At 35.3% G+C, this 141,172-nt stretch overlaps 14 protein-coding genes, 1 non-coding gene and 2 pseudogenes across 24 annotated transcripts; 9 read left to right on the top strand and 8 right to left on the bottom strand.

The window, feature by feature from the left end:
- Positions 1-4,909: 4,909 nt before the first annotated feature.
- On the top strand, positions 4,910-6,435 carry LOC132172340 (FANTASTIC four-like protein (DUF3049)). The gene has a single exon (XM_059583824.2). The coding sequence runs from the start codon at positions 4,995-4,997 to the stop codon at positions 5,937-5,939; it is 945 nt and encodes a 314-aa protein (XP_059439807.2). The 5' UTR covers positions 4,910-4,994; the 3' UTR covers positions 5,940-6,435.
- Positions 6,436-8,671: 2,236 nt separating this feature from the next.
- On the bottom strand, positions 8,672-8,753 carry TRNAS-UGA (transfer RNA serine (anticodon UGA)). Its single transcript has one exon. It is a non-coding gene; the product is annotated as a tRNA-Ser (tRNA).
- A 2,418-nt stretch (positions 8,754-11,171) lies between these two features.
- Positions 11,172-13,286, top strand: LOC132171919 (phosphoglycerate mutase-like protein AT74). The gene is made up of 2 exons (XM_059583332.2): positions 11,172-11,740; positions 12,558-13,286. Exons 1-2 carry the CDS (start codon positions 11,287-11,289, stop codon positions 12,983-12,985), a joined length of 882 nt encoding a protein of 293 aa, XP_059439315.2. The 5' UTR covers positions 11,172-11,286; the 3' UTR covers positions 12,986-13,286.
- Positions 13,287-14,627: 1,341 nt separating this feature from the next.
- LOC132171094 (uncharacterized) lies at positions 14,628-17,270 on the top strand. Its single transcript, XM_059582318.2, has 3 exons — positions 14,628-15,627; positions 15,963-15,986; positions 16,769-17,270. The coding sequence occupies exons 1-3, from the start codon at positions 15,429-15,431 to the stop codon at positions 17,092-17,094; spliced, it is 549 nt and encodes a 182-aa protein (XP_059438301.1). The 5' UTR covers positions 14,628-15,428; the 3' UTR covers positions 17,095-17,270.
- A 390-nt stretch (positions 17,271-17,660) lies between these two features.
- On the bottom strand, positions 17,661-24,764 carry GSH2 (glutathione synthetase 2). 2 transcript variants are annotated; one of them, XM_059582904.2, is made up of 12 exons: positions 24,359-24,764; positions 23,908-24,077; positions 22,346-22,421; positions 21,833-21,963; positions 21,233-21,355; positions 21,057-21,137; positions 20,666-20,746; positions 20,493-20,562; positions 19,103-19,224; positions 18,521-18,660; positions 18,247-18,439; positions 17,661-18,046 (listed from the first exon to the last, which is right to left on the bottom strand). In XM_059582904.2, the coding sequence occupies exons 1-12, from the start codon at positions 24,734-24,736 to the stop codon at positions 17,923-17,925; spliced, it is 1,689 nt and encodes a 562-aa protein (XP_059438887.2). In that variant the 5' UTR covers positions 24,737-24,764; the 3' UTR covers positions 17,661-17,922. The 2 variants fall into 2 exon arrangements, with proteins under 2 accessions (XP_059438887.2, XP_059438888.2); XM_059582905.2 differs by lacking the exon at positions 17,661-18,046 and having other exon boundaries at positions 18,350-18,439; positions 18,521-18,707.
- Positions 24,765-27,669: 2,905 nt separating this feature from the next.
- Positions 27,670-35,335, bottom strand: LOC132168463 (Mitochondrial inner membrane translocase complex, subunit Tim44-related protein). Of its 6 annotated transcripts, none has more exons than XM_059579451.2 (12): positions 35,202-35,335; positions 34,842-34,882; positions 34,612-34,712; positions 34,288-34,368; positions 33,215-33,297; positions 31,931-31,982; positions 30,723-30,812; positions 30,332-30,400; positions 30,067-30,168; positions 29,274-29,342; positions 28,656-28,712; positions 27,670-28,213 (listed from the first exon to the last, which is right to left on the bottom strand). In XM_059579451.2, exons 1-12 carry the CDS (start codon positions 35,270-35,272, stop codon positions 28,118-28,120), a joined length of 912 nt encoding a protein of 303 aa, XP_059435434.1. In that variant the 5' UTR covers positions 35,273-35,335; the 3' UTR covers positions 27,670-28,117. The 6 variants fall into 6 exon arrangements, with proteins under 6 accessions (XP_059435434.1, XP_059435433.1, XP_059435437.1 ...); XM_059579450.2 differs by having other exon boundaries at positions 30,332-30,422; positions 30,733-30,812; XM_059579455.2 differs by lacking the exons at positions 27,670-28,213; positions 28,656-28,712; positions 29,274-29,342 and adding exons at positions 29,662-29,698; positions 29,890-29,991 and having other exon boundaries at positions 30,332-30,422; positions 30,733-30,812.
- Positions 35,336-41,100: 5,765 nt separating this feature from the next.
- Positions 41,101-41,240, bottom strand: LOC132173143 (U2 spliceosomal RNA; annotated as a pseudogene).
- Positions 41,241-51,853: 10,613 nt separating this feature from the next.
- On the bottom strand, positions 51,854-51,997 carry LOC132173141 (U2 spliceosomal RNA; annotated as a pseudogene).
- Positions 51,998-55,110: 3,113 nt separating this feature from the next.
- On the bottom strand, positions 55,111-62,357 carry LOC132171457 (sodium/hydrogen exchanger 1). 2 transcript variants are annotated; one of them, XM_059582772.2, is made up of 14 exons: positions 61,958-62,357; positions 61,744-61,862; positions 61,139-61,236; positions 60,899-60,958; positions 60,755-60,801; positions 60,472-60,666; positions 59,773-59,819; positions 59,050-59,116; positions 58,169-58,269; positions 56,550-56,651; positions 56,171-56,309; positions 56,027-56,089; positions 55,863-55,946; positions 55,111-55,660 (listed from the first exon to the last, which is right to left on the bottom strand). In XM_059582772.2, the coding sequence occupies exons 1-14, from the start codon at positions 62,159-62,161 to the stop codon at positions 55,337-55,339; spliced, it is 1,650 nt and encodes a 549-aa protein (XP_059438755.2). In that variant the 5' UTR covers positions 62,162-62,357; the 3' UTR covers positions 55,111-55,336. The 2 variants fall into 2 exon arrangements, with proteins under 2 accessions (XP_059438755.2, XP_059438756.2); XM_059582773.2 differs by lacking the exon at positions 60,899-60,958.
- A 14,113-nt stretch (positions 62,358-76,470) lies between these two features.
- On the bottom strand, positions 76,471-80,227 carry LOC132170953 (tagatose-6-phosphate ketose/aldose isomerase, putative (Mog1/PsbP/DUF1795-like photosystem II reaction center PsbP family protein)). Of its 2 annotated transcripts, none has more exons than XM_059582114.2 (8): positions 79,878-80,227; positions 78,971-79,050; positions 78,536-78,596; positions 77,946-78,003; positions 77,743-77,800; positions 77,357-77,429; positions 77,022-77,142; positions 76,471-76,693 (listed from the first exon to the last, which is right to left on the bottom strand). In XM_059582114.2, exons 1-7 carry the CDS (start codon positions 80,196-80,198, stop codon positions 77,050-77,052), a joined length of 744 nt encoding a protein of 247 aa, XP_059438097.2. In that variant the 5' UTR covers positions 80,199-80,227; the 3' UTR covers positions 76,471-76,693; positions 77,022-77,049. The 2 variants fall into 2 exon arrangements, with proteins under 2 accessions (XP_059438097.2, XP_059438098.2); XM_059582115.2 differs by having other exon boundaries at positions 76,471-76,682.
- A 779-nt stretch (positions 80,228-81,006) lies between these two features.
- TLP18.3 (thylakoid lumen 18.3 kDa protein) lies at positions 81,007-84,465 on the top strand. Its single transcript, XM_059582867.2, has 3 exons — positions 81,007-81,579; positions 83,189-83,381; positions 84,032-84,465. Exons 1-3 carry the CDS (start codon positions 81,151-81,153, stop codon positions 84,277-84,279), a joined length of 870 nt encoding a protein of 289 aa, XP_059438850.2. The 5' UTR covers positions 81,007-81,150; the 3' UTR covers positions 84,280-84,465.
- Positions 84,466-85,063: 598 nt separating this feature from the next.
- LOC132170915 (GDSL esterase/lipase At1g54790) lies at positions 85,064-88,521 on the bottom strand. Of its 2 annotated transcripts, none has more exons than XM_059582069.2 (5): positions 88,272-88,521; positions 86,872-87,072; positions 86,626-86,792; positions 86,250-86,520; positions 85,064-85,606 (listed from the first exon to the last, which is right to left on the bottom strand). In XM_059582069.2, exons 1-5 carry the CDS (start codon positions 88,504-88,506, stop codon positions 85,332-85,334), a joined length of 1,149 nt encoding a protein of 382 aa, XP_059438052.1. In that variant the 5' UTR covers positions 88,507-88,521; the 3' UTR covers positions 85,064-85,331. The 2 variants fall into 2 exon arrangements, with proteins under 2 accessions (XP_059438052.1, XP_088374492.1); XM_088518366.1 differs by lacking the exon at positions 88,272-88,521 and adding an exon at positions 87,180-87,662.
- Positions 88,522-96,081: 7,560 nt separating this feature from the next.
- On the top strand, positions 96,082-99,022 carry LOC132168957 (kinesin-like protein KIN-1). The gene is made up of 8 exons (XM_088517745.1): positions 96,082-96,195; positions 96,392-96,491; positions 96,741-96,834; positions 97,397-97,617; positions 97,681-97,786; positions 98,108-98,222; positions 98,324-98,510; positions 98,829-99,022. Exons 1-8 carry the CDS (start codon positions 96,082-96,084, stop codon positions 99,020-99,022), a joined length of 1,131 nt encoding a protein of 376 aa, XP_088373871.1.
- Positions 99,023-102,703: 3,681 nt separating this feature from the next.
- On the top strand, positions 102,704-103,159 carry LOC148587893 (uncharacterized). The gene has a single exon (XM_088517668.1). It carries the CDS (start codon positions 102,704-102,706, stop codon positions 103,157-103,159), a length of 456 nt encoding a protein of 151 aa, XP_088373794.1.
- A 2,953-nt stretch (positions 103,160-106,112) lies between these two features.
- Positions 106,113-108,677, top strand: LOC148587892 (kinesin-like protein KIN-1). Its single transcript, XM_088517630.1, has 8 exons — positions 106,113-106,151; positions 106,401-106,441; positions 107,055-107,275; positions 107,339-107,444; positions 107,766-107,880; positions 107,982-108,164; positions 108,297-108,302; positions 108,495-108,677. The coding sequence occupies exons 2-8, from the start codon at positions 106,401-106,403 to the stop codon at positions 108,675-108,677; spliced, it is 855 nt and encodes a 284-aa protein (XP_088373756.1). The 5' UTR covers positions 106,113-106,151.
- A 3,242-nt stretch (positions 108,678-111,919) lies between these two features.
- On the top strand, positions 111,920-112,381 carry LOC132168956 (uncharacterized). The gene has a single exon (XM_059580054.1). The coding sequence runs from the start codon at positions 111,920-111,922 to the stop codon at positions 112,379-112,381; it is 462 nt and encodes a 153-aa protein (XP_059436037.1).
- A 3,102-nt stretch (positions 112,382-115,483) lies between these two features.
- LOC132168955 (branched-chain-amino-acid aminotransferase-like protein 1) lies at positions 115,484-138,999 on the top strand. The gene is made up of 30 exons (XM_059580052.2): positions 115,484-115,667; positions 115,942-116,011; positions 116,631-116,759; positions 116,877-116,937; positions 117,021-117,108; positions 118,234-118,318; positions 118,727-118,783; positions 119,131-119,247; positions 119,354-119,424; positions 119,639-120,072; positions 122,135-122,337; positions 123,428-123,526; positions 124,249-124,320; positions 126,996-127,088; positions 128,450-128,587; positions 129,604-129,662; positions 130,273-130,375; positions 130,556-130,744; positions 130,862-130,962; positions 131,732-131,786; positions 131,975-132,061; positions 132,645-132,696; positions 133,727-133,812; positions 134,741-134,794; positions 135,239-135,322; positions 135,732-135,803; positions 136,480-136,560; positions 136,864-136,899; positions 138,290-138,435; positions 138,735-138,999. The coding sequence occupies exons 1-29, from the start codon at positions 115,567-115,569 to the stop codon at positions 138,416-138,418; spliced, it is 3,006 nt and encodes a 1,001-aa protein (XP_059436035.2). The 5' UTR covers positions 115,484-115,566; the 3' UTR covers positions 138,419-138,435; positions 138,735-138,999.
- Positions 139,000-141,172: the final 2,173 nt, after the last annotated feature.

Below are 141,172 nucleotides of genomic sequence, written 5' to 3'. Positions count from 1 at the left end.
TCAGTTTTGTTCGAAACATATGATGCTAGCTAGTAGCTAGAAAGTTGTGGGCATTATATATAGTTGTATAAGAGATTTATGTACTAAAAAATATCAAATTTATGGGCATTTATTAAGCAAATGAGAATAAGTAACACCCTCTTATTATAATTTCGATTTTTCTAGACTTGGACACAAATGGGCTGTTTATGCTAAGAAACATCAACTATATATATATATATATATATATATATATATATATATATATATATATATATATATCGGTAGGCATCATGTCACAATCAATGGAAAACTACTACCTTTTTCAATGTGGATCACCCATTGAAACATACAGGACGACACTCAACTATCCGGCAGGTTTACATCCACAAGTACAACGAATTACGGATATGAGAAATGTTGGAAATCACGTTCTCATCTTACTTCTAATTTTTTGAATGTTATGGTAATTAATTTTTTTTTAACAAAAATTAATAGACATTGTTATATCAACTCAATACAAAAAAATGAGACGGAAAATCCTCATCGGAGCTCCTTCTCAAACATGCTTACAAGATGAGAAGTAAGAAAAAGAAAGAAAAATCCGAACCTCGTATTTCACTATAAGATAGATAACGTAATAAAAGATTATCTGCAAACAGGATGAAGAGGTACCAGAAAAGTATGGAACACATTATTATGGCATCAGAAATTTAGTCCACACCTCTTGTTTTAGGAGCATACGTGGGTTTGTAACGGTCATATGACAAAATTTGGTCGTTATATGGATGAGTTTCCCAGCCAACATATCGAGGAGATTCTTGTTTTTCTGCATATGTTCCAAGAATATCCTAAACTCCACAGAAAATATCAAATCCAAGTGGCCCCCCACCTGAAATCAGAAGAGAAGGGCCTTGAGGATTTAATGCTTTGTTTGATCGAATCGACTCCTGAAAGATAAGCAAGAGTAGTGTTTGTTTGGCTGCCTTACACAAACGAGTGAAGGGTGTTGTATTTATTTATGAGGGAATGCTTTGTTACGACATACATTGAAATTATCTTCTGGGATAAAGCATATCTACATACCTTATCTTATGGCTCATGTGATGTAACGTCTCATCCTAATGACATAATATTGTTTGGTTTTGGTTCCTCACCTATCCTGGTATTACTCTCACATAAATACAATTAATTGCGAAGTTCTGGTAGGTTCATGATCATCACAACTTTAAAACGTATTGTTGTCAATAAGGATATAAGTATACTTGCATATAAGCATATTCTCATCCCCAGGCGATGTGAGACGCCACATGTGATGTAACCGAATGCTAGTTGCATTTGGTTTGTTACTTGATAATTATCCCTAGAGTAATATTACATATTACACCCTCGTCTTACGTTATACCCGATGTTATTGGACTAACATGACAGTAATGCTCATAACACGATGGATGAGTCGTTCTTTAAAAAATTAATCTAAAAATTGATAGGCACCGGCACACCTCCCTTCAAGCCCAGAAAAAGTAGATCGAGTAACTCTAAACTTGTCCAGAAGTTTAGAGAACCAAAGAAAGGATAAGGGCTTTGTAAAAAGTAAAAATGTCTACGACTTGGTCTAATTGGCTCAAGAGAAACAGGATATCAATTAAGGGAAATTCCAAATATTTTCTTATGGTAAATTGACATAATTAATCTTCTTGGTAGCAAAAGTATTAGAGATTCTTAGTTTATGAAATTGTTTGAGGGTTAATTGCACTAGTGATATGAAATTTTGAATTTTTTTTTTTTTTTTTTCCAATGAAAAAGAAGAAAACAAAAAAAAAAATTACGAAATGTCTAGACTAGCTAGTAGCTAGTAAGGTTTGACTAGTAACAAAAACAAATGAGGGTAGACATATAAAAAAGAGGTCGACCCTTGTGACAACATTAAAGGAAGGAGCCTTAAAGTAAATAGCACATACCAATTCACGGATTGAATAATCCATTCTCCAAACCATACGAGTTTCAGCTCATAAATGATATCATGCATAGAATCAATTTGACGGAAAATTTTTAAAATATAAAATGTTTGAGTTATTATAGTTTTTACTCTAACTTTTTTTTGGAGATTAACATGTTAATTTGTAATTAATGAAATGATTAAGAGTATATTATTAACAAGTCAATCATAAATTAATTAAATTGATAATTTATATTTTTTTCGTTAATCGTTTTATCAATTATAAACTATCGCATCTACAAGGTGTTCGCATATTTGACCGCATGCCAGTAGCTCAATCAAGAAGGCTTGCCTAAGACAAGGAACAAGTGAGTGACTCGTCAAAGGTACCGGCAGAGAAAATTCCGATGTCTAAATCAATGGAGTATTTGAGAGAGAATCCAATGGACAAGATAACTAAGAGGAAAAATGTGCATACCTAAGAATAGGGTCCATCACCTTCACTTATAGGACTATCGTTGTTACGATGAGTAGGCTTGATATGGCAGTGAGCAGGAGTCAAGGGCCGGATGTGGAAGGTGACATATTCTCATTAATAGTTTTCCTTCAAGGGATGCTCCAACAGATCATTCCCTTTTATTGAGCCACGTTTAAATAGATAAAACCCTCAAGGAGAAGATACCCTTACTTCTATGGTCCCCTCACCACGTGTCCATTGGGTATGTAACCGGCGGTGAGGGAATTGTCGGTCGACAATTCCCTCAAGAGAAGGCTAACCTAATTGGCATAGCCAATCCTAAGGGAAGACAGACCTTTCTAGACCTGTAGAATGACGGATTTTATTGGGTTTAAGTGGTGGGCCCTAGGAGCCCCTAGTAATAAATAGTATGATGCTAGGGTGACATTATTTGTTGCCTCTATTGAGTATTAAGACCATATGGATTTTTAAAAAAATTAAAAAATTTGAGATATGTTGGCACTATAGTTTCCAAAATGGAAAAAAAAAAAAATTGTTCTTCGTTTTAAGCATCCCAAGCCGATCTGACATATCATGCTCTGGATACCACCTTTTCTATTCTCAGCTGTCTGGCCTGGAGGCTGGCCTTTTTGCAAATTTGAAAGGTGTTTGATTCCTTTCCATTTCCATTTTCCTAACATTTATTTTTCTCCTCATTGTATATTCCGTTCGAAGAAAATATCATTCAATCTATTTAAAATAATATCGAGTGTTTATAAATATTTAAAATGCACAATAAATTATTAATGTCATTAGTAATAATTTACTAATTTAAACTAAATTTAATGTGTTTTTTAAATATTTATAGACACTTGACACTCTTTTAAATGAGTTGAAAGATATTTCTTCCAAACTGATTTGGAAGAAATTTCTGTCGTATATTCATTTAGAAACCCTTACATATTATATGAGACAGAAATTGCCATTTTAGATGACACCATTTTACAGCTCAACTGAAGATTGCTAATTTAACTTTTTGCTTTGAGGTTTTCCTGGGAGAGATATGCATGTTAATTAATTAAAATTAATATCCAATTATTATGATTGATTAATTAGTTGTTATCCCCCGATGTAATCTAATTTTAGGAAGCATTCCAACCCAGTGTTACACACAACATGTTCCAACAATTCATGGCTGTACAAAATCCTATTAATTAATCAAACTTTACCAAACGGCCAGATCATCATGCCCATCATTTGACCCATTTCTCTTCTTTACACAACAAGTATAATCCTCATGATGCTATCAGTTTTGAAACCCAGAAATTTGGCTTTCTTTGTTTTTTGATTTTTTTTTTTTTAGTGTTTTACACAAAGTAAAATATTTATCAACTAAAAATGTTTTCTGTCAACTAAGAAAAATAATATTCATGAAGCATAAAATGGTTTATGCAATGAAAAGCGTAAACCATTTTAAGCATAAACCATTTTACGTCTCATGAATATTAATTCTCGTACTCGACAAAAAACATTTTTAGGTTTTTCCTTGCACTCCCACACCCTGGGACACGCAATTGTGAGAAGCAACCTTAGTCAACCGAAAATATATAAAGAATAATTCTAGAAGTTCTTCTTGTGTTCTTTTTGTATCGGTCTAAAATAAGGTGGCTTTTAGAATTACCATTTGATCAAAATCTAATTATGATCAATCACATCAAGCCCAATTGTTAACTAATATGTGTCTAATTTAATTAAACAAAATATTTAGATTAATTTTTTAGTTGCTTTATATTTATATTTTAATGTGGTGAATAAAAGTTGATACTCATATGTTTTTTTGAATAAATATTTGGTTCCATTCATCAATCAAGAAACTATAGAGCATAAACAATATCACAGGTACAATTAAAAATTTCTTTCACCTAAATCTTATCAACTGACTTGTTTAACTGCAACCTTATCTAGCATGTTACTATAAGTGAATGAAAAAAGAAATTGCTAATTTTCCATACGAATCAACTGCGAAATAATATTTCAAGCATTTTCTAGAAAAAAAGTTAACTCAGTCTTTTTAACTGTATTTAAAAATAAAACATTTTACACCGAAACAACAGTGCTATATTAACATACAAGTAACTTAGTTACGTGTGGCAAGAGGAGGATTCACATGAGCTACACAACTTCCACCTGCCCTGGAAAAGCAACAAACCATAGCTAGCTACCCAAATTCCGAAGCTTCCAACACACAAATCAAAACCAAATAGATAGATAGATAGAGATCGAAAATGATGAGTGTATCTAGAAATTAATTAAGCAAGCAGGAAACTAAAATTAAAATAAAATAAATAATAATAAAAAATGTGGAAGAGAAGGGCAGATCTGAGCGGAGTCTTAGGCCATATTTCGTGGGACCCGGCACCGTTTGCTCTATCACTCCAGCTCATTTTTCACCACCTTTTTGTCTCGCTGGCATTTCCTTCACCATAATCTGTTTCTCTCTCCTCCCCTATCTTTGGCGTGCGGATATTATTAATACCCTCATCTCCTTCTCCAAACCATTTGCATGTCCATTTTTTCTCTCTTTCTTGCCAAATCTTCTAGATCTTGGCCTTCCCAACTATGGTTATGAGCTTTTGCAAAAAGAGCGTCCACGCTTTTCTTGGCCTCACCACCTCCATAGACACCACCACCACTGCCTTCACTGACAAGCTGCCGTGTCACCACCACATTTCGTCGTCGCTTGCGGGAGGCTTGGGACTGATCAGTGCCGCCGGCGGGGGTGATATCCAACGCTCCCCGAACGTTCTTGAATCGTCGTCGGTTAAATCCACTCCTCCTCCTCCTCCTCCTCCTCCACCTCCTCCTCCTCCTCCGGCTGCTCCGATGATGATGACGATGATGATGCTGATGAAAGACAAAGACCCCCGCGGGATAGGGTTCATCGATGATATAGGAGGCGGCGTCGACGGGTTGATGTCGTGCACCGAGAGTCTGGGGTTTGAGAGCTCCGACGAGAGGCGGTTCGACGACAAGATTGAGGAGGAGATTAATGGGAATAATGAGACTAGTAATGATGGGTTTCAAAGGCGGTCGACGATTTCGACGAGAATGAAATGGAGGAAGGAGGGAGCGGAGGTCAAGAAGTTTCCGCCGCCGCTTTCTTCCATGACTCGTAACGGCCAGCGCAATTTCTTTTTCCGTGCTGTCAGGAAAGACGGCCGCCTTGAGCTCACTGAGGTCAGGATTGATCGGACCGAGATTCTCCATGCTTCCCGACAAGATGGGCGCTTGAGATTGCACCTCATCAGAGACGACCCCGATGAAGATGAAGAAGAAGAAACAGATTTCGAAGAAGAAGAAGAAGAAGAAGAAGTAAATGGGGATGAAGAAGATAGTGTAGAAGAAGAGAAGGAAGAAGAGGGGAGTGGGGAGTGGAAGTTTCCGGCGAGTGGCGACGGGTTCATTAGATGTCACGAGTTGGCAAGCCACCACCACCACCAGCATCACAGTCACCACCAGCACAACTTGCATATATGGAGGCAGCATTGTGTGACAACCGGGTGAGGTTACCATGCTCACGTGTGTTTGCGAAATTGCCAGAGAGACAACCAGGTTATAATTTTTCGTGTGTGTGTCTTTTGGAAGCGTGTTGAAGATTTCTGCAACGTGTTATCTGCTAAATTTAGCAATCAGAGATGGTTGATGCATGTGTCCCATCTTAAATTTGGTATTGATAACAGTGGAATCTCTGCATACGTACGACAGCAACCCAATTGCTCTGCATCGCCAGCAGAGAGAGACAGAGACAGAGACAGAGACAGACAAAGGTTGCCAAATTTAGAATGGCTCTGTTTCAACAACATAAACACAGTTTCAGTACCATTTTTGAGACCTCATCTTCCATCAAATAAAGAAAATTCTGAAGAATACCAATACCAATACCACATCCATGCACCACCGTCAATTTTCTCTGTAATTTTTTAGATGATTTATAAGGGGTTCTGTTTTATCTTTCCAGAGCTCATCTTCCATCAAATATACCAAATTTTTGAGACACCAATATCATCCACAACCACCAATTTGCTCAAAACAAAGGAGCATAAAAAGACCACCTTTGTATGTATGTACGTTTTTGTTCATGATTTTTTTGTGGAATCTGTACATGTAAATGGATATTCTTGTGTGTTTATGGCAAAAGTCGTGAAGATGATGAAATTCATGTGATTTTTGAAGATTGGTGGTGTGATTTTTGTCAGAAGATGCTGAGAGGACTTTGAAAATTTGCCCAAAAAAGTACTGGTGGACATGTTTTTGTGATAAGATGATGAGGGTCGTTGAGGTCAAGTACTTAAAAAGTTGCGGAGAGGGACTTGGTGTGACGTTGACAATGGAAGCTCAGGTCGGCTCTCGGAAGGAGCAATAAAGGAAAACGACAAGGATAAGGTTACACGTGGACGATGTTGACTGCTTTGAAAAGTCAGCATAGCTTTGACTAAATCTTTTTTTTTAAAAAAAAAAAAAAATTAGATTAAAGCCATATGCCCTGATTATATAACACTCGGTGACACATGCTTGAAAAGTTAGGAATTGTCAATATTGCAAGGTAATTAAGGGAGAAATTAATGCGGACGTATAATAACTGCATGCATCTATTTTCGTATATTTGTTATTCGTTATTAGTATATATAAACACAGTTAGTAGAAATCACTATTTATATATATGCAGATATGGATAGCAATTTCAAGGTATGCTGATTGAACCATTTCTTTCTCTTGCTTAGAAATTTGTTAGAAATGAAAGTTATTATTTTGTCATATTTTACTTATAATACAATTGTTATTTATATTTAATTGATTCATGATTTTTACTTGTAGGGATGTTTATTTGGATTCATGATGTGCCGTAGATCTATTGTCATCAATGTTCACTTATGAATGTGCTACATTTAGACTATATATATATATATATATATATATATATATATATATATATATATGTTTTATGTTTTGAATTTCAGATTTTTTTTTTTTTTTAATGTTTGTTGGATTTGTAATTTATAACAAAATGATTAATGAGTGTGATCTGAATAATAGTGTTCTACTATAGATAAGGCATTTTTATAGTTACTATAAGCATGAATTATATACATATACCTACATTATGTGAATGCGAATGCGATCATTGCATTAGCATCCACATTTTCACTCATAATGCAAGAAACATTTACAATGACCTCTTGCCACTTTTAGAGGTAGAGTTTCATTAGCACCCAAGGACGGAGCTAGGAAGTCTTATGGTAAGGGGCCAAACCAAAACCTTTTTTTTTTTTACAATTTTTTCATTTGGTTGTTTTTATAAACTAAAGAGTACCCCAAATAAAAATTAAAAAATATTGCAGTCTACAATCAAATAACTATAGTTATTAAATAACAATTAAATAACTATAAATTTTTATAAAATACCAATAAAAAGAGCAAACTCCATGTACAAACTTTTCAAGATGCCCATTTAGCAACCCACTATTTTATTTTTTATTTTTTTTCCTTTCTACCCAAAAAAGTCACTCATTTTGTTCACATTTACAAACAACTTTCTTCATTTTTTACTCATAGAAAATTCAAAACTCATTTTACTTGGATCAACCCACCTTTATGTCTTCTCAATCTATTTCTTTCTCATTTTTATTCGGCTGGCATATTTGCTTTGTGGTAGCCAACACTAGTAGGGACTACAATTTTTTTTCTACCATTAGGGCTTCAAAGTTTGAATGGGGAAGAACCAAAAGACTTATTGAAAATTTTTATATAATTAGGACTTCTAGGTTTGAATGGGTAAAAGCCCAAAGATTCTTGAGTGGGCTAAAATAATTAGTGAATAGGGGCAAAATCTTTATTGAGTTGGACAAAAAAAATTTGTTGGTATGGGCCAATAAGCTGAAAGTAAAGTTTTACTAGAATTGGGGTGGCATGTACTGCCATACTGGCCCCCTTCCTCTGTCATTTGCCTACACAAGGAGGGGTTGTCAGAAAACCATGGGTGTCCAGGGAGTCAATAAGGGATCGCATGAACCTGCAGTGGGCAATAGCCACCGGGCTCCGTCCTACCATGCCTTATATGATATGGTCTTCCAATAATTAATCAATTCTTTTAACTTTTTTTTTTTTTTTTTTTTTTTTTTTTTTATTTAGTACGCTAATCAAACAATCCTACCATGCATTTACTTTTGTTAATAACATAAAAGTATATGTAGCCTGTGTTTGACTGCGTCCAAGAGGGAGGATATAAAAGTAAAACTCGTCGACAGCAGGGATCGAACCTGCGCGGGCGAAGCCCAACAGATTTCAAGTCTGTCTCCTTAACCACTCGGACATATCGACATTGTTGTTTAATCCCTCTCATCATAGCGAATTAATAGTTGGTAATTTTCATTTGCTTTTTTATGAGTTATAAGACAAAAAGTAATGAGAAATATTATACACTAATTTTGGGTGAGTGAAATCCGTAAAGTTGACAAAATCTATAATATTATGAACCAAACGGGTATCCATCGATCTATACTGTTAATGTTACATCTAGTTTGTGTCATCTATTTGCTTTAGTTTACTACAAACTTAATTGCACAATTCTGGTGTGACTAGATATGAGAAGGTTTGACAAGTGTTGTTGCCTTGTAGAGAAATCTTAATTTTTTTTTTTTTTTTGAGAAAAAAATACTATAGAAGTTTATGGACAAATGTTGTAGCCGGTTTCATCCGGTCTAGCATCTCCCCCCTCTACTACCATGAGCCATATCCATCCTGCTAGCACAAATTATGAACCTACAACGGACATTGTTGGCTGTAAGTGAGTTTTCAAGCTCAAAAGCAAAAGCATATAGAGGAATCAAAGTATCAAACATCACAACACCTACCTCATTGCATTGTTTTTAAAAGTTGATTTAGTGCTGTAGAATCATGCAAGAACATTGTTTTAAGGATTAATTTCGTGTCTCTGGATTATTTAATGCGATTGAATTTTTGACACACAACCTTATAAGATTATATTATAGCGTTTATCTTAGTTAAAAACACACTTCCAAGTACAAAGGCCAAATAAACAACCTTTCAATCTTTCCATACAAATAATAATCTCATAAATTTTTTTTGAGCAATAGAATGAAATAAATGAAGTATATATATATAAAGTGCTCTCTAGTGGGCCTTTTTTATAGTCGTGATTATTAGCCTTGTTCTAAAGAGCTAGAAGCCCAAATCTTGATAATGGTTAATGACCAAATTGTCATAACTACTAGGAATTCAATGGTAATGAAAACTCTTAATGACCAAACGGTCATAAAGCCAAAAATCTTGATAATGGTTAATCACCAAACGGTCATATATCATGACCAATAGAAATTCCATGGTGATAAAAATGGTCATAAGCCAAAAAAATTTTGACCAAATGGCCAACTTGAAATTCTCGCATTCATACTATTGATGAGAAAAAGATTTGAACCGGCCACTTCAAGTCTTCGTCCATGAGAGAAAGTGCATCATTTCTTAGCTTATGAGTTGCACCATGCGCTTCTCTTCTGACGTGAAACACTTCTTAGTGTTGTAAAGAATGCAACACTAGTCAAACATTGTCAATTAATTGGTCATCCTTCTATAATGCTTGCACGCCCTATAAAGCATAGCTTTTCAATTTTCCATGTTGCAATTCATGCTCTCTTTTAAAAGTTGCGACTTTTAAAATTTCTATAATTTTTGCAATAGTGGATAAATAATATGATCGAGCCTCATGGCATATCGTTGTAGAGAGGGAAAGACAGCCATTGACGGTGCCATGTACAAAAAAAAAAAAAAAAAAAAAAAAAATTCTGTGAAAATTTTATAGCCGGCAAAGAATGGGAACAAGTTGAACAAGTTGTAGTATTCCTTCAACAATTTCCTGGTCAAAAGAAGGAAGATTTCTTGCTTTGTGGGCTTCTTAGCTGGAAATAATGAAATATATAGAGTTTGACTTTCTTAGATCGAGTTCTCGTAAAGAAGGCAGAAGGGGGCTAATCTATGAACTAGATCCAACTTTCCAACTGGTTCTTTAATACGTAAGTTTACTTATAAGTTTAATTTAATCCCAGAATGGAATGTCTTAGGTTGAATATTATAAAATTCGTAGGCTCATGAGAAAGAAACAGATTATATAAATTAAAGATGAGAGAATGATTTCGTCAAACCATTTTATAATCTATGACATATCATGCGAGATGGGGAATGAGTCGAATGACACATCCAACCAGCCCATCATTGAAAAAAAGAGCCAATCTTTCAACTATAAAGTTAATACAAAATTAGTGAGTTATGACTAAAAAGTTTTGCGTTTTTAATTAAATTAGTTGGATTATAATTGACTTATATATAGTTAATATCTTGATATAACTCCAACCCGACACGAATTCAACATGAAATTTGTAGATTAGGGTTAAAAAGTTTGATCCGTTTAATTAAATATATAATCTTATATTTAGGTTATGTATCGACATGACCTGAACCCAATACACGAACACGAATTGCTATTCCTAATCTTAACCAAGTTCAAGTCATATATCATTTGAGAATATTTTTTCCAATCCAAACTAAACCAAAAACACCCTCCAAATACGTTAAAAATAGAGCCAAGATTTGCTTCAACCTTTCTTGGAAGATCTTTTGGGCTGCTTTAACAGTTACCAAAAACACTTTTATTTTTCTTTTGGGATTAAAAAAATTAATTAACAGGAACGCGTTTTCATTATTTGCGATAATCCAGAACACTTTATGACGATGCTAGAAATACGTTGCCCATCCTCATTGCAAACGCACAAGTTTGAATTTTGGTGCAACCAGAAACGCAAAGTCAAGCACGAACGATAGGAATAGGAGCCAGATAATTATGTCACCCCACGACAATCAACGAACCGTGCTGCCGAAGCGCATAATCGTGATGCGCCACGGCGAGTCCAGGGGCAACCTCGACTCGGCGGCCTACTCCACCATCCCGGACCACCAAATCCCGCTGACGGAGGCGGGCCTGGCCCAGGCCCGCCAGGCCGGGGCCCAGCTCCGAAGCCTGATCGACGGGTGCTCGTCCCCCCAGTGGCGGGCCTACTTCTACGTGTCCCCCTACGCCCGCGCCCGATCGACGCTCAGGGAAATCGGGCGGGCCTTCTCGAAGCGGCGGGTCATTGGGGTCCGAGAGGAATGCCGGATCCGAGAGCAGGATTTCGGGAACTTCCAGGTGAAGGAGAGGATGAAAGTCATCAAACAGACTCGGGAGCGCTTTGGCCGATTCTTCTATCGCTTCCCCGAGGGCGAGTCCGCCGCCGATGTCTTCGACCGCGTCTGCGGTATGTTCTTCTTTTCTTTTTCCTTTCTCTGCTTTCTTTGGTTTTTAGTTGCTTTGATTATGGGCTTTGGAAGTAGTTCTCTCTTTTCTTTTCTTTTCTTTTCTTTTTTAAATATATTCTCAAGAATTTTTGGGACGTATTTTCTTTGATTTTTGTGCTTTGTTGTTTAGTTAGTTAGTTAATCAGTTGTTGGGTTATGCTTAAAATGGTAAGACGACGATCTCTCAGAATTCTTAGGTATTCTACTCCCTAAATTTCTTCCAATCTCAATTTGAAAAACAATTGTTGAGATTTGATGAATTCTACTTGGTAAGCTACCTGAGTGATATGCTTACGATTTTGGGTTTCTTTTCTTTTTCTTTGGGTCAAATTATTTCGATGTTTTGTTTGGCTGGTGGGAAAATGTAGGGAAGGAGAAGAAAGTTGGAAGCAATCAAAACTGAAAACTTTCATAATTCATGGTGGCCTCCATATAGCTTTGCTTTGAGAATTAGCAAGAAATATATATGATAAATTAACACTAGAATGACATTTGCTAATTTCCCATTTTGTAAATTTAATTTTTGAGATAAAAACAACCATCAATGTGTGCTGCCATGTCCCAAAATCTGCGAAAAAGGGATTTTACAGAGTAAAAGGGAAATGCAAGATTCATATCCTCTGCAATCTAGTACAAGAATTTACTCCTACATTATGATTGTAGTTGGGGGATTGTTGAGTCTATCAATTGAAAGTATACTCCCAAAAGAAGAATTTTATTTGCAAAATCTTCTGTCACTGAAATGATAACAATGAGGAGATAATTTGAATCCTGTAGGTTTTCTTGAATCCTTATGGAGGGACATAGAGATGAACAGGCTTCACCATGATCCTTCCCATGACCTGAATCTTATAATCGTATCACACGGGCTAACCTTGCGCGTCTTCCTCATGAAGTGGTTCAAGTGGACAGCCGAGCAATTTGAGCACCTGAACAATCTTGGGAACTGCGAATTCCGAGTGATAGAGTTAGGATGCGGCGGAGAATACAGCTTAGCAATCCATCACACGGAGGAGGAAATGCGAGAATGGGGGCTCGACGAAGATATGATAGCTGACCAAAAATGGCGAGCAAATGCCAAGAAGGGTGACTGGAATGACGATTGCCCCTGGTATCTTGATGCTTTCTTTGATCCTCTGGGTGAATCAGATGAGGAAGAGAGTAATAACAGAAATCCAAGTGATTCTTCTAGTATGTATCTATAGATTGTCCAGCATTTGAATTGAAAATTGTACTGATTTACTAGGTTGTGGTTTGTGCATGTTGGTTTTTCAAATATTAGAAACAGGAAGGGTTGAGGGTGATTCGGTGGTATAAAGTAATGTAGTAAAGATCAAAGCTTCCAATTTGAGAGTTGGGAGAACTGCTATAACCCTTGGCTTCCTTGTTACAGATTGACCCAAAACAAAGGTTATACCTTTGTGGATATTTTAACTTACTCTTACAACCATTCAAATTTGATTATGTTGGAAATATAATACAGAGGAATAAAATATTGGTACCTCTCTTGCATCAAAATAAGATCTGAGTAATGTTGTTCTATGTGTCTTAGCTCCTGAGTCTCCAGGCTACAGCATTTTCTTCTCTCGGCAATGGAGTATGTTACTATAGCAATACCCACAATATCCCGTCTAAATTCTTCACCATACTCAAAAGAGAGTGCATTTTGTACACATTACAACACTCTAATGCAATAAACTTCCAAAAACGTTTTCCATGCACATGCTGTCAAAAGCTTTCTCAAGTTTGTCTTGGATTGCGTTAAAGAGCTGAAATTTTTTTTTTAATATTTAAAAAATTGTACCAAACAAAAGCTATCATATTTGATAAAAAATTTCAAGAGTACCCCTTCGACTTTTTTATTTTAAAAATGGCAAAAATGAACTTTTGTCAAAAGTACTTTTTGACCTAAAAACCATATTTCTCAAACACAATCCCAAATATACTCTTATACCCGCGTACTCCAAAAGTCAGATGTTCATCTAGTTCAAATGGGAAGTTGGTAACTACCGATTAGATGCATACAGATTCAGTTTGCAATTTTAAAACATCTAATTTTAAACTAATGATTTGAATATACGATTTTTAAAAATGTAGTTAAGCATTCAGTATCTTAGTTTAAACTTTAAATTTGACCACCTTGTTTGCAATTTGAAAATGCAAATTTTGATGGTAATTTTAAAAAATACACACTCCCAAATGATTTTTTTTTTTTTTTGGGTTGATTTAGTTTAAAATTACACTTTTAGTCTGCAAAAATGACAATGCCATCAACACTCTAAACTAGGGGAATTAACGTAAAAACCAATTATGAGCTATATTCATCTAAATGAAAATATCTGTAGGTCCCTCTGATTTGCTCTCTCAAGATTTTTCAATCAAATTTGATTGATAGTATGGTGATATATATATATATTTTTGAAGGGGATAGAATGGTGATATTACTTTGCTTAATTTGTCAAAAGCCTAGATTTAAGACTTTAAGAGCATGTTTGTGATTGCGTTTGAAAAATAAAGTTTTTAAGTCCAAAATAAATTTTGAGCAAAAGTTTCATTTTTATGCTTTTGCCAAAAGTGCTTTTGGTCATTTTGGGCTTTTTTGACCTTTAAAAGCGCTTTTAATTTTTTTTATAAAACGAGTACTTTTTTTTTAAAACGGACTTTTTGAGCGTAAAAAATCCCAAACAGGCCATAGTAATTCCAACCACCACAATCACCATCTTTTAATTTTGTTTTTTAATTTAATTTTTGAATTTGTCATAAATAAAAAAAAAAATAGTAAAAGGCACTTAATGAATTCTTATCACACTCTCTTCTTACATCCACAATGAAAGTCATCCATTTTCATGATATGCTCTAGAGTTTAAGTTTTTACAAGATATAGTTTGGTAACCACCAAGAAGAAAGAGATGAACAAGGATTCTCGTTGTGAGAGACACAGAAGGACACGCCATGTGCGAACATGGCCCAATTGCTGACAATCGGAGAGCGCCCTCCAACATCGGCCAATGCGGAATTTTCACAAAACAGAAGTTTTCTGTTCCCCAATCCAGCAAAATGATTAAAGCAGCCTCCTACTTGACTAACCAAAACCCCCAAACCGAATCTTTCTCTTTTGTGCTTTCTCTCTCTCTCTCTCGCTACAAATCTACCTACATTTTGCTTATCTCATCATGAACATCTCTTCTTTACACTTTCCCGGGATCTGAGTCTCCTTTATTTTCCCTGAGAAACAAAGTTAAAGTGCTCGTGTATCACAGACACACAGAAATAAAATCCGAGACGAAGTGAAAGTGCTTCAATCATTAGTTATAGTTAAAATCTGCTCCTATTTGATGCTGGGTGTTCTTTATTTTTGCTAAAAAAAAGTTCACACATACTTCTAGAAGACACCCGGGTCGTCCAATGATTGTCTCGCAGTCTTATTTATTCAAAGTGTGTGACCCAGATCTTGAAATGCATATCTAGTTCCTGATAGTGGGCATTCTTCGTTTCTTGCTAAAATATTCACTCTCTTCTAGTAGACACCAAAGATTGAGTTATGTCCCGATTTCGAGTAATGGGTGTTTGATATTTGATCTTGGGTGTTCTTCATTTTCTTGGGTCAAATCACTTTTTGGGTTTTTTTTTTTTTTTGGGAGGGAATAGATGGCTTATCCACCGGATCATGGGATCTATACTAATGCGGTTTTTAGGTTGGTGTTGGTTTTGGTGGGAGTGAGTTTGCTTGGATACACAGTTGGGCCGCCACTGTACTGGCGCTTGAAGGGGAATTCAACTGGTCAAGTTTCATGTCCTTCATGTGTTTGTGATTGCTCTTCAGAGGATCTCTTCTCCGTACCTTTAGGTGAGGTTCAGTTTTCATTGCTTGTTACAAACTTTCTAATATAGTAACATTGGTGGTCCATTTGCATATTTATTTCTAACTCCTTTTGTGTTCCGGCTTTGAAAATTTTGTATACCATTGTTTTAGAACATATTCTCTTTTTTGGCATAATAAATAGTTCTCCTTTGGCAGTAATGCTTCAGATGCTTCCGTTTGCAGAGTTAATAGTGATATTGGTCTTACATTTTATGGTCACGGAAAACGCTGATCTTGTGTAATAATAGTGCTAGTTACATATTAGTTACATTTTCTTGTCATGCCTGTTAATACATTTTTTTTTTTAATCCTTCTTGCAGAAATCGTCAACAGCTCAATTGGAGGTCAGTTCATGTGTCTTACTTTCTTTTTGTTTAAGTGTTATTTTAAGCTGTCCATTGGGACAGGATCAAGTGGTTCTGGTAGTTGGAACCTCAAAACTTGTTAATGATTCACCCTTGCATGTCTTCTTGTGGGATATTAATTCAGTGCTTTCAGGAATAGAGTGGTGATGAACATGTGTCCAAAAGGATATGAAATTATTATACGATTTATCTTCCTGAACATCTGCAGAGATAGAAAGAAGGGCAAGTAGGAGTTGTGTTTGGTTCTTCTTTTTTCAGCACTTTGAAGCTTCTATAATTGGATATGTAGAAATCTTTGAAGCATCCAATGATTTTGAAATTTTCCCATCCAGAAATGTTTTAGAACAAATTATAAATCAGCCGTCCCTTCTTTCTTTGAACAGTAATGCATAGCTGATATATGATTAGTACTTTTTCCAGATTGGGATAAAATGGTAGGAAATTTGTGAGCATCTTGGCTTCACATACCCATTGATATTGAAATGGAATAGTTAGTTTCTTAAGAACTTAACTCATTTTCTGTGATATATCAGTACAGAGTTTATAATCTGTGATTGAAAAAACTGAATTTGTGTAAGAAAATGCTCACTGGTATATTTACACATTTGCTTTCTGCATGCCCTCTGTGACCACAATTTTATGAAAACTCATAGCAGAGTTGCTGCATCACTTTCAAAGAAAGCACAGTTCAATTTCCAACATGAGTGTTTAGCAAATTTTCTTCTGCATATTCATCCAATCATTTTATTCACAATGTGCAGACTGTGGTAAAAATGATCCAGATATGAATGAGGAAATGGAGAAGGATCTCGTAGCTTTACTGTCAGAGGAACTAAGTTTACTGAAAGCTGTTGCTAATGATACTATGGAACACACAAAGGCATTAATGATGGACACTAGGAAAGCCTATTCACACTATCAAAAGGAGGCAGAAAAGTGCAGTGCTGGAGTGGAAGCTTGCGAAGAAGCAAGGGAGAGGGCTGAAAGAGAACTTGCAGCGGAGCTTAAGCTCTCAGCATTGTGGGAGAAACGAGCTCGTGAACATGGGTGGACGGATAACAGAAGAAGAGCACACTCACGATCTTAGTTTTTATGTTTTTGTTTTATGCTAATGTTAGGCTTTTGATCGTACAACTGATGCTTAGAGGTCTCTTTTGTGAATATAGATACGTTTAACAGTATTTACTTTTCAACTGTTCTTGTATACTTTTTAGAATAAACTATTGCTAAAAGGAAGGCAGATTAATGAAATGAATCAATGTTGGTAGATTTAATGAAATGAATCAATGTTGGTAGATTTAATCCAACCTCTCATGTCTCATGCATTGGATAATTTTTTTCAAACTAGGCGAGAGAAATAAGAATTGGTTTCTTTTTTATTTTTTTAGAAAATAATATCCACCTACCAGAAGAACACCTACATTCTTCTTTTTCAGTCATGTGCTTAACATTTTTTTAGAAAATAATATCCCCGGGTCATGTTTAATAAGTTTGATCATTCACATTTAACTTCTTACTTAAAATATAATCATAATTAATATTTCTCCATTTCTGCCTTCGTTTTTCCCCTAGCTTGCAATTAACACACAAAAAGAAGGGAGCTAAGAAATGCTTCCAAGGCGCACTTTTTTTTTTTTTTTTTGTTCCCAAGCAATACAAAAAGGCACAATTTATTGTTAATATAATAGGCCTGTATGGCTAAGGAATGCCAGGAGCTCCACGCACCCATTACAACTGCGCTCCCAAGGTTAAATAAATAGAAGGCAAGAAAGTCCCCCACAAACCACAATCCAGTTTGACCTTAGTATTGCCAAATATCAAGACCATGAAATCTTGTTCTACATGTGAAGTGTGTAGTAAATCAATGACTTATTCTTTGGGTTTATTTGAGTGAAAAATTTATAGTCTGGCTCCATCAAGTCAAATATATACTGTCCAAAACCGCAAAGCCGGCAGCAACACCACCTTCATCTGATGAAGATACTTTTGTCCGCAGCAAGTAACCACATTGGTCATTCACAATCACCTTGTTCTTGTTCCTGCACATTCCATTCCAAGAAATGAGAAACGCCGGATGAATATGCCTTACTTGGTGCTTGTTTGGTATGTTAACAAAAATGGGGTTAATAAAACCAATTGCCAAATTGGATTCATAGAAGTAATTGTCAAAGAGAGACATGTAAATCGCCAAGGGTGGGGGTGGGGGTGCCTTCATTGAATAAATGGGAAGCACATGTACCTCAAGTAAGCACTATATATACCAAGTTCTGATATTGCTTGATCTTTATGACAAATGCCATCGCGCATCAAAACTGTGGCAAAAACATTAGGGAATACCCTTTGCATTAGGATGTAAGCTGCACTTCCATCGGTCCCTTCCTTCTGCAATTGTAGAAGGGTTTCTCTCACATCAATACCGTAGATATTGTTCCCTGAAGTAGAAAGATTAATCATCTGTTAACAATGTTATTAGCGGCAAGAACAGCAGAGCAGAGTTCAGGAAATAATGATACCTCCGCCTTCTCTTTGGGGTTTCATAACAAACAGCTCAGGTATTTCAATTGCCTTTTTGACAATTTCTGAGTCATCCAAACTCCACAATCCAGCAAAGCATTTCCGTAGTTTGGCAATATCCTCTTTATTGTCAAGAAACCTGCTAACAGAGGAATCTTTAAGGAAGAAAACCCAATTGGAGTAAACCTGTTCTGCGAATATTTACAAAAGAATGAAGTACTCATAGTTTTCAGGACAAATATGCGAGTGAGAAAATTCTTCTATCATGTTTTAGCCAGTAAAGATTCAATCACTTAATAAATCAAGTTGCCTCCTGCTTTCGATAGAAACTAGATGGCATTTAGTGGGGTTAAAAATAAGTAACTGAACACTTTATTTTCAACTTCACCTGAAAAATCATTGCATTAACCCATTACTAACCATTCTTTTAGCCATCAGAGAAAGTCATTTGCATTAACCTATTACTAACCGTTCTTTTAGCCATCAGTACCAATCTTGTTATGAGATTGCTTCCAAACACACCACGTAGTACTGATTCACAAATGACATGGACATTGTAAGGAGTAGTAATCATGCAATACCTCTCAAGTACATCAGGTTTTGCGAGTTCTTGTTGAATCTTTTTGGTTCCTGCTAAATGATAAGAAATCGATGGGCACTTGATGGCAGATGACTGCTCCATAAGTAGCCTAGCTTTCCATTCCTACAAATCAAGTAAGAATGAGTATAGAAGAATCATATGATAGGCATTATATCCTGAGTTCGACACATCTACTGGCATGGTATAGTGGAATTCTAGTAGATGGATAGTATCATATGGTTGTGTTAGAGATCATTTAGCAAGCAACCAACAGAAATATATACATATATCAGAGGGTGGGGGGAGGGGGGGTATGGATGAAATACTTCAGAGGATACTCCGGGATCCAGTCAAACAGAGGAGGGAAGTAGGAGAGGACAAGCTGAGAAGGGAATTTCATATGAGCACGATTTATTTCAATATGAAATAGGTGTTGGAAATAAGGAACACAAACATAAGCTATATATATCAAAAGAAAATAAAAATAAAATCCAGCATCAATATGGCAATATTGAGATATAATCAAATCGCTTTTTGCATTATTCTGATATTGCCTCCTGAATTGTTTCTAAATCTGATAATGATTATATCTCAATATTGCCATATTGATGCTGGATTTTATTTTCATTTTCTTTATATATATATATATAAGTTAGAAGTCATTATCAGATTTAGAAACAATTCAGGAGGCAATATCAGAATAATGCACAAAGCCATTTGATTATATCTCAATATTGCCATATTGATGCTGGATTTTATTTTTATTTTCTTTTAATTTCCTTTTTACCATTTCAAAGATTTGATGCTCACGTTTTAAGGCAAAAAGAAAATAAGGATTATCTTCAGAAAATTTGTAGATAATTTGCAAGACATTTAGATTTTAAAATATTAAGAATTAAGATAAGAACATGAAGAAACTGATGATGAAGTTAGTAATGGTTTGGCACCTTTCATACAAGCATAAATTATGAATCATGTTTCACTTAAAAATTGCCTCATACACTCTCATGCGCGAACTTTAAAAATTCAGTAAATTCCCCCTACCATGGATGATAGGAAGTTTTACTATTCACAACTCTGCATGAACTGATTGGTAAAAGAGGATGTTGGATATCCACTCATCATGGTGTACCACCATTCAAGGTCAAGCAGTCTTTACCTACTTTATACCAAAGACAAAGAGACACGTGGAAGATTACCTGACAATCATTATCACTCTCAAGATTAACAAGACAGATTCATGTGCCATTAAGGACTTGGGATTTGTCCGTTAGCACCAAAAATTTCCTAGGACTACAGAACATATGTTTACATTTCAAGGAAAAGCAAAGATTCTTCTCCAGACAAAACTGCCATTCTGAGCAGCAGGAAAAAGAAGCAAAGATGCTTACTGATTCTGATGGATAATCATTTGGCATATAGCCAGCTCTGAAATAAATTACTGCAATTGCTTTACCACCCCTGCAAATGAAAGTCTTTTGTATATTAAAGTGAAAAATATAACATAGTAAAGCATCAAGTCTAGATTAGAAAACTCAATATTCCAAGGCATAAGGCTACATACACAAGAAGTGTTCCATCTGATAGAAGTTCTCCTTCGGTGTCAATTTCTGCCATCGTTTTCCGAATAGTTGTAATTCTATGTGTATTATAAAGCTAAGGAAGATAACTCTTTGCTGACTCTGGAAAAAGGCTTTCTAGCAAAATAGGAAGAAAAAAAAAGATGCGCCGACACTAATCTAGGATAGAGAAGAAAAACATAATTTTTTTAAAAGCAAATCATTTTGGAAATTAACATTTTCCTATGCTTTTTATCAATATAAGGTTTGAAGAAACACAATATAATAGCCCACATGTACTCACGCTAAGTAGTATGTTTTTCAACCCTTACGAATTCTTAAAGGCACCACTAGCCTGTTACACATGGGAGCCTGTGATAGACATAAAGAGGATATCTTTCTTTAAGAACTGCCGAAATCCAATGTTGGTCGTACATGTTACGCTCTTCAGCCTGAACCACAAACATAACTACAGCCCTGTACAATTTTATTCACAGTTACATACACCTTAAATCACCTTAGTGAATGCAGCAGCAGAAAAGAAACCAAGAAAACATATTTTGAAATCTAACCTGGGATTATTATACTCGGTCCAAGCTTTAGCAAATGCCTCCACAAAGTGACTAAGAGCAGTATTGCCAGGAATCCTTTTAGGATCTAATCCAAGGACTTCACCATAATGATTAAGTAAGGTTCTGCGGAATGAAAACATCGATGTTGGTTGGCAGGAGGGAGAATGAATGACTAAGATGGTGGTTAGAGCAATTCTAAAATCTCGTCATGTATGCCATTCCTTTACTTTTAACAAATGAATGGCAAATATATAATAGATAAGAACATGGACGTTGCAATGCCTGATTGCCGCATTTTGTTTCACTATTCTAACCCCTGTTCCATTCTAAACGCCCATGAGAGTTTTCCTTGCTAAGGATACAGAGGTCATTTATTTGACCAAGGTGCACTAGTGAATGGCTTAACCTTTTAGTGCCTGCTTCACAGCCTTTTTAACATGTAATCAGAAACTCAGAATATACTACAGCTACTTCATTACTAGAAATCAAACCCAACACCCAAACTTAATTTCAAGAAATTCTTAAGCAAGATTATATATTTAAAAAGAACAGTTCTTAAATAAGATTTGAAATGCAAACTTAATTCCAGAAATGCTCAACCTGTGGAGCTCAGTGACAAGACAACTGAGGCCGGGGAATGAAGACGAAATAGTGTTCAGTTCTATTTGGAGGAGCGATTTAGTTTGCTCATCAAGCATATAATCTGAGCGATATAAACCCAAGCGTATTTCCTGTGTAAAAAAATTCAAAAAGTATTAGTATTTTCCCCACTACTGAACCATAAAAATTACTCCATCTTTTACACCAAATAGTTGGAGAAATACAGAAAATGAAGTTAATAGGTAAAGGGTGTATGAAACTACATAAACACCATAGTGATTCTGTTTGATCTTTCATCACTTTTATAATCCTAGTGTGCATTTCATTTAACATAACTCGCTAAACTCATTCAAAAAATTGTTTATAAGCTAAATGCAAATGTAATTTATGCAATAAACATTATAATCATGAAATGGAGACACTCAAACTAAAATGAACAAGTAGCTCTACAAAGATCAAAATAAATCCTCACAATAATTTTTGTCCATAGGCCCTATCAAAATATACACTTACCTCTTTCTTGTTAATCTCCAGCATCTTGGAATGAATATCTAAAAGTCTAGATGTAAAAGCATCTGCTTTCTTAGTTCTGCAATGTGAAGAATAGAAGAGACATCAATTCACAAATGTTTCCAATCTCTTCAGTCAATACAAAGAAACTTGAAACTGAAGAAAAACAAAGGCCAGAAGTAGAAGAAATCAAACTTAAAGAAGGATAGAAGATTGCCAAAATTGACATATTAAACTTAGAGGAAACATATATGCTAAAGTTAAGGACAAGCTAGAGGGGCAGTGAAACTATTCTGAATATGACATGCATCTACCGAGGGATAGTCATGCAAAATACTTTTGATGCAAATCATCCTTGAAAAAGGGGAAAAATATAAAAAGAACCAGAGGCTCAGCATGGTGGAAAGATTAGAAATGATTGGATGGAGATTACAACAAAGCTTGGAAAGTTTAGATTTCCTCATCAAGACCCAAAACAAACAACTACTTTAAGGTCAACAGTGTTGATTAGTTGGACAATCATCTAGGCATGGGAAAGGCAAGGCTCACGGTTGTTAGCGTTTGAGGGTTTTGGGCTTTGTTGTCTTGTAGGTTTTGGGGTTGTGGGCCTTTTGAGTTGGTTGGGTTGCGGGTGTTTTTGCTGTTTCTTGGGTTTTTGGCTTGTGGGAGCTCCGTGTGTATACGGCATGTGTACTTAGGGACGCGTTATGCTTTTTCAATGAAGTTTTACATTACTTTTTTTATAAAAAAAAAAAAAAAAAAAAAAATCATGCTGTCAGATTATGCAGGCACAATCCTTTCTTAAATAGGAGGTTGATGCAGTCCTAAAGCCCAATGAGCAACTTGACTAGTCAAATCCCAATCAAATCCTAACATAAGACTTCAATGACGCGCACACACACAAAAAGAAAAAAAAAAAAAAAAAATCCTTATCTCACTTATTACAATAATGAGCATAATTGAGATGAGGATGTTGATATGGAAGAGTGGCAACGCAAGAAATTTTAAGCGACACCCTAGAAAATTAGTCCCACATTGGGAGGGTGGATTTTGAAGGTACTGCATACGTGCTAAGTCCCACATTGGTTTTTTACTTAGGTGAGACTAGGCTTTATAAGTGGTTTCAAAGAGGTCCAATTGTAACATCAACTAGTCCTTTTTGGCTAGTGCTTCCCTAGGCCGTGAGCTTTAATGGTTGAATCTATACAAATTTGCAAGAAGGTGGTGGTAATGCCAATCATGAACAAGTGGAAACTGGTTGAGATGCTCATGTGCATGCTTATTTAGTAGAAACTAATGCTTGAGTTAATAAATTAATTTGGTTCTAGCTCTAAAGGTGTTAAAACTATGAGCAGATAAACCAAAGAAGGCATTTGTTATGGGAGTGAAAAAAGAAAAACATTATAACCTATTAGGGATTTGGTAATAATACCCATGTCAAGTGGGTTGGATGAGGCTATTTTCCATTCAATAAATTAGGCTGTTTGCAAGCAACCACATACATAATAATAAAAATAAGTACGTGTTTGTGTGTGTACGAGGAAGAGAGAAGAAGGAGAGACTACCTGGACAATGACTCCTGTAGAAATTTGGCATCCAAACTCACTCGATCAACAAGTTCACTAAATATAGGGGCCAACTCACACGCTTGCCTCCAATGACTTTCTGGGAATGGCACGGGCAATAAGGCAAATGGGGCATGTACCAAGCCTATGCCGGGCACTTTTCCTGATCTCTATGATTGAAAGCAACCAAACATCAAATTCAAGTATTAATAATTAAACATATTTTTCATTGCAAACATAGAGAGCATAATTCCTACATCATTTCCAAGTGTTGTAATTTCTCAGGAATTACAACACAAATTACAAAGTTACATAGAAATGAAAAACTTGAATGTAACCGAACAGAGGGTCAGCAAACCAGTCTTAAGAAAGAAAAGAAAATTCTTTTAACTCCACCAAACTGAACAAGAAAGAGAGAGAATCAAAATGACCATTCTTTTTGTCCACTGACCTGTACAGACTTGTCTCCAACAAGAAGCCCATGGAGAGAGCTCCAAACAAGAGCATCGTAAACCATCTCCTGAAGCAAATCTTGATCAATTCCATGATAATCAAACATGGGTTTTCTTGCGCTCCCCTCTTCTTGGGTCTCCACCTCCTCAACTTTCCCACACTTCACAGCCAACCCTGAAGAAGGTAAAGAGGTCTGGGACATGATTTTTAATGGTTTTACCAAATGGGTGTGGAAGATTTTGCGAGTTGGGCACAAAAATGAGTTGGAATTTGATCTGGGATTGGATTTTGACAAGGTAGTGACTGGTGGGGAGTAAAATATGTCAGTGGGGAAAGCGAGGGAATAAGAGGAGCAAGAGGAATAGGCAGTGCCCATTTTGATCTTGACCCCCTTTCTTTTTCTTTTTTTTGGGGGGGGGGGGGGCGGTGTATTTCTAACTTTTTGGTTTTGGGCATGGGAAATTGGTAATAACGTTACAATTTTTTTCTTTTGATTTTGGGGTTGCTTTAGCGGTACGTTATGAAGATTAGGTATATTTTCACAACACTTTTATAGAGAGAGATGTTAATTATATCCAATTATCCATAGGATGTATCATTACCGAGAACCCGCATAAGTTCATGTCATATTAATGAAAAACTTTTAAGACATTTATACATTTGTTTTTCTTTCCTTCTTACTTTTTGTATTTGTCATATTATAATCCCATTAAAAAAAAAAAAAAAAAAAAAAGTTGCTGACAGGTAAAATTTGATCATCTGGACAGGCTTCCTTCCTATCCAAGTTAGGTTGGAAATTTCTAACAAAAGGTACCTTCTTTGGGTAGAAGCCCTTTCTGCAAAATATCTTTAACACCACCACCTTTTGTCTGTCCCTATTGACCCTAGGGCTTCTTGGCTCTGGAAGGGTATTGCAGGAAGTCATCTATGCTCAAATATATCATATGATCAGACCATAAAAGAATCCATGGCCACAATTTCTTGAATGGACTTGCCATGTATGTTAATCACAATAAATATCAAACTCCTAAACATATTGAAATCCATTTACATATATCTGGCATTGTTGCAGCAACTTATAATGATCATTTTGCACCATGACATGACCCTGTGGCATCAGTCTCATCATGTTTGCACACTCATAAACAACCCAGCTCTTCAGCCCCTTCACCCCATGGGAGCTCCCTGCTATTTGCTGAATCAGTTTAAGACAGAAAGTTGCTGAATTTTGTGTTTTGGAATAGGGACATGTTAGTGAATTTATTGTGCCAAGATATTGCAATTCAAATGGCTATAGGCTTTTGTTCTCTATTCTCCTTGAGGGTGCAAATATCTATGGATCATATTACTTTCCAAGATTGTAGAACTAATTAAGAACCTTAATATCTGCACAATTCATCTATGCTGCAATTTTATTGAATGAACTTAATCATATTTGCTTGAATGCTTTGATATACATGCATGAAGAACACTCATCAATCGCTACTACGATTCACAAACGAATCAGATTTTTCATTTGTTTTAGAGGGCAACTTCAGAATTGATTTCACAGGCTTTGGATCATCTTCTTCACGCTCAAACGAAGTCGATTTTCTGGTAACTTTGCTCATTTTCTTGCTCTTCTTAGGCGTACCTATCTCCTCCACCACTTCATTTATGCTAACCGTTTTCTTTGGAGCTTTTGGTAGCTGAGCTGCAGTTGTAGAAATTGGTGCTTCCTCTTCTGGCCTTTTTCCAGAATCTATGCACGAATCATTGTTATCCTTGATTATTTGTGGAGAAGAAATAGTCTCATCATCACTGCCTTGAACTATTGGGACCTCCTTGGCTCCCGAAAGTGCAGCTTCGCAGGGTCTTCCATGAGCGATTGGGTGACCGTGAATCAGCGGCGGAGAGCCCAAAGGCACAGTCTTGAGCGCCTGCGATACGATGGTTTTCATGATGAAGTTGAAGAGCCTGTGGCAGATGCTCAAAGATTGGAGTTGGTGTTCTCTTTGATCCATCTTTAAATTATGTCCAAAGATGTATGGGGAGGGATGGTATGTTGGTGGTATTAGGGGAGAGGTTATTTTGGATGAATGATGCAAATAATGCGGTAGAAGTGAATAGAAACTTGGAAGTATGTATGGTATGGGGATTGTTTGTGCAAGATTCTTTGCTTTTCTTCAAAGAGAGATTTAACTTAAATGTTTCTGCACTTCATAAAGTTGTGGTGGAAGTTAATGAACCTATAAAGAATATTTCTAGGCTTTGCTTGTAAAAATGGCATACATCCCTCAAACTTTGGGCGTTGAATGCGTGGCAGGATTGAACCTGCATGAATAGTTTTTTTTTTTTTTTAAAAAAAAAAGGTCACTGTCAATTCACTTGGTTTGCTGAGTGATTTTGTGTATAACGCAAAGAAGAGAGAAAAACAAAGAGTGTGGCAGAATTGGAACTTAGATTGTGTCGAAGTATCGGTATAAAATTATATAGGTCAACTATAATCCGACTCATTTAATTAAATATAAGTCAAACCCTTCAACCTCAATCTGTTAATTTCATGTCATTTTTAAAAGTTGTGCCAAAAATTATTGGCCGTGAATGTCGCGTACTAAGTTTGGATTGTATCAAGACATGGATATAAGACTATACAAATCAACCATAACCTGACCCATCTATTCAAATGAATCAAATCCCTCTACCTTAACTCGCTAATTTTATGTTGAATTCACGGATCATGTCAAAAATTAATAGCCCGATTTGGGTCATCATGTGTATGAACAAATATTAGATAAGAAATAATGACACAATTAGAGCTCTAATTCAAGCTGTTTAAGCTTACTGTCACATTTATTTTGCGGTGAATGTAGTAGCGTATAAGATCAATCTTCTTGGCGTTGGCAGTAGAAGTTTAAACCCCAAACCATTTCCTATGCCATTTGATGCTTTTACCACAGCTACCCATACGTGTGAAGCCTATAGAATGATATTGTACTTCACTTTCACGAGTAATTTTTACAGTAGTGGTAACTAAATTTTACCCATATGTAGTTGGCATCGAATTTGGTTTGTAAACATAAGTTTTAAAAAGTTCCACTGTACTGAGGTCAACACCAAGGCCATAGGCCATAGCTGTCCAGGGCTATTTCAATCTTATCCAAGGGCCAAATGTTTCCCAATTGCAAACCCCAGAATATACTAAACTTTGGAGATGTGGAAGAGAGGAGGTTGTTTGGGAAAGATTGCTTCCAATTCTCTAGCCAAAGGTTCATTTTCTGCTGAGAGTAAAAGGGCATGTAAGAATATAAGAAACCATTACTTCTCAAGATGGAATTCTCCTCTATTGTATAATACTCTCACATTTTTCAACAAGTCTTACTTGGTTGGAGGAAGGTTAAGATGGAAATTCCTTTTGCCAGACACAAGGACATCATTATGTAGACAATTCACAGGCACAAACATACCTTGGGCGATTCAGGAAGCCATTACATAGTTCAACAGAGGATAGGCATTCAGGAAGACATTCCACATAACCATTCCCAATGTTTTAAGAACAACGATCACCGTGTCAGATTTATTGCTTGAGGAACTCTACCTGCCAACGCAACTCCAGTTGATCCCCAAAGCTAACCTCAGGTGAAATTGGAATAATAATCCTGTAAACTTACAGTTCTATCTGTTTAATAGATCTGATAAATTTACAGAGTTCACAGCTTACAAAATTGGGTAACAGCAGTTAATCATCATTATCAGCATGGTAGATCTAAGACTTCAATTAAGGAGATTTCAGTGAGATCCGCCCACAGAGACGCCAGTAAGCTCCAGGGTGAAAGAGAGATTTCTCAAATACCCATACATCACGGACGAGGACCTGAATAACAGGATAAGCATTGGCAAATATTGGGAGGAGAACTAAAAATGCCAGTACAGGAACACATTTAATACTGAAGAAATGCATTGAATTTGAGAAAATAATCCCAATATTTGTACTAATATATGTGCACACATGCAGTGGGGTCAAACCAACCATGAGATCTAACAAGGGACACCTCTACAAGGATAATTGACCCCATAAAAATACCTTTACATCCCACCTATTAATTCTTTATAATTAACACACAGACACTGCAATTTAAAATTTGTATTTCCTATTGTCATCATTGCTCAAATTGATATATGTTTGCCCATGTTAGAAATAAGGTGCCTGAATTCAGGATGCTTAGCCACTCTTCAAACTAAAGAAAAAGCTAAATAAAGGACTGTTCCAAAAAAATTGGCAGCACCACCAACAAAAATAAATCTACCGATATTACCTCCTTAGCTTTATCTCCAGCTACAACAGAACCTTTTGAATCATAGGCTTCAAACTTCTGCAAGAACACACATGTAACTAAAAATTTTACAAAGTTCTCAATAGATTAACATGTTTCAACAATCAAAGCAAGATGAATATGGATGCTGAAACCTATAAAGCTAAACAAGGATATATAAAAGTTGGCTCGATGATTTTATTTCCACGATGTCCAATTGCCCTCTTATTTGGACATTCTAAAACAACATATATATAATTCCATACCACGAATACAAACAACAGCATAATCATAACACCATTAAGTTTTATAGAATCCCAAGTAATTAAAGGTATCAAATACCAAAGATATTTGTTATTGCTCATATGTTTTACACTTTAGTCAACCTATTGCCAGAGATAAACACCACCTTTGCTGACCAACAATGGTTGCAAACTTGCACAAAACTGTTAAAAAGCACACACAAGGTTTAATCTGCTTTAAGTTTTCCAGAACTAAGATGTTTATCACCTAGGTTAGGGTACATCCAAGTTGTGCATGTTGATAGTAAAATATAAATAATAAATAACAGATTTGGTACAAACATGATAAAAGAGAAAATTTAGACCACATTAAGTTCACCTGTTTAGTCAGAAACTCGAGTGTGAGTTGAATGAAAACTTTGCTGAGGTCATTGCGATCAACACCAATCTGTAATTTTAAAAAAATAATAATAAAAAAAGAAAAAAAGAAAAGAGAAAGGCATGCTATAAGTTAAATGTAAAGAAAAAGGAAACATCGTGGAATGGATGAGCATATCATTTGCAACTCCGCTTTTTACAGTTCCAAGTTGGGGATTGATCATCCGAAAGAGATCAAAATTAATTTACATTACAAACGTAACAGTTTTATAAAATAAATAAGAGTGACAATTGCAAAACTTCAATCCCAGCAACTATTCAACCGATATTTAGTTTTAACTCAACATCGTCTCCATGGGGTAGCTCAATCGGCCGGGGACTACACCTCATGAAGCGGAGGTCACTAGTTCGAATCCCCCTCCCCCTCTTGTGTGGACATGTCAAAAAAAAAAAAAAAGTTTTAACTCAACATCTAATATTGAGGACCATATCAGTTCACTAATTCAGGTGGTAAGTAAAAATACTGCAGACTGGTCCACAACATAGTCGCATCAAATTGAATGGTATTTATCAAATAGGACCAAACTTCAACATATACAATTTCATTGATGCCTCACCATTCGCAAGTCACCAGCATCTGCCCCAACCTATGCATCACTGCCTATCTAAATATAGATTTGTATGGAAAAGGCAGTTGGGGCAGCTTTTGTCCTGCCATCCTGATGTTAGAAATCGTCTTTAATTTATAATAAACTAAACTGCCCATGAAATAAATAATAAATACAATTACTTACCAGACGAGCCCGCAAAGTTCGTATCTTAACAACTGGTTCGACCATTTCCCAATGGACCTTGCTCCACATGGATTCTCTTTGTTTAATTTCAGTTTTGAGTGCCTGTGAAGAAGAATACCGGAAACAAGATCTCAAGATTTAAATTATTATTCATGTCAAAATTGATAAAGCTCTAAAGGCCGAGAGCAGCATAACTGAAGCAGAGAATATATAAAACCTTACAAGAGCAGCAGTGCTACAGCAGGTGAATAGAAAAGAAGCTTACAGAGTACATTCTCTCAGTAACTGCTTTCCTTAATGATGTTTTGTCTCCAGTTGCCATTAGAGTGTTTATCTGGAAAAAGAAGAAAAAATTTCTGCATTCGGCACAAAAGTCCAATAAACCAATGATATGCCGAGAACTTAAATTATTTACCTATAGGTACTAATTTTAGTTTAAACATTGCAGTTATAGATGGCACGCCCAACTTAACTTCATTTTCCAACCCTAATCTTTTGTTTTGGTTTTGTTTTGCCTTTTTCCAGTCCTTTCTTTCTAAAAATCATCTATACCATTTCTTACTTGCAATGACTCAAAGATTTTGAATATAATTGCATAGCATAACTGGTAGAAATGTAATGGCAGGTCAAAACTAAAGAACATACCAAAAGCATACCTCCTTGTACCTATTTACGGCCTCATTGTAAAACGTCTGCTTTGAGTATCCAGATTTTCTTAATTTGTTAATTGCATAGGCACTTTTAAGCTGCAAATAAGAAAATCGGAAATGCAATTCAGTTGAAAATGTGCCTTTACTGAGCCTGTGTCACATAATCTACATCCTTACTTTATAGTTGATTCACATTTCCATAATGCCATGATATACACAAATTCTGTAACACGCCGCCCTAAAGGATATGATATTGTCCGCTTTGGGCCAAGCCCGCATGGTTTTAGTATTGGGTTTACTCCCATATCATTTAGAGAGAGCATGCTCTATATAAAAACATCATTTTTTTCATACCTAGGCAATGTGGGAAGTCACAATCACCCCTTCTTGGGACCCAACGTCCTCGCTGGCGACCCTTATGGGCTTGTGCACGCTCCTCCCATCTTAGACTGGGCTATGACTCTAACATCATATGTAACCCCCCGCCCTAAATGATATGATATTGTCCGCTTTGGGCCAAGCCTACACGATTTTAGTATTAGGTTTACCCCAAAAGGCCTCATACCATTTAGAGAGAGAGGGCATGCTCTATATAAACACATCTTTTCTACACCTAGGCAATGTGGGAAGTCACAAATTCAAATAAAGAAATTTGTAAGAAACAAATGGTGCAAAAAGCATCATCACATAGTGGAGAACACATGGCATTAAAAAGGGAAGGCCAAGGTCTAGTGATTAAGTCATCCCAAAGGGAGAGAGAGTCACAACACATACGCAATATTTGAGCACATACCAACTACGGCATCTAGAAGGGAAAAAAGTAGGCTCAACAAATCCCAAGAATAAGTTAAGTATAAGAAACAAAAGTACTAAGAACTAATTATAAACAGGCATGCATGAGTATCACCTCTCAACAGATATCCTCTTTGTAATTCCTCAACCAAATTTGTAAACAGTAAATGGCACAAAAACCATTGTAGCATAGTGTACCAGGCATGTAACCGAAAGGGAGGACTAGGTCTCGAGCTATTATTACCATAAATAAAAAAGAAAATGATTGGAAAAAAGGGAACAACAGAACATGGAATTTTTTGATGGTCACACCAATTAGCTTACTATGATAGGAAAAAGAAGCAAAAATAGATCCAGGAAACAGTTTGAAAAATAGGACAGACAAGTGTCAACTAATTATAAGCAGCACATAAGAATGTCACCTCCAGAATAATATCCTCTTTTGTTCTTTTCCAACCACTTCCTGTGAACCATCTGACACATAAAAACATGAAAAGTCTGAACAGGAGGACAGACATATATGCTTTATGCTAAATGAGTAACCATAAAATGTACATGGTTTGAAAGAAAATTGCACTTTGGGTTTCAAACTGAGTCTGAATGAAATGGCTAAATGAAATACCATACAAATAGAAGCACCCACATGAAACATCAAATGTGAAAAATCCCCAAGACAAAGATGTACGTGGGAGTGGAGTGGGACACTCATACATGTTCAATTAATGTGCTGGACACTTGTTGAAAGTCAGATATATGACAGAGTCAAGTCCCAGAGCACAATCCTTTTTTTCCCTTGATTAGGTGTCCAAATTTTTTTCCTGGTGCCAAAACAATAATGTTTAACTCAACTCAGCTAAGCCTTAATCCCAATTAAGCTGGAGTCAGCACCATAGATCCTTTTTTAACTAATTGAGGTCGCCCACATGTATCTTGTTAGGCCAGTTTGCCCACTCTAAGGTCATACTTTTAGTCACCTCCCTATTCATCATATCTTTCTTCATTACCTTTTACCCCCATTATTTAATGCCTCCCTCTACCATGATTCATTCATTCAAACTTAAATAAACTCACTCTTTCAGTTGAATATTATTGCCTAACTGATCCAAAAAAAAAAAAAAAAATTGATAAGAATTAATTTGTTAATAAAAGAAGAAAACTTAAATTCAGAGGAACTCGAAAATACTAATAGATGCTCTTAACGGTGACTTCGGTTTCAGGACTGTGTTAATTGCTTAAAGGTTTAATTCTATTTTCTCTTTGACTGTAGCATGTCATTTCAGCATATATTTTGCATCACTCCCAATTCGTCAAAAGGGTAGGGCCTTTGGGTTTCCTATCCCTATCCAATCATTATATTTTCCTTCTTTTAAAAACCATTAAACTGATAGTGCTCCTCACCAGCCGTCACCTTGACATTGGACGATTTAACTGAATTCGTATTTAAATTAACATTGTCTACCTTAAATAGTTGGTGTATAATAAAATTTGGGAGTAATGTTCAGGTTCAAAAGTTATAAAGTATAAACACACTAAAAAGAAAGATGTCTGATGTGACCTCGAAAGAACTGTCAGAATTGCTACCTCATTATTAGTTAGTTATATTGATTAGATTTAAAGTCTTACCATAAATAATCTACATCCAGTTTCACAAGAATTCGTAGAGCTATAAGCTTGAAAAAAAATTTTAAAACTTGTTTAAATCTAACCTCTTCCAAAATGATATTGGTTCACGAGGTGCATAAGGTTCATAAATGAATCCAGGACTCAACATGGATACTTTAAGAGCTCCCTGCACCAAAGATATCATAAGCATGTGATCAACTTTGCATTGCATATTAGCAGAATAAAGATCATTATCACAAAAGAAGTTTATTTATAATCTTTATCAAAAGTACTAACTAATAAATAAAAATTGTACCTAACAGATAACTTGTTAAACTCCAACAAAGAACTATAAAAAAATTAATTCAATAACAGTTCTTGCACTTGCAGATTTCAAAAAGGAGAAGAAAAAAAAAAAAAAAAAAAGGTTAAAATAGTAATGGAATTTAGAGGATGCTGTACCAGCATCTAACATTTCCAGTTTCAGAAAAGAAAATGACATTTGCACTCGCTAAAGGGAGACCACCATAGATAATTATGTTTATTTCAAATTTTTTTCGATCGTGTTCCTCATCGCTCGGTTACTAAACATGGAGTATAATCACCGGTCTATCAATTTGAGTTGCTAATATGCTAAAACTTAAAGTGGGAGATATTAAGAAACCAAAATTCAAAAGGATACGCATGCTGAAGAAGAACTTTGAAGTAAAGTTGCACATAAGCAACGAAGGAAAATAAGCCAGATACTCCTGATATATAACTACAATGTTACACTTAGGCCCATGGTTCTCACAGAACCATCAAATTGATAGCCTTAATCTATACCTTCCATTTTGATATCTTCAGCACATCCAAAAGGAACATCATAAGGACCTGTTTGGTTTGGATTTTTTGATGTATTTGATTCTCATTTCCTACTCTTAAGGTGAAGGTCAAATTCTAAAATCACTACTTTGCACACTCGTTCTCTTGAGTCTTTCTTTGTACTTTGGAGTTTGTATACCTTCATGTTCAAGAGGTTTTATCTTTTGTCTACATTTTGAGCAAATATAGCACTTATCAAACTACATCTTTTAACATAGCATTAATGGTAGTAAAATGAGAACCAGCGACCATTTTTCAATCAAACTGAGAAGTAAGAATTATATGGCCAGTGTAAAAAGTAAAGATGGCTCACCATCTGTCGCGCTTGTGGAGGAGCTTTTGCCTGTGTAGTAACCAACCTCGTGTCATTGGAGAATAGCAACAACTCGGCAGCCTAACACAAACAAAATAAGATGCTTGATACAAAAAGAATCCCATTTAAATAACTTTTTTTGATAGGTAGACACACAACTCACACACCCATACAGGATTGAACCATTGAGCTCACCCTCCGATCCTTACTTATGTGAGGATGAGATTATCTCTATCCTTGAATGATAGACGTAACAGCCAATGAATAGGTTAAAGAGATAAAATCATAATTTGAAATCTAAATTATACGTTTTGAAAAGGTTACCATCGTAGAGCGAAGAGTCATCATACTTCCTCGAATGAACGGGAAAGCTTTGTGGGCATTATTTAAGCAAGAAGAAATGCTCCGCTGATTAATTTCAGGAACTGATCACACAGAAAACAATATGAATTGTTATATACATGCGCGGCCACCCATTAAGCTACAAGTACATTAAGAAAACCATATTCGAGGAAATAATCAATGTGAAATAATCTCTCAAACAAAATAATTACCATGTGAAATAGCATTTGAATAGCTTCTTGAACTACCAAGCCTGAAAATTCAAACAAAACCCACCTTCAAAACACTATTTCCACCTTAAAAAAAGTTCAAGAAAAAAAAACAATTATAATTTCTTCGGCAGCCAAGAAATGCAGGAAAAGAAAAGAAACAACAAGAAACCTTCAAACTCAAATTCCCCTGTTCTTATTGTTATGAACTCTAAAATCTCAGCACAACCGAGCTGAATGGTCAAATAGTATCCTTTTCTCGGCCAAGAAAACGAAAATTAAAATCCAGCATCGTGATTTCTTCATTTCCTACATTTTCCCAGCAACCAAACGCAGCATTTATAGAAGACACTTTGTACTTACAGATACGAAGATTCTCGAATCCCAGCAGTCCAATACAGAGCACGAAGCGTTTGCAATCTTCTCAAAGCCATTTCTGCTCAGAAAGTAGTCAAAACGCAAATCATGAGGATGGAGAACACAGAGAGAGAGAGAGAGAGGGGTTTTGACTCAGGGTTTAAGGTGAAAGCACGTGGTATTTCGCTGTTGTATCAAGTAATGGGCCTGGATGACTGGGCTTAGTTGGGCCCAAACGACAATGCATACTGGGCATAAGAGTAATGATATAGAACGACCATGTCGGTGGCTATATTGATATTACGAAACACTTTGCAATGTGTCCCAAACTATCAATAAAAGTCTTCAAACCAAAGTTTTTTATGCTACAAAATCTCACTTATCATGAATACTAAGAGTACCCATGGTTCTCAAGGGATAACTCAATTGGTTAGAGACCACGTCTTAATGAAACGGAGGTCACTAGATCGATTCATCTTTCTCTCCTCTTGTATGGATATGTCAAAAAAAAAAAAAAAAAATAGTAACACCCCTATATAGTTAACTGTCAATTAATTAAGTTGGAGGTGTTATAGGCATCCTAATGCATTGCAAAGACTATTGAGCGGTGATCATAATCTCATCTATAGATGGTGATAGATGTAATATATTCAACAAAACTCCATATCCTTTTTCTTCTTCTTTTGAAGGGGGGTCAACAAAGCTATTAAAATTAAGACAATTTTTTGCTTTCATTTTCTTGCATATTTTTTGTTCATCTATGTATAAGCGATATTAAAATCTATCATTAAATATGTAAAACTCACATGTGAGTCTCATAGATTTAATGGTAGATTTCAAAAAAAAAAAAAATGATAATGAAAATATCAAAACATTTGAAGATGTAGCGCATGATCATCTTAGGCTTGAGGCTAGCGCCTACAGCCTGAATAATGGACATCAAGCCCACAAAAAGTATCACCATAGATGCATTACATCGAAAGTTTGAAACAATTGGATCAAATAATAATAATTTTTTTATAAGAGAAATATGAATGACTTTCAATTGCTCTTTATTTCACAATTCACTTGATAAACTCTTCATTTTGAATGTCGTTGGCTTGTAATCATGCACGATCAGGTGAGTTTTGATCAGTCCACAAATAGCATAAATCATACTCGTTTCTCTTGGGGTCTAGAAAACATGCACCAGTAGTTTTAATCTTCCAAGTGCAATTCACGCATGCATCACTGTCTCTTGCGTAGTCGTAGATATTAAACCAATGGCTTTGATTTTTCCACGTAAATTTACAAAAGAATAGCGTAGTCCCCCAAAAGTTTGGTGTAAAGTTGAACTCAAAGAAGCCATTTGGTTTCAGTGTGTGGACACCAAGATCGTCGTTCTTTGATTTACAGGCGAGGGTAAGAGGCAATCCATGGCCTAAATCATTAATGATTTTTATAGTTTTTGGGTGATGTTTCCCAATTCCTGCAACATTATTAAACTCAATCACAGACAACGTAAGCCACATTAGTAGAAACACTGCAAGTCTATTGAATGAGATCATGGTGTTTTTGTTTTTGGTAAACTATGCTGGCTTTATAAAAATAAAAAATAAAATAAAAAAAAATCTGAGTGACTTTCAAATGGTATATATAGCGGTGAAAATTATTGGGAAAGACCATAAAAAAAAAAAAACAAAACAAAAAAAAAAACAAAACAAAACAAAACAAAAACAAAAAAAAAAAACAAAAAACAAAACAAAACAAAACAAAAACAAACAAACAAACAAACAAACAAAACAAAAAAACAAAGAAAACACTTTAACATATACTATTTGAAGGAAATATGAACAAATCACGTAGAGTGAATACCTAATTTATTTACTTAAAAAAGGGGGTGTTAATTAAGTTAGGTTCTATTTACATTTGCTAATAGAACCTAACAAATATGCTCTTTTAAGCATTTTTTGTTTTAATTTGTTTTTTCAGATAGCTTTAATTAACCGTTTCATTTGGCATTATGTAAAAACAACAGTAGATTAGGTACACCGTTCAAGTGTACTTATGTCAAATTGTTTCAATTATAGCTCTAGTATATTAAGGGGGTGTTAATTAAGTTGGGTTCTATTTACATTTGGCATTATGTAAAAACAACACTAGTTTAGGTATGTAATGCCGTTCAAGTGTACTTATGTCAAATTGTTTCAATTATAGCTCTAGTATATTATAAGGTCTGAGAAGGTGAGTGTTATGGTTATTGGTTCCACAAAGAAAATATATCTTATTTAAAAGCCAATTTTTTTTAAAAGCCAATTGTTACGGATCACTTGACCTTCTCAATTTTTTTTCTTCTAAATTTAAAAATTTTATTTTTTTGCCATTTGAGTTGGCCGAACCACCCTCAATGGCCATAAGGGTGGTTCAGGCACCCTCAAATATGCTCAAATGGCCATGAGTGGTTTTGGCCACCCCATCTTATATTTTTATATTTAGTGTTTTGATATATTTTGTAATTTTTATTTTTATTTTCTATTGTAATTTAAACGTGTCACAATATTATTTGTGTTTATGTGGCTCACTAAAAAATTATGTTAGCTTTTCTTGGGGAAGAGACCTTTTTTTTTTTTGGGGAAACTTCAGAAAACCCCCCTGAAGTTCCAGCCGATTTGAAATACCCCTCCTGAATTTTCAAAACTCTCACTTAGGCCTCCTAAACTTCCATTTTCTCTCACTTTGGACCATTTTAACTTTTTATACCTATTTTATCCTCAACCAAAACTACGCCGTTTTACCTTAAACCAAAACTACGTCGTTTTGGACTCAAAAACTACACCGTTTTGGGCTTCAAAACTACAACACCTACCTCAGCCCAAAACGACGTCGTTTTAGGCATTAATTTTTTTTTTTTTTTTTGTTAAAAAAAAGAAAAGCAAAATAAATAAATTAAAAAATAATAATAATAATCGGGGTGGCTTCAGCCACCCCATTGGCCAAAATGGGGTGGCCGGACCACCCCATTTTTGGCCAAGGGGGTGGCTGGAGTCACCCCCTGGCCGATCTGGGGGTGGTCGAACCACCCCCATACCCCCTTGGCCAAAAAAAAAAAAAAAAAAGTATGGGGTGGCCGAAACCACCCCAGCCCCTTGGGGGTGGTCCGGCCACCCCCAAATCACCCGAACCCCCCCCCCCCCCCCCCCACCCTTTTTTTTTTTTTTTTTTTTTTTTTTTGCATTTTGGGGGTGGCTGGACCACCCCATGGCCAAGGGGGTGGTCCGGCCACCCCCAGACCGGCAAGGGGGTGGTTGAGCCACCCCCGATTAATTTTTTTTTTTTTAATTTTTTAATTTTGCTTTTCTTTTAAAAAAAAAATTAATGCCTAAAACGTTGTCGTTTTGGGCTGGGTAGGTGTTGTAGTTTTAGGACACAAAACGACGTAGTTTTGGGGGAGGGTAAAATGGGTATACAAAAGTCAAATTGTTTGACTTTAACGTTAAAAGGGTCCAAAGTGAGAGAAAATGGAAGTTCAGGGGGTCTAAGTGAGAGTTTTGGAAATTCAGGGAGGGTATTTCAAATCGGCTGGAACTTCAGGGGGGTTTTCTGAAGTTTTCCCTTTTTTTTTTTTCTTTTTTTTCCTTTTTTTGGTGCCTACAAGAGGGAGTATTTAGCCACTTTTGAAACCCCACTGAACTATTTGTCTGGACCTCAAACCATGTGTACCAATTTAGAATTTTTTTCTTAAATCTAATCGAAGGATTCAAACTAAGCCATAAAGTGTGCATATTTTACTAATGGGAAAAATATCAAAAAGCCCCATCAAATACAAAGTGTGTTTAATAAAACCTCATAAAGTTACAAGTGTGACAGTTTGATACGTCAAATTATCAAAATGTGGCAAAAAGACCATGTCGTTAGGCAATCTAGTGAGTTTTGATGGAAAAGTGGTAAGGTGCCTTGCAAATGACCACTTTGACTCATAAGTTGCCATAATGCCCTTCTTTTTACTTGTGATCTTCTAGTGTGGTAATTGTTGTGTTCTACATAAACACTAGGTTTAGTGCTTGTTACCACCTCCAACCAGATCTAAGGCCACCCCCATCTTTGGGGAGGCTCATGAGCTACCCCAGGGGTGGCAGCCACCCTTTCTTTTATTTTTTTTCTTTTTTTTTCAAAAAAATAAATAAATAAAACTGACATTTTTGACACACTTTAGTAGTTTGATGTATCATTTTAGCACACTTTAGACTTATTGGGGCTATTTCAAAAACGATTGTTAGTTCAGATGGCTTTTTTATGTATTTTTTTTTCTTCCTAAATTTAATTGAAGGATTCAAAGTAAGCCATAAAGTGTTGATATTTTATTAATGGGAAAAATATTTTTTAAAAAAAAACCCTCATCAACTAACAAACATTTACAATAAAGCCCCATAAAGTTACAAGTGTGACAATTTGATATATCAGACTACCAAAATGTGGCAAAAATGCCACGCCATTAGATAATCCTTGAGTTTGAATGGAAAAGTAATCGCATGAGCACTTCGACTCAAAACTTGCCATAATGTCATTCTTTCACATGTGATATTGCTGCATGGTAATTGCCATAGTGTACATAAACACTAGGTTTACTCTCCCGCAAGCTACCAATGGTATCAATGTCCCCCTCTTCGCTAAAATACCAAAACAATGACAATGTCTTCAAAATGTTGGCAAAAAGACAAAAATTACCTTAAACATTTTAGTTAGACAAAAATATCCTTATAATTTCAAAAAAAAAAAAAAATCTAAAACAAAAATACTTTTTTTTTTTAGTTTTTGTTATAATTTTAAGATTTATTTTTTAAAAAAAATTGAAGGATATTTTTGTCATTAGGAGAGGGGATATTGACATTGTTTTGTTAGTTTATGAGAGAGATTGACATAATTAGTAGTTTGAGGGACATTGACAATGAAGTAATAATTTGAGAGGGAAAATGTATATTTTCCCCTTACTTTTATTGGTCTACAAATGAACATGGCATGTGCCTATTAAAGTATTGATTAAGTAATTAAATTTACCTCTTCCTATCAGCTTAAGCTTTTGTGATAATTGGTAATTTAATATGGTATCAGAGCCAAAGGTCCTGGGATCGAACATTGACACTGTCAATTCACCCCATTTAAATTTAATATTCCACGTGTTGGACAACCAACTTATGACAAATAAACAATCAATAAAAAGTTATCAACTATAAACACTTCTCAATCGAATAACTAGCAAAAATATTCATGTTGCAGAATCTGTTAGTCAACCAACTTAAAGGGCAAATATGCCCATTGAACATTCAACAAATACATATCATTGTAATGCCTTCAAAAATTAGAGCTAACAACAGCTTCCAGGGCTGAAAAACAAAGCCACTAACAACACCAAAGCACTTCACAAACAGCATCAACAACATGTCACCAACAACCACCAAGAATTTAAGGTTGCATGTTCATTCATTCATGAGATCCCTGCAAGAATTTAAGACCTTTTGACTCCTAGAAATATATAACCAAAAAGCCTGGAAAGCTATTCTTGGTAACTTCATATTTCTTATTTTTTTGTTTGTGTCGTGTGATATAGGGAAACCAGTGAAGACCAAATGATGATATTGGCATCTTACAATGTAAGGAATTATTATACAATTAGGAAAAGAGATAGATGGGCTCTCCTCCAATAAAAAAATTAATTTAATATAATGTGATCTAATGGACCACGTATCAGATATTTGTTAAACTACTGATTAAGTGATTAAATTTATATATTCCTATTAGCTTAAGCTTTTAGGACAAATGGTAATTTAACATGGTATCAGAGCCAAAGGTCTTAGAATCGAACATTGACTCCATCAATTCACCCCCATTTAAATTAAATATTCCTCGTGTTGAGCCTCACCTATTAAAAGATGGGTGTTAAACTAATGATTAAGTAATTAAATTTACCTCTTGTCAACTTAAGTTGTTGGGACAAGTGGTGATTACCAATATTAAACTAATAAGAATAAATACCACACTTGATCTTAGCCAAAAGACTAAGAAAGATACACAAACAGGGCTCTAGTTATTATGGCCAATATTTCCACTCGAAAAAAGTATTTTTATATACAATAACCCCATTGTTACATGTATAGTTTAGTAGTAGAAATGTGATTCCTTCTCTTAATCTTTCAATAGTTCAGGGTCCCTTCGGTTTGTTTGATTCACATTCCGATAAAAAAAAAAAAAAAAAAAAAACTTTATTTCTTAGAAGGATTTAATCCTTTACCTATAATGAAAGATTTCGGGAAGAATAAACATGGTACTCGTTATTTATATCCAAAAGAGTCAACTTGAAATTTAGAAAGGTAAAAAAAAAAAAAGTAGACTATAATTTTATTTTTATTTTGAATTAGATCAATACTTCAAGGATCTATGCATCAAGAGTACACGGATTTATGTCATTGCACGCAAAACACTACCTGAATTTTCTTGGCGTAGCCACTATGAACATCAAGCTCACAAGAAGTATCACCACTGTGATGCATTCTATCGAAAGTTTGTAACAATTGGATCAAATAATAATAATAATAGTCATGCACGATCAGGTGAATTTTGATCAGTCCACCGATAGCATAAATCATACTTATTTCTCTTGGGGTGTAGAAAACATGCACCAGTAGTTCTAATCTTCCTAGTGCAATTCACGCATACATCACTGTCTCTAGTGTAGTCGTAGATATTAAACCAATAGCTTTGATTTTTCCACGTAAATCTACAAATGAATAGTGTAGTCCCCCAAAAGTTTGTTGTAAAGTTGATCTCGAAGAAGCCATTTGGTTTCAGTGTGTGGACACCAAGATTGTTGTTCTTCGATTTACAGCCAAGGGTAAGAGGCAAGCCATTGCCTAAATCATTAATGATTTTGACAGTTTTTGGGTGATGCTCCCCAATTCCTGCAACAATAGTAAACTCATTCATAGAGAGCATAAGCCACATTACTAGCAACACTACAAGTCTACTGAATGAGATCATGTTGTCTTTTTTTTTGCAATCTACGTCGGGTGGCTTTATAAAAAAAATATGAGCGACTTTCAAATGGTCTCCAGGAACTGTATATATTGTGGTGAAAATTATTGGCTAAAGACCATGAAGTTTTTTTTAGATGCCGTGGATCATCAAGAAAACGCAATGACAGTCAAGGAAATAAATTGTAGAAAAGGAAAGCTTGGCTAAACTTGTAATGAAATATTATGGCAGCATATAGAAAAGGAAAACAAGTAGAAAAGGAAGTCAAAGACAGACAATAAAGGAGACGTGATTTCATATTGTGTATTCCTTATTCCTTAAAAATCTCTTCTACAAAAGAAAATGATTCAAGAAAATCTTCTCTTGTTACACAAATCACTTAGAGTACTAGCAGCAATTTATCTTTGATTTTTTCTAAATTTAAGGCACAAAATTACTTTTTACTTCTCTATCACAATAGCTTTCCTCATCTTTCTCGATACCATTAAAATATTATTTCTTTACAAAATACAAGTTTCCTACCTACCCTCACTTTTTTAACAAAATTCCAGTACAATCTCAATTAAAGACAAAAATATGAAAGAAGAGAGGGGAAAGATAAATTTTTATATTAAAATAATGTATAGGGAACCAAAAATGGTTCCCTACACATTGGAAAATACTCTAGCAACTCTCGATAGTTGGTTTAAATGTAAGGAATTTGATGTGAGTAGGTTTTTGTGGTTTTCTTCAAACTTTTCCTAAACATAATGAAGGGAATGACATATAATGACATATGGCATCTGCTACTAGTGCACTAGCAGTAGTTTCCCAACCATTTTCCCTCAATTTAGGGAATAAAACTACTTTTTGATTCTCTATAAAAAAATACTTCACAATAGATTCCCTTATTTTTCCCTATATGAATTAAACACTAATTATTTTTTATCATTGCAACCAATGAGAGAGGAGAGAGGTAGGAGAATTGTTGGGACATGTGAAGGAGAGATAGGAGAAAATGATGAAGGGAATGACATATAAATGACATATGGCATCTGCTGCTAGTGCACTAGCAGCAGTTTCCCAACAATTTTCCCTTAATTTTGGGAATAAAACTACTTTTTGATTATCTATAAAAAAAAATACTTAACAATAAATTCCCTTATTTTTCCCTATATGAATTAAATACTAATTATTTTTTATCATTGCAACCAATGAGAGAGGAGAGAGGTAGGAGAATTATTGGGACATGTAAATGAGAGAAAATAATTTGTTTATAATTTAATAAAGCATTGGTATCTATAGTGTTTCCCAATGCATTGGAAAATACTGTAGATATCCTTTGGTGTAGGCTAAATATAAGGCTTTTGATGTGGGTGTATTTTTGTGATTTTTTTAGAATTTTCCCTAAGCATAGGGAAGGGAATGGCATATAGCGCATCTGTTGCTAGTGCTCTTAGTGAATGCCTATTGTTTACTTACAAAAGAAAAGGGGTATTAAGTTAGATTCTATTTACATTTGCTAATTTAATACGTATTCCAAGCAAATATGCTCTTTTAAGCATTTTTGTTTTAATTCATTTCTTCAGACAACTTTAATTATCTGTTTCTTTTGGAGTTACATAAAAACAACAATAGTTTAGGCATAATGACATTAAAGTTTATTTATATCAAATTGTTTCAGTCAAGTCCTGAGACCCAAAAGGACTTGGCTGGGACCCGCCCGGGACTTGCCTGAGACTTGCTCGGGTCCCAACTAGAACCTGCCCAGGACTTGACCTGGACTCGCCCGGGGCTTAACCAGGACCCGACTGGACCTACCTGAGACACCGTCGGGACTAGTCTGGGACTTGACCAGGACTCGCCCAATACCCATCAGGGACCTGCCTGAAACTTGACCAAGACTCACCCAAAACCCACCCATGACTTGTCAAAAAATATTTTCAGCGGAAAACATTTTCCGGTATTTGGGCATGAATGAAAAATCAGGTGGGTCCCCGACGTCGGAAAATGTTTTCAGCAAAAAACATTTTCCTGAAAAATATTTTCCGGTATTTTGTGTGTACGCAAAATCATATCAAACACTAAATTATTGTTAGTTAATTTGTATATTTTAATTAAACATAATTTTTAGTTTTATTTTTAAAATTATTTAATAGATTAATATGATTGAATGAAAATATAAAAATATTTGTGATTTTCCGTGCGTGCGTCAAATGCCGAAAAATGTTTTCATCGTAAAACATTTTCCTATAAAATGACTTTTGTTGTGCAAATTTTAATATACTTGCAAGTGCACGAATCGTTTGCAATATAATGTTTTGCAAGTGCGAGGTCGAACCTATAGGGAATTGTGTTCTTAAAAGAGCAATTTATATCTAAACTAATTAAATCCTAATCTAGTTCCAAAAGAGTTTTGATTTTGGTTTTAAAAATTAAAAGACAATCATAGACTAATTAAAATAAACTAAGAGATAAAATACTAAGGTTTGAGAATTCACACTAATCGAAACATAACAACATACTTCCATGTTTATCAATATTAATCTGAAGTTCTCACAATTAAAATCTTAAATATGTTTTACTATGCTTCAAACAATTAATCAAAACCATTCCATATATCCATTCATTGCACAAATCACAAGAGAAATCTAATATCAATTAAATCATCAGATGCATCCGTAAATCACAAAAGATATCCAAATGTATCCGTAGAGCAAATCACAAGCGATGTCCAATTATTTAGGCAAATAAAATCAAACAATCAATTATGTGAAATTATCTTAAATCATCAAGTATATCCTTGAATCACAAAAGATATTCAAGAATCACTCCACACATTGAAAAAAAAGTAAAACAATTGAAATATTAAACCCAATAAAATCAGATAAATAAAGACTTACATGAAAGTATTGATGTTTTTCATCAGTAAGACTTCATCCCTAGCATTAGTTGGGAATTTAGCTCAACATAAAAATAAAACATAAATCTAAACAAAACTTAAACTAAAAAGAGAAAAACTGTAGAATTTTGATCTCTGAAATTCTATATCTTTTCTTGAATGCAAAGAAGTCTATTTATAGGCTTAGAAAAGTCCTATAAGCCCTATTAAACCTAGATAATTCGGAGGTTTGTCAAAATATAAGTCTGAAATCGGAATAGGATTTGTCCAAATTTTTGTTCTTTTTTTAAAGGGCGATTTTGGCATAGTAACCTTCCAAATTAGGAAAATCATATTTCACAATGAATTGTATTATTTTGAGCTAGCTTTTCAATGCCACTTGAATCACTTCAATCCAATCTTTGAGCGAAAAGTTATGGTCAGAATATTGAGACATGTGCAGAATCTGAATTTAAATCCAATCCGAAATCTTATCCAATCAAAAATTTAATCAAATCTGATCTTTAATCCGATTTAACTTTTTTCTTGGATTTGGTTAAACTTAACCACATCAGGTTTTCTCAAAGTATGTTTTCTTCCAAACTTTGCATTTTTTCCTTTAAAGTTGTAGTTTTTGTTCAACTACCTACAAAACACAAAACTAACACAAAACATTAAATAACGACACAGCTAAAGGATTAACTAATGTAAATAAAGGGGTTGAAATATGCAATATTTGGCACTTATCAACTTCCCTGAAAATATTTTCCGTGCGCACACCAAACGTCGGAATTTGTTTTTATCATATTTTCCAGTAAAATGACTTCCTAAAAATATTTTACGACGGAAAATATTTTACACCGAAACAAAGCCTAAGTTATTTACATTTGCTAATTTAATACGTATTCCCAAAAAATATGCTCTTTTAAGCGCTTTTGTTTTAATTCGTTTCTTCGGACAACTTTAATTATCTGTTTCTTTTGACGAAATTGTTTCAGTTATAGCTCTAGTACATTTATATGGTCTGAGAATGTGAGTTTTGTACGTGGTTCCACAAAGAAATATGGCTTAATTAAAAGCTGGAGTGATGCACCCCATCTGGCCAAAACGGATGACTCGACCACCTCTCTCTCTCTCTCTCTCTCTCTCTCTCTATATATATATATATATATATATTCACCATTTGAGTTGGCCGTACCACCCTCAATGGCCATAGGGGTGGTTCGGCCGCTCCCAAATATGCTCAGATGGCCAAGGGTGGTTTCAACCTCCTCCATTTGGGCATTTGGTGAAGGTTTGGCCAATTTCCATTTTATATTTTTATGTCTAGTTTTTTGATATACTTTTAATTTTTTATTGTAAGCCAAACGTGTCACAATCTGAATCATGATTGGTGTTTATGTGGCTCATTAGAATTTTTTGTGTTATTTGTTTGAAAGTTATTCAATGTTTTAACTAGATAATTTTATTTATCCATTGAATCTTTTTTTTTTTTTTTTTTGATATGTCCGCATAAGAGTGGGGAAGGGGATTCGAACTAGTGACCTCCGCTTTATTATGCATGGTTTCGGCCGATTAAATTACCTCTTGGGGACATTTATCCACTAACTTAAGCAAATGTGAAACGGACCTATTTAATTATATCTAGATAGGATATGAGTATAATTAAAACCAAATCATTCATTTAAATACCATATATATGACGTATAATTAGCTCAAATTAATCACTATGATACAATTAAATCTACAGCCACATTTGTGATTCAAAATTAAGGAAAAAATGCAAAATTAGTTCTTGTGGTTTATCTGATTTACAATTAGTTTTATGTAATATAAAAAATGAACTCAAATGTCCTTGAGTTATTCCAAAAAAAAAAAAAGATTAGTCCTTATAGTCAAATTTTGTCTACTAATTTAACAAATTCTGTTAGTGTGACACTAACTTAAATCGAACAAGTATCACAATTTTACTAGCTCTGACGTTTCAAGCAATCAAAATATGTTAAGTTAGTGGGTGGAATTTGATTGCAAGGACTAAATTATTTTTTTGACATACCTGAAGGAACTTTGAGTTTATTTTAATACCACGGGGAGTTAATAGCAAATAAGGTAAACCACAAAGATTAATTTTGCATTTTTACCTTAATTAGAATAAACTACAAACAAAAAAGAAGAGTAAGATACAAATATAATTATTCAAAGAATATTTTGGATTTTATTTTTGTTTAAGAGCCGTCAAACCCAAGAAAAAGAGCAGCGATAAGAAAGCATAGCAAAGTGGGGAGGGGGAGGGGGAGGGAATTACGACAACCCCCTCCGCGCCCCCTTTCTCCTTCCCCCTCATTTTTTCTCCCTCTACCATAGATTGATCAAGGTGCATGTGTCAATGGTCCTCGGGGTGCTTTCTAGCAGCGCCTAGCTGACCGGCGGTGGTGCGTGGAACCCGTGAGGGTGTGTTGTGTTTTTGTTATTGTATTTTTGTTGTTTTTAAATAAGAATGTACTCTCTCTAGATCTGCTTTTAGTAGTGATCTATGAGATAAAGTTTTATTCGTTTTCTTAGGTTTTGTTTTTACGAATCCTTAAGAATAACGAAATTGGTTTCCAGTCGGTCTTTTGTTTTCTTATGGTTATTTTTCTAAGAGCAAGACATAGACCAATGATGGACGAGTTATCAGGCATAAAGAAGAATTGTCACTATAGTGGAGGCAGCGAAGGAGATTGAGATCGATAAAGCACTAGTAGCGGAGATATAAACGTGATTCCATCGAAACTTTGAAATAATTGGATCAAATAATAATAATTTTCTATAAGAGAAATATGAATGACTTTCAATTGCTCTTTATTTCACAATTCACTTGATAAACTCTTCATTTTGAATGTCGTTGGCTTGTAATCATGCACGATCAGGTGAGTTTTGATCAGTCCACAAATAGCATAAATCATACTCGTTTCTTAGGGTCTAGAAAACATGCACCGGTAGTTCTAATCTTCCAAGTGCAATTCACACATTCATCACCTCTAGCGTAGTCGTAGATATTAAACCAATGGCTTTGATTTTTCCATGTAAATCTACAAAAGAATAGTGTAGTCCCCCAGAAGTTCGGTGTAAAGTTGAACTCGAAGAAGCCATTTGATTTCAATGTGTGGACACCAAGATCGTCGTTCTTTGATTTACAGGCAAGGGTAAGAGGCAATCCATGGCCTAAATCATTAATGATTTTTACAGTTTTTGGGTGATGTTTCCCAATTCCCGCAACATTATTAAACTCAATCACAGACAACGTTAGCCACATTAGTAAAAACACTGCAAGTCAACTGAATGAGATCATGGTGTTTTTGTTTTTGGTAAACTATGCTGGCTTTATAAAAAAATTAAAAGAAAAAAATCTAAGTGACTTTCAAATGGTGTCTAGGAACTGTATATATAGTGGTGAAAATTATTGGCGAAAGACCATAAAAAAAAAAAAACAAAACAAAAACAAAAAACAAAGAAAACACTTTAACATATACTATTTGAAGGAAATATGAACAAATCACGTAGTGAATACCTAATTTATTTACTAAAAAAAGGGGGTGTTAATTAAGTTAGGTTCTATTTACATTTGCTAATAGAATCTAACAAATATGCTCTTTTAAGCATTTTTTTTGTTTTACTTTGTTTTTTCATACAGCTTTAATTAACCGTTTCATTTGGCATTATGTAAAAACAACACTAGTTCAGGTACATAATGCCATTCAAGTCTACTTATGTCAAATTGTTTCAGTTATAGCTCTAGTATATTATATGGTTCGAGAAGGTGAGTGTTATAGCTATTTGTTCCACAAAGAAAATATATCTTATTTAAAAGCTGAAGGGATATATACACCCCCATTTGGCCAAAACGGATCACTCGACCTCCTCAATTTTTTTTCTTCTAAATTTAAAAATTTTATTTTTTTGCCACTTGAGTTGGCCGAACCACCCTCAGTGGCCACGAACCACCCTTAAATATGCTCAAATGGCCATGAGTGGTTTCGGCCACCCCATCTTATATTTTTATATTTAGTGTTTTGATATATTTTTAAATTTTTATTTTTATTTTCTATTGTAATTTAAACGTGTCACAATATTATTTGTGTTTATGTGGCTCACTAACAAATTATGTCAGCTTTTCTTGGGGAAGAGGCTTTTTTTTTTCTTTTTTTTTTGGTGCCTACGAGAGGGATTGTTTAGTCAATTTTGAAACCCCATTGAACTATTTGTCTGGACCTCAAACCATATGTACCAATTCAGAGTTTTTTTCTTAAATCTAATCGAAGGATTCAAAGTAAGCCATAAAGTGTGCATATTTTACTAATGGGAAAAATATCAAAAAGCCCCATCAAATATGAGGTGTGTTGAATAAAACCCCATAAAGTTACAAATGTGAAAGTTTGATACGTCAAATTACCAAAATGTGGCAAAAATGTTATGTCGTTAGGCAATCTCGTCAGTTTTGATGGAAAAGTGGTAAGGTGCCTTGCAAGTGACCACTTTGACTCATATGTTGCCATAATGCCCTTCTTTTTACTTGTGATCTTCTAGCGTGGTAATTGCTGTGTTCTACATAAACACTAGGTTTAGTGCTTGCTACCACCTCCAACCAGATCTATGTATCACTTTAGCACACTTTAAACTTATTGGGGCTATTTCAAAAATGATTGTTAGTTCAGATGGCTTTTTTATAATTTTTTTTTCCTAAATTTAATTGAAGGATTCAAAGTAAGAGCATTCCCAGTAGCTATCCAACCATTTTCCCTATATTTAAGGATCCAAACTACTTTTTGCTTCCCTATCTACAAAAACTCCACAATAGCTTCCTTTACCATTCCCTACATCATTAAAATATTATTTTTATTTTCATTAAAATAATATTTTCTTTTATTCTAAAAGAAATTTTCTTTTTCTTTTCTTTCTCTCTCATCTGCGTCTTCTTTCTCTCCCTATCTTCTTCACTCTCTGTTTCCTTCTTTTCTTTCCCCCCAGCCGCACCTCTCTCCCTTTCTCTATCTCACTCTCTGCCTCACTTTCCCCTCAGCAGATTCTCGCTCACGAAGACAAACAGGGAGAGAACAGGAGAGAGAGAGAGAGAGAGTGATGCAGAGAGAGCTAGGAGAGGGACGGAGAGAGATGGTGAGAGAGAGAAAGCTCAGAGATGGTGTTCATATTTTATTAATAGGAAAAATATTTTTTTTTAAAAAAAAAAGGCCTCCTCAACTACTAGGCATTTTCAATAAAGCCCCATAAAGTTACAAGTGTGACAATTTGATACATCAAACTACCAAAATGTGGCAAAAATGCCACACCATTAGATAATCCTTGAGTTTGGATGGAAAAGTGGTCGCTTGAGCACTTCGACTCAAAACTTGCCATAATGCCCTTCTTTCACATGTGATCTTGCGTGGTAATTGCCATAGTGTACATAAACACAAGGTTTACTCAGCATTGTCAATGTTCCCGCTAGCTACCAATGGTATCAATGTCCCCCTCTCCCCTAAAATACCAAAACAATGACAATGTCTTCAAAATGCTGGCAAAAAGACAAAAATTACCTTAAAAATTTTAGTTAGACAAAAATATCCTTATAATTTCAAAAAAAAAAAAAAAAAAACCTTCTTTTTTTTTTAGTTTTTGTTATAATTTTAAGATTTTTTTTTTAAAAAAAAAAAAAAAAAAAATTGAAGTACATTTTTGTCATTAGGGGAGGAGGAGTGGGGAGGGGATATTGACATTGTTTTGTTAGTTTATGAGAGAGATTGGCATAATTAGTAGTTTAAGGGACATTGACAATGAAGTAGTAATTTGAGAGGGAAAATGTATATTTTCCCCTTGCTTTTATTGGTCTACAAATGAACATGGCATGTGCCTTTTAAAGTATTGATTAAATGATTAAATTTACCTCATCCTATCAGCTTAAACTTTTGTGATAATTGGTAATTTAACATGGTATCAGAGCCAAAGGTCCTGGGATCGAACATTGACTCTGTCAATTCACTCCATTTAAATTTAACATTCCACGTGTTGGACAACCAACTTATGACAGATAAACAATCAATAAAAAGTTATCAAGTATAAACACTTCTCAATCGAATAACTAGCAAAAATATTCATTTTGCAAAATTTGTTAGTCAACCAACTTAAAGGGCAAATATGCTCGTTGAAGATTTAACAAATACATATCATTGTAAGGCCTTCAAAAATTAGAGCTAACAACACCTTCTTGGGCTGAAAAACAAAGCCACCAACAACACCAAAGCACTTCACAAACAACATCAACAACATGTCACCAACAACCACCAAGAATGTAAGGCTGCATGTTCATTCATTCATGAGATCCCTGCAAGAATTTAAGACTTATTGCTCCTAAATATATATAAATCTCCAAAAAGCCTGGAAAGCTATTCTTGGTAATTTCATATTTCATATTTTTTGTTTGTGTCGTGTGATATAGGGAAACCAATGAAGACCAAATGATGATATTGGCATCTTACAATGTAAGGAATTCTGATACAATTAGGTATAGAGATAGATGGGCTCTCCTCCAATAAAAAAATTAATTTAATATCATGTGATCTAATGGACCACGTATCAGATATTTATTAAACTAATAATTAAGTGATTAAATTTACCTCTTCCTATTAGCTTAAGCTTTTAGGACAAATGATAATTTAACATGGTATCAGAGCCAAAGGTCTTGGAATCGAACATTGACTCCATTAATTCACCCCCATTTAAATTAAATATTTCACGTGTTGAGCCTCACCTTTTAAAAGGGGGGTGTTAAACTAATGATTAAGTAATTAAATTTACCTCTTCCTATCAGTTTAAGCTGTTGGGATAAGTTGTGATTTACCAATATTAAACTGATAAGAAGAAATACTACACTTGATCTTAGCCAAAAGACTGAGAAAGGTACACAAACAGGGCTCTAGTTATTATGGCCAATATTTTTATTAGAAAAAAGTATTTTTATATACAATGACCACATTGTTACATGTATAGTTTAGTAGTAAAAGTGTGATTCATTCTCTTAATCTTTTAATAGTTCAGGGTTTGTTTGATTCACATTTCGATCAAAAAAAAAAAAAAAACTTTATTTCGTAGAATGATTTAATCTTTTACCTATAATGAAAGATTTCAGGAAGAATAGACACGGTACTCATTATTTATATGCAAAAGAGTCAACTTGAAATTTAGAAAGAAAAAAAAAAAAAGAAAAAAAAAAAAGTAGACTATAATTTTATTTTTATTTTGAATTAGATCAATACTTCAAGGATCTATATATGGATAAAGAGTACACGGATTTATGTCATTGCATGCAAAACACTACCTTGATTTTCTTGGCGTAGCCACTATGAACATCAAGCCCACAAGAAGTATCACCACGGTGATGCATTCTATCGAAATTGAAACAATTGGATCAAATAATAATAATAATAATAGTCATGCACGATCAGGTGAATTTTGATCAGTCCACTGATAGCATAAATCATACTCGTTTCACTTGGGGTCTAGAAAACATGCACCAATAGTTCTAATCTTCCAAGTGCAATTCACGCATACATTATTGCAATTCACGCTTTGATTTTTTATTATTGTATTTTTGTTGTTTTTAAATAAGAATGTATTCTCTCTATATCTGCTTTTAGTAGTGATCTATAGGCTGAAGTTTTATTCGTTTTCTTAGGTTTTGTTTTCATGAATCCTTAAGAATAACGAAATTAGTTTCCAGTTGGTCTTTTGTTTTCTTATGGTTCTTTTTCTAGGAGCAAGACATAGAACAATGACGGAGGAGTTATCAGGCATAAAAAAGAATTGTCACTATAGTGGAGGCAGCGAAGGGGATTGAGACTGATAAAGCACTAGTAGCGGAGATATTGATGTGATTCCATCGAAACTTTGAAACAATTGGATCAAATAATAATAATTTTCTATAAGAGAAATATGAATGACTTTCAATTGCTTTTTATTTCACAATTCACTTGATAAACTCTTCAGTTTGAATGTCGTTGGCTTGTAATCATGCACGATCAGGTGAGTTTTGATCAGTCCACAAATAGCATAAATCATACTCATTTCTCTTGGGGTCTAGAAAACATGCACCAGTAGTTCTAATCTTCCAAGTGCAATTCACGCATACATCACTGTCTCTAGCGTAGTCGTAGATATTAAACCAATGACTTTGATTTTTCCATGTAAATCTACAAAAGAATAGTGTAGTCCCCCAAAAGTTTGGTGTAAAGTTGAACTCGAAGAACCCATTTGGTTTCAGTGTGTGGACACCAAGATCGTCGTTCTTTGATTTACAGGCGAGGGTAAGAGGCAATCCATGGCCTAAATCATTAATGATTTTTACAGTTTTTGGGTGATGGTTCCCAATTCCTACAACATTATTAAACTCAATTACAGACAACGTAAGCCACATTAGTAGAAAGACTGCAAGTCTATTGAATGAGATCATGCTGTTTTTGTTTTTGGTAAACTATGCTGTCTTTATAAAAAAAAAAATCTGAGTGACTTTCAAATGGTGTCTAGGAACTATATATATAGTGGTGAAAATTATTGGCGAAAGACCATAAGAAAAAAAAAAAACAAAAACAAAAACACAAAAAAACACTTTAACATATACTATTTGAAGGAAATATGAACAAATCACGTTGTGAATACCTAATTTATTTACTAAAAAAGGGGGGTGTTAATTAAGTTAGGTTCTATTTACATTTGCTAATTAATAGAACCTAACGAATATGCTCTTTTAAGCATTTTTTGTTTTAATTTATTTTTTCAAACAGCTTTAATTAACCGTTTCATTTGGCATTATGTAAAAACAACATTAGTTTTGGTACGTAATGCCATTCAAGTTTACTTATGTCAAATTGTTTCAGTTATAGCTCTAGTATATTATATCGTCCAAGAAGGTGAGTGTTATGGTTCCATAAAGAAATATATGTCATATTTAAAAGCCGAAGGGATACATACACCCCCATTTGGCCGAAACGGATCACTCGACCACCACAATTTTTTTTCTTCTAAATTTAAAAATTTTATTTTTTTGCCATTTGAGTTGGCCAAACCACCCTAAATGGTCATAGGGGTGGTTCAGCCACCCTCAAATATGCTCAAATGGCCATGAGTGGTTTCGGCCACCCCATCTTATATTTTTATATTTAGTGTTTTGATATATTTTTAAATTTTTATTTTCTTTTGTAATTTAAACATATCACAATATTTATTTGTGTTTATGTGGCTCACTAACAAATTATGTCAGCTTTTCTTGGGGAAGAGACTTTTTCTTTCTTTTTTTTTTTGGTGCCTACGAGAGGGAGTTTTTAGTCACTTTTCAAACCCCACTGAACTATTTGTTAGGACCTCAAACCATATGTACCAATTCATAATTTTTTCTTGAATCTAATTGAAGGATTCAAAGTAAGCCATAAAGTGTGCATATTTTATTAATGGGAAAAATATCAAAAAGCCCCCTCCAATACGAGGCGTTTTCAATAAAGCCCCATAAAGTTACAAGTGTGATAGTTTGATACATCAAATTACCAAAATCCGACAAAAAGGCCACGTCGTTAGACAATCTCGTCAATTTTGATGGAAAAGGCACCTGAGCACTTTGACTCATAACTTGCCATATAATGTCCTTTTTACTTTTGATCTTCTAGCGTGGTAACTGTTGTTTAGCCACCCCAAATATGCTCAGATGGCCAAAGGTGGTTTTAACAACCTCCATTTGGCTATTTGGTGGTGGTTTGGCCACCCCCAATTTTATATTTTTATATTTAGTTTTTTGATATATTTTTAAACGTTCTTTTTTTAATAAAAAAAAAAATTCTATTGTAAGTCAAACGTGTCACAATATGGTGTTTATGTGGCTCATTAAAAAAATTTGTGTTATTTGTTTGAAAGTTATCCGATGTTCTAACTAGATAGTTTTATTTATCCACTAACTTAAACAAATGTGAAACTAATCTATTTAATTATATCTAGGATATGAGTATAATTAAACCCAAATCATATAATTAGCTCAACTTAATCACCATGATACAATTAAATCTGCAGCCACATTTCTGTTTCAAAATTAATTGGAATAAACTACAAACAAAAAAGAAGAGTAAATCTTGGGAAAATGTTCTAGTAAATAGTAAATAGTAAATTCCATCCACCCCTCTTTACATCTTGCAGCTTCATTGTACAACAAAATAAGAAGATAAAGAATAACCGTATACACGAAAATGATTGAGCTTCGGATTCAAGAAGCTTCATCATCTCTTGCACCACTTGGCGAACCAGGAGCAAATGGAACAAAACCCCGTCCACCAAACACTGGTCTCATGCATTTGTCATCAAATTTTCTCCACCAGTAATGTACAGTCCTAGTGGGGTTACTTATTAGCAACCTTAAGCTGTTCTTGCGGCGTGGTGGAGTGTTTGGCTGCTCACTTGGATCACAATTTTCAATGAATGATATATTCAACTCTTCTAAGCTTGGAAGGTCGGTTGCGTCGGAGACTGCAGATTTTGCATTGCGCAACAGCACTGCTCTAATAAGTGGCTTTGTTATGGAACCAAACACCTGTTTTTTTGAAACAAAGAAAAAGACAGCCTCATTTGATGTTGAAGATTGTGAAAAAGTTCAAAACCATGCACCCCATTTGCCTACTTCTACTGATCTCTTGTCCTACAGATGATCCAGAGCCAAACAGAGCAAAGGACTTATGGATAATGCTCTACTAGTGCTACAAGCAACATACTACAGAAAGGACAAGAAAACATACCACAGTACTAAATAAAACAACAATTATAGTGCTGGTGATCATTAGTGCAAAATCTGCCGTTTCTTCCTTGTCAGAATTTGCAAACTGCATGTAATTGCACAAGTCAATATATGCCCAAGAACTATATTTTAAAATGTTTTAGGCTTGAAATAGTGGCAATTTACCTGGTTATAAGACAAGGCAATAGTCACTGCACCTCTCATAAGGCCTGCCCACCATATTATAAACTGAGATTTCAAAAAGTTAGCACTGTTTTGAAGTAGAATCAAATAGCAATATCTAAGCACTTAAGCAGCTGCTGGTATTACCTGTTGTCGAAGCTCAATCTTTGTACTCTCTCTTTTCTTCATGCAATTTGTTATATTGGATATGGGGAACACAAATGCTGCTCTTCCAACCAATACCAATGCAAACAATATTGAACTGACAGCAACTGAAGTTCCTGGACTGAAGGAAAGAGTATAATACCAGTTAGACATGACATTTAACATTACACTGCCAACCACAGGAAAAGGCAACATAAAAGGCAGTATATATCTCTTATATTCTCTAAGAGGGATGATGGCAGTAGTTAAAACGCACTTAATCTAAATGTGGTAAATCTCATTTCATTTCATCTGGAACAATATTCCAACTGCCAATTACCCATGAGCCCTATAATCTTAAGGAGAAAAGTAGTAAATTTACCTTGCATTACTTTTTTTCCATTTGTCAATGTCCAAGGCATCCATACCGACATACAGAAATATAAAAGTTTCTGCAATGAATGAAATTGTTGCAAACGCATGCCTGAAAACATAAAACCATTGGCAAGTTAGGATCTTTCAACAGAATTCATTTTTCAAATGAAACCCACTAATAATTATTGGCATAACCACCCAACTAAGTAATCATTGAATGAGGATCCACATCGTGGGAACCTTAACCCACGAAAGATTATGACCCAGGAATGAAAATCAAAGGTTGCCACCAATTGATCTTTCTTTCAAGCATATCTATTTCAAATTGATAGATTACTCTCTTTTGCTGTTAAATGTTCTTTGCAGGTGCACTCTAGACCTTCGTCTTTTGCACTTTCATGCACAATATATTAACTGTGATTTTTGACTTTATCTGTTTGTGCTTATGGCCTGCTTTTAGCTGTTTTATCATAGTTACGGAGTCTTATGAGAATTTCATAACCCCATAGAGACTCCCATATTGAATGGGTTGATTGTGATGGTGTTACATGTGTGCTAAATCCCACATTGGTTATTTGCTAAGTAAGCTTGGGTTTTATAAGTGACTGTAGGGAACTCCAATTGTAACATTGACTAGTTATTTTACGGTAATAGCACATAAGTGACTGACACTTTCCTTGAATCATGACAAATGATATCAAAGCAGAGGTCTTAGATTCATACCTTGCCATTGTAATTCATCTCTCATTTCAATTAAATATTTCACGTATTAGGTCTCACTTGTTGAGAAAGAGTTTGAGCCTATAGTGAGGTGGAGTATTAGCATTATTTCCTACTAGCTTAAACTTTTAGAATAAATTGTGATTTAATATGATATCACTTGACATTTGGGCACTACGATGTGATGTGGTTCTTGATGAAGATGTCAGGAGTTTGAGTAGAAGAGACTATTAAACCCAAGGAAAGTTAAGCCTTACATTGGCTAGGTGGATTGTTATGGTGGTGTTACATGGATGTCAAGTCCTACATTGGTTCCTTAACTGAGGCTAGGATTTATTAGTGATTTTAGGGAACTCTAATTATAATATTGATTAGTCCTTTTAGAATAATAGTGTAGATGAGAGTAGCGATTTCCCCGAACGGTGACATTCTAGGTTTCCAAGAGCCCTATGAATAAACTTTAAAAATAAATTGGAATGGTCTTTAGTTGAAATAACAACTTTAAACAAAATCTTTATAAAATTTTCATACGTACATCCCCCTAGGTCCAATCCTCTCGTATCAAGTTTCAAGAAATCCTACATATATTTTCCTCTCTCTTCCTAAATCCTACATATATTTTTCCATGTATGCTGAGAATATGCAACCATATATGGACACCTTATATGAAATTTTCTCTCCACCCAAAGTGACAGATAGAAGATGTGAACATATGGTAAAGTGCAACAGGAGGCGACTCTCCTTTAGGCATTATCAGATTTTGTGTCTGCACAATTAACAATTTTAACATATGTGATTTGGAGCTGCTCAATAATGTAACCACCACACAATTCCAATTTTTTGACAACAATCACATTATAGTATGATAAATCTCCAAAAAGTAAACCAGATAAAAGTCACTCTTACTTGGTCGTTATTCGTGAGCTTTCTGTAACATTGTGCCATGTATAGTGAGACATGACAATGCCACAGAAGAATATTGTCAGGATCCCACTTAAATTCAAAAGCTGTAGAAAAGAAAAAAGGAATTAGTTCATTAATTTCAAAGAAAACACCAAAGGAAGGGATCCAGTCACCAAACACTGTTTTGGCCAAATTATTTTCAAGTGAGAAAAAGGTTATACAAGTTATATAATCTCTATGTTCCATTTTGTTTATATCAGAAAAACACCCTGTTTCCAAAATCAGATTATATCATTTCTTTTCCATTTGAGTTCTCAAATTCAATTTACTCGAGCAACAGTGTGTTGAACTATAGCTATCTCAAGTACATAAAATATGGGATGACACGAAAACATAAGAGATTTCACATTGTCCAGCCATGTGTTCTATATTTATATTCAGCAAGTTTAGTTTATTTTGTTCCAGTTGAAAGTCCAAAATGCCAGCCAAAAGTAATATGATAATTGTCAACTAGGAATAAATTACAAGATACAATATGATTGACTTCTGATGCGCTGGCAAGGCTATCAAAGGATATGGAATAGTAAATATAAACCATTGCGTCAATGGGAACAGAATTGACGGAAATTTCCTACACACATTGATCTTAAGTTTGTTTTCACTATTCAATCACTTTCTATAAATTTTCATTATTTCAATGGATATAAGTTGTAACTCTTTCTGGAGGGTATAGCCATCATGATTTTTCCAAAAAGAGACCACGCACCCCCCCCCCCCCCCCCCCCCCCCCTCTCCAAAAAAAAAAAAGAAGGAAAAATGAGTAGATGAAGAAGGAAGGGAAAAAAATTAAAAATTAAAAATTAAAAAACATGACTTTTTGGTACCTCAGCCAACATGTATGACAAATAAGCCATAAGCATCATGAGTGCAACTTCACGATCTGTGGAATGCCTGTAGTGGAAGAACAATAATTTCAGGGTACACAAAGGCTTACATATAAGGATGCAAACCCAGTAAATAAAAATTGTGATCATGCAAGACTAATTGACTAAAAATAATATGTGGAACTGTGTTCCACTATTGAAACCGGTTGATTTCCAGATAGGCTTGACGTATACAGGATTCCTTGTTCGTCATTTATCTCACTTTATTAAATCTATGACCATATTGTCTTTTACCAGTGTCTCTAGCTACATCATTTTTTTCCCTCCATTTTTCCTTGCAGCACCTTCAATCTATCTAATTGCCCCTTCTCACTAGTTGTATCCCCTTATCCTTTTTTCCACCTAGCCAATTCTTAATATTCTTCAATTGTGTACATCATGTAGCTTCTCCCTAGACGAATATGAATACAAGGTTTTTTTTTTTAATGGGAATGCCTAAAGATGGCTTGAGTTTATGCTGCCACGTAGAAAAGTGATGAGATAATAGCTAGCCACATTTCTTGACCATGCCTCTGGCTTTCCCTCTTTGAAGGATTTTCCTTCTGATTGCTTGTGATGGTAGTCTCTTGCCATGTTTTTTTAAAACACATGGTTTGATTATCGCAAACAAACCAACAGCAACAATAAATGCTGTATACTAAGCGATAATGCATTTTCTTGTACCTTCCAATGTAAAGCGTCTTAATGATATACGCACTTATAAGACCCGCCTGAAAGATTTCCATAGAGCAAGTTAGAAGGTAGCTAATACCCAAGTCCCTATAAACAGTGCATTAAAATCTTAGAAGATATATGAACACCAACTTCCAATAAGCAGTGCAAAAATTTAGCAAGCCCATAAGACACCAAGTGTAAGACTGATTTGATAGCCAGCTGCAAATGAATGAGCTCAAAGGTCTAAGCAGGGAAATACTTAAATGAGCTGCAACGACTGGTGATTCCATCATAATAGTTGTTGATATAAACAAATGACGAAATTCTTTGCTACTTCGAAAAATAGATTTGCATAAGTAGAGTAGTAACCCCCAGACAAAAACTTTGAAAAAGAAAGAAAAAGTGAAGCATCACTATAAAACTATCTGTAGAATTGGTCTCCCCACTATGACTCTTAACACAACTGTTGAAATCTGATATTCAGCTTCAGTACTGTACCTTTGATAGGAAGGACAATATCTTTTTCATGTGAAAAGGAAAAAAAAGTCCAAGACAATGCCTTAGGTATACAGCACTACGTAACATAGCTTGATGCTTTACGAACCAGTACAACTTTGTCATGTTTGCATGTTAGTGACACACATAATGTAGAGCAGCTAAAACAACCGAAAAAAAATAAAAGAGAAAAAGGAAGAAACAAAAACTTACTGCTATACCAAGAGCAGTACTGGTCAAGAAAAGGTAAAGAAAGGTCCCCAACAAGTTTAATGCTGTAAGAGCATCAATGTTGCTGCTGTCAAGTGATTGGACTGCATTGAAAAGCACAATAGAGGTGGCATCATTCACCACTCCCTCACCGAATACAATACTGTAAAGTAAGGGTGTTTCATCTTGACTGAGAACCTTTCACATAAGAAAAATATCATGGATTAATGGCACATGTTAATACCCTCATATAAACTAGTATTATGACTGAAATTGTCAGCTGTACCTGCAGTGTGCAAACTGAATCAGTTGCTGACAATATGGCACCAATAGCTGCACATGCAAGAAGAAGAAATGGTGAATACAACAGAATAATAGAAAGCACTATATGAAAAAAAAAAAAATGATTAGACATTAGTTATTTAGTCACCTAGGAAATCTTGAATATCCAGGTTTGCCACGCCAATTTTTTTGAATAGTAAATAGGCACCTAGAAAGTTTCCAAAGGCAAAAATGGTAGTCAGGCGCCGTCTTGAGTGAAAAAAATAAAAAATAAAAAATAATAATAATAATAATAAGATCACTATCGCAAATATGTTTATAAGACAAAATACTTGTATCAAACTTGACAAAAAGCAAGTGGAAGTGGATGGAAGATTGCAGAGCTTACCTAGTGATATAATGCAGAAAGAAATGACTGTGCCAAATACTCCAAACAAAAATATTGTTGTGAAATTCTTGAAAAAATTCTTCTTCTTGACCTGAAAACTGGAAACAGATCAAGAACCACTATCAATGTATGCTAGTGTAAGAGTCAGCACTTGGATTAGAAAGAGGAAGTTTTGACAAAATAAAAACAAAATCAAGATTAAAAATTATTTTTCACGAAAACTGCAAGGACTCAGCATAGCAGAAACATCAAAACCAGGTCCATGTCACAAACATCAAGATTGGTAATTTAAATTCAAGTGAAAATACCATCTAATAATTTGTTCATAGTTACTTCCAAACCAGAATTTTGGAGCCCACGTGTTACAATCCTCTACTACTTAGGACTATAAGTCCAATCTTCTCTGTAGTGGTTTGGTTGGGTCTTTTCAGGTGTTTTACTTGTTAGATGTTGGAGCTAAGTTATTCACAGAACCCAAATCCTCAATCCGATACAAATTACAATTCTGGGGAACCAAACACAAATCACATAGAGAGAGAGAGAGAGAGAGAGAGAGAGAGAGAGAGAGAGAGAGAGAGAGAGAGAGAGAGAGAGAGAGATCATACCCGGCATTGAAAATGATTGGGGGAAGCAAATAAAGGAAGAACAAGTCCTCACTAAAGACTAGTATTTGCGAACTCTGGAATTTGCTGATCAGCAAAACGACCACTCCAGAGCACAATCCCTATATCAGACCAAACATTCAAACAAGACCCAGAAACAAGAAGACACATAATTTGTTTGTCACAAAATGAATCATGCAAAAACAGTTCCAGGTACCAGAAGAAGGGCGGTGATCGATTCGTTAGCCCAGCGGTTCTCTTCGAGGAGATGACCGATGACGATGCAGGCGCAGAGGAGGGCGAAGAAAACGGTGAGCGCAATGATGGTACTCGTGCTCAGGAATGAAGTCGACGACGATGCTGCCGCTGCTGCTTCTGCTTTGGCCGGGAACAGAACTGGAACGGTTTCGAGCACAGCCATTTCTGGGATTCTGTGGGTGGATTTGGCATTCACAAAATGGGTTTTTGGAGAGTTGGAGATGGAAGTAGCCTGGGAATGATGACGCTATAACGATTTCAAACCATGAGACCAAAGTATATGTTGCTGTTTATTTGTGGGCTCTTCATTTTAAGGTTGTAAACTTGCAATGGAGGGAAGAATGGTAGTTGGTGCGGAGTTCCGAATATGTACAAACTACAAATGATACCAAAACTTCCAATCTTTGATTTTGAATACGGAAACTTTATGTGATTGCCTCAATGTACCCCCATATTATTAAAAAATTGCAATGTAGTCCCTGCGTGTGTTTTTTGTTTAATTTAGTAACGCTCGTCAGTGTCACATCAACATTTTTGCCACGTTAAATTTTTTTAATTTTTTAATCTTTAAATTTGTAAAATAAAAACAATTAGGTTTTTTTTTTTTTTTTTTTCCTTCTTATTTTGGCTATGGAATTTTTTTTATGTAGTCTGGTCCGCTAAAATTGAATTTTTAGTTTTTCCCTACCCACGGTCGTGGTGGCGTGTGTAGCCCATGTGCGTACACGTGTTGGATAAAAGTCATAGGTTGAAAGAGAGCCGACCAATAAAGGTGAAAAAGAGGTGCATGGATGATAAAAGTGGATGAATGCAAATATTTATTTTTTTAATTTTGCCTCCCAAATTAAAAGTTTTAGTTTCGCCCCTAGATGAATGGACGTAAACATTACCTTCAAATCTCCAAATAAAAAGGCCCAAAAAAAAAAAAAAAAACAGATAAATAAAAAAATAAAAGACTCGTTTAAAAAAGCGGATAATAAATGCATAATATTTAGAGATTCCTGGCTCAAAGATATTTGGATCCTCCCCCGTTGAAATGATCGATTTTGGGGGGTTTCCAATTTTGAAGTTTCCTATTTTATTCTCTTATTCCATGTCACCATATGTTCCATTGGTTTTGCATTACCCGATTTCTCTGCCTTTCTTGTTTAAGACGACATGAGTAACGTGAGGAGTAATTCAAAAAATTTCTCTTATATTCTTTTTGAGTCCCTCTAAAAATAATGTGGCTATCATTATTGAAATAACTCAAAAAAAACTTCTAACATTACTCGTGAGGTGGGTGAAAGTCTGTAGGCCGTTAGTTGCCGTTCACATGTTAATTAATAAAATATTTGGAAATCGTTTTGAGTCCTCACTCTACACACGTGGCATAATCAGATAAAGATACGGTCCCCGGAGGACGTGCACCAGAGTCTCACCTACGCAATACTTTGTAAACGGAAAACGTGTCGTTTTTATTACTCAAGGATCCGTTGTTGATCAGGTAGGTAACCAATCACATTTTTGCTGTCACAATCTAATTAAATAAGTCATTTTCATTCTTTTTTTTCTGAAAATACTTTCTTTTTTTATTGATTCTTTAGTGATAAAATGTTTGTGAACATACTTTTACAGTCATTTTAAGTTGTTTGTTTATATAAAGAAAACAAAACACACTTAACAAACATTTACATGGACAAAGATTCTCTTTAGCCATTTAAAAAAAAAAAAAATCACATAAAGTTGTGGGCATTTTGATGCCCTCTTATGCTTTATCCTTCACCATTTCTGAAAAGGTTATATTAATTAAAGAGTAATGTTAAAAATTATATTATATTTTATAATTATTTTGCATAGTTAATGTAAGATGCGTATGGTATTGCGATTTCATAAACAAAAGTACTATTTTAAAGCAAATCATAGAAAATGGATTGTTGTGATTGCCTCTTTTTTAAAAAATAAATAAATAAATTGCAATTTGAAAACCCATAAAATTTTCATTTTCAAATAGTAGGTATGGAAGTGTTTTTTTTTTTTAAAAAAAAAGTACATAATTTTAAATGCTATACTGTGATTTTAAAGGTCAAACCGTAATTTTGTCTAACACTTAGTTGCATTTTTAAAAATCACGTTTTTAAATTGCACTTTTTTAAATTATTTACCCAAACGATACCGTAGTAGTCTTAATCAATCATCCATCAGTCATTATTTTAAAAAATATATATTAAAAATTGATTGAGATTGTCACGTTAGCTTTATAATAAAGTTATAAAATAAAATGTGATCAAAAATATTAAATGATAGAAGCTAAGGAGGCGGCTCACTTATTAGTCAAGAAAACAATGTATTGAATAGAAAACGTGTTTGAATTGAAGAAACTTATTCAAGATGTTGTACTTGCCAAATGATTAATTGTAATGTCTTGACTTCCACTAATAAAATTCATCTCCTATTCTTAAAAATAAAAAATAAATAAATAATAGACTTGAATTCATACTTGGTATCACCCGGATTATTTTCTTTTTTTGAATTCGAACTAGTAACATTCGCTTTATGAGACATAATTTACAACTGATTGAGTTACCATTTGAGAACGGATACCATCCGGTTCATACAATATGCTAGGACAACGTATGAAATTAAATAATTCATATTTGATGTATTTAGGTAGTCAATTCTAATCAAGATCAAAAACATTTATAAACAACTATTTATAAGTCGACTTTCATTAATAAAAACAAGAGAATTTATTGTAGCACGTCTCTAGGAAAAATAAATTAAAATTAAAAGAGAGAAATGATTTTTCTTTTTTTTCAGCCCTTCTCCCATTTTCCTAATGAGTCTACATGATTTAATGATCATTTTTAAAAATTTGAAAACGAGAAAATGATCATCAAAAAATGTATGACACGTCTAAAAAATATGCAGCCTAATTGCTAGAAGAAAAAAAAAAATGATGAACTGGGTATATCTTGAAATAGTCAAATCAAATCAAATCATCTACAACTTCAAAAAGATCCCCTATCTTTTCTTTTTCTTTTTTCCAGAAAGGATCCAATCTATATGGGAGTTAGGTATGAAGTCTATTTCCTTGTTATTAATGAGAAGAACAATACTATACCGTGGAACCGAACCCTGTACGAGAGACCATGGCATTCAATGATTGATGTGTGTGAGAGCACGCTCATTTCAATAACAATTTTCTTTACTTTAATGCATTGTTTATTCATATAAAATGTTAGCAATTTTAAAAATTGAGTAATGATTTTTGGCACACTGGCATGTTTGAATAGTAAGTACGTCGGTGTTAAAATATTATTTTATTTTATTTTTTTTAATGTTTAAATATTATTTCAATAATATTTTATAATATTTTAATACCGGCATGTTTATTGTTCAAGCACGCCAGTGTGCCAAAAATCACTCCTCCGAACATTCTTCTTAATTCAAAATAAAAATAAAACCAACAGAAAAAAGAGTATTGACTTTCCAAAGAAAGCAAAATTTGTTATAATTTTATTAATTAACTTTTTACAGAAGATAATATATAGAAACATTGGAAAAGGAAATAATTGACTCACAATAAGCCAAATCCAAGATGGAGGTAGTAGTTGCATGTGTCACTCATTTGGACCCAACTTTGTACCATCTTGAAGTTGAGATGCCTCTATGACCATAGACTTTTGTGCTACAAACCTTTTTCATTAAATTTTAGCAATGAGTGGTTTAGGACTAAGGTAGGGATGTGATTTTTGGCAGAAACTTAGACATCGATATTATTATTTGGGGTAATTGTCTTTTACCTCCATGAACTATAGCGTCTTGACACTTTTTCTCTATAAACTATCAACTATGACACCTGATCCTATCAAATTATCATCTTATGACAAAAAGCCTAATTCCTTCAGTCAAATGGGTTAAAATTGACAGTCCACGGTGATCCTGTGCAAGTCATGTGCCATTTTAAATTTTTTTCTTTCACTTTTGCCCTCACTTCAGACCGAGCAAATGACGCTTATACCCTCATAAACCCTAATCCAACATATGAAAACAATTTAAAATGAGGGCAAAAGTGGAAAAAAAATAATGTCACATGACTTGCACATGACCATTGACCGTCAATTTTAACCCATTTGACTGACGAAATGAGGTTTTTTGTCATAAGATGGTAGTTTGATGAGGTCAGGTGTCATAGTTGTTAGTTCATGGGAAAAAAGTGTAAAGGCGATGTAGTTCATAGAGACAAAATGTAATTATCCCTTATTATTTTAAAAAGGAGATGCATCGAAGATAATAAATGCATTCGAAAAGAAGACAAATCTTGGTACAAGTATGAACATTTGATTGAGGACTCGAAGATTATTCTGCATAGTCTCAAATCTTGGCAGGTGTGGCATACACGAAGGGATGCCAACACGGCAACTCACCTATTGGTAAAAGTGGTTTTACAGTCCCTAATGTATAACCCATTCAACTAAAAACCACTAGATCGAATTGCTCTTTCCCACTTTCTTTCTATTGTGTGAACATGTAAAAAAAATAAAAAATAAAAAGCTCTAAAAAGATCTACAGAAGAAAGTTGAATGAAAGAATATCATACGTTTCTTTTTTAGAGAGTTGTATTTGTTGATGTTTGTGTTAATGAAAGCCTAAAATTTCATCTTTAAAAAAAAAAAAAAAAAAAAAAAAAGCTTTAATAGTGTGATTTTACATATTAAATTTGTAATTTTAAATTAGATCGTAAAAAATATAAAACGAGTTTTTTTTTTTTTTTTTTAACATGTCCATAAAAGAGGGAGAAAGGAAAAGTTCAAACTAGTAACTTCTGCCTACGTGATCTATAACTGATTGAATTACCCTTTTGGACAATTGAAAATGGAGTTAGATTTATGGTTGAAGCTTGTGATAGGCACGGGCCTCCTACAAAGTTCACAGGAAGTTCATGAATCTGACGCAATCAGCGGCAAGAGGCCCGAGCATGGTGATGAAAAGGTTTAATTAGCAGATAGGTAGGCTGAGGATATGAATTCACATGCTCACTGGCTTTTCTTCTTCTTTTCTAACCTTTCTAATTAATAAAGATAATACATTTATTTGTTACCCATTGACTTAGTATTTGTTTACGCGACTAATATGAAATTAACAGGTTAAAGATGATGAGTTTGTCTGTTTAATTTAATGAGTATGAATACATTTAGGTTATTATATAACATATCCTAGTTCAATTTTATACTCATATCTCGATATGACCTAACCATGACATTAGAACTGATAAATTTTAACACAACAAGTTAACTCAATACAAAATTAGTGAGCTAGAGTTAAAGTATTAGATCTGTTTGATTAAAGGAAAAAATGCAAAATTAATTCATGTGATTTATTTGATTTACAATTTAGCAGTATATAGTATCAAAAATGAACTCAAAAATTCATAAGATATGCCAGAAACACAATTTATTTTCTACGGTCAAATTTTATTTACTGATTTAACATATTCCAACACTGTCTCCGTGTTGTCTTAAAACCCCATATATTTATATTAATAAAAAGACTGACCGTTGGAAAGATATAATATAAGATAGATATTAGGAGTTGAACACTTTTAAGATGGCAATTATTGTCCAGTCTACAAGTATCTCTGCACCCATTAATGGGTACATAACTATCTTAAGCTTAATTTAATCATTAAAAATCAAGTGGGTGGGTAGTTTAAAAAAATAAAAAATAAAAAAAAAGTGGATGGGGGGTGGAGACTGATAGCACCCACTGAATTGTCTTGATTGGTCTGCTGTTTTAGATATTTTATTAGGCTCAGCTTCGTTGAGTGATGGTGGTAAATTGGTAATTCTCTTATTTATTTATTTATGTTTCTGCATGTTGTTTATCCTACAATAATATAGAGCCATAGAGGCTCATCCCAATGTCGGTAAATTGCATATTTTATAGGGAAAAGTTATTGTTATTGAGTTTTAATAAGTCATTAAATACTCTTTAGAGTAACCCAAAAAATAAAAAATAAAAAACAAAAAAAAATCATGCTATTAGAAAAGTGGACATAATCTGTTAACGTGCTATAGTCGCACTAATCATAATGTGACTCGTATCACTTATAATTAAAAAATATAAAATTAAATATAAAATAAAAATAAAAATAAAAAATAAAAAAACTAGGGTCGGTCCCCTCGAGGAATTTTTTTTTTTTTTTTTTTCATTTAACGGTGGCTGAACTAGTTATAATGTTTGCAAGTGATTTTTCAAAGATAGATCATAAAATGGTGCTTATACTTGCAGACTTGTAAAATTATGGTAATTTTATATATGTTGGTGATGAGGTTGAGGAATGCGTGTCTAAACTTTTGCACATGAGGCTGTCAAGAAGTCTCAACTTTTGGGAAGATCTTACTTACTTTTAAGACAGTTTTTGTAGTTGATCGTTCTAGCTAGTATGCCATTATTGGCAACTTTCTGATGTACATAATGACATTAGTGGTGTTAGATAATATTATATTATTATTATTTACCTTCTTTAGTATTCTAGGGTTACTAGGTTTACCTTTCCTTATTCTACTAGGTCTGTATTATTCGCCTATATATAGGCCTCTTCTGTACATTATATTTTGTGATTCAATATACAACCTTATTCTCAACATGGTATCAGAGCACAGGTTCTGAATCACTTCAAAATTTTTCCCGTCCTAATATTTTTCCTCCGGCGCCGCCAGTGTTATCCGGCGAATCCTTCTCTCTGATCCTCACGGTTCTCTATCTTCTCCTCGAGGTTTTCAGCGTATCACTATACCGCTTGAAAGCCCGGAAGACAACCGTCCCAGAGCCGCCGCACACAGCCATATCGGAGCCTACACGCGCCCTCACGCGCCGCCCAAAAGTTCGGCAATTCCGCCACTGCCGTCCAGCCACCGCCCGCTACGGTGGTCCGATTGCTTCCGTCAAGCCACCGATCGATAGATCTGCTCCCCAGGATTCCAGAACAGGCCTCAGATCCTCCATACGAGCCTTCACGCGCCTCCACGCGCCACCAGAAGTTCCGCGCGTCAGATCCACGCGCCAGTACACGCCTCCTCCGTTCGCGCGTGTACCACACGCGCCATCGCACCCATGTGCCACGTCATCCGAGCCACGTCAGCCCTACGTGCCACGTCATCAGGCCACGTCATCAGTGCCACGTCATCAGTATCAAGTCAAACCTTGCCACGTCATTAGTGCCACGTCAGCGTTGACTTTGACCGTTGACCGTTGACTTTTTGTTGACTTCCAGAGTTGACCAGGTGCTTTCTTACCTATTTTTTCGTCCTGATTTCATATTTGTAGTCTGTTTTTGCATTTGAGCCTTCCAGATGGCACAAAACGAGATTTTTCATCATGTTCAGACTGTATTGGATGGAACAAACTATATGTTGTGGTCTTAATCTATGCGCAGCTTTCTTAAAGGCCGCAAGCTTTGGCTTTATGTCACTGGGGATATCCAAAAGCCAGTTAAAAAGGATTCTGAGGCAGATGAGGCTTTTACCACTCGTCTTATTGATTGGGATAGCAAACATCATCAGATTCTTACATGGTTTCGTAATACCACTATCCCATCTATTTCTGCACTCTTTGGCAGCTTTGATGAAGCAAAGGGTGCTTGGGATATGCTTGCTTCTCGTTATTCTTCTGTAGATGGTGCTCACGAGTATCAGCTTTTGTTTGAACTTTTCCATCTCAGGCAGGAATCTGGTCAGAGTATCAATGATTTTCTTGCCCGCATGCAATTCTTGTGGAACCAAATTGATGTTTCTGATCCTATTTGGAAGGATCCCACTGATGCTCAGATGTATATTACCCGTAGAGATCAACATCGCCTTCACCAATTTTTGATGGCTTTGCGTGATGATTTTGAGCCTGTTCGTGTGCAACTATTACATCGTTCTCCTCTTCCCACTTTGGACACTGCCATCTTCGAACTTGTCCGTGCCGAGACTAGATCGCAGACTATGCGCTCTCAGCCTAGTCATACAGTGTTGGCTGCACCATCCTCTGGCTCCTCGTCATTCCAGCGAGAGTATTATGACAGGTCAGGTACTTCTCGACTCCCTCCTAAGTCTCGCGATAATAATTACTGTCGCTATTGTCGACGTCGAGGGCACACTATTGACAAGTGTTGGCGTAAGGGAAGATCTAATGCACCCACAGCAGCAGTTGCTCATACTGAGAGTGGTTCATCTCCAGCTGCTTCATCTCCAGCTGCTCCCTCTTCAGTTGCCCCCTCTGCCCAAGCATCAGGATCCAGTGTCACCTTATCTGCAGCTGACTTCGAAACAATAGTCAACCAGGTCGTCCTATCTCGTTCTGGTAATGCATCTTCCTCTGTCCTCTCAGTTTTGCCAGGTACCTCTTCCTCTTGGCTCTTTGACTTTGCTTGTTGCAATCACATGACACCTCATCCTACTTCCTCTACCACATCTGTACCTTCCCCACATTCTTCATTCATTCGCACAGCTGATGGCTCCATTATGACTGTTAAAAATATAGGCACTATCAATACACCTTCCCTTTCTGTTCCTGAAGTTTTTCATGTGCCTGGATTATCCTTCAATCTTCTTTCTGTTGGCCAACTGTGTGAACTTGGATATAGACTTGTTTTTGACTTTTCTGGTGTGCATGTACAGGATCCTCGTACGAATCAGACCATTGGGACCGGGCGTAGAATTGGGCGTATGTTCGAACTATCATCCTTACATCTCCCCGCCACAGGCATCTCTGCTGCAGCCTCCTCATCATCACCATCTCTTGCACTTTGGCATTCGCGTCTTGGTCATGCATTTGCCTCTCGCATTCAATTTTTAGCTTCCAAGGGTTTGTTAGGTTCAGTTTCCAATAATTCTTTTGATTGTAGTTCATGTCAACTTGGTAAACAACCGGCCTTGCCATTTAATAATAGTGACTCTCATGCTACTGCTTCCTTTGATTTAATTCATTCTGATGTTTGGGGACCTTCTCCTGTTGCTAGTATGAGTGGCTCACGTTATTTTGTTATTTTTGTTGATGATTTCTCTCATTACACTTGGGTGTTTTTAATGAAATCTCGTTCTGAATTATTGGATATTTATCGTACTTTTGCCAAAATGGTTGAAACCCAATTTTCCAAACCCATTAAGGCTTTTCGTTCTGATAATGCTTTAGAATATACTCAACATGATTTTCAAGCCATTCTAAAACATTATGGCACTGTTTCTCACTTGTCGTGTCCAGGCACCTCACAACAAAATGGTCGAGCTGAGCGTAAACTTAGGCACATTTTAGACACTGTCCGTGCTCTTCTCATTTCCACATCTGTTCCTACCCCGTTTTGGGGTGAAGCCACTCTCACGGCTGTCTACACAATCAATAGGTTGCCTACCCCTATCCTTGATAATTGCACTCCTCATGAGCGGTTGTTTGGCTCTATCCCTTCATATCATCATCTCCGTGTCTTTGGTTCTGCCTGTTTTGTTTTACTCCAGCCTCATGAACGCACCAAACTTGAGCCTCGTTCTCGGTTGTGTTGTTTTCTTGGATATGGAGTGGAACACAAGGGCTACCGGTGTTATGATCCTGTGTCTCGTCGTCTTCGCATCTCCCGTCATGTAGTTTTTTGGGAGCATCGACTATTCCACGACGTCGGCAAATTCAGCATGCCATCATCCCCTCCCTTTACTACCCTTTTTGAGTTTCCTCTTTCTCCTACTCCCACCCCCAATGTCTTGCCTGAGTCTCTCTCGCTAGAACTGCAGTCATCTGATGCCCTCGAAGCTGCTTCGCCTGTGTCCCCAAGTTCTTTGCCTGCGTCCCCAAGTTCTTCGCCTGCCTCCCCAGGTTCTGTTCCATCTGAGGATCCAGTCTGCACTCCATCACCTGACATTCGTCGATCCACCCGAGTAAGATCTCTTCCTTCCCATTTACAGGATTTTCATTGCTTTCATGCCTTAGCTACCTTGCACGAGCCTCACTCTTTTCGTGAGGCCTCCACTAACCCTCTTTGGCAGGCTGCGATGAAAGAGGAACTTGATGCTTTACACAAGAACAATACATGGGATCTGGTTGACTTACCTCTTGGAAAATCTGCGGTCGGGTGTAAGTGGGTTTACAAAATCAAGACTTGTTCCGATGGTACTATTGACAGGTACAAGGCTCGACTTGTGGCCAGAGGTTTTACTCAGGAATATGGTGTGGATTATGAGGAGACTTTTGCTCCAGTTGCTCGCCTCTCTTCTGTGCGTGCTCTGTTGGCTGTTGCAGCCTCTCGGCATTGGTCACTTTGTCAAATGGATGTCAAAAATGCCTTCCTTAATGGTGATTTAAGTGAAGAAGTTTATATGCAGCCACCTCCTGGATTATCTCATCCTACAAACAAGGTTTGTCGTCTTTGTCGAGCACTCTATGGGCTTAAGCAAGCACCTCGAGCATGGTTTGCTAAGTTTAGCGCCACTATCTCTCGACTTGGCTACTCAATCAGTTCTTATGACTCTGCCTTGTTTATTTGCCGCACAGACCGAGGTACCATACTTCTTCTACTATATGTTGATGACATGATTATCACTGGGGATGATATGACTGGTATTCAGGAACTTAAACAGTTTCTTAGTCAACACTTTGAGATGAAAGATCTTGGCCCTCTCAGCTATTTTCTTGGTCTTGAGATCTCATCTTCTTCAGATGGTTATTATTTAACACAGGCCAAGTATATATCTGATCTACTTTCTCGGGCCAATCTTACAGACAGTAAGATTGTCGACACACCGACTGAGCTTAATACTCGTCTCACTCCTCATGATGGCGAGCCTCTTCATGATTTTACCTTATATCGGCATTTAGTTGGCAGTCTTGTCTACCTTACTGTCACTCGACCTGATATCTCGTATGCTGTCCATCAGGTGAGTCAATTTATGGCTGCTCCTCGCTCCACTCATTTCTCAGCTGTTCTACGCATTCTTCGGTATCTGAAGGGGACATTATTTCATGGGCTTTATTTCTCCTCTCAGTCTCCTATACAGCTGCATGCTTATACTGATGCTGATTGGGCGGGTGATCCAACAGATCGTCGCTCTACCACTGGTTATTGTTTTCTACTTGGCACCTCGCTTATTTCTTGGCGAAGTAAGAAACAGACTGTTGTTGCTCGATCTAGCACAGAGGCCGAATATCGTGCTCTCGCTGACACTACCGCGGAGCTTCTTTGGTTGCGATGGTTGTTACAAGATATGGGTGTCTCTCTTTCTTCTGCTACTCCTGTATACTGTGATAATAAGAGTGCTATTCAGATTGCTCATAATGATGTTTTTCATGAACGGACAAAACATATTGAGATTGATTGTCATTTTGTTCGTCATCATCTTCTTCAGGGCTCACTACAACTTCATTCTGTCACGTCCCGTGATCAACTCGCAGACATCTTTACAAAGTCACATCCTCCAGGACGTTTTCGTGATCTTGTGTCCAACCTCAAGTTGGTCTCTCGCACTCCACCTTGAGCTTGTGGGGGGCTGTTAGATAATATTATATTATTATTATTTACCTTCTTTAGTATTCTAGGGTTACTAGGTTTACCTTTCCTTATTCTACTAGGTCTGTATTATTCGCCTATATATAGGCCTCTTCTGTACATTATATTTTGTGATTCAATATACAACCTTATTCTCAACAAGTGGTTGAGTTGTAATAACATTATAAGGTTGTGTTTAATAAAGTATGAAGTTTAATTAAATGCTATGCTACATTATGAATTTGAGGTGAGTTTGTGGTTAAAAAACTTTATACATGGTAATTAATTTCCTGTGTGTAAATTAATATGTACGTAGTAGCATCACGTAGAAAATCAGATATTTTTCACTTACGAAGTTGTATTAAAAGCCAAGGCAACCACGTAAATTTTGACATTCTATGTGATTAGCTTATTTTATCATGTTATTTTTATACTTCTTCGCAATCCGAAAAATTAATTTGTTACAAAAAGACTATTATGTTTTTGGATGGAAGTAAGAATTTAATAAACATACAAAGCAAATGTAGTAAAACTGTCATTTTTAAAAACCTAGGTAGCTTTTTAATGAAGTTACAAACCACATGTAGTAAAATGGTATTATTATTATTTACTTGACCAAGTATTTTTGTAACAATTATGTCTATACAACATGGAATAATACTAAGCGCTTGATTGAGTGTGCGTTTGAGGAGCTCAAAAGTGCGTTTTAATAGGGCTGAGTAAATTCACCGCCTCGTTGCCAATCGACCGAGTTTCGACCGTAGCTGATTATGACCGCCTAGATGATGGACGGGAGGCGGCATGATTTTTTCTATTCCGAATTTTTCGGTGCGGTAGGCAGAAGAGGTTTTTCTAACCGAACCGACTTTGCCGACCAATTTTTCATTTTTTCACTTATTGACCGCCATTCGGTGACAGAACAAAAAGTTGGCGGAATAAGTCGGTGAAATTTTTGACTTTATCGACATTGTCGGTGCGAAATGCGAAAACAAAATTTTTCTACCAAAACCGACATTACCTACTGACTCTAAGTAGGGGTAGGCAAAAACCCGCCCAACCCGCAAACCCGCCCCGCCCCACCCCGAACCGCCCCGCCCCGCCCGGGTTTCATGTGTTTTTTTGCGGGTTCGGGTAGAATTCTTTCAACCCATGCGGGGCGGGGCGGGTTGCGGGTTTTAAATATTTTTTCATGCGGGTACCCGCCCCGACCCGCGCCCGACCCGCTGTATAAGTATAAAAAGAAAAAAACCCTAACCCTACTCCATTAAGCGTCTCTCTCTCTTTTTTCTGCCGCCTCCCCCTTTTCTCTCCCTCTCAGTCTCTCGTCTCCCTTGCTCTGTCTCGTCTTCCTTGCTCTCTCTCCGCCTCTCAAGCTTCTCTCTCTAGCCTATGTCGCCGCTTCACCTCCTTAGATCACCGTTGCTGCGCCGCTCCCACCTCCACAAACCACGATCTTGTAGATCTAAGTTTTTTTTTCTCTCTCTCCACGATCTTGTAGATCCACGATCTTTGGTTTTCTTTTTCGTTCTTTGGTTTTCTGCAAGGTTGTGTGTGTTTGTTTGTTTCTTGGCGTTCTGAGAGGATCAGACGAAAATGGAGGAGAAGAAAGAGGATCTGGAGAAGAACCCGCACAACCCGCAATACCCGCCCCGATCCGCCCCGTCCCGCAATACCCGAACCCGCACGGGTGTTGCTGTTTGTGCTCGGGTGGCGGGTTGAAATTTTGAAACCCGCAGGGTGCGGGGCGGGTTGGGAAAAAGGCTGATACCCGCCCCGCCCCGACCCGTGCCCACCCCTAACTCTAAGCCTTTAAGTTTAACACTCAAAAAGTCTGTTGAAAGAAAAAAGTATTCGTTTGGTAAAAAAAAAATTGAAAGTGTTTTTAAAAGTCTAAAAAGCCAAACAAAATGGCCAAAACACACTTTTGAAAAGCTTAAAAATGAAGTTTTTGCCAAAAAAGTGTTTTTTGACTTAAAAACTATATTTCTCCAACGCAATGTCAAAAATGCTCTAAATTAAAATGTAGCAAAACTTGGAGACACGTGCTCTACTGAAAATATTCGGTATTGATATAATTAACTTGATAGCTGGTACATATAAACGTGCTTCGTACAACAAATGCGCCCAAATGGGATCCAGCCAGGGATAAAATAATTTAGCTGTCCACGTTAGGGCACTTTAATCACAAACAGAGACAAGTTTATAGCAGATCTTGAAACTTGGATGAGCCAATCATCCACATATGCAAGCTCATCTGCACATGGGTAAATGTTGGATTTCATATTGCCAAGCTGTTTCCTGAAAAAAGGTTTTAACATTTATGATCTGAGTTTTTAAGGAAAGAAAAAATAAACGAAAAATCAGAGAATGTCTCTTTTATTTTGTTTGGATGTTGATCAAGTAATATTCACTTAGATATTTGCATATATCAATCATGTGAGCGTATTGAATTCAGGTTGTGTTGTATCGAGACGTGAGTATAAGATTATATAGGTTAATTATAATTTGACTAATTTAATTAAACGGATTAAACCTCTCAACCCTAATCCTCTAATTTTATATTGGGTTCGTATCGATTTCTTAGTCTTGTATAAATCAACACAGGCCATCCATCCTTATTTAATGCTAAATCTTCCTTGCTTTGGTTATTTTTAATCCCTTTTTTTTTTTTTTTTTTGGTATTTTTAGTGAAGTAAATGATTTCCATTGAATCAACCAAAAAAAAAAAAAGAAGCAAAAACCAAGAAACTCAATTTATGCTCCAATCATTAGCAGAAGAGTATAAAGGCCTACGACTCTAATCTGATTACTAATCCTGCACTCATCACACATTAATCGCCTGCTTTCGACCCATTTGTAGCTGTAGCTGTAGCTGAAAGGGAGAAAGGCCCATTTTAAGCCATTGATTGGGGCTAACAATAAGAACAACCAGATAAATATTAGGGAATCAAGAATTTGAAAGAATTGCGTTCTGCTCAAAATTTCAAATATTGAAGAGAAATCAACTGATACAATCTAAAAAATGGTAAAAATGCCCTCAAATCAAGTTTTCATCAACTCTAGCTTGCATGAAAAGTCTCCTAGGAAGGAAGCTGCTGACAGTTGACCATTTGCAATGAATATGGAAGCAGAAGGAATTCAGTCAAGGATGGCTAATCAAATGCTGGATGCATCTTGAATCCATCTGTAATGCAGCTGCATATAGTATGAAGAATGAGAAAACAATCTGGATGCAGGAAAAATTAAAAAATAAGTAAATGTGACAAATGGATCATATCATCTCTTTGTCACAGAAAATTAATCATAATTCATTTTCTCCTGTAATTCTTTTCAACATCACAGTTGTCAACTTTTGGCCAAAATTGTTAACACTCTACTCTCAATATCATAATTCATATGCTGACCCTTTTTGCATTTGAAAATAATTTAGCAATGGAAGAATAATAAGCAACAAACCATCCATTTATTTTCTCTAAAGAAATTCAATGCAGTATTATTTGAGCAGAAATTTGATTCCACATACCTGCTTATTGAATCATTGGGTCGCATGCCTACAGAACTGCTAGTGATATAGCAGCAGACCGAAGCTTGACTCCATCATCGTCCCATTTAGACTGTGGGGCAGTTGCTCCAGCAATAATTGCCTGTAAATGACAAGAAGGCTTCATGATTTTCGCGTCAAATCAGATCCCTAAGTTTTATGGGTAAGTTCTTCATGGGAATAGAGATCTATTGAGTCAATTAACTACCAGGCCAAATTGACTCACATGATATCTATCACAAGGCAGTAAGTCTTACTATATACATGATAAGCTTTTTGACAAAACAAGTATTTAACACTACAAAATATAAACAAACCTTTCCACTATTAACAGCAGCTACTAGGGCTACATGCTGTTCATCTCTGCTAAACTCATAGAAGTAGTAAGTCCTGAAATATATACCAAACATCAAACATTAGGAAACAAAAATTGTGAATAGAACATGCATACAGCACTTCGAAGAAATTGTCTGTATTTGATGTCCCAACTGCTTTAAGATAAAGAGCCATTATTGAGATACATTTGGATTTCCAAGCAATGAATATTCTATTATTGCTAATAACAGTAGGGTTGGGGGAAGGTGATTGTGGGAGAACAATATTCTTTCACTGAAAGAAAAAAAATGTTCCATTTCCTTCTTAAGGCACTTCACTTTGATAGCAATAGAAATCATTATTTTATTAATAGCCTTGCCATCATTACCTGAGACCTTCCTCTTCCTTTATTTTTATAGTTCTTGCAGTGTATAAATTGGACCCACCTGCAAATGCAGCATGAGTAGAATTAAAAACCAATGCCAGAGATAGCAGAGGAAGATGAGAACATGACTAGATGTCCTACTTCCCATATGATAGTTCTTGGATTTTTTTTTTTTTTTGTGGGGGGGGGGGGGGGACATGATATACCTGGAACAAAAATTTTTGCAGCCTCCTTCAAAGAACCTAAATCAGTAACGTCTTTGGCCTGTTCAGGTCAGCAAATATCATGCAAGTATTCAGGGTGTTAATTATGGAGAATAATGGATGGAACTAAGAATAATTACTGAATGTGTTTCATGACGATATAATGAACATCTTATACTTCAGAAGCCTGATTGACATGAACAATGTGGTCTTTAACCCAAGACACAAGGACAAAATCTCAATTTCAGTCTTGCAGATAGGAAGCCAAAAATGGTAATCCAGTGTTAATTGTCATTAATTTGACAATTAAAACCCCCCAATACTCTTGTTTTCACACAAACAAAGTATATAATATGTGTGTGTATATAAGCAGTCACCTCATACTTTTTCAGAGTCCATGAAACCTCACTTAATTGTTGCTATTTAGCACTGGTTTTATGTGGCTTAAATTTATTCCAGAAAAATAAGAGAAGTCTCCACTACAACAGTCTATAAGTATTTCTTCTATTTGATCCAATTAAGTAATAAAGCTCTAAGGTTAAATTTATATTGTAGATAAAGTATTGAAACTTCATGACTGCCACTACACATACCTCTAAAAAGGTGATCTTGAGTTGATTGGTTGGGCGAATGACAACACTCAAAACTTCAGATCTAGATCAAACAACAAGACAAATAAAAATCAAATATATACATACGTATGGCAAATACAGTTGGCAAAAAACAATTATAGTACACCCCATTATGTTTATATTTTCATTTTCCCTCTTTTTCTGTTTTGGGTGAATATTATGATGCTTATGTATAGTTTATTGCCTTCACAAAAATAGTTGATTTTTTTTCTTCATTCATAAATAAAGAATGTAAAAGCAAACAAAATGTAGGATAGAGAAGCAAAACCTATCATGCAACTTATCCTATTGAAAATAAATAAATAAAAAGATTAAACCATCTTTCTTTCTTTCTTTTTTCGCTGAGCTAATATATTAAACCATCTAAGAGAAGGGAGCTTATATGAAATCATATACCCATCTGGTGATGCAAATCTTGCCGCAAAGGTCTTAGGCTTTACCTTGTCTCCATATAGAGACAATCCAGCACTGTAATCCTACAACAATGATCATTATAACCAGTAGATTAACAAATTTTAGTTCATGAGAAAGACAATAGTTAGACTTCAATATACTCCCAAACAAGAGATCAATTTCAAAAATCAATAAAATGACTCTTACAGCATTGGTCTTTAAAGTTTAACATATCAAAAGTGACCAATGCTATGATGAAAACAGATGACCACTAAACATATATATGATTGCAAGAGCATGCATTTAAAAAGAGTGAAAGTCAGAGAGAAAAATATTAAAAATTGAACTAACTTTATACTATAGAAATAGAATCAGAGTTTCTTTTCATTGAGAAAGAAGTGGCAGAATTGCCCATTAAGTAGGGCTGACAAGTTTTGATATGACCTGCGAACCCGACACAAACTTAGCGGGTTAGGGTTGAGATATCTTATTCATTTAACTAAATGGGTAGGGGTTAGAATTGACCTACATAGTTTTATACTCATGCCTCAACACAACCAAAACCCAATATGCAACATAAAGGCCGGCATTTTTGACACGATCTGCGAATCCAACACACGAACATGAATTGCCGCACCTACCATTAAGCAACCAAATAACCTCAACCTCAATTACAATTCACAACTCATAAGTCCCCAGACCACACAATTCAGACAATTTAATGCTATTCCAAAATAAGTGCCTCACATATAATTTTCTCACCCGATCGTTACTGTCAAATTAGCACCTTGATTTGAATACCTTTTACAAGTGCATACATTCCATAACATTAAAAAACATAAATCCTCTTCAGCTCTTCCTAGCCTATATATGTACAAAAAGGATTAAAAAAGATGTGAGATAAGAGTACCTCGGGCTCCGTGATGTCCTCAAACTGTGGCGGCACCCGAATTGCGAACCCATTACCATAGAACTGGAACCAAGACTTGGTGTTTGCAATGCCGGAAAGAGCCGGTTTCGGAGGCAGTGAAGGTTCAGCTGAAGAATGGGCAAGTGGGTATGCTGGGGTCAAGGAAATGATGAAAAGTGAAGTGGTTTTGAGGAGAAAGTGCCTCTTGAAAGTGGTGGAAGCGGTGGGTTTGGGAGCGGTGAGAGAAGTGGGTTTTGTGGTGGCAGGGCTGGGGTTTTGGGGAGGGTTTGGTGGGTGTGGAGAAAGGGAGAGAAAGGCCATGAGAGAATGGAATGGTATTCATGGCTGGTGAAAATTGAAGGGAGATAATGTGGGGACATGGCCTAGTTTTTCTTTGTATGTCAGGATTAGAGGGTAGCTTTGGGAATTTGAGAAAAATGGGAGGTTGTTTTAGTCATCAGCCGACCCTTTATGTTATTCATATTTTTAGGCAAAGATATTTTTGGATTAAGATTTTTAATAATTTTATTATCAGAATTGCTAATAATATAAACAATAAATATGAAAGCTTTATAAAGCCCACATATTTAAATAAGTTTCAAACAACCCAACTCACCTACTCGTTAAAATAAGTGGGCGTCTTTCATATTTTTTTATCTGAATTACTAACAATTTGAACAAAAAATTATTAAAAAATACTGATCCCAATTTTTGAGTTGTCATAAAATATCAAAGATTTCCCATGAGGCTCTCCACGAGTCGCCATAAGAATAAACGACTTAAAATACAAAATTTTTATTAAATATTTAAAACTTTTTTTATATTTATGATGTATTAGAACACTTTTTATAAAAAATTAAAAAGAAAAACTAAAAATAAAAAATACCTCAAAATACAGACTAAATTATTTTTAATGAAATGGTAACAAAGCTTTTAGATTAGAATCTACTTAAGATTTATTTATTTTTTTTAAAAAAAAAAATTGAAAACTCAAATTTTAAAATACGGGAAATATTAGATATAAAGATTATTATCCATATTTGGATGATTGTAACTCATATGGACCAAAATGTCCTTATAGCTTTTAACATGCATTATCCTGGTTCAAATTCAGACAGCCAATCCAAAACAAACAAATCCAAACCACCCAAATTCCAAACCCAACAGAAAACAGAAACAAAAAACGTGGTATCAAAATCATTCCTTTGCTTTGTCACTCTCCCTCCCCTCATGCTTCATCATTTGTGAATCTCCTTGATTGCTGCTGTCTTCCATGGAAACCATTCTCTCTCCTCGCTCGCTTTCCCCTCTCTTCAATCCCAAATCTTCCTGTTCAAAGACCCTTTCCTCCTCCTCCTCCATCCAACCCAGATCAAATTCTCTTTTTCTTACCAAAAAACATCAACCTCAATCACTAACTTCATCTTTACCAACACCCACAAGCTGGCTTTCACACGCCCAACAAGGGCTGGCAGCTCTAGCTGTCACTCTAGCACTCAATTTTAGCCCACTCTTGCCTGGTGGCAATGCATTAGCTTCTGAATTTGATGTGATTAATGAGGGGCCACCTAAAGAATCATATGTTGTTGACGATGCAGGCGTGCTTAGTCGGGTGACAAAATCGGATTTGAAGAGGTTGTTGACGGATTTGGAGTCGAGGAAGAACTTCCGCATCAATTTCATCACTGTTCGAAAGCTAACCGTGAGTGTTTTTTCTCTGTTTTTTTGATTTTTTGGTTTTTTTTTTGCCATAACAAGCTTCTGTTAATATACATATACTGATATTGAGCAGAAAAAAAAATGCATGTACTGATATACCAGTTTAGTATAGTGTGAGGTTGATGATTTAAACGAATGGATTACGGTTTGTGTTGTGTATGTACTTGTGAGGTTTGTGTTCTACATTGAGAAAATATAAGGAAAAATAGTTGTTAATAAACATAAATGGACCCAGAACCCATTAGCTTAAGCTTTTAGGGTAGAAGTGGTGTGATATGTACATTAACTTACTATTGTTTGACTCCTTTGGTGTTTTTTCCTTGAACAGTTTGTTATTTGGATCACTAACATTTGTTTGGTTTCTGGGAGAACTGAGGATTCCTTTTTATGTACATCTCAGCTATCTCGTATGATTCTCTTAGGCGTCTAATTTTTTCTGTTCCCAAGCATTTAGATATATAAGATCTATGTTGGGAAACTATACTTAACCCCTCGAACTTACACCTCATTGGACAATTTAAATCATGTGTGGGTCACTTGACACATTTTCCGTCCAAGTTAATAGAAAATGTTGCAAACCGAAAGTGTTATGCAGTTTGAGGGGGTAATTGTCACTTTTTAAAGTTAGAAGGGAATTGCAAATGAAGTGTAAGTTTGAGAGGGTAAGTGTAGTTTCTGCTCTCCCCTCCTCTCCACCCTCTACCCTTATGTACTCCTCCCCTCCGTCCCATTCTTGGTTTTTTCCTTTCTCCTTCTCCCTTTGTTTTTGTTGCTCTTTTTGGCAGTCAGATGTACTACATTCCTTCCACCCCCACCATTCATGCGCCTCTCCTCCACCCTCGCTAGTCCCTACTTCACCTTCCACCGGTCCCCAACACCTCGTTGTGGCGTGCGTGGGCTACAAGCGCCGATGACCCTTTTGGTTCTTGCGGCAGATCTCCTCCATTCTAGCTCCTTTGGCTCTCTTCTGTAAAGCTCTTTTGGTGTGCAGGAACCTCCAAATCCCTATCTGGCCACAAAAAATTCAGTTCTTCATTTTTTTGGCCACACCATCCTTGAAGGGGACTCCTCTTCTACTTATTCAATTGCTTCCTAGTCTTCCTAGCTCCCTCTGAAGCTGGACAGGAATTAAGAATGTTTAGAGTGCTTTTTGTTGCACCTATAACATCCACCATGAGTCACTACAACTAGCTCTGTTGGCAGCTTTCCTGCTCATTACCACCATCAATGAGGATTCCCATCGGGAAAGGACTTGCTTTGGATTGCTGGCAAGAATAGAGTTCTTTTTAATGTATTTGGTCTCTGTATTTTTTGTGTTTGATTTCAATGTTTGTTGTTGTTCTTTGTTCAACTCATCGATAAAAAAAAAAAAATAATAAATAAATAAAAAGTGTAGTTTTTCCTACCTTAATTATTTTCCTATATTCTGCAACTTTTAAGGCACAAACAATGAAAAAGGCTCTGCTTTATACTATGTCTTCAGAAGTTATGCAATAGCCTTGGACTGTTGTGTCTATAAAGATAAGAAATTCAAGAATGCAAGTGCGTAGGGCTTTTTATTGTTGTTTAAAAGTTGTAACATTTGGTTGCAGAGCAAAGCTGATGCCTTTGAGTATGCTGACCAAGTTTTGGAGCGTTGGTATCCCTCAGTAGAAGAGGGCAATAATAAGGGTATTGTCGTGCTTGTTACCAGTCAAAAGGAAGGGGCAGTCACAGGTGGCCCTGCATTTGTCCAGGCCGTTGGAGAAACTATTCTTGATGCCACTGTAGCAGAAAATCTTCCTGGTAACTTTGCACTTATTTCTCATCCTTTAAATCAAAATTATTCAACTTTATATCCAATCGCTTTTGATTTTGAGAAGATTATGGTAATGTTTATGTTTATTCTAACACCATAAATGTTCAATTGAAACTATCTTGAAAAACCATGAAACAAGAGGATAGTTGCAAAAGTAAAAATGTTTTACCCATAATGCAATGAGCTTAGAAGATAATAGGCATAGAACATAAAGAGGTCAAAGATAGCATCCTTTACCAATTTTTCAAATATGCGTTTTTGGTTTGTATTTTTTTGGGTGTATTTTTGCTCTTCAATACAAGCTAGCTAGTTTCAAACAAAACCAATACCCTTGCGCAGACATAAATCTAAAGTAATATCTGTATTACTTTAGATTTGCAATTTTATTTTGAAATCAGATGAAGCTATAATTGGTATGTTTTAATTTTGGATGTATATCTGTCCAAAACTTCCATTTATTTGCCACTTATATCCTCTACTTCAGATGATATCTTAGATATAAGAGATAGGATCAAACAACCTTTAGGAGTGAAGTCTTAAAATTTTCCTTTGATGATTTGCAGCAGTAAATTTCTTCTATTGTTTTTCAGAAGATACTGCAGTTGTAGTGATCAAATTGTTGGATTTGTAATTGCAGTCTTGGCTACAGAAGAGAAGTACAATGAAGCTGTTTATAGCAGTGCCAAACGACTAGTTGCTGCCATTGATGGGCTCCCAGATACTGGTGGACCCTCGACTAAAGACAATAAACGTGAATCCAACTTCAAAACCAGGGAAGAGACAGAGGAGAAGCGGGGACAATTCTCTCTTGTTGTTGGAGGTTTGTTAGTGATTGCCTTTGTTGTTCCTATGGCACAATACTATGCTTATGTCTCCAGGAAGTAGTAACATTAGATTTGTCTTTCAAATTATTACCCTTAAAATTCACAAAATCATGTGTAACATGCTGTTGTACAAATCATCATGTTACAATGGTTGATCAGAAACTCACAATTGGTGAGTTTTGGTTAATATGTTAATCATGTGTTGGACTTGTCTCTTAGACCAATGAAGTAAAGAAATAATAGTCAATGTGGAACCGAGCCTATGCATGAAACATGGTACTTAACCTCCAATATGGTTGAAGGTCTGAGAAAGAAAAGGGTTCAAGAGAGAGAGTATGGTTTTGGCTATAATGAATCATGAAGACTTTTATTCAAGAAAGCAATTACTCATATATGAAAACCATGAAAGGCTGCAAGGTTTTCACTTATAAGCCTAGGCTATGTTTACCAATTTGGAAATCATAGGTAAGGGTATAAACCGTTGGAAATTAGATTGACCCGTGGAGAGTCCACATGATGTTGCAGTAAAAATGAGCTCTTGGATTAGCACTTTTTATTTTACTTTTACAATGGTTAATTTTTACTGCCACGTCATCCAGTTATATGGTAATTATACATGATTTACTAAATAACATTACTGTTTAAAAAGACTAAAAGTATGTTTTAAAAGAAGACTTAGAAATTTTTTTAAAAAATACTGTTCACATTCATAATCTCTAGGGTAACCATCACTAGCCCTAGAATTTGAAGTGCGGAAATTCTAACGAGACTCTAGTAGCCTCCTAGGTGACGAAGAAGAGCTCTAGTTCAAGATTATGCATTAGATGTGGGTTGTGAGACGAACAATGAATTCAACCTGTGAAAGATCTGCTTGGAGTGAGGTATATCGAATATCCGTCATTTAACATAAACAATTGATGAGGGCTACACAGCCCACCTCATATGATGAAGTGCATCCATTGCATTACTAGTTTCCAGTCAGTAAAGATACCAACTTTTCATTTTGAATGATGGCTTACAAATACTCAAAGAAGTTGACATATCAGAAAAAAGAAAAAATGAATTAGTTATAATAATAATAATAATAATAATAATAATAATAATAAGCATATTCTATTTCTCGAACTTGAGCTTCAGAAGGAAAGGCATTTCGTCTGAGAAAGGTGGATCAGAAAATTTTCCAGTGAGTATCTGTGATGAGACATACTCATTTGCAGCCTCAGTGTAATGAATTCCATCCCAACTGACATGCTCAGTACTATCCAGGCACCCTTTGGCCGTGACCAATGTCCCGTTCAAGATCTTTGTTTGCCCACAGCTAATGCGACTGTCGTAGTTCAGTGGTGGACCTCCATACCCACAGCAAGCCATAATAGGTTGTTCAAATCCTGCAAATTAATATCCAACAAAAATAAACTTTAATATGATCATATCTGAAAAAGCATCGTCTTTTTTGGCTTGAGACCAAGCCACCTCAAATTATTTCATTTGAGTTTGGAATTCTTGTAGGTAGTTCTAATGATTTTGAATGAAAGGAACACCCGGGAAGAACCATCCTAACTGATTTGATAATCTAAAAGGAAAGGAAGAGTGGGAAGCAGGTATCTTGAACATAAAAACAAGTAGTAAAGTGGATGAAGGAAATGAGTGGTTTTCAAGTATGTTGTGATGTAGGCATACTGTGTGTAGAAATTCGTATATAAAATATATAATACAAGAATTATAGTGGAAGCAAAGAGAGAGAAAAGACACAAGAATTTTCGGGTGGTTTAGTGTTAGACACTGATGTCTACCATTGTGGATTACTCCAAGAGCTCCATTGTGCTCTCATGATATTTAAGGTGAGTTAATACAAATATGGTAATTGGCAAGAACCAGAAATTGAGCATGAGCTCGGCCTCAAGATCTAATGATACAAATCACAAGGTTACTCAAGTATCAATCTGTCCACGAAATGAGTGTATCTCAAGTTAAGGTATTGAAATGAAAGAATTCAAAGAAAATAAAAACAGTGCCCAGAAGAAAACTCACCATATAGGGAATAATCTGCAATGAGGTTGGACTTTAGGGAAAAGATATCAATATATGTGACATTTGCGTCCTTATATTGGCCCTGCAGTTTTTTACAGAGAGCATGAAGCTGCAGATTGAAAAGTTTAGCAGCTTGATTGTGGGAGCTGACACATCCTAGCCCATCCAGCTTTGAAGGGTCAGTTCCAAATCTGGCAATATTTTGAGGCAAGCATCCAAGAGGACCCGTGTTGTGTACCCAAAAATACCTAGCCCCTTGATCATATAGTTTCTGAAAAAGCATGCCAAGGAAAAAAAACAGCAATTTGTGTTTAGTTAATTAATTGTCAGTGAATCAAAATAATCATTTATTTAGCAAGTGATGGATGAAGCTGACCTGTATTCCTGTTTCAAACTCGACCAAGATTGTTGGAATTGAACCAAGTATCTGATCTAATGACTTGGAATAAAAGGCACCAGCAAGATCATTCTGGCCTATATCAAACATGTAAAGCGCCTTCCCAAAATTATCTTCTGCTGGGAGGTACTTTTTAAGTTTCTTAGCTGAAACAAAATTAAGAATATTATTTCGTCAATGAACTTTCATACGTTGAAACTTAAATAAGATGATCTGGGTACATACTTTGAGATAGCAATTCGAGAACCCGAGCTTTGAATCTGAGAAACTGAGCCACCTGGCGCCCAAATGAGAATGGGCTGACAGATGTTGGTGTTGCTGGAAGTATAGTGGACCCTGCAGCTGCAAAATTGCACCCTCTTCGGAAACTCGGCAAGCCAACTGAATCCAGATAGGCGTTTAGAAATGGCTTGTCCATTGCATCCACTGCAACAATTTGTATAAAAAATAAACCATGAGACAGTATCCTTGAAATCAGAGGAAAAAGGGGAATACAGAGTTGAGATGAAAAGCAGAAAGAATAAAGAAATTACTGAGAAAATCAATAATGAGACGGCCGTCACAGTATCTCCCAGATGGTTTATGGAAGTAACTCTGCCCATAAGGAGGGTTAATGCTCTCAATCCCGGAGGCAATAAGCTCACCCGTGTCAGAATTTGAGTCACCAAAGTTGAAAACCACAGGGAAGTTGAAGTGAATGGATTCGGAAAGAGGTGAGCAGATGCAGATGAACAGTACTAAGGTGAGAATATGGAGAATGCATGCCATGGAAGCCATGGCTAACGCAGGAGGAGGGGGAGGGCGGCGGGCGGCGGGGGGGAGTTGTCACAAGTTAGCCTTGTGGTAGCTATCACGCATATTGTAACCACCAAGTAGAAACAGTCTATGATAACTCTTAACAATGACGTTTGTTTGGTGTGTCATTTATGTGTTTCTGAAGTTTGCTTTCAATTACGGGAAGCCAAGAGGACCCACAGATTATGAATGGGCAATTCTCTTTATATCATACGGCTCGTTTCTTCTTATCTATCACTTCAAGGCTGTGAAGAAACACATACATTACTCTTCCTTGTTTATTTCTTCACGTAGGAGTGAAAATCAATATTAGATTTTGGACCAGATAGTTTTCATTGTTATGTTAGAAATTAAGTACTTGGAAGAATATGCAGCATTTTTCTTAGTTTTTCATTCGAAAAATGTAAATATTATGGATATGTTTGAGTTTGCGTTTGAAAAGTCTAAAAGTGTGTCTAACACTCAAAAATTCTATTTGAAAAAAAAGTATACGTTTGGTAAAAAAAATTGAAAGCACTTTTAAGGGTCCAAAAAACTTAAAAATTGTCAAAACGTAATTTTGGCAAAAGCTTAAAAATAAGCTTTTGCCAAAAAGCATTTTTTTTATTTAAAAATTCTATTTTTTAATTTCAAACATGCTCTATATGTACTTTCAAGAGCTTATTCCTTGACGTAATGTTAAAATTATATACATATTAACCCGTCTAAAATTCAATGGTAATTTTATGAAAGTAAATGCAAGATTTCTTTTCAGAAAAATGGATATTAGATATTAGAAAAAAAAAGGGGGTGAAAGTGCATAAAAATTCGTGGAGTGGTGAGGAACTTACTGAAGAAGTCTATGATGAGACGACCATCACAAAATCTCCCCGATGGGGTTTTGAAGTATGTTTCTCCGTTGGGGAGTTCAAGGAAAACGCCGAGCCCGGCGGCGAACTCACCGGTGTCAGAGTTGGAGTCGCCGAAGTTGAAAATGGCAGGATAATTGAAGTCGATGGAAACTGTAAGAGGAAAAAAGAGTGAAAACAAGGCAAGAGTTGGGAGAAGAAATGTTTTCGTAGCCATAGCTTTTGGCGATGATGGTATGTAATTAGCAAAGACCAAAGGGGTTGCAGTTGCAGTTGCAGTAGTAGTGGATAATGAGAGAGAAGGGTTATATGTAGATGGGGAAGGAAGGAAGAAAAGCTTGCTTTAGCCTCCCAGCTGAAGGAACATTTGCTTTGAATTATGGGAAGGTAAAATGAGAGGGAGAAGCAAGGCAGTAATGGTGAGTGGGATTACCCAAGTCACGGGCGCCATGTCGCACTAAAAATCCCGTGAATACGGATTCTAATAGTTTGAGTTCATGACAGGGAGATTTGGATGGTTGTGAGAAGCTTGAGTGAGTTCTAAAAGCCTCACTACATTGGCACCCTGTTGAAAGCAAGGCTTTCATGTTTCCTTCCACGCATGGCATACTTATTTTCCGTATGTATTTTTTCCGCGTAAAATGTAATTCCTTTTGAATAATGAAAAATTTATAAATATTTTTTATATTTTCATTCAATTTTTATACGATAATCATATAATTCGAAGAGTTGCAACAAATAAAGAGACAATGAAGAGGAGATCGAAGAGTTTAAGTTTAGAAAGCTTTTGAAGTGGGATTGAGATGAGTGTAATTATTTGTCCATATTGTTTGTAATTTAAGCATGCCATTGTAAGACGATTTTTGTGGAGCTCACCAATTGTGACTTAAGCATCTAGGTTCCATAAATGGCTCTCTCACAAGGTGTGAGAGGATGGCAAAAAAAATTGCTTACGCAATTGAAAAGCATAAACTATTTTACACATTGGGAATGTTATTTTTCTTTATCAACTGAAATTATTTTTAAGTTGGCCAATATTTACGTCACGTTGAATACTCAAAAAGAGAAAAAAAACTTTTTACCAAAAACGTTGTATTCCAAAACAAATGGACCCAAATCTTACATCTGTACAGCTAGGATATATAACTCGATTATCTTCTGAATGCCAACTGCAATTACTTGAATCGAGAAAGATAGTTTTGTCTTGTCACTCATGTGCACTCTTGCCAAAGAGTCTATTATTAAATTATTAACATTGTTATATTCATCATGCAAAAAATTAATAATTAAAAAAATATATATATATTGTTATGCATGCTCTTTGTCATTCTGCCAGCGCATGATTTAAAATGTCATCACTTCTATATTTTCATCTCTGCACATTATGTTCGAACTTTTTAAGATATATATATATATATATATATATATAAAATTCATAACCCATCTCATTATCGTTGTAAACAACCTTGATGTAGCACTATTCTCAAACATTCATAGAAAACAAGAACTATGCCAAAACCAGTAAAAGAAATCACACAATTAACTCACTGGAGTCTGACCATCATGATCATGATGAGGAATCTCACTTCAAGGACAAATAACTAGACTTCAAATTCAATTCTACTATCAATATATGTAGAGTTCACAACTTGTAAATTCTCATAGAGGATGAATTAGTTTTTTGAGTTTAGCTAGTGTTTTACCTTTGAAGAGTTCTTTTAGTCAATAAAAATTGATGTTGATTATGTGATTGCCGGCCTTAGTGATCATTTTTGTGGTTTGTTGTTTTATTAATTGTGTTGCATATATTTTTTTTTGGTAATTGTTATTGCGCATCACCTATTCACATCCCCTCGGTAATTCTTGATATGTGCCAAATATTGTATATTTGGACCCTTTAATTTACTTTTATTATTTCTTTAACTGTGTTATTATATGATATTCTGGGTTAATTTTGTGTCTTTAGTGTTTTGTAGGTTGGTATGGAAAAACTGCAGGATACTACGATCAAGCGCATACGCGTCTAGTCCAAAGTTCATCGCGCGTGCATGTGTGCACTGCATAGGAGAAGTGATGCTCGAGTGCGCTCGAGCGCACTAAGTGTGCGATTGAATGCACCTATCCAATCTGACAACAGTTTTATCTGAATTCAACTTGTAAAACCCTAGTTTTAAGTCTATAAATAGATAATTATGAAATTAGTTTAGAGAGGCTGCGGATTTCGAGATTTCAGAGGAGAAAGAAGAGAGTTTTAGGGTTTCTTAGTTTTTGAATTTCAACTTTGTGATTCCATATTTGTAAGTACTAAATTTTTTACTATGAATTCAATTAATCTTGTTTTGTCTTTCAATAACTTGAGAGGCTAAACCTTCAACTAAGGTTGAAGATGAAACCTCACTTATAATTAGCACATCATTCAATGTATGTAATGTTTCTCAATTTAATGATTTAATTGCCCTATTATTTTACTTTAACGCAATTGGATTGAATAATTCTTAGATATTTTTTGTGATTCAAGGATACACTTGATGATTTAAGATTATTCAATACAATTGATTGCTTAGTTTTCTTTGTTAAAAATTTGATTTCCCTTGTGATTTATTCTCTTGATACAATTGATATTTGGATGAAAATTGGATATTTTATTGTGATTTACGGATACAGTTAATGATTTAATTATTTATTGGATTTCTTTTGTGATTTGGGTTATGTATGGATACATGGGATGCTTTGATTAATTCTTTGATGCGATAGTAAAACAAATATAAGATTTACATGTGAGAACTTTGAGAAATACTATAGATCATGGAATTATGTTGCTATGAATTTGTGAGTGCGGATTCTGAAACCCTAGTGTTTCGTCATTAGATTACATTCAGATTAAATTGCTTATGCTTTTGATTTTTCATTCAAACAATAATCTTTTAAAATTTGGAACTATGTTAGGGTTCAATTAATTTAGATTTAAATTTGCTTTAAAAAATACAATTCTCTGTGGGATCGACCTTGCACCTGTAATCTATTAACTACAATTGATTCGTACACTTACGAGTTAATATAAACTGACATAACAATTCTCTAGGGTCTAAACACGTTTATCAATTGGCATTAGAGCCTTGTACACTCCGTTTGGATTTATTTTCAAGGTGTGATCTTTGACCTCCGACGTTAATGGCTCAATCATTGTCTTTGTTTGTCCTTCCTTACTTTGATCGAAACAACTATGTCTATTATATTTGGATGAATGTCTATAGACTTCTATTGAGAATGGCTGGAAACGGCTAGACGCTCATGTTGATGCATGGTCCAAAGATGAGTTAAATGAATGCAATTGGAATAGCAAAGGTCCGAATGCGATATTCATAGGGCAAGGCTTAGGTGCGGTAGTTCAAAACGACCGTGTTTTGGTCAATAAAAAAATAATTTTTTACATTAAATATTAAAATAATCAATAATTAAAAAATAAAAATATTAAAAAACTAAAACTATTAAATTTTTTTTTTTAAAAAAAGGAAAATTAAAATCAAAATGAAAGCCACCCCTGGGCCAAAATAGGGTGGCCGGACCACCCCATTTTGGCCAAGGGGGTGGCTGGAGCAACCCCATAGCCGGCTTCGGGGTGGTCCGGCCACCCCCAAGGGCCAAAAGGCAAAACAAAAAACAAAAAACAAAAACAAAAACAAAAAGGTTTGGTATTGGGGGGTGGCCGGACCACCCCAAGGGCCTTCGCCCACCGTCTAATTCCTTTTCTCCTTTCCCCAATTTTCTTAATCTCTTCTGTTCCCTTTCTTGACTTTCTTCTTCTTCTCTTTTCTTTATTTAATTCCCTCTCCTTAGCAGATTTCAGAAACACAGAGAGAATAGAGGGAGAGGGTTGAGAGAGGGTGAGAAAGAGAGAGAGAGAGAGATGGGAGAGTCAGAGACAGTGGGTGAGTTTTAGTTTTTTAATATTTTTATTTTTTAATTATTGATTATTTTAATATTTAATATAAAAAATTATTTTTTTATTGACCAAAATGCGATCGTTTTGAACTACCGCACCTATGCCTTGCCCATATTCATATATAGTTAATTGTGTCTTCCAAGGAATTCAAGCGAATTTCCTTGTGAGAGATTGTTAAGGAAGTAGGGGAAATCTTAAAGGTTACCTATATATGAAAGTACAAAGATTGTAAAGAACTCCAAACTTCAGATGTTAACATTATATTTAAGTTTGAGAAAATTAGGATGAAGGATGATGAACCATTTGACGAGTTCTATGCTCAGGTTAATGATACTGTTAATTCTACTTTTAATTTAGGGAAGAAGACTCCTGGCAATAGGATTGTGAGGAAAATCTTGAGGTTTTTACTTGAAAAGTTTAGACGACTTAAAGTGATAGCTATAGAGGAGAGTAAGGATTTGAATTCTATGAAAGTAAATGAGCTTGTTGGGTCTAAGCCATTAAGTCTAAAAAGTTCCTCAAATTTAAAAATGTACAAAGTTTTCCTTCAAACTGGGTTAGAGGAATATGTGAGATGCACATGTGTCCCTTGAACATGTGAGATGTACATGTTTATTTAATAGTAAGGACAAAGTTGGAATAAATTTTATTAAAAACTCATGTGCATCTCACATGTTATTAAAAAAAATGGGAAAATACATTTTACCCTCTTGAACTATCCACGTATTTGCACTTTTACCTATAATGTTTAAAACGTGACACATGACCCCTCCCCAAACTTTCAAATTGTTGCAATTCGACCATTCTGACTTTTTTTTTTTTTCCCAAAATGCCCCCATTCCAAGTATTTTGAGGGTTTGGCCCAAGGGGGTGGCCGAACCACCCCAGGCTTCTTTTCTTCTTCTTTTTTTTTTAAAAAAAAACTTTTTTGTTTAAATAAAAAATAAAATATGTGATGGCGGCATTTTGGAAAAAAAAAAAAGTCAAAATGGTCGAATTGCAACAATTTGAAAGTTTGGAGGGTCAAGTATCACATTTTAAACATTTGAGGTAAACGTGTAAATGGGTGGATAGTTCAGAGAGTAAAATGTATTTTACCTTAAAAAAAAAGGACACATGTTACTTTTATAGACCAGGTTAAAGGAAAGTCCTCCAACTCAGTTTGGAGGAAAACTTTGTCCTTTAAAAATTAGAATAATAAGACCTTTGATTTGATTGAGAAGTTCAAAGGAGATTCTTGTTGAGCCGGATTGGGATCCCTGGCAATAGCAATCAAATTGCCCATCAATTTATTTATTTTTAAATCCTAGCCATTCATTTTCATCCAACAGCCACCAACCTGCCATGTGTCCCACTTAATATAAAATAATACAATATTATTTAAATTTAAAAAATAAAATAATAATAAAAAATTTATTAAAAAAAAAATGGGGTAGCCGGCCACCCTAGCTCAGCCTAGGAGGTGGCATCAATCACCCCCAAAGGCCAGTTGGGGGTGGCCGACGCCACCCCATGGGGCCACAGGGGGTGGTTCGGCCAACCCTTAGGGCCAAATCCATAAACTTGATTTATGGGTTTGGCTCTAGGGGGTGGCCGAACAAACCCCTGGGGCCCTTGAGGGTGATTTCGGCCACCCCCAACTGGTCTTTGGGGGTGGCCGGAGCCACCCTCTAGGGCCCAGGGGGTGGCCGACGCGACCCCCTGGGACCATAGGTATTGTCGGGGATCCCAATCCAATTGGGCCTCCCAAGAAAGGAAAGACAATAACAAAAAGGGCATTCAATGTCATGAATGTAATGAATAAATTATAAGACAATGTACAAGGCCGAATGCCCTAATTATAGAAAATCATATCTAAGGTTAAAGCAATGAATGTAATATTGAGTGATGAGTCTGAGTCTGATGACTCCGATGAGAAGAAATGAAACTTCATGCCTTCACCGTCCTATATATGAAGTGAAAAACGCTTAACAGAGAACTTTTTAGAAATTAAAGCTTTTTAGATCTAAAAATAGGACCAGAAATAAAGGCTAGCTAGCTTGAACAGGTCGAATATTGAATCGTAAATCTCATATTATATATTTATCATGAACATAGTACAATTTAAAAATAAAAACAAGAAAGTTGAAAACCCCATCAAAAGGGGAAAAGAAAAGATGTCTCTTGAACTTCTCTTCAAATTCACGTCCTTAATTGACTCCTTTGATCTGCCGATGGTGTCAAAACATCTCTCTAATATGACTCAATTCCGTCCTAGCTAGCTTTGCGACCATGTCGATAGTTAAGATGATGGGCAATTTTTGGGAAACACTTTTGAGTGGTAACCTTGTACTTAAGGTTTAAATCTTCCACTTTGTTGATGTTGCTCTTACGGTTATGGCTTTGCTTGACATGATGAACATATTCTTGAGACCCTTTTCGAGCACCGACCTTACGCTTCTTGTTGTGGTCAAAAGCTTCAACCTCATCCCGACGAAGATAAGGTTTGATTTTCACAGTTTGGTCATGCAGGAAAGAGTAGTCCCTTGAATACTTCAACTTTCTGATCTTCTCCTCCAACTCTTCCTCTGAAAGCCCAAGGCTTTTGATAAAAGAGATGAGACACGACCTGCTGATCTTCTTGCTATGCGGACGCTTTGTTCTTGGTCTAGTGGGCACATGAAGAAGTTTCTTCATCCCATCTTGACCAACAGTAGTGGGATGCGTTATCATGGCCGTGATCTTCATTAGAATGGCCAACAAAGATGGATCAAATGAGTGTTGTGGTGATGAAGAGAGAATTGGTGTGGTGTGATATCTATATATGGGGTATATATATATACACCGACCTTAATTTGCCTGAGATTAACCGACTCTCCTAAGTCGGCAATCTAGTTTCCTGCGTCGGCTTGGTTAGCCTATCAGATTAGGTTTCATAATTTTGATAGGAAATCAGAGTTTAACTCAACTACGAACTCAAGTCTCAACGTACAGCTAGCTCTTTTTGTATACACCTGGTAAAATTGATAAATAATCCACTCGTTTTAACATGCGAAAATCTCGGGCATGTACCGCATGCACGCCCAAAAAAGCGTTTTTTTTTTGTTCCTATCTCCCTCAACGGCTATTTTATTACGTACATACGCTGGCTATTCACCAAGGGCAAATAAGAGACCAGCGAGCCTATGAGGCAAAGATGAGAGATCTAAACGGCATTTTATTTATGCTCAAATCCAATGATTCTTCTAACCCTGATGGTTGATTCTCTTACCTGTGACATGCCTTAATCTTGACATAAATGTACTTAATAAAATTCAGCAATGTTGTTTTTTTTTTGCTCCAAATTCAACAATGTTTTTGTGCTAAGAGCTTCAGTCTTGATCATCACTCGTATTTCCTAATTTGTTTTTATTTTTTATTATTATTATTTCCAATTTCCAAATTATTATTTTTTATAATGACTTTATTATTATTATTTTTATTATTATTATTTTTATTTTTTATAATGACTTTATTCAATTTTTTTCCTCTTCACTCTGTTTGGTTGCCAAGAAACTGAAGGAAAAGAAAACAGGACTTGAATAAATTCTTGATCCGCGTATTCAGCCCAATAGATGCTAGCTTTCCATCTATTACGAAACTAGATTGCTTCAAGTTTGTACTCGAACTTTCATTTTCTTTTCTTTTCGCTGGATTTCTCAGCATCCAAACAGTGGTCCATGTCACTTTTTTTCGTTTTTATTTTCCAACTGATTCTGTTATTGGTTGACGTTGCAATGTAGATGTAAATTAATTCTTAACTTCTCATTCTTTTGTTTTCAGGTTTGAATCAAGTTTTTAGGAAATTGAGCTTTTTAGCACAACGAAAGTATGACAAATATAACGGTCTGTGCTCGCTTCAGGCCTTTGAGTTCGAAAGAGAAAAGAGATCATGGTGATACTGTCTGTATTCGAAGCATTGACACTGAAACTTTCCTTTTCAAGGTCTCAGTTTGCTTGAATTTATATCACCGACATTGATTTACTTAATTTTTCAGTAATGACCGTGCCTCTGAATCTAATTGTTTTAGCAATTTGAATTTATGTGTCAATCTGATTGTTTTAGTTCATTTGAAGTAATATGAGTGCGTGTATGCATGTGAATTTGATTGTTTAAGCAATTTGTATAAATTTGTTGTAGGATGAGAAGGAGGAAGATTTCACTTTCAGCTTCGATAGGGTATTCTATGAGGAATCTAAGCAAGCTGTCTATGAATTTCTAACTTTGCCTATCGTTCGAGGTATATCTCATAAACATTAATCTGCTAAGAAAATAGAGGAAAGCATTAGAGTACTTTGCATATGATAACTCAAAAACTTCATCAGCATAATCCGTAATTATACTCATCTTTATTGTGACTAAATTGAGGGAAGGTTTTAACTGATTGGAAATTGATTGGTTTACTAATAGGATGTCAATGCGGCTATAAATAATATCTTCTTCTTATGCTGTGCTTTTGGATCTATATATGATTGGCTTTTTGAAACAGATGCTGTTAATGCAATCAACGGGACGATTATTAATACTTACGGACAGGTAACATGTAGTTGTGTAAAAATTGTTCCAAAGGCATCCTTATCTGTGTTAACTTTTTGGTGATCTGTAATTTATACATGCCTCCATGCATCACATACACAATCATCTGGACTTTGTATATCCATGACAATTGACACATACGTAAACATAGCTACTTTGTTTTTGGGCTGAGAAGAATGGATATGTTTGCTCTCCAAGCAGCCATTAAACAAGTTACAGTTCAGATATCTTGAGACCACAAATCATTTCCCTTATGGGCACTAGTTAGAAAAGATAAAAAAATTTCACCACTATCACAGTAAATCTTTGCATTTTGTGTTCCATTTAGTGAATTGAACTTCAAAATCAAGATTATATTCAAACAAGTTCCTGTGGAATCATAAAGTATTTGTTCTTTCAGCATTGAAATAAACGTATGGTTTTCCTCACTTGCACATCCACAGGTTATGATGCAAAGCATATAAGATGACAATTTTTTCTGCGATACTTTCTCCAGTTGTTTGGTAACTTGCGTTGCCGATCATTTCACTGATTCTAATTTGATGAACTTTGTTTAATCAGTTCAAGGTTGTAATGATTTAATTTTGAAATTTTCAAAACTATGGACAGAGTGAACGCTGGGAAACTAGTCCTTGTGGACTTGGCAGGATCAGAGAAAGTGGAGAAAATGGGGGCTGAATGGAGAGTTCTTGAAGAAGCTAAAATGATCAACAAGTCCCTCTCAGCCCTTGGGAATGTTATAAATGCTTTGACATGTGGCTCAGGCAGAGCAAACCACATCTCATATCGTGATTCCAAGCCTACTCGGTTTCTCCAGGATGCGCTTGTTAGTTTCTCACCCTCCTGTCCTCATCGTACATGTATCAATTTGGTAGGTAAGATATGATCTTCAGCTCTTATCTTGCCGGGTGGGAACTCCAGAACTGCTTTATTGTGTTGTTGCTCACCGAGCTCTTCAAATGCATCAGAGAGCCTATCCACTCTTCGGTTTGGCGGGAGGTGCTAATTGAAACTCCTTTAGCGTTTAAGGCCACAGTAAAGCATACTATTATCATTGCTAAGATTTACCTTGTAGCAAAATGACACTTTTCTTATCTTTCTAATATAGTACTAATTTGTGGCTCTGGTTCCTTTATGGCAACAAATATTAATTTACATAATTCACCAAGTTTTTTAGTTCTGAAAGACTTTAAATCATTCCAAAGAAGTGCAATAGTTTCCAATTATCGACATGAACTCAGCTTTGGGTTCTGGAGATAGACATTCTTTGGTTGAATTTTATGATCTTTGTTCTGTTCGTGGAAATGGATATTGGGGCAGGGCAAAGCATATCAAGTCATCACCACGTGTTAACTGCAATGATGATAAACTTGCTAAGAAGCAAGAAGTTCTCTATCCAAATAAAGATGAATCATGCGAGAGAATTTTAAACAAGGTTAGAAGTATATTGTGAAACTCTTAATATATGACCTAATGTAGTACATTTTCAAAGTCTTACATGACTTGCAGTTTCTAAAACAACTTTCATTCATACAGTTGAGGGAGAGATTGGATATTGAAGATGTGAAATTACTCGAAGAGTTGTTCATACTGGAGGGAATTTTCTTTGATCCGTATTCGGTTGATGAAGAGCTGGAAACAGGTTATGAAGATGCTACTTTAGGGACAATTTCCTTATTACAACACGAATTGGAAGAGCTTGTGCCTAATTTCGAAGAGGTAAGTGATAATTTTTCACTAGTTTATGAAATAGTGGCTCATAAGCATCATTTCAATGAATTTTGGTTGCCTATTTGACGTCTTCTCATTAAAAAAATAAAAGGAACTAAAAGTTCTAAAAAGCTAGAAAAGCTGAAGGTGGGAATTGAATATATAATTTCTCTTCCAACATCAAAGTGTAAGTTCATAGTCTACTTCTTCAAGCAATCTCCAAGACTAATCACGTTACTTCTTATTAAGAGAGATTTCAGATAATGAGAATGTGAACAATCTAAAGTGTATATGTATTCATACACCTCAGCTATAATATTTTATATTTTAGTACTGCTTAAGGGGGAGAACAAGGCTCTCATAGACAGAATAGAAGCCGTTGAAAGGCATGATGCACTCCGCAAGGAAGATGGCATAATTTCAAATGTTCTGGATAAGATTTCAGGCATTATCCGTTTCTTCATTTTCTGGGGATCATTCTCTTCTGTCAAGATGCCATTTCAAGGTTCTGTCTCGCACGCATAAGGCATATATATACCATACAATACAAGCATAGTAAGTGCATACAAGAATTAATACTTTTTACTGATATTGGCATGACTATATGATCTTTGACCATCTGATCTGCTGCATTCTCTTAAAACAGAAACAAAATAATAAGAAGCACAGATATATTTTGTAAAAAAGTTAGCCATCCAAAATGCCCTAATAAACAGGGCAATTATTGGATTTTGTGTTGTTAGTGGAAAATGAATAGTCTTTTATTCCTAGCTCATATCGAAGAAACTAGTTGGTTAAGATTATTAGTGAAAGGTGATCGAGCTCAATTAATGAGCAACTTCTCAAATCCTAGAGATGTTTTGCTGCAAAAGTATGACTTAATTTTAGCCTCAAAACCGATGTCCGGGAGATGGCGTCAGTTCGGTGTTGAGTAGCAAAACGGCAAGGCCTTATTCCTAGAATTATGAATTATGCTCTTATGAAGAGGGGTTGTGGCTGTGAATAAAACTTGGGGGTCACAGTTTGTGCTTTTATTCTCAGCAAATTCATTCGTCTCTATGCAGATGTATGCTTAATTTTCTGTGTTAATTTCCATTGTATTGCCCATAGGAATTATGCTACGTAGGAGTTGATCACAGTTCGTGATGGTAGAAACTTGATAAATTAAGGTGATCACAGTTTGTGCTTTTATTCTCAGCAAATTCATTTGTCTCTATGCAGATGCATGCTTAATTTTTTGTGTTAATTTACATTGTAGTGCCCATAGGAATTATGCTACGTAGGAGTTGATCACAGTTCATGATGGTGGAATTAAACTTGATAAATTAAGGTGATCACAGTTCGTAAAGGTGACTAAAACCAGGAGATGACCTCAAGGTAGAATTTTAAAGGTACATAAGTTAATTACTTAGATCGACGTTGTACACATTCTTGACACCAAAAATAAAGGCTAGCTTGAACAGGTAGAATATTGAATCGTAAATCTCATATTATATATTTATCATGAACATAGTACAATTTAAAAATAAAAACGAGAAAGTTGAAAACCCCATCAAAAGGGGAAAAGAAAAGATGTCTCTTGAACTTCTCTTCAAATTCACGTCCTTAATTGACTCCTTTGATCCGCCGATGGTGTCAAAACATCTCTCTAATATGACTCAATTCCGTCCTAGCTAGCTTTACGACCACGTCGATAGTTGCATGACATTTCATGCGTATGATGATGGGCAATTTTTGGGACACACTTTTGAGTGGTAACCTTGTACTTATGGTTTAAATCTTCCACTTTCTTGCTGTTGCTCTTACGGTTATGGCTTTGCTTGACATGATGAGCATATTCTTGAGGCCCTTTTCGAGCACCGACCTTAAGCTTCTTGTTGTGGTCAAAAGGTTTGATTTTCACAGTTTGGTCATCCAAGAAAGAGTAGTCCCTTGAATACTTCAACTTTCTGATCTTCTCCTCCAACTCTTCCTCTGAAAGCCCAAGGCTTTTGATAAAAGAAATGAGACACGACCTGCTGATCTTCTTGCTACGCAGACGCTTTGTTCTTGGTCTAGTGGGCACATGAAGAAGTTTCTTCATCCCATCTTGACCAACAGTAGTGGGATGCGTTATCATGGCCGTGATCTTCATTAGAATGGCCAACAAAGATGGATCAAATGAGTGTTGTGGTGATGGAAAGAGAACTGGTGTGGTGTGATATCTATATATACGGTATATATACACCGACCTTAATTTACCTGAGATTAACCGACTCTCCTAAGTCGGCAATCTAGCTTCCTATGTCGGCTTGGTTAGCCTATCAGATTAGGTTTCATAATTTTGATAGGAAATCAGAGTTTAACTCAACTACGAACTCAAGTCTCAACGTTCAGCTAGCTCTTTTTGTATACACCTGGTAAAATTGATAAATAATCCACTCGTTTTAACATGCGAAAATCTCGGGCATGCACCGCATGCACGCCCAAAAAAGCGTTTTTTTTTTTGTTCCTATCTCCCTCAACGGCTATTTTATTACGTACATACGCTGGCTATTCACCAAGGGCAAATAAGAGACCAGCGAGCCTATGAGGCAAAGATGAGAGATCTAAACGGCATTTTATTTATGCTCAAATCCAATGATTCTTCTAACCCTGATGGTTGATTCTCTTACCTGTGACATCCCTTAATCTTGACATAAATGTACTTAATAAAATTCAGCAATGTTTTTTTTTTTTTGCTCCAAATTCAACAATGTTTTTGTGCTAAGAGCTTCAGTCTTGATCATCACTCGTATTTGCTAATTTGTTCTCATATATATATATATATATGTGTGTGTGTGTGTGTGTGTGTGTGTGTTTTTCATAATTTATAATTCTAGTATAAAATTATAATCTTTTTTTTTTTTTTTTGAATGTGCACCTTCAACTCCCTTATATCATAATTGAACTTGTTCTTATTTACTCTTTTTATTTATCGATCCAAGGACAACATACAAATTAGGACATTCATAAAACCAGAATCAGCGTGTTATTTCCAAAAGACTATCCAACAAATGAAGATTATATCATATTATGGCTTTTTTTAACTGAAATGTTAGAAAGCATAAGATCCTAAACATTAATTAGGACACCTATTTTGTGTGAACAAAAATAAAAAAGACACGTATTTTGTTGCACAGGTTCACCGTCAATATATATATTATGAACATTAATAAAATAAAATAAAATATTATATATTTTTTTAAAAAAAAATTTGAAAAAATTAAAGGGTAGCTAACCACTCCAGTGAGGTTGGGAGAGTGGCTTTGGCCTCCCCTTGGCCCTTGGGGGCCAGATCTAAAATAAATAAAATTTTATTTTTTATTTTTTGATTTGGCCCTTGGCATGGGGGTGGCCGGAGCCACCCCAGACCAATGGACAGGGTCAGCTTGATGTATTTGGGAGCCTTAGGCGAAATTTTGAAATTAGACCTTATTTTTTTAATATTTAAATATTAATTAAATAATATTTATTTTAATAATATTATTATTATTATTTTCATTCTTATTGTGGTTTCATGACTTTTAAGTTTAACTTTTAACTAGTTGTCCAAAAAATTGATGTGGCATATTTGTTTTTTTGGTTAATTGGTCTTATTTTATAATGGGCTTATTATATTGAGGCCTTATTGTAGAGGCCTTAAATTTTTATGGGAAAAACTTTTGGGCCTTATTTTAAAAAAAAAAAAAAAAATTAGGCTTTCAGTTAAAATAAAATTTTAAAAAATTTTAGGCCTTATTAAAATATTTTTTTGGGCCTTATTAAAAATAAAATTTGGGCCTTACTAACGGGGGGCTCTAGGCGACTGCTTCAGTGGCCTAGCCATTGAGCCGGCCCTGCCGACGGAATATTCTTTAATCTAAAATAGACTTGAGAGGATCTGTTTCTTTTTGTATAGAGATATGCTATAATATAATAAAAATTTCATATTTTGCCCATAAAAGTCCATGTGGCAAGAGCCACATCATCTTCTTCTTGTTTTATCTTTTTCCTTCTAAAAAAAATGAAGTGGCATCTTGCCACGTGAACTTTTATAAGCAAAATGTAGAATTTTTATTATATTCAAACATTTCTCTTTTATATATAGAGGGACCATAATTAAATATTACTCCACGTACTCGATCGTTTTTATTCCCCGGGCCCGCAACCTCCTCCTCCTTCTTCTTCTTCTCTTCGTAGCCAGCCATGACAGAGCAGTTGCTAGACTATGCCGAGGAGAAATTTAGGGAGGGCAAAATAAGAGAGGCCTTGGATCTTGCGACTTTGGCCAAGACTCTTGATCCCTTCTTCGGTAGCGTCAAAAGGTACTACGTCGCCTTCGGCGTTCACTACTGGGGCACGAAGAGGAACAAGTTTGGGCAGATCGATCTCTACGCCGTTCTCGGATTGAAGGGAGACCCATCTGCTCTCAGCACCGACGACATCACCAACGCCTTCTGCAACTTGGTCAAGCTGGTGCACCCCGACAGGTTCTGCTCTACCGCGGCGCCTGGTGCTCTTCGCCTCATCACCCAGGCCTGGGAGGTCCTCAGCAACGAGACCACTCGAGCCGCGTACGATGTTCGCATGGGTATTCGTCCGCCGCCACCCACCGATCAGAGATCGAGGCCGCTCCTTGGGATGATGATGCCATGCGCCTAAATCCTACGTGGATGATCGATGTCCGTCGACGGGCCGTTCAGAGTATACCAAGATTTACATATCGGAATTATCTTTCTTTTATTCATTTTCGTTTATTTCTTTTTGTAAATATTATTCAATTCAATCCCATTAATTTGTGCATCCTTTATCTAGATCTTTAAAAGATTAAATTTTTTTCTTACACGTTGATATATATATATATATATGTTAATTTTGGGGTTCCAATTGCGCATAGAGGCAGATCCTGCATGCATGCATGCTCATGCGTCAACGGAAGGTCAACACCACGATCATCATCACTGCAATGAGTCAACCAAACTTTGTAATGATAGTACATTAGTACTGCGCCTAGCTAGGAGAATTCTCTACCTGCATCTAAATTAAAAACAGGTATGTTCTTAATTTTATTGTTGTCAATGTAAAGGAGAAAAGATTTGTAATTCATAGTGTTTCTCTATAAATAAGAGTGTTGTACATAATTAAAAAAAATAAGAAAAAATGTAGCCATTTTAATGTGTTAACGTAGGGCATAGGCCGAACTACCTTAATTATCTGGATCTTTCTTCTTTGTTCTCATCTTTTTTTCTTAAATTATAAATTTCAATATGATATCAAAGCTATAGGTTAACGCCAATTATCAATTTTGTGAATTTTTTTGGGAAAAAAAAAATGTAGCCCATCACTCTCTAGTATAAGAAAAAAAAAAAAAAAAAAAAAAACAAACAAAATTCTGGTGATTTTTTTTCTTTCTATTTTAAATTAAGTGTTTTTTAAATTGCAATTCCAAAAGCTTTACATTTTGCGATATATTTTTTTAAAAAAACGTAGATTATTCTTGCGAAATCGAAATTTCAAATGCATCCCGTAATTGATTTTCTTTTATTTGGAGTTAGTAATTACGACCACATCATATGATAGATATTTATTTGGAGTGACGCAGAAGTACCAAGTTAGTATTTCACCTATAGTACATATACCAAAACTGCATTTAAATTGTAAATTTAAGATAGATATTTATTCAATTTTAATCTAATGATAATTTTAAAATTCATTTAAGAAAGTATGAAAAAGAGTATAAAAAACTTGGAGTGTGTATATTATCATTCTTTGGGAAAACTTTACAAAGAACCCATAAACTATCACGTGTTTTGAGAAGACTTTCATAAATTTAAAAAACTCTCAATTTCACCTCTCAAACTTTCAATTTGATGCAATTTACCCATTCCGTCACTTTTTGTTGTTAAACCTTAACGGCAACTCCTAAAAAGATCAAATTAACCTTCAATTTTTATTTTTTTTTTTAAATGAAAAACAAAATTTAAGGAAAAAAAGAGGGGGGGGGGGGGGGGGGGTCACAAGGTGACCCAACCGATGTGGGCCACCTTGTGATTTTTTTTTTAATTTTTTTTTATATAATGACTTTATTATTATTATTTTTAATTTAAAATTAAGTGTAAATTAAAGTCGGGGTATAATGATAATTTTATCACTTTTAACGTTTAAAAACTGACAAAAGGGAGTACAATGCATGAAATTAAAAGTTTATAATGTGAAATTAAGAGTTTTTAAAATTTAGGAGTGTCTTTTCAAAACGTGTGGTAATTTATGAATTTAAAGTGAAGTTTTTCCAAATTCTTTTAATAATATTATGTTAATAAAAAAAGATTGTATTTCTCACCAACTTATAGGACATATATTACTTTTTAAAGGCTAAGTTATAGGAACTCTTACAGCTTAATTTGTAGGAAAAATGTTTACCAACCGTCGAAACAAAGGGAGCTTAAAACCGTCAAATTCCAATAGGATGCAGGGTTAACCAAACGACGCCGTTCAATTTAGTGTTGTATCACTGCCTCGTGGCCCTCCTCCTTTTACTCCTATAAAATCCACTTTGAAATTTCTGATCCCCGCCAACACATCCAATAGCGCCAATACCAAAGTACATTCCTCTCACTCTGTCGTCATTGTTTGGTTTCTGAGAAAATGCAGAGAAGGAAAAGAAAAGAAAGGAAATTATTTGTCTATATCCAATAAATTTTGTCCATCTACAAAATCATTTTTGCAGCGGCTTAGTGCGGACGAGATTTTATGAAAATTTGAGAGTAAAATGATGATTTCTGTTTCGATTCCTTCTTTTCTTGGCGTCCAAATCGATATAAAAGTTTGTGTCATTTGGTCAAATCGAGGTTTCAGGTTTCCAATAGAACTTTGAGATATTGTTTCAATTTTTTTCCTCTTCACTCTGTTTGGTTGCCAAGAAACTGAAGGAAAAGAAAACAGGACTTGAATAAATTCTTGATCCGCGTATTCAGCCCAATAGATGCTAGCTTTCCATCTATTACGAAACTAGATTGCTTCAATTTTGTACTCGAACTTTCATTTTCTTTTCTTTTCGCTGGATTTCTCAGCATCCAAACAGTGGTCCATATCACTTTTTTTCGTTTTTATTTTCCAACTGATTCTGTTATTGGTTGACGTTGCAATGTAGATGTAAATTAATTCTTAACTTCTCATTCTTTTGTTTTCAGGTTTGAATCAAGTTTTTAGGAAATTGAGCTTTTTAGCACAACGAAAGTACGTCAAATATAACGGTCTGTGCTCGCTTCAGGCCTTTGAGTTCGAAAGAGAAAAGAGATCATGGTGATACTGTCTGTATTCGAAGCATTGACACTGAAACTTTCCTTTTCAAGGTCTCAGTTTGCTTGAATTTATATCACCGACATTGATTTACTTAATTTTGCAGTAATGACCGTGCATCTGAATCTAATTGTTTTAGCAATTTGAATTTATGTGTCAATCTGATTGTTTTAGTTCATTTGAAGTGATATGAGTGCGTGTATGCATGTGATCAATTTGATTGTTTAAGCAATTTGTATAAATTTGTTGTAGGATGAGAAGGAGGAAGATTTCACTTTCAGCCTCGATAGGGTATTCTATGAGGAATCTTAGCAAGCTGAGGTCTATGAATTTCTAACTTTGCCTATCGTTCGAGGTATATCTCATAAACTTTAATCTGCTAAGAAAATAGAGGAAAGCATTAGAGTACTTTGCATATGATAACTCAAAAACTTCATCAGCATAATCCTTAATTATACTCATCTTTATTGTGACTAAATTGAGGGAAGGTTTTAACCGATTGGAAATTGATTGGTTTACTAATAGGATGTCAATGCGGCTATAAATAATATCTTCTTCTTATGCTGTGCTTTTGGATCTATATATGATTGGCTTATTGAAACAGATGCTGTTGCAATCAACGGCACGATTATTACTTACGGACAGGTAACATGTAGTTAGTTGTGTAAAAATTGTTCCAAAGGCATCCTTATCTGTGTTAACTTTTTGGTGATCTGTAATTTATACATGCCTCCATGCATCACATACACAATCATCTGGACTTTGTATATACACGACAATTGACACATATGTAAACATAGCTACTTTGTTTTTGGGCTGAGAAGAATGGATATGTTTGCTCTCCAAGCAGCCATTAAACAAGTTACAGTTCAGATATCATGAGACCACAAATCATTTCCCTTATGGGCACTAGTTAGAAAAGATAAAAAGATTTCACCACTATCACTGTAAATCTTTGCATTTTGTGTTCCATTTAGTGAATTGAACTTCTAAATCAAGATTATATTCAAACAAGTTCCTGTGGAATCATAAAGTATTTGTTCTTTCAGCATTGAAGTAAACGTATGGTTTTCCTCACTTGCACATCCACAGGTTATGATGCAAAGCATATAAGATGACAATTTTTTCTGCGATACTTTCTCCAGTTGTTTTGTAACTTGAGTTGCTGATCATTTGACTGATTCTACTTTGATGAACTTTGTTTAATCAGTTCAAGGTTGTAATGATTTAATTTTGAAAATTTCAAAACTATGGACAGAGTGAACGCTGGGAAACTAGTTCTTGTGGACTTGGCAGGATCAGAGAAAGTGGAGAAAATGGGGGCTGAATGGAGAGTTCTTGAAGAAGCTAAAATGATCAACAAGTCCCTCTCAGCCCTTGGGAATGTTATAAATGCTTTGACATGTGGCTCAGGCAGAGCAAACCACATCCCATATCGTGATTCCAAGCTTACTCGGATTCTCCAGGATGCGCTTGTTAGTTTCTCACCCTCCTGTCCTCATCGTACATGTATCAATTTGGTAGGTAAGATATGATCTTCAGCTCTCATCTTGCCGGGTGGGAACTCCAGAACTGCTTTATTGTGTTGTTGCTCACCGAGCTCTTCACATGCATCAGAGAGCCTATCCACTCTTCGGTTTGGCGGGAGGTGCTAATTCAAACTCCTTTAGTGTTTAAGGCCACAGTAAAGCATACTATTATCATTGCTAAGATTTACCTAGTAGCAAAATGACACTTTTCTTATCTTTCTAATAGAGTACTACTTTGTGGCTCTGGTTCCTTTATGGCAACAAATATTAATTTACATAATTCACCAAGTTTTTTAGTTCTGAAAGACTTTAAATCATTCCAAAGAAATGCAATAGTTTCCAATTATCGACATGAACTCAGCTTTGGGTTCTGGAGATAGACATTCTTTGGTTGAATTTTATGATCTTTGTTCTGTTTGTGGAAATGGATATTGGGGCAGGGCAAAGCATATCAAGTCATCACCACGTGTTAACTGCAATGATGATAAACTTGCTAAGAAGCAAGAAGTTCTCTATCCAAATAAAGATGAATCATGCGAGAGAATTTTAAACAAGGTTAGAAGTATATTGTGAAACTCTTAATATATGACCTAATGTAGTGCATTTTCAAAGTCTTACATGACTTGCAGTTTCTAAAACAACTTTCATTCATACAGTTGAGGGAGAGATTGGATATTGAAAATGTGAAATTATTCAAAGAGTTGTTCATACTGGAGGGAATTTTCTTTGATCCATATTCGGTTGATGAAGAGCTGGAAACAGGTTATGAAGATGCTACTTTAGGGACAATTTCCTTATTACAACACGAATTGGAAGAGCTTGTGCCTAATTTCGAAGAGGTAAGTGATAATTTTTCACTAGTTTATGAAATAGTGGCTCATAAGCATCATTTCAATGAATTTTGGTTGCCTATTTGACCTCTTCTCATTAAAAAAATAAAAGGAACTAAAAGTTCTAAAAAGCTAGAAAAGCTGAAGGTGGGAATTGAATATATAATTTCTCTTCCAACATCAAAGTGTAAGTTCATAGTCTACTTCTTCAAGCAATCTCCAAGACTAATCGCGTTACTTCTTATTAAGAGAGATTTCAGATAATGAGAATGTGAACAATCTAAAGTATATATGTATTGATACACCTAAGCTATAATATTTTATATTTTACTGCTTAAGGGGGAGAACAAGGCTCTCAAAGACAGAATAGCAGCCGTTGAAAGGCATGATGCACTCCGCAAGGAAGATGGCATAATTTCAAATGTTCTGGATAAGATTTCAGGCATTATCCGTTTCTTCATTTTCTGGGGATCATTCTCTTCTGTCAAGATGCCATTTCAAGGTTCTGTCTCGCACACATAAGGTATATATATACCATACAATACAAGCATAGTAAGTGCATACAAGAATTAATACGTTTTACTGATATTGGCATGACTATATGATCTTTGACCATCTGATCTGCTGCATTCTCTTAAAACAGAAACAAAATAATAAGAAGCACAGATATATTTTGTAAAAAAGTTAGCCATCCAAAATGCCCTAATAAACAGGGCAATTATTGGATTTTGTGTTGTTAGTGGAAAATGAATAGTCTTTTATTCCTAGCTCATATCGAAGAAACTAGTTGGTTAAGATTATTAGTGAAAGGTGATCGAGCTCAATTAATGAGCAACTTCTCAAATCCTAGAGATGTTTTGCTGCAAAAGTATGACTTAATTTTAGCCTCAAAACCGATGTCCGGGAGATGGCGTCAGTTCGGTGCTTGCGTAGCAAAACGGCAAGGCCTTATTCCTAGAATTATGAATTATGCTCTTATGAAGAGGGGTTGTGGCTGTGAATAAAACTTGGGGGTCACAGTTTGTGCTTTTATTCTCAGCAAATTCATTTGTCTCTATGCAGATGTATGCTTAATTTTCTGTGCATGTTAATTTACATTGTATTGCCCATAGGAATTATGCTACGTAGGAGTTGATCACAGTTCGTGATGGTAGAAATTTGATAAATTAAGGTGATCACAGTATGTATTTTTATTCTCAGCAAATTCATTTGTCTCTATGCATGAGATGCATGCTTAATTTTTTTGTGTTAATTTACATTGTAGTGCCCATAGGAATTATGCTACGTAGGAGTTGATCACAGTTCATGATGGTGGAATTAAACTCGATAAATTAAGGTGATCACAGTTCGTAAAGGTGACTAAAACCAGGAGATGACCTCAAGGTAGAATTTTAAAGGTACATAAGTTAATTACTTAGATCGACGTTGTACACATTCTTGACACCAAAAATAAAGGCTAGCTTGAACAGGTAGAATATTGAATCGTAAATCTCATATTATATATTTATCATGAACATAGTACAATTTAAAAATAAAAACAAGAAAGTTGAAAACCCCATCAAAAGGGGAAAAGAAAAGATGTCTCTAGCTTGAACTTCTCTTCAAATTCACGTCCTTAGTTGACTCCTTTGATCTGCCGATGGTGTCAAAACATCTCTCTAATATGACTCAATTCCGTCCTAGCTAGCTTTACGACCACGTCGATAGTTGCATGACATTTCATGCGTACGATGATGGGCAATTTTTGGGAAACACTTTTGAGTGGTAACCTTGTATTTATGGTTTAAATCTTCCACTTTCTTGCTGTTGCTCTTACGGTTATGGCTTTGCTTGACATGATGAGCATATTCTTGAGACCCTTTTCGAGCACCGACCTTAAGCTTCTTGTTGTGGTCAAAAGCTTCAACCTCATCCCGACGAAGATAAGGTTTGATTTTCACAGTTTGGTCATCCAAGAAAGAGTAGTCCCTTGAATACTTCAACTTTCTGATCTTCTCCTCCAACTCTTCCTCTGAAAGCCCAAGGCTTTTGATAAAAGAGATGAGACACGACCTGCTGATCTTCTTGCTACGCGGACGCTTTGTTCTTGGTCTAGTGGGCACATGAAGAAGTTTCTTCATCCCATCTTGACCAACAGCAGTGGGATGCGTTATCATGGCCGTGATCTTCATTAGAATGGCCAACAAAGATGGATCAAATGAGTGTTGTGGTGATGGAAAGAGAACTGGTGTGGTGTGATATCCATATATACGGTATATATACGCCGACCTTAATTTGCCTGAGATTAACCGACTCTCCTAAGTCGGCAATCTAGTTTCCTACGTCGGCTTGGTTAGCCTATCAGATTAGGTTTCATAATTTTGATAGGAAATCAGAGTTTAACTCAACTAAGAACTCAAGTCTCAACGTACAGCTAGCGCTTTTTGTATACACCTGGTAAAATTGATAAATAATCCACTCGTTTTAACATGCGAAAATCTCGGGCATGTACCGCATGCACGCCCAAAAACGCGTTTGTTTTTTTTTTTTTTCCTATCTCCCTCAACGGCTATTTTATTACGTACATACGCATACGCTTGCCATTCGCCAAGGGCGAATAAGAGAGCAGCGAGCCTATGAGGCAGAGATCTAAACGGCATTTTATTTATGCTCAAATCCAATGATTCTTCTAACCTTGATGGTTTGTTCTCTTACCTGTGACATTCCTTTTTTTAAAAAAAAAAAAAAAAAAAAAAATTATGACATGCCTTAATCTTGACATAAATGTACTTAATAAAATTCAGCAATGTTTTTTTTTTTTTGCTTCAAATTCAACAATGTTCTTGTGCTAAGAGCTTCAGTCTTGATTATCACTCGTATTTCTTAATTTATTCATTCTCACCTATATATATGTGTGTGTGTTTCATACTTTATAATTCTAGTATAAAATTATAATTTTTTTATTTTTTGAATGTGCACCTTCAACTCCCTTATATCATAATTGAACTTGTTCTTATTTACTCTTTTTATTTATCGATCCAAGGACAACATACAAATTAATTAGGACATTCATGAAACCAAAATATATATATCAGCGTGTTATTTCCAAAAGACTATCCAACAAATGAAGATTATATATATCATATTATGGCTTTTGTTAACTGAAATGTTAGAAATTATAAGATCCTAAACATTAATTAGGACACGTATTTTGTGTGAACGAAAATAAAAAAGACACGTATTTTGTTGTACAAGTTCACCGTCAATATATATATATATATATATATATATATATAAATTGCAATACTAAATGTCTTACATTTTGCAATATTATTTAAAAATGCAAATTACGTTTGTGAAATTGCAATCTAAAACACACTCCTTTAACCGATTTTCTTTTATTTGGAGTTGACAAATTTTAATTATTTTCCACGTGGCACAAAAAACATAGGTATCACATGTGATATAGCACTACATGAATTGACTTAAATATGTAGCATAAGGGACATATGTCATGTTTCTAGGGGTGGCCAGGCACCTAAGGGCGGCTTTCTACCGCCCCCAACACCCATGGGGTAGTTCGTAACCCAGTTTTTTTGTTTTGTTTTGTTTTTTTTTTTTTTTTAATTTGAAAATATAATGAGAACGTGTGATATATATTAATTCAATTGGGTCCACAAATTAACTGGAATTGAGACGATTGAGTTACCGGCCAGCGAGCGCTCCGGCCGCAACCTCCTCCTCCTTCTTCTTCTCTTTGAGTTCCTGTTTGAAGGTAGGTAGCCATGACAGAGCAGTTGCTAGACTATGCCGAGGAGAAATTTAGGGAGGGCAAAGTAAGAGAGGCCTTGGATCTTGCGACTTCGGCCAAGACTCTTGATCCCTTCTTCGGTAGCGTCCAAAGGTACTACGTCGCCTTCGGCGTTCACTACTGGGGCACGAGGAGGAACAAGTTTGGGCAGATCGATCTCTACGCCGTTCTCGGCTTGAAGGGAGACCCATCTGCTCTCAGCACCGACGACATCACCAACGCCTTCTGCAACTTGGTCAAGCTGGTGCACCCCGACAGGTTCCGCTCTACCGCGGCTCCTGGTGCTCTTCGCCTCATCACCCAGGCCTGGGAGGTCCTCAGCAACGAGACCACTCGAGCGGCGTACGATGTTCGCATGGGTATTCGTCCGCCGCCACCCACGTCCGATCAGATCAGATCGAGGCCGCTCCTTGGGATGATGATGCCATGCGCCTAAATCCTAATGCCGCGCGTGGATCCGGATGATGTTTTTCTTGCTCTGTACGTAGAACACATTGTTCTCTTGCTGTGTAGATTGTAGAAGCATAGATATTGTGAGTAGGGTTTCATGGAAAAGTATTCAAGATTCAGGTTAGGGCTATTGAATCTATTGTAAAATTAATATCGGAATTACATGTATAAATCCTCTTCTTTTATTGATTTTCTTTTATTTCCTTTTGTAAATATTCTTCAATTGAACCCTGTTTGTGATGAATTTTTTTTCTTACTCGTTGATATGTTAATTTTGGGGGTTCCAATTGCGCATAGAAGCAGATCATATCCTGCATGCATGCATGCTCATGAGTCAACGGAGTCAACACCATCATCATCACTGCAATGAGTAAATACATGCCCAACAAGGTCATGAATTTTTTCTAAACCTGTCCGATGAAAATATATTTCAACCCATATAAAATAGTGTTAACTATCTAAGCATTTAACATGCACATTAAAGGTTAACTCTTTTTTTTTTTTTGGTTAAACCTTAGTCGGCTTAGAAAAATAAAAAATAAAAAAGAAACTATCGTTATGGAAGTGTAAAAAAAAAAAATTCCAACAACGTTAGATAATTCTCTGTTAATGAGATAAATGAATAGTTAAAAATACAACATCGTTTAATGGGATAAATGAATAGTTTAAATAAAAAATTTAAAATGTTAGATAACTCTCTATTAATGGAATAATTGAATAGAGATTAAAATTAATCAAATTATTATCCAAAACACAAAGACTCAATTGTCAATTTTCATCGTATATGCCAAAAAATCTTGATCACATATGCATTAGACTTTCATCCACATACGCAGAGAATGGAGAAAAATGTCGGTATGCTTATGATATGACTTATCAACTTGACCTTGTTTAAGTTTACTAAAATTTTCTAACCTTGTTAATTTAGATGTGAGAAAAACGAAGTTTTTTTATTTTTTTTATTCTTATCTAAGCCGACGTTAGGTCTTCACTTTAACATTAGTTCTAAGTTCTAAGTTCTAACCATAAGAAAAGGGCAAAAAAAAAAAAAAAAAGAAGTTAGTCTAACGTTTAACCGAAAGAAAAAAAAAAAATAAAAAAAAATAACCTTTAGCAAACTGCTATTGATGACTTTAAAAATTTAATGTGTATATTAGATATTTAGACACTTAGTATAATTTTATATGGGTTGAAGGATATTTCTTCTGGTTTAGTACAATCCTACCATTACAACCGAACTTTGTAATAGTAGTACTGCACCTAGGAGGCTTCTCTCCCTCATGCTGACATGTGACTAAAATAAAAATAATTAATATCAGTGGCTTCAACATTCCTATGTTGTCAGTGGCAGAGCCACATGTCGGCCAGACGTGGTCGTGGCCCCCCTAAGAATTTTTTTTTTTTTTTTTTTTTAAAAAAAATGGGATCAGCATTAATTTATTGAGATTTTTTTTTTTTTTTTTTTTCAAAATCGGGCCTCTCCATTCTCCTGAAAAGCTCATTTGTTTTTTTTCTAAATAGGGCCCAATGCACTGCAGCTAGCCCCTCCATATTTAAAAAAAAAAAACAGTTTATGTTTATTTTGGGCCTTTGGCGGCTTCATGGTCTGATATTATTTATTAAAAAAATTTTGTTTTCCCCCTTTCTTAAATCTCAATTTTATGCATCTTCCTCTTCTCCCTCTCTCCGGCTCTCCCCCTCACTGCCCTCAGTGAGTCAGTCCCTCTAATATATCAATTTGAGCACATATTTATAAGCTTTTATAGATATTTTTTTTTATGATGCATATACTGTGTGAATTATCAAATTTTCAGTGTGAAAAAAAATTTTAGGACGCAGTTTTTTTTATTTTATAGCCCCTGAAACGTCTAGCTCCGCCACTGTATGTTGTCATGTCCGCATTGGCTCTTATAACATCTTAGAAAGAACATGTTAGATGTGATTATATTAATGAGGAAGTGGTGAAATTATTGTTCCTTTTTTACATCCAATAAATTTGGAAACAAAATCAGCCCATTTTTTTCCTCTGTTCACCTCTGTTTCAGTCTCGCATCAATCTCCGAAATGTTTTGTATTTGGTTTCCTAAAATCACGTGCTCTATCAGCGAATGCACCTCTTTAATATTTTGGATTTGCCAAGCTTAACGGTTCACACGTTTGAGAGTAATGAAGTGCTTCTTAGAATTGATCTTAAATGTGACATTTAAAATTATTATTGAATTTAAGAAGATTATTATTAAATTTTAATTTATTAGTAATTTTAAATATCATATCACATTTAAAATGCATTAGGATTATTTCCAATTTATTATAGACTAAAAAATATTTAGTGCATGGTTCTAATTTTTTTTCTTAGAAATTCTAAAGCCACAAATAAGATACATGTCTCACTACAAAAAAAAAAAAAAAAAAAAAAAAAATTCCAAAAAAAAAAAAAAAAGGGTGTCTAGCCATAGAGAGTGGTCGGACCACCCTAGCTAAACGAATTATTATTATTTTTTAGATCTGGCCAGACTACCCACTAGGGCCATAGGGTGGCCGAAGCCAGCCCTAGCCCCAACAGGAGTGGTTGGCTATTCCTTAATTTTTTACAATTTTTTTTTTTTTAAAATATATAATATTTTATTATTATTATTATTATTATTATTATTATTAATAGGACATATGTCCTATTTATGGCCCTAAAATCTCTTTAAAGAGATATTGACTATTAACTAGATATTCTCCAGTCTAAAATGGACTGGAGAAGATCCTGTTCCATTTGAGATGACTCTAGCATCGCTTATGGGGTACTACTATGGACCATCTTTTTATTTTCCTAAAGTTGATGTGACTTTTAAAATAATCATTAAATTTTAGATGAATCATACTTAAATTTTGATTTAATAGTGATTTAAAAAATCACATCAGCTTTAAAAAGATTAAAAAAAAAAAAAAGGATAAAAAGACGGTCTCTAGTATTACTTTACTTACCTTAGTACGTTCAAACAGAATCAGTTAGTCTCTTTAAAATTTCTTTAGATTTAATCTGAACCGTCCATTTTTTTAAAGGGCTGTAGGAACTCTTTCTGTCTTCTGTCCCCACCATCCAAACGCACCGTAACAGGCCTCTCCTTCTTCAATCTCGCTCTGTAGCCCTAAAACCCGAAAAACCCTAACACTGAATCTCCCATGGCAGACCAAGAGCTCGATCCCTCCGCTCCTCCATGTCTCTGCCTGCTCTCAGCTTTTCTTGCCATGGAACCCACCGACTCCTTGGTCAGCTTGGCCAGGTACTCCTCGACTCACTTTAGCACACTCATACACGGTGCATGTTAGCACTGATAGCACACAACCGCGATAATATTCCCCTTCCTTGTCCTCAAGTAAATTGAGATAACCGCTTAGGCCCCAATTGCACGCACCGGCGGTCCGGCAAATTTTAGCGTGACATGGCGCATTTTAGCAAATTGTGGCGCACGCAGCTAAAGTGCATTGGATTCATGTTCTTGTTCTTAGTTTTAATGGCTTGGAGTTGTATGAATGTGTTAGTTTGTTGAATTGTAGGGTATGCGGTGGAGGGTCGGTTACTGAGGGAGTGCAGAGGTTCGTTTGGGACCATTGCCTAAGCAGAGGTGTAAGAATTCTCTACTCTCTATTTCAAGCATTTGAATAAGAAAATGTAGTTTGTATATGGGTTGTGGGATTTTTTGGCGTAGTTGTTAGTTTGGGAATGATACTTTTAAGTGTTAAGCTTTGTTTGGTTGGTGAGAAAGTGAGGAAAAAGAAAAGAAAATAATTAGGCAAAAGAATTTTTCCCTTTCTCTTTGGAATTTGTACTTAAGTTTAAGGGCACTGGAGTTTCCTGAAGTCCTCATAATTGGTTTCTTGTTGATTTTTCGTAATTAATATTTAGGTCTGACTAGTTAAGGGGAGATAGTTTTTGAAGTTTGAAGAAAATGGGGTTTTTTCTTTTTATTTTTTTTATTTTTTTATCTTATTCTAACCCTTATTTCAAATACTAAGATATGCTTAAGGTCATTTTGGTTTCTGTATATCAGAAATCAAAGGAATTAAGTAGTTGTGTTAGGCTTGGTAGACTGGACGTGTAATTTTTGTAGTCTTCAATAATAGGTCAATATTTATTCAGACTATTAATCTTCTACTTGTCCTACATTTCCTCAGCAACCAAACAAATCCTTTGTTTTGATTGTTCCTCAACTATAAAGCTTTGTTCAGTCGAATGTTTAATGCAGGCTGGAAAATTTCATGTACCTTACTTGAAGAATTTTCTAAAGAAGCTTATAACTGAAGTGGAACTGAACCATGGTGTTGTTTTGGACGAATTATATGAACAGTATGCTTATTACATGACATCATTGAAGGTATAGTTTGTGAACACAGGGATTGCTTAATTAAATTTCCCAATGAGTAGGTTCTAAAAAAAAAATTATTTTAGCACTGTTGCTTGAACTTGACTGACAAATTTGTTTGTCCGATAGGATAATTTGGTGAAAGGAAATGCGAGAGTCTGCAAATGCATTTCATTTCTTTTTCCTGATGGTAATAAATTTTTTGTTATCGTTTGATGTTTGTTGCTTTTGTTTTGCTTCAACTTATCTTTAGTTGATTTTTGGTGCTTCTAGGTTGTTTTGAACTTCCAAGTTGTCCCAACTCAAGGAAATTGGTGGTTCCGCTACAATGTTCACTCAACATGCTTGAAGGAGATACTGGGTAATCTTTGCTATTGATGTCTCTATCTTGAAGGTGATATCTGCAAAACTAAATTATTGAAGAATTATTCAGTATGACCACTTGACTTTAAACAAATATCGAAATGCAAGATTTATGAAAAGCATTTTTTTTTTGGTGAGTATAAGAAAAGCATATTCAATCAATCAATCATAGTGAATTTGGACTTGCTCTGTCATTTTTTGAGACAATTTCCTCCTTTTACCATATTGCACCCGTTGGAGCTATAAAGAGATTTTTTGGCAAATCATTAGGACATCACTTATGCTGTGAATTCTTGTTAGTGTTTATTAATTTGCTTGGTAAGAAGGATTATTGGATGTTGAGGAAAATAAAAAGCCAGGTAGCTAAAAGCAAGCCTGCCTAACCTCCTTTTGGTTAACTGAATGAAATTCTTTTTCTTTCTTTTCCTTTTTTTTTTTTTAATTTTTTTTTTTTTAAGTTAGAGCGAACAAATTTTGTCTCTCTATTAATTCATCATATGAATATTTATTGCTTTTAATGACATGGATTTAGTTTCTGCTATATTAGTCAAGTGGGTGTAATATGAATTTGGCTGGTCGACAAATCAATCCTTCTTATGCTTTGGGAAGAATTGCTTATGATGCTGGGACAATGTAAATTTGTGCATGGAGGTGCTAGAAAGGGAAATTGTGGTAAAGAAGAATGTGCTATTTGACAAAATTTGAAAGAACACATTTTAACGATTCCCTGAAAGAATTAAGATATGGGTTTGACAGGTTAATCTTTTGAACCTGGTTTCAATCATCCTGCCGGTAGTGGTTTGTCCATGGCCCATGTATTACTTGCTTTTGCTAATTAGGCCAGTTCAGCTTCAGTAAACCATGTCCTAGATCTCATCTTTTATCCTAGATTGACGTAAGTTTGGAGAGGCATTTTTCGATGTTTTTATGGAGCCTTGCTACTTGAAAAATAATATTTTGTAGCCTTTTGCAATGTGATTAGTCTTGCAGTCTTACATATTGAACCTAGCTTCAGTTGCATTACCGTTTTTCAGTTTTTTTGGGCTAGAGAATAACAGTTGTTTCATTTAGTTGCATTAACATTTCAAACTAACTTAAATTAGTAATGGCTTGGACTATGCAGATGTTCAGTTTGGCCTTGCAGTCTTTTTTTGTCAGAATTCATACTTTCTTTTCCAGAATTATTCTCTAATAAATCATGTTTTGAGGTAAGCTCCATGTTCAAGATTTTGTTTAATCTATTTAAAACTACAAATTATGCTTTTTTAACTTATAAAAAAAATGCTCTTCATTGATACAATCATGAATGATATAACCAGAGATCTTGCTTTAATTGCATCTACTACTAAATCTCTGAGATAAAATTTAAATCGTGATTTAGTAGATACTTTAATTGACTTTCCCACCTTTTCTGTATTATAAACTTGAACTGCATTTTTATAGTCTTTGCTTCTTTTCTTTTTCTTCACTTGGATGCTGCTAAATTTTGCTTTACATTTTTCTGGACCATATATATTTGCATATTTTGATTGTTCAAGTCTCTCTCTCTCTGTCTCTCTTCTCTCTCTCTGTCTCTTTCTCGTGGTTTACTTGGCTTATCAAAGATTTGAAACCAGGTTGGCTCAGGTGTTGGTTTGGTTGGCATTTGTCTTGCCCACGTGAATGCGTCAAAGGTATGTTTTCAAAATTCAGAACCCATGAATATATGTTGGAAAACTATCTCCTTTTATGACTGTTTGCCGTCTTTGTTAAATGTCTGCTGAAAACTTTTTTATGTTAGAACTTCCTCAAAAGTTAACTTCTTACTTTGCAAAGCATGAGTTATTATTATCTTACTGAAATGCTAAACATAGTTTCCGCCAAGGTTGTTCTCTCTTTCCCTAAGTGGTGGGTGTAATTTTAATTGCTTTTTTTTTTTTTTTTTTTTTTTTTTCATCCATCAAATCACTTATTTAATAAAGACACATTATCTAAACATTCTGCATGTTGATCACCCTCAAACATTTTGTATTTGATATAGGTGACGTTAAGTGATGGTGACCTGTTGACCTTAATGAATCTGAAACTTAATTTGGAGTCCAACAATTTGAGCATTGAAACTGATGGGCCAGAAAGAACTCCCGGAGATCCAAATATGGTGAGTCCTGGTCATGGCGAAAGGAATGGCTTATTATATTGATCATATTCGTCACATGATAAAGGATTATATAGTAGTTGAAGCTGAAACAAATTGTGAATATCAGGTAAAATGCATTCATCTGCCATGGGAATCTGCATCAGAAAATGAGCTCCAAGACTTGAGGCTTGATGTTGTGTAAGTATTCAACTCAATTATCTGAGTGTCCTGTGACTATGCAGACAATCTGTTTTGTGCATATGGTACCAATTTTCAACGTTTTGTCATGTCAAATAGGAGAGAATTTAACTTGATGGTTTAAGTCAACTGTCTAGATATTATGGAACTTTCCAGTTCTTTTTATCAACTGTGTAGGTATTGAAATTAATACAATTCCCTGCTTGTTCTCCAGTTTGGGTGCAGATATAATATATGATCCAGTATGTCTCCCTCATCTTGTTCGAGTACTTGCCATTATTTTGAACCAGAATAAATCAATGGGTGGTAAAGTCAATGGTATTAATAAATGGAATGCTGATGACAACTGTGATGGATTTGATAGTAAAGTCAATGGAGCTAATCAAGGGAATCCCAATGCTGATTGTGATGGATTTGACAAAACAATTTGTGATCCCACTTCAAACTCTGGCTCAAGAAAAGGCCCTATGGCTTACATTGCTTTTGTTATTCGTAATACTAATACATTTAATCAATTTCTCTCTCTTGTAGGCCAAGCTAGCATTACCATCACAGACCTAACTGAATCACACAAGCCAATCAGTTTGCTCCCTTACATGCAGTCCTATGATAGATCCGAAGTACGACTACTTCTTCTCTCATGCAAATAACTATAATTTATTTTTTGTTCTCTAGTCTCATATGTTGGGCACATCGACATTATCACTAGCTTTTGGCTTGTTCTCCCATTCACGTGAAATTACTTTTGTTGCATTCTGATCTGTTACTTTGTTGGATCTTGAGATTCCAATATCTTAATAGTCACCGGAGATCTTGAATTTTTGTGGTCTTCCCCCTTTCTCTCAGCCACACACGTATTATAAACGCGTGCACCTTTAGTGGCTTTTGTCCATATTTGAGTGCTCCACCATGATAAGACACCAACCCTTGATCTTGGTTCATGGGGGTAATGAAATGGGATGGGGATGAGATCTGCCATATATTCAACGAAAATGTTGTCGGGACCAATGTCGTGCGCAAGGTAGGTTTGTGTTAAGGACCGGGATTTCTTGCAATTGTCTGACTTAATTGTGCTACAATATCTTGTCCGTATTATTGTTTGTCTGACTGTAATTGTGAGAGACTTTTAATGACTAGTTTTGAATTGTCTGAATACCTACTTGGATACGTGGGTTTGCGATTACAATCAGACAAACTATAGCCCGAGAAAGGATGTATTAAAAGTTGATATTGGAGAAGACTAGTAAAACCCATAAAGGGTAGTGGCCCTGGTGGGGGGAGGATGCTATACTTATCTCACTGAGTGGGACATCTAATCCTTCGAGTTGTCGGATCCAATCGAGACTCTCTTTCGGCAAAGTGGCTAACAGTTGATTGAAGACGAAATTGGATTAGACGTTTGATATGAACAAAGCAGAAATTGGAATAGAAATATTATGCTAACATTAATTCTTTTAATTAGAAAAAGTTGGTCAAATTTGTAAATTAATCAGAAAACACTATCCCGTGAACTCCAAAGTAACAAAATGACACATGATGGCCAAGGTTGGACCGTGTCAGAAGTAATGGCCAAAAAATGATCGTGAAAAATTACTTATGGTCCTTAAGATTTATGGTTATATTAAACTTGCCCACGTGATATTAGAAATATCTTAAAAGAATAGTGAAATAAGTTATTTGTCCACTATGATTCATTGATTATCGCGGTCTGCCATTTTGATTAAAAATGTTAAATGCATATTTGATGCACGTGACAATTAATTGTCGATTGGCAAATTATAAATAATATAATTGATGATTTGGCATGTTATTAAATTATAATTTTATCTATAAATGAAAAAAATAATAATAAAAAAAAAGATGCTGCCTTTAACGAGGTAAGGAATAATTATATCATTCAAAAAGAAAGTCTGATTGCCCCTTACCTAAGGACGAATGGCCTTCCCTAAGAGGAGGAACAGCCAGTGAAGAGCGGCCTCTTCTCAAAGAAAGGTAGTTGACCGCTCCTCAACTGTCAAGAGGCAATCGACCATCTCTCATACAGTAAGGGATGTCGCCCTTTGATAGATGATGGGTGGTCGAGAGCACCCATATTTGAGAGGTAGCCACACTTGCAATGAAAAAATTAAAAAAAAAATTGTTTGTGTAATTTAGGATTAAAAACTATTATTGATGAGAAGTTGAATAATCAATCAAATCATGTCATGTGTTAATCGACAATTAGTAGTGATGTAGATCTATATTAACATATAATAACTATTTTTATTAAATGGTTGATGGGTAATAACTATTTTAGACATATAGCTAATCCCAAAAAGCTTTAACATACTTTTTATACTTAAGAATCCGTTCAATACAATTACAAACTATTAGGGGCTAAATAATTAAGTTTCCTATCTAGGAGCAACGGAGACAATTATTTTTAAAGAAGGTAAAGATTTAGACAAAGTCTCTGTATTATTTATTTCTCAGTTGTTTTTAAGAAGGCAGGAAGTAGTCAACTAGATAATCATTTTATCTTCTTTAATATATATATATTTATTATTATTATTTTTTTAATGCAGTTAGGCCAAATCTAAATTCTCAGATGCTTGAATGTCATCATTGTATTGGCCAACTTGACGAAGCTTAACCGTTATGACCGGACAGGACACCGGGATTCATGCTGGAGCTGGCAAGGCGTCTGGCTTTGACACACAGGTTGTTTAAGTTGCAACCCCAACAATCACAGCATTGCGTCTACTTTCGAAAAACCACGGCACAACAGTGAAGGAACCATATCTGTTGCTCTTTCAAACAGCATTTCATCATCAGCAAATGGAAGAGCAAAAGGAAGCGATGGAGGCGGAGGTGATTCACTCGTGGTCTGCTCCAAGATCCCTCAGTACCAGTCTCATGTATTCTTTTGCGCAGGTTGCCTGGATAGCACTTTTTTATTGTTATTATTATTATTATTATTTTGTGGTGAGCTGTCTGTTTGGTTGCTTGGAAAAGAATAAGGAAAGGAAGTCACTGAATTCCGTGTTCTGTCTGCTTTATGTTGGTTGGGAGGTGGTTTTTCTTTGTTGGGTTTTTTTTTTTTTTTGTGAGGGCCTTCACTCACTTGTCGAACTGCGTGTAGGTGAATTTTCTCGACTGCTACATTTTCATTGCAATGAGATGATAAATGATTAATCTTTTGCATTTCCGAAGTTTTTTTTTTTTTTTTTTTTGTTGCTAATTTTTGAAGAATTGGGTTGATATATTAAGTTACTGCTTAGTTAATGTAATTGTTTGATCAAGAATACATGATTTTGATGTTAAATCGTAATACCAACTTTTTTTTGCTTTTTTTATATGTTGGGTTTATCAGCCTTGTGCACTAGACAATCGGGTTTGACATTGTTTTGCAACTTGATTATACTTTATTGGTGTAACATAATAATCCTCACAAACAATTGATACTTAGATGGGTTTTTACTTTTTAGTACAAATTTGCCTTTTGACGTCTTCATTTAGTATTGTTGAAAAAATTCCTGATTAAAGAAATTCAAACAGCTGTTTTCCTCTTCATGAATAAATGTGTGAAAGGATTATTTGGAAGTTGACAGGAATGAAATTGATGTTTCAAGAATTTGAGGTAACTAGTATATATTTATGAGATTTTTTTGATTGTCTATATTGATTTGATTTAGAATATATATTGATTATGCACCACAGCTGAACCTTTGTTTTTCAAAAAATCTATGTTGTGCTTTTGATGTTGCATTCTTTCTTCTTCGTTCCTGATTATGAATTCTTGCTGTAGAATATTAGATATGGCTTGGACTGGTAAGTAATGGTAGTTACTATGAGATTGCTTCATGAGCACATTTTTATCCCAATGTCTTTTGGGTCCTCACATATGGCAATCATTTGTGTATTTTTTTTAAAAAAAATAATTTCCTTCTTACTGAAGAATTAGGACACACTTTCTTCTTTACTCATGTACTTGTTTATCATTTCATTTTGTGCTATCTTTAAGAGGAACGATATTGAAGTGCTTGATGAACCCCTCTATGCAAATTTCGTACGGGTTACAGGCCTTGATAGGCCCTACAGGGAGGAGCTACTCTCCAAAATGGTATGTTGATGGAGCACTTTACATTTTTCTTGAGACACACATTTTTGTGCATTGAACAATGCATCCTTTTGCACTTGTTAGATTTGGCATTGAAGAAAATAGTTTGACTACCATGAGGGATATAAAAAACTAGGATCTCAGAACTGAAAGAAAAAGAAAATGACATTTAAGACTGCTGTTGGTCAGCAAATTACCCTACATCAGCTTACTTTTTTTTTTTTTTTGTATATGTCATATGACCAACAACAACACTGGCCAAACAAAATTTTAATTTTTATAAGGAGAGTGAGTGCATCGGAATGTGTGATTTTGTTTTCTTAGTGTCATACTAATTGGATTTCTGAACATTAAATTATGCCAAGTATTTCTCAACATTAAATTCATTTAGTTGAAAAGTCAAATACAGGACAAGTTGAGGTCTACAGAGGAGTTTTTCCTGATCTTTCTATCACTATCATTATAACTTTAGGTTGGATAATGTGTATTTGCTTGTATTGGATTATCATGATCTATGGTGGATCTTCCTTTATTTCTTTTATCTGTTGACTGTGTCCTATTATTTTTATCTGATCTGATAACCAACATGTTGCTTCATAATAGCTTAGATTTAGATTTTCTTCAATTTTCTCTATGTTTTTAATGATTTCCATTTACCCTAAATATACATCATCTTCTCTCTTCTCTTGCATGAAATTGAAATTTAAGTTGTTTGATTGGAGTAGGAATCAGATGGAAATAAAGTTGTCAAAGAGGTCATCTTTGGCCCAGGAAGAAAGAAGTATCGATTTGTTAAGGTAACAACAAGCTTTTCCATGATTAATTTAAAATGATTAAGTTATCAAACAATTTCATATGTTGACTAGATTTGGTATGACATTTCTTCCTTTTTTTTTTGTTTTAAAATTACTATTTTGTTGTGCTACTAATTTTCCATGACAATATGCCTTTTTGTTAAGACAAAATTATAATTTTCTAGAGATAATCAATTCGAAGATTTTAGTGTGATTTGGCTGCTTCTTTAAGAATGGGCAAAAGCTATCCTGAAAAGAATAAGAAAAGATCTTATAGTTTGCAAACAAACTATATAAATATATTATGCAGTTGACACACTAACTATTACAAGATAATATATGCAAGACTAACGTGTTTTTAGCCATATTGATGTAGAACAGCAGGCATAGGATGTTTATGGGATAGCAGACCTTTGGGAAATTATTGCAGTTTGAAGTTTTAAAAATTTCAGGGTTTTGGAAACCACTGGCAGAAAATCTGGGCAGATAATGTTTCAAGGTTCAGGGGTAGCAACGGTTAGGGTTATAATGTGGGAAAAAGCTGGGAAAAAAAGTTGGAGAATTAAGGTTTATAATAGGGTAAGAAAAGGAATGAGTTTTGGGTTTGAAATATGCCTAGGAAAGGCTAAAATAGGGGCTGATCTGGATGCAGTGAAAAGTAACCAAGAATACTAATACTTAATTCTTGGATTGTTTGGAAGCTATTTGGTGGTGGATGAGGGTTTTAAAAGTTGGGTTTTAGGGAAAGAATTGGCAGGAAATCTGATCTAGTATTGGTTTGAGATTACTGGAAAATTGAAAAGAAAATAGGAAGAAGAAGTAGAAGATAGAACTAAGCATCACATTTTGGTTCCTCAACATCAGAAGGATAGGGTCGCATCACATAATCCTCAAAAGTATTCTTGCTGAAAATTCTCATCAATGTTTCTTCTAAAACCATAACAACCATGTATGTAGGCTATTGGACTGCATGGACTCGACGGACTGAGACTATCAAACCCAAACTATGGAGCTATTAATATTACAAACAATAAGGTCCACTAATTTGAATAACCCCTAATATGACCTAATGGACCCAGCTATGGCCCATAGCCAGAATCCTAAAATTATAAAACTTCCCTGACTAGATAAAACTAAAACCAACTGCTAATTAATACCAAGAAACATAAAAATAAGACTCATGCTTTGCTAAGCAAGTATATACAAGGTGGCAAGTGGCTCCAATATGTGCAATAATGCTTGAGCATTAGAATTAATCTTGGATTTCCCTCAAAGGTTGCTGCCACTGTCCACCTCTATTTCGAGTCAGGTAGTGAAGTCTCAGATCTGAAAATTGCTCATTCAAAGGCATTTAATTTGTTTTTTTTGGCTGCACATCAGATTATTAACTTCATAACAGTATTCCTTCTGTCACAAAATTAGTTTTGGAGATGGATCAAGAAGACTCACCTATTTGGTGATGTCAAATGGCCTGATGTCTTCTAGCTCCCATATTGGTCTTGCCAATGTGTGGTCTCTTTAAGACCCAAGTTAACTTGTGTTTCATTGGTGTTTAGCTTATATGATAAATATAAGGTGTAACACCTTGGTCTCATATTAGGAAGATGAGTTGCCCACATAGAATTGATGGTTCATAGAAAGACACTCATGGGTGTTAAGTTCCACATTACTTACTTATTAGGTAAAACTAGGCTTTATAAGTGATTTTAGGGAAGCTCCAAATTGACTAATCATTTTGGGATAATAGCACAAATGTGACTAGCGTTTTTCCCTGAGTCGTTACATAAGGATGCCTTATAAAAGTTAACAAAGATCTATCAACATATTGTGGCTGTGAAATGTGATATAAAAGTATTCTCATTGTAAACACTTCTGTCAATTTCCAATGATTAAGAAGAAGAAAAATGATGATTTTACTCAATTGGCTGGAAAATGGATCTATAGACAGACCACTTCTTTTTTATAATAGTAAATAGATTGAAGGAGAAGGTTGTTAATTTGATGATGGTAATTATTATTTTATTATAATAAAAAATGTAGTTTTTTTTTTAAAAAAATAATCTAATGATAGTAATTCATTTATGTATCTATTAGATCATATTATGGTGCATCCCAAATAGATTTGAAATCCTTTTTTTTTTTAAAAAAAAAAAAAATTATGACGAGGAACCCCTCCAAAGTAGCGCCATTTCGTGGACTACCCTTGTTCGATAAACCTCGGATCTGTGCAAAGCGCCCTTTCACACGGATCGGGTAATATTGGGCCAAAAGAATTGTTCACAAGGGGATTCGAACCTTAGAGTTGATGGGAATGCTACCAAGACCGAGACCCTTACCATTACATCATCCTTTTGTTGCATCTTGAGGTGTAGAACTGATTGTATGAACATTAATATTCTAACACCATATATTTCTAATAAATAAAACCAACCTTGTTACATCACCATTATAGTTTTCAAGTTTCTAATATATGTTGTAACGATTATTATGCGTTGACTTTTGATAGAGAAAGGTCTGAGTCAGTTCTGGTTAATTTTAGTTCATACAACCTTTAGATATTTCGTTAGTTTCCAGTTAAACTAAAACATTTCCAAAATTTATCATGCTTTGACAACTAAAATAGTTCAATTTCGAATTTATGATTTTCATAACATTATTAATACTTTCACTGATTACAGCATATTGCAAAACAACGGTTATGTGGTTTGCCAAATGACTTGATGAAGAAAGGAAAGCACTTTATATTGATAAGAAATCCTCTTGATATTTTGGTAAGATACTTGTGTAATTTAGTTACTGGCCATTTTCCTCATAATCTGCAAATTATATTAGCCAATAATTCCTTTTGTTATATAACTCAAGCTAAACTACAAAATTGTCCCTCTAAGTTTCAGACCATGGTTAATGTAATCCTTCGGTCAGTATCCACTAAAAAAGCTGCCATTAGTTCCCAAAATGGTGCATCTGGGTGCCAAATTATATATATGTATTTTCAAATGATTTTTTTTCCGGGCTGAAAATGGGAAGGGGTCATGTGCACAGTGAAAAACAACAGCACATTTGATGGACCCCATCTGAGGCACAACAAAAAGACATCGCACAAAACTGTCCCCCCGTTTGCTGCACAGTGGAGAGAGATTGGAGTTTCTGTACTCACTCTCCAAAGATCTTTTCTAAAACTTTTTTGTGACTTTCTCATGGAAATGTTTAGTTTCTTTGATTTTGTTTGGGCATCCTCAGAGCAGGCAATTCTGGTGACTCGTGGGGCTAGGTTCATTAGCTCTGATATGTTAGAGTTGAAAAAGATGTTCCAATCCCTTTACACATGGATAGTAGCATACAATAGTTTGTCCATTTCTACTTTCTCTGTGTATTTTGAGTTTTGTTCTTCTTTTTCTCTGCACTTGGGGTTCTCTTATATACTTTCTGTGTACTTGAGTTGCGTCCTACTGTACTTTTAATGAATTTGAATTACTTATAAAAAAAAAAAAAAAAATTTGATACTTCAGCACAGGATTCATGATTCTTGAATAAAACGCTCTTTGGTCCTCAAAAGAATTGAAAGAAAACCCCTCTTTGTGCCACATCATTTTCCTGTGCATCATATGGTAGTTTGCTGTGGATAAATGGGGGCCATCAGATGTGATGTAATTCTTATAGTGCATGTGACCTCCTTCCCTATTTTCAATCAGAAAGAACAAAATTCATTTGAAAGTAGAAAAAAGTTTAATTCTGTACTAAAACAGCACCATTTTGATTTTTTTTTTTTCCTGGGCGGACCATTTTGATCGGTTAACAGCAGCTTCCCTAAGCTGACTGAAGGACAACTTTGACAACAATCTGAAAAGTTAGGCACTAAATTGACCAAATTGAAAAGTTGGGGACCAAATACACTTGCAAACTTGGATGGACCAATTTGAGTTTAGCCTATAATTTATGGTCTTAATTGAGGGGATTGATTTTTGTATGAAATTGTTATCCTGCACATTGTCAATGAGCTTGATCTTTGAGCTTTTATCAAGTATTGCTTAAATTGTTTTTCAATTATAGATTTTGCAGATTTTATTAGTGTTAGTTTATTCCTCCTGCCACTGACTTATATTTGCTGCATGTTCTATCTGTTTTGTTTCAGCCATCCTTTGACAAGGTTGTGCCTCCGTCCTTTTTTGAGTTAGGTTTGGCAGAACTAGTCTCCATATACAATGATCTCCGTGAGTTGGGAAGGGCCCCACCTGTTATTGATTCAGCAGATCTTCAGCGAGATCCGGAGGTGTTATATCTATCTAATTATGCAAGATTTATCATGAAGTCATTTCTCTGCATCAAGTTTGAACATAATTTCATATTGCTCACGATTTTCCCTTTTCTGGAATTTCGTGAGTGCTGTTCTAAGTTATTATTATAATGGTGCAATAGCAAAATGTATGCATATGCATATTTAATGTAGTTCATGCTCAAACAAGAAAATCCATTTTGATCCTAAAGCTTTTGGTAAAATATAATTTGCTCCAAGTGATACAACAACAATTCTATCTTGCATATTGTCCATATGCAATGGAATTGAAGTCCTTTCACAATTACTGTTCTTTCAAGTAAAACCTTGACTCTGTAATGTCCTAAAGGAATCTTCTAAGTAACAAGTAGTTGCATTACTCATTGGTCATCCTTGGATCAATAATAAATTGATTCACTTTTCTCAGCTATCAAAAACTAAATGTGACATACCCGGAGATATTATGTTTATCAATTTTGACTTCATGATTGTATGAGCTGCTAATGCATTAGTGGATGTAAAAGACAAGAGCATGATATTTTTGGTACTTGCATGGTGTTCTCTTACCCTTAACGGTAGAGGTCTCTACTGAAAGAATTTGTAATTTTTATTAGTATTTAGTTGTCATGTTTTGCAATATGTGAGCCTCTTGTATCTGATATATGAAAAAGGAGCAATGGCTCCATGTGCATGGACAGTCTTGATTAGATCTGAGAGTTGAAAGTCAACATTGATTTCTTGCTAAAGCATGACCTGGTGTCTTCTAATGAGGTTTGACTAATCAGCTTGGTTTGGCCTTTTTTCATGTGATGCTGGAAAAATAAGTTTATTTATGACTTGTCCATTCCCTCTCTCTCTCTCTCTCTCTCTATCTCCACACACACACAAAGCATTTCGGATTCAGAGTTTTGCCATTATCCAGTACTTAATGTTTATGTATTTGTAGAGACCTTAGTCAATGTTTTATATATTATACTCTTATACATTTGTATATTGATCTCATGGACTTGCAGGCTACTTTACGTGGTCTTTGTGACGAATTGGATATTCCATTTCAAGATGCAATGCTCAAGTAAGCAAAATATATACCCCTTTGAGAGTTAAATTGTTTCATCTAGTCTATTTTATTGGTTCTTTTTTATTAAAGTGAGATGCACTTGATGTGAAAGGTAATTAGTGGACTTTTTTTAAGAAGATATGACCTCAGATGCTATAAATTCTTTTTAAGTTTCTTGTGTAATTATGGTAAATGCTACAAAAATGTAAAATTAAACTCACTAAAGCCCTTTCTTGCTAAATACTGGAAATGCTATAAAAATGTAAATTCTGCTCACTAAAGCCCTATCTTTACTGTTTGTGGTTTGTTATGCAAATCCCCTTTTTTTGCCTTTCAACTATACTCTTGGACATTCTTCAATTTAATCCCAAGTCCCTATCTTATGCAGTTCTCTTTTTGGCCTCTCTCTTGATAATATTCCTCAAGGATTATCTCTTTCCATTGTTAATATTTACATTTAAGTTTTTATTTTACCTTGATGTTCTGTTGAAATCCACCCATCAGTCCCTCACAAGCGTTGTTGAATGCATCTAGCTAGTAATGCTTACAGTGCAGGCACATTGATATTATTTATCCTTTCTTTTCCCACTCATGCATGACAAGTTTACAATCCAACCATTTTCAGATGGGAAGCTGGTCCAAAACCAGTAGATGGCCTTTGGGCTCCATGGTGGTATAAGAGTGTACATAAATCAACAGGTTTTGAGCAACCAAGAAAGTATCCTTTGGTATGTAGTGTGGCCTATATTTTTGCTAATACATAATACAAATTAATTCGAGTTTATGTGGATTTGTGTCATAGATTGTGATAGATAAATGCAACTAAAGCATTGTATATTAGTATTCAGGTTGATAGACATTTTATTTAACATATATGAGCTTATTCTCTAACTATAAATATTTTTCAGCCATTTCCTTTTCCTCTGTATGACTTGCTGGAGCAAAGTCTACCTTTGTACAACATGCTTAGGCGCCATGTGAAGCAGACATCATGCCTTCTAAAGTCCCCTTTACCTCCTCCTGATCTTCCAGTTCCTGCAAATGAGAAGCTGCTTGCATGGGTTGGTGATGAGATTTTACCTCGTGACAGTGCAAAGGTACTTGTTTACAGGGGGACATGTTAAGATTTGCTACTCAGTATATTTGACTTTTAGTTATGTGTTTACGCGCACGGTTTTCTAGGTTTCTTATTCTTACCCTGTGACCTGTATAAGGTTTCTGTGTTTGACTCGGTTGTCCAAGGCGGAGATTCTGTTTGGGAGGGACTTCGAGTTTACAGTGGGAAAATATTTAAGCTTGAGGAGCATTTAGACAGGTCAGTGAAGAGAAGTTTTTAACAATGATGCATAGTATAATATGGTTCAGATTGTTGTAGTTTATATGTTAATAATGCTTTTTGTTTGGCCAATTTGGCAAATAAACTGAAGCTCAAAAATCCTGTTGCAGGATATTAATTTGAGAAGTCTGAATCAATTATGGACAAAGTAATTAGTATCTCAATGTCTAGTAAAATATATTAATGATGCCTTTGTTTTAGCCAATTTGACAAATAAGTTGAAGTTTGTAAATCCTGTAAGCAGGATAACAGTTTGAATCCATACTATTTTATTAGTGTCTCGATTATTGCTTGTCTTAATTATCTGACATTTATGTTGCTGTTGCAAAAAGATTTGGGAGCATGAACAGCCTGTGGAATTGATAAGAATCATGCATCTTGGCAAACATTCTATTTTTTTTCCTTCTTCCCCAGTATTCTTCTTGGACATACTCGACACATTTTTTACTCTACTTGTTGCATTCATTGGGGAACACCTTCCCTTTACTCATGTAATGATGTAATGGAGTTATGAGTTCTATAAATTCCTTTCCAAAAGCTGTAATCAATATTCCTTATTATTATCATCACCATCCTTTTCTTAGAGCTCTTAAGAAATTATGCATACACATGGAACATTTAATTTCTTCTTTCTGTGGTTGTCTTATGAATAGGGGATAGAGGCAAAATTTTCCATCATGAAAACATCTTGGGTTCTTTTCACCAGCAATGTCTTGTGAAATATTTGATGTGTTTTTCTTTTAATTAGGATCTTTGACTCAGCAAAAGCTTTGGCTTTCAAAAGTGTTCCAACTCGTGAAGAGGTGAGAATCTGAAGATGATTATTATTCTGTCATGTCTACTAATCTATTTAATCCCTTAACTGCATTCTTCTGTTTTGTATGGTTAATCGTACTGGGTCTTGGGCAAAAGAAATTTGACTCTCTTGACTTTTGCATGTAGCTACTACAAGGTTGCTTGGCTCATTCTGCTAACTGTTGCATCAATGCAGATCAAAGAAGCCATCTTCTCAACTCTCATTAGGAATGGAATGTTTGATAACGCACACATCCGACTGTCTCTAACTCGTGGCAAGAAGGTCTATACTCTCTCTCTCTCTTTGTGTGTGTGTGTGTGTGTGTGTGTACTGAAAGTTATTCAATATCCGTATTCATTTTTATCATGGAGTTATCTATTCGATCATAATTCACAATGGCTCTAGCCAACATTTAAAGGTTAAGGCTGGAAGACAGCCATAGAAGAGGGAATGTACGCTGTAAATCCTCAAAAAGCATTTACCATGTAGTTGTTTCTTTTCTTTGTTAAACAACTAATGTTTATCTGGTTTTAAACCTTCACATGGATGACAAGTCTTTGAGGGTCCATTCAATATGCTGCTTTGGAGATTTGTCACTATCAAATCAATAAGCTATTTGTTGAATGCTTTTCTGTTGCTAGTGATCATCTGATCATACGTGGTGATAGGTTTTTAAAAACTTTTGAGTCATGAACTTTAAGTTGCTTCTTTATTTATTTTTTAATATGGCTTATAAGTACATACTTTCCATGGGGACATTGCCATAATTTCTTCACTTCATGGTTCTATAACCACGACATAGTTTGCAAAAAATGAGTTTCAATATTTTTTTTTTACTTATTTGCAATATTCTTGCCTTCTTCAGGTTACTTCTGGCATGAGTCCAGCATTCAATCTTTATGGATGCACCTTAATTGGTAAGAATGAATTTCTAGTCCACTGTAATTATAGCAAAGATACTGCTATATCAATCTTTGTTGTCCAGTAGAAATTTGCATGTTTGGTCCATATCTATAAAACCATATATGGAGCATTTTGAAGTGCATGAGGTTGCTTTTTGAGAAACCAAAACCTGTTTAAGAGTTTTCCATGGCTAAATAGGTTCTCCAGGAGACCAGCGAAGCCAACCACCCAAATGGTTATTGGGGTAGGCAACAGCCTTGAATTTAGAGAACATGCTTCATAAAACATGGAGTACAGAGGATATCTTCTATGATTCTGGCTGAATTTTGATTAAAATATTTGTTCCGTTTGACATAAAAGTTTTTTATGGAATGTATATGGTTCTGTATGGTTGGTATGATTTTGAACTTCTAGTGTACTGTTTTCCCAACAATGTCGGGACAACACTGTAGTTCTGACGTGTTTGTTTCACCCTTATTCCCTAACCTATCTTCTTCTTTTTTTTTTCTTGTGCCAGTGTATAAACTTTAAGCAGGATTCCTGAATCACCCCTGCTCAATAGCCTTCGAAACATAGTAAATTCTTAAACAAAATGAAACCATTAAAAAGTTGAAAATTGGCTTCACTTATTTTTTTCTGTACTTGGAAGTGATAGCCTTCTCTGCTTTAACTGCTGTTTTGAGCACAATTTTGTGCATGGGCTATACAAATTTTTCTTAATCAAGTTTTGGAAACCTTTTTTTTATAATGAAATTCATTATAATATTGGAATTGTGTAGTATCTCTACTAGAATGTGTTAGTATGTTTTGTTGAATTCATCTGTATATCATACTCAACTTGCTAATAGAGTTGGTGTTGGGTTTTGGCCCTGTTCTGATTTGCAAGCATGGCACTGTCGTACATCACAGTTTTCACTAGACAACATTTTTTCCCCATTTTATTTGTGAATTATGTTACAATAATCATTTTATAACAATATAAGTTGCTGCTATAATGCATGGGCTTTCCAAGGATATACTTATTGGTTCTTTTGAAAAATGCAGTGCTACCTGAATGGAAGCCCCCTGTCTATGATAACACGCATGGTATAACTCTAGTGACTGCTACCACACGTCGTAATTCACCAAATGTAAGATTCTTTTTGTTCTTTGTTTTCTCCCTCGCCCTATGGATATTAGGTGGAGAGGGTGAAAAACCTCTTTCCTGTGTCTTACCAAGATGGTTCCTCTTGAAACTCTTTTGTGTTAGTTCAGTTCTTGAGAGTTCACCATATTGATATTTGACTTTCTTAAAGATATTCCTCTTTTTGGAACCATTACTGTGAGAGCTTTACAGCCTTACTGTGGACATGTATAAAAGAAGACAATAACTAATAACTTATGAGTAAATGGCTGAATGTTTGAACCGGATTTATTTTGGAATTAGTTTCAACACTTGACTTGGGTTGAATGGGCACTCTTTGGGTCGGCGGGGAATGAAGCATGATTGTCAATGCTGCGTTCTAATTGGCATGAGGGGAACAAAATATACCTCAGAAATGTTGAGCTTGGTTGGAACTCGCTTAAATCTGTGCTTCTAAGATCATGTATGATTAGTTGCATGCTCTAGGCAGCATCCATTGTCATTCTGTTTTTGATTGTATTGCTCTTTTGAACTTTATATTGTAACCTCTGTGGATATACTAGTATGTGGTGGTCTGCCTTTGAATTGTTAAGACAGTGATCCTAGTAAAAAATAAATGATAGAGCTTGTAAAAAAGGTATAGATTTGGTCAGAGAACAGGTTCCACCAAAAGCCTCTCAATATTTGGATCCAAAGTTTTGTCCTCATGTACACCTGAGGAAACTGTAACCTTTTGTTCACTTAAATGTTCACATTGAACTGTGGATTTGTGTTTGTCAACTTAGCACTCTTCTGTTATTATTCATCATTCTCAGTGGTTGTTCCTGAAGGTGGGAAGTAAACAAACATAATTGAAAACTACCGAAGGTCTTATTTGTTTGATGTAGTTTTGTATTCATATGACTCACACTGTATTTTTGCTATATCCTCAACAGAATCTGGATTCAAAGATTCACCACAATAACCTCCTTAACAACATACTTGCAAAGGTATTCTCCTTTTCTCAACATTAAAAAATGTTATGAAATGTTATGCATAGATGATGATGATCTTCAATAGTTGTAATAAATGGTGATCATTGCATAACACACATGCAGGTGAGGGAAAAAATCAATTTAATGTGTATGACACATGGACTTATGGTTTGCACTTCTAATTTAATCAATGCTTTTACTGGTATTTAGCTGTAGTTTTATGAATTTCCCTGTCAAAAAACCTGCACTCAGCTTTTAATTATCCCCCCCCCCCCCAAAAAAATGAAAAAATCCCATGCAAATACGCACGCAGAGACACAAGAAAGAAAGAAGATGATTATGGTGTACATATATAGAGGATAATTTGGTCATCAACTTTCCTAAGAAACTGTCACCTTCATAGATGCCTCTCTCTTGAATTTTGGATTATGGTGATTTGAGTCATATGGTATGGTGCAGATCGAAGGTAATAATGCAAAGGCTGAGGATGCCATCATGCTTGACAAGGATGGTTATGTATCAGAAACAAATGCTACAAACATTGTAAGCCTATGCATTTTTAACAGCTTCTGAGTTAGACAATGTATATACATGGGGGTCTTATGTTCCAGTGAACCATATAGATGAGCTATTATAAGTGCAAGGAGGTGGTGCCCACCAAACGCCTTGATCTGGACTCTTTTTGTAACACGTTTTTCTAAAACGTCCACAGTGTGGATTGCTATGAACTATTATGCTTTGCATTTTTTTAATGGACGCATAAGGTAGGTCCCACCTCCCTATCTTATATACAACATACGATCACTATCTGTCATTTAATTATTTGCTGGCAGCCTTTGTGGGCAGCATTTCCTCTCAAATCTCATCATTGAAGGAACTCAGTGTCTTATAATGCATGTATCTTGAAAGTTCACTTCCAAACTGAAAAAGGTTTATCTGTTTAATCATGCAGTTTTTAGTGAAGAAGGGCCGTGTTCTGACACCTCATGCTGATTATTGCCTTCCTGGCATAACTCGAGCAACTGTAAGTTGTGTATATTTCCTTCCTATCTAACAATTTTTATTGTGGTCCTTGAAAGTTTGAACTTTCATAATATCTCAAATAGGAAACAAATAGTTGCACCAGGTAAACTAATGTATGAAACCTTTAATTTGGGCAACTGTGAATCTAGTTAAGCTAATTTCAAGTTTGTACAAAAGGAAGTAGTTTAATTATGGGGTGACTGGTGATTGCAACCCATTACAATATTGACGTGGATGGAGGAAATAAAATGATGTGGATATACTTCACCATAGGTTCAACATGGACTAGGGTATTGTCATACAACAAGCAGTACAAAAGTTTTTAATGCTATTGGATTCCAAATTCAACAATTTAATTGTATTCTATTCAACATATTATACTTCTTCTATGGTAAGGAACTTTGTAAGCATATGTTTGACAATAAAAGATAAGCTTTTTTGTGATGTTACTTTATAGAATGGCATGAACCGGTTTCTAAACCCATTCCAGTTTGAACTGTACCCCTTTCTTATCCTTGCTTGCATATCTAGGTGTTAACTCATTCCTTTTATCTCTTTTTCCAAATAGATGAGATACTAATCTTTTAACGTCAGTTCTACATACGTGTTTAATTGATGAGGCATATCTTATATTTTGGCATTGATATGACCTATTTGCTCTTTTTTTGGGTTTGCAGGTCATGGACCTTGTGGTAAAGGAAAAGTTGGTCTTAGAGGAGCGAAGAATCAGTCTATCTGAATTCCACACTGCAGATGAGGTTTCATTTTTATTATTTATTTAAATTTTTTATTTTTTTGGGATTTCTGCTGTGTAAGTACCCTATGAAGTTTAGACTAGGAACTTTAGTAACTTACAAAGAATTGAGGGAAGTACATGTACATTATTAACAAAGTTACTTAGTTTCTTACAAAGCAATAATGCACACAAGTAGATCTTTATGCAGTCTCCGGTATCAACTGCTATTGATTCAAAGCCATTAGTATCCTGTTCATAATCTGCTCTTTCTAGTTCAGATCTGCACCTTTACCTTTTTAGTTAATGCCAGATTGATACCCTGCAGGTATGGACAACGGGGACAATGGGAGAACTCACCCCGGTAATTTTTTTTTCCTGAAATACTGAAATGTTCTTGAATAAGAACTGCTTGTAGGTCAATCACATATTAAGTGATGGTATTTGGGTTTTATTTTGAACCTTTTCTTAAGTGATGGGATTGGGATGAGGTCATTTCGAACCCAACCTTTTTCCATCCATAGTTTATCTCAAGGTTATTTTACCCTATGCTGGCTTTGGTGTATTACGTTGTTCAGGTTTGCTGTCTATGATGCTCTAGAGGTTCAGATTGTTCTTTGTTTGATAAATAAATTATATTAGGGATGTGATCAAGCTGAGTTGAGTTGAGTATTGGCTGTTCGAATTCAACTCGAAAAAAATATACATAAGATCAAGCTTTAGGAACATGTTCGAACTCGGCTCGACGGAAATCAATCAAGTTCAAGCTTGACCCAATCAGATTCCTTTTTTTTTTTTTTTTATTGGGCAAATTAACATTGATTATACACCATAAAATTGCTAAGCTGAACACTATAAAAATTAAATAAATTACTATATATATTATTTTGTAACACACGCATAGTATTATTAATATTATTAATATGTACACGCTAACATATTTTAGTTGTGTATATCATTATATGGATATGTTAATGTAGTAGTATTATGTTATTATATGCATATTAGTATACATACATATACATATGTATATGAATATGTTCATATGTTATTATACTAGTGTATATGTATACACTAACATATTTTAATTGTGTATTATGTTAGCATATATTTATATGTGTGTGTGTGTGTGTGTAGTATTACTCATGAGCTTAAACTGAGCTGAGCCGAGTTTATCCAAGTCCGACTCGTACAATATTTAAGCAATAACTATTGTTTGAGCTCAACTTGTTTATTAAATGAACCAAACTCAAGTCGAGCTGTTCATGAACTGTTCGGTTCATTTACAGCCCTAATTCCATTCTTAAAACAAATTGCACCAGTGCTACTCACATAGCTTCAGTTTATATTTACTCTCATTGTTGAACCTTGAAAATTTATATATTGAAAAGAAAATCATAGTAAAACTATATGTTTGAGTTTTCCAAGATAGACTTGCCACTTCATGGGCTTAGTTGTCTGGGGCCAGCAAAGTCTATTTATAGAACTTGCCTGTGAGTTCCAAAGCCAAGTGGTTATTATCCAGAGGAATAGGCTTGATCACAATTGACTGATATTTATTGGACTTGGCCCTTTATAGAACTTTACTCACCTGTTATGATACTGCAGAACCTAAAGAAAACTTGATAAACAAGATTGTGAGAGAACTGGAAATTTAACTTGCCTAGCTGTCTTCACAGTGCCAGTTTTCTCTCAATAATATAATGCTGTCCTCTTCATGATAAGTAATGCATATATGAAATTTCCTTTTCCAGGCGGTGAAGATTGATGGGCGCATCATTGGCAGCGGACAAGTTGGGCCTGTGACTCTCAGGCTGCAAAATGTTTACAAAAAAATGACAGAAGAGTCGGGAGTGCCCATTCCGACCTATGTTAAGAGTTGATACTATGTTGCCAGAAGGTGCAACTTCTCTTTCACTATTCATCCACTTGATTTATTATCTTGTTGTGGTTGTGTTTTTGTTATTGTATATAATGCAAGTAAAAACCCCTTTACTCTAGCAAATAGAACTTTTGTTATGGTATATTTACAGAGTAGGGATCCGAGTAAAATATGAACACACACACACATGCATTGAGGAAATATTAGAAGCTGGAATAAATAACATTCATCAGCTGGTCTGAAATTTATACTTCCGGTTTTCAGTTAAATTCGATAATGTTTGTTATACTAATGACTGCAAATTCCATAATTCCCAGTGTCTTTGTATTCATGGCCTGAAGTTAAAGGAACCTGGAAGTTGCTACCAGAGATGTGAACAAAGATTTAAGAATGCCAATCCATTCAAATTCTGAAAGTCAGGTGCTATGTGAATAATCTTTCAACTAAATAATTGGGGATACTAGATGCCCTTGATGAATAAAGTTTTTGCTGTGTCATTGTCTATATGTGATGTTTGTTGTACAACTTGTACTGTCTATTATTGAATGCATAACAATTGAAGGGAGCAACAATGGTTAACTACATATTTAGTCACTGTAATTTGGGCTAGCTTTCAATTAACTTGGGCTAACCATGGGAATTTAAAATAGGTTGATTAAATTACAAAACAACCTCTGTCTAATTCAAAGGAATTGAGTCCAAAAGGCATACCTTAACTAGAAATTTTAAACAACAGTAACAATAGACTCAAACAGGGACATGTTTTGATAGAAAATAGCAATTACATTTGCAGCACTTATCCTTAAATGTGCAAGTGAAATTCGTTTTTCCAAAAAATTTCTATTCTAATAGGGAGATATTGATGAAGTCTCAACATAACCCAACTCATTTAATTAAATGAGTCAAATCCCTTATTTCTAACCTGCTAATTTTATGTTGGATTCGTGTTTGACTTGCGAGTTGTGTCAAAAATTGTTAGCCCTAGATTGAAGCATCAATGTAAACTATTCACATATGGCTTTTTCAAGAGATGTAAGCATGTGATATATGGCCAGGGAACTTAATATTGTGTGTTTAAGGGGTAGAACTTTGAGAGCCTTCAAGGTTACAAGGCCATTGGTGGCTAGTCCTCGATCAAGCATCCTATCCAATGCGAACAATGGTGAATAAAGATGATTTACATTCGGTTGAGACTGATGGAGATTTGCTGATATCTAATTCAGAGAAGATCTCGCATATGATTACCATAGGATGTATCCAAACGCTACTCTTTTGGATATCTTCAATGGCATTAATGCACATCATCAACAAAGTTTGTTGATTTGATTTGTCACTGCGGCCTATCCTTTGGCTATATGCCTATATCTGTCATGTCTTCTTCAACTCCCCCACCCTTCCCCAACCATTATTAATCGAATGATCAAGAAGTGAGGAGAGAGAGAGAGGATATGAATGCTGCTGAGAAGAAGGGCCAAATGTGTGACTGTAGGGGTGCTAAATGAGCCAAACCGTTTGTGAACTCGGCTCTGCTTAGTTCGGTTAAATTCGTTTAGTCTCAGTTCAAATAATGAATATAGAAGTTTGTTTGAATATTAAGCGATACGTACTCGTATAAACTTGACTCTGCTCTAATAATGCTCATGAGCTCAACGTGTATAAGTTCGACTCGATTCATTCAACTCAAATTGTTAGCTCGCTCACTTGTGTATGTGCCTATATATATATATTCTTTCTTGTTCTTTTCATTATACGGGGTGAAAGTGGCATTTTGAGTGAGAGACTAAAATGTATTTTGTTTTTGAGAAAAGTAAAATATACTTCATATTGAATGCTCAAAACCTTGTATGTTGGGCCAAGCTCTTTTATATAAGAGTGGGCCGATCCGCTATACTTGGATCCATTTCCCTCGCAGCATCTCACAATTGAAGCACCAGAATCAAATCTACAAAATGTCATTATCAAAAATAATAAAAGAAAAAAGAAAAAAAAAAACCCTCAAAATCTGAGATCGATGTGGTACATCTGCTGGGAATATACTACCTTCAAACCCAAAAAGAAAAGGTTTTCATCCACATTGTCCCAGAAACTAAGACAAATTATATAAAAGGACCACCATTTTTTTTTTTTTCTGAGCAAAGAAGGACCACTTGTGTATAATATTAACATTATTCATTAATTAGATCAAAACAAGCAGTGTCGATTGGGAATTAATTACCAAAAAGGAACACAGAATGGGACAAAGCCCAAATTTATGAGTGATGATGAATCCAAAATTTCATGTCATATTTTGTCATCTTATCTTCTTAGAATTACAGGGGAAACAAAAGAGAAATTATGTTTTTTATTTTTACACAAGGTTAGAGTCAATACTATTCATATTTGTGGACCAAAAACTAGCTAGAATACGGTTGAGGATGAGGCGATTGAAGCCAATTATTGAAGAGTGTCACCTCACAATTCAGGTTATATATATATATATTCATGAACTAAATCTCTAGCTAGGAAATTAAGCAAATAATGCAAGCTAACATTAATTTCGGGATCAAAATTATTTTTCTATATATAATGCAGCTTAGAAAAACCCTCATTATTAAAGTTCCAATTGTATTTTCCAAAGTTCAAAAAATGCAAAGCCAAAAAAATCCAACTTTTCAATGTGTCGGACCAATAGATTGGTGGAATATATCACATCACTATTTTCAATAATTGTTTCTCCATTATTCTTTTATGTTTCCTATTTCTGGGTAATTGTCAT

The sequence above is a fragment of the Corylus avellana genome, chromosome 1 (genome assembly GCF_965113065.1).
Source record: "Corylus avellana chromosome 1, dhCorAvel1.hap1.2, whole genome shotgun sequence".
NCBI classification, from domain to species: Eukaryota; Viridiplantae; Streptophyta; class Magnoliopsida; order Fagales; family Betulaceae; genus Corylus; species Corylus avellana.
The sequence above is the reverse complement of the archived record's forward strand: the minus strand, read 5'-3'. Positions and strand labels throughout refer to the sequence as shown.

Coding starts and splice junctions, on each gene's coding strand:
- LOC132172340 (XM_059583824.2), top strand. CDS start 4,995: ATGGTTATGAGCTTTTGCAAAAAGAGCGTCCACGCTTTTCTTGGCCTC.
- LOC132171919 (XM_059583332.2), top strand. CDS start 11,287: ATGTCACCCCACGACAATCAACGAACCGTGCTGCCGAAGCGCATAATC. Junction 11,741..12,557: donor TGTCTTCGACCGCGTCTGCG/GTATGTTCTTCT, acceptor TGAATCCTGTAG/GTTTTCTTGAATCCTTATGG.
- LOC132171094 (XM_059582318.2), top strand. CDS start 15,429: ATGGCTTATCCACCGGATCATGGGATCTATACTAATGCGGTTTTTAGG. Junction 15,628..15,962: donor TCTCTTCTCCGTACCTTTAG/GTGAGGTTCAGT, acceptor TCCTTCTTGCAG/AAATCGTCAACAGCTCAATT. Junction 15,987..16,768: donor CGTCAACAGCTCAATTGGAG/GTCAGTTCATGT, acceptor CACAATGTGCAG/ACTGTGGTAAAAATGATCCA.
- GSH2 (XM_059582904.2), bottom strand. CDS start 24,736: ATGGGCACTGCCTATTCCTCTTGCTCCTCTTATTCCCTCGCTTTCCCC. Junction 21,964..22,345: donor TGGAGATTAACAAGAAAGAG/GTAAGTGTATAT, acceptor TTTTTTACACAG/GAAATACGCTTGGGTTTATA. Junction 20,747..21,056: donor TCGGCAGTTCTTAAAGAAAG/ATATCCTCTTTA, acceptor GCTTTATAATAC/ACATAGAATTACAACTATTC.
- LOC132168463 (XM_059579450.2), bottom strand. CDS start 35,272: ATGGCTTTGAGAAGATTGCAAACGCTTCGTGCTCTGTATTGGACTGCT. Junction 33,298..34,287: donor CTCCACAAGCGCGACAGATG/GTGAGCCATCTT, acceptor TCTTTGGTGCAG/GGAGCTCTTAAAGTATCCAT. Junction 31,983..33,214: donor CCAATATCATTTTGGAAGAG/GTTAGATTTAAA, acceptor TTTATGTGTCAG/ATGGTTCACAGGAAGTGGTT.
- LOC132171457 (XM_059582772.2), bottom strand. CDS start 62,161: ATGGCTGTGCTCGAAACCGTTCCAGTTCTGTTCCCGGCCAAAGCAGAA. Junction 59,820..60,471: donor GTACTGCTCTTGGTATAGCA/GTAAGTTTTTGT, acceptor GAAATCTTTCAG/GCGGGTCTTATAAGTGCGTA. Junction 56,090..56,170: donor AGATTGAGCTTCGACAACAG/GTAATACCAGCA, acceptor TTGAAATCTCAG/TTTATAATATGGTGGGCAGG.
- LOC132170953 (XM_059582114.2), bottom strand. CDS start 80,198: ATGGCCTTTCTCTCCCTTTCTCCACACCCACCAAACCCTCCCCAAAAC. Junction 77,801..77,945: donor TGCAAAAATTTTTGTTCCAG/GTATATCATGTC, acceptor CTGCATTTGCAG/GTGGGTCCAATTTATACACT. Junction 77,430..77,742: donor AAGGAAGAGGAAGGTCTCAG/GTAATGATGGCA, acceptor TATATATTTCAG/GACTTACTACTTCTATGAGT.
- TLP18.3 (XM_059582867.2), top strand. CDS start 81,151: ATGGAAACCATTCTCTCTCCTCGCTCGCTTTCCCCTCTCTTCAATCCC. Junction 81,580..83,188: donor TCACTGTTCGAAAGCTAACC/GTGAGTGTTTTT, acceptor ATTTGGTTGCAG/AGCAAAGCTGATGCCTTTGA. Junction 83,382..84,031: donor TGTAGCAGAAAATCTTCCTG/GTAACTTTGCAC, acceptor TTGTAATTGCAG/TCTTGGCTACAGAAGAGAAG.
- LOC132170915 (XM_088518366.1), bottom strand. CDS start 87,423: ATGGCTTCCATGGCATGCATTCTCCATATTCTCACCTTAGTACTGTTC. Junction 87,073..87,179: donor TCTCATTATTGATTTTCTCA/GTAATTTCTTTA, acceptor AAATTGTTGCAG/TGGATGCAATGGACAAGCCA. Junction 85,607..86,249: donor TGCAGATTATTCCCTATATG/GTGAGTTTTCTT, acceptor ATTAATTTGCAG/GATTTGAACAACCTATTATG.
- LOC132168957 (XM_088517745.1), top strand. CDS start 96,082: ATGACAAATATAACGGTCTGTGCTCGCTTCAGGCCTTTGAGTTCGAAA. Junction 96,492..96,740: donor AACTTTGCCTATCGTTCGAG/GTATATCTCATA, acceptor TTTTTGAAACAG/ATGCTGTTAATGCAATCAAC. Junction 98,223..98,323: donor GCGAGAGAATTTTAAACAAG/GTTAGAAGTATA, acceptor TCATTCATACAG/TTGAGGGAGAGATTGGATAT.
- LOC148587893 (XM_088517668.1), top strand. CDS start 102,704: ATGACAGAGCAGTTGCTAGACTATGCCGAGGAGAAATTTAGGGAGGGC.
- LOC148587892 (XM_088517630.1), top strand. CDS start 106,401: ATGCTGTTGCAATCAACGGCACGATTATTACTTACGGACAG. Junction 106,442..107,054: donor CGATTATTACTTACGGACAG/GTAACATGTAGT, acceptor AACTATGGACAG/AGTGAACGCTGGGAAACTAG. Junction 107,445..107,765: donor ACTCTTCGGTTTGGCGGGAG/GTGCTAATTCAA, acceptor ATATTGGGGCAG/GGCAAAGCATATCAAGTCAT.
- LOC132168956 (XM_059580054.1), top strand. CDS start 111,920: ATGACAGAGCAGTTGCTAGACTATGCCGAGGAGAAATTTAGGGAGGGC.
- LOC132168955 (XM_059580052.2), top strand. CDS start 115,567: ATGGCAGACCAAGAGCTCGATCCCTCCGCTCCTCCATGTCTCTGCCTG. Junction 130,745..130,861: donor TACCTCGTGACAGTGCAAAG/GTACTTGTTTAC, acceptor GACCTGTATAAG/GTTTCTGTGTTTGACTCGGT. Junction 135,804..136,479: donor CTGGCATAACTCGAGCAACT/GTAAGTTGTGTA, acceptor TTGGGTTTGCAG/GTCATGGACCTTGTGGTAAA.